Below are 144,179 nucleotides of genomic sequence, written 5' to 3'. Positions count from 1 at the left end.
ATATGCCTATTGTATTTAACCTGCTAATGCAATACATGGATAAATATTTAATTTTAAGTTAAACAAATCTTTAAATGTTCTCTTCAGAGTAGGCCAGATTGATGCATTTAATCATTAAAATTGAAAAAAATATTCTCCAGGGGGGCATACCCCTGGACCCCACTGGTTGTACCCAGTTTTCTCCATCCATGCAATGTTCTCACAATGTCGCCCCCCCCATGAAATGCATGACTTCTAGCTTTGTGTAGGTGTGTCTCACCATAAGCAGGTCTGTGTCCAGCTCCTTGAAGTGGCTCAAGCCATTCATTGGTGGACTGGGGGAGTCATTATCTGACAAGATGATGACATCGTCATCTTCAGGGGACGGAGGGCGCTTCTCCCTTTTCATAATGCTGGACATAAACGGGACAATGACATTCAAATGTATATTTCAGCATTTTATAAATAAACCACTAATAAAACAGCATTATATCAGTTGTGTCAAAATTATTACTCAAATAAACTGTTACAATGTAAGAGAATATACACTGACTTTTTTCCACTATGGGAAAAAAAGTTGTTTAATCGTTAACATCCAGTTTTCCCCTTTTATATCCTCGTAGGAAAATTTAAGGTTGTCACAATCATCTTGTTCCACACTATCTGACGGTGTCATAAATATTCTGTATCAGCTTGTTCTAGCTCGTTACTGAAGCTTTATGATGTGAAATATTCAAATCCAGGACTTCATGTTTTTTATGGCTGCACTGTTCATCAAATTAAGATATTCTAAACACATTTCCCCAAAATTCAGACACATTTGGTATGATATTTTGAACACACTGGGATCTCCACTCAAATTTAAAATAATGTTATTTGGGTTTAGACAATGTTTAGCTGCACAGTATGAGTTTGTACTGACTGATCCTGTCGGGTCGAGATTAAGAATATTTTTATGGCTGTTTGAGGCAGGATGAAGAAGTACACCTCAACTGGCGCAAATATTAGCAGCCATTAGTAATGTCTGTATTCATGGAGATCTGCTCCTCAACCACAATTAGAATTTATGATTGTGGGTTGATCCGCTCCACTATAATCTAACAAGTCGAGACATCTCTCCACGCGGCTTCTCTTCACGTTGATGCTATTCCAACTACAGAACAGTCCGAAATGCCAAGGAGGGGCAAGGTGGGACTTGAAGCTCCAGTAAAGGTCTTTAAGTCACAATGCAACGGCTGTTTGAGAGCACATATTTCCTGTTGAAACAGGATATTATGGCAGGGCATAATAGGTGTCTGAGACATGACCTGTATTGGGCTACAAACATCATTCAAAGCATGCTAAGGAAATTAAAGAATGTCTTGGAGGCAGTTTGGATCAACCCTCACTTCTGTCTACAAAAATCACATGATTATGCACACATATAGCTTCTCCTGCAAAGCGACTAGTTTAACTGCAGGCTATATGTGAGAGCGGATGACCTAAATTCTTTGACTAGTGACACTCAAAAACTGAAGAACATGAGTAATGCTCCTCTAAAAAAACAAGGATGGCCTTGTGATTAGACAGATTATGTATTTCTATGAAGCATAAGAAGTTGTTAAAGTCAACGCATGACAACGTGAGGCCTGTCTCTCCTAGCCGTCCTCCTTGTGTGTGTGTGTGTGTGTGTCTATTAGTCTCTCCTTAGGGCTTAGCGCCATCATCACTTCCTGTGGATTAATCACTACTCTTCCAAAGAAGTCACATGACCTCAAAGTCATCATCACGTGACACACTCACTTTTCCTCCCACCCTCCCCCCTCTGTTCCTTCCACTGTGGAAACCATGGCAATAACCGGCTGGAACCAGTTTGTGACACACGGCTTCATTTTGTGTGAGGGGAGTTTTTAGGGTCCAGGTGGTGAGTGGGGGGAAAATGGAGGTAGACTAAAAGATAAAGTTCACCTCTAAGGACAACAACCCCCACCCCCTCCCTACACAGTAAGTGAAGAGAACATCAGGATCATAAAAGTAACTTTAAACATTTTTAGTCTTTTTAGATTCAAATAGTGTCATTTATCCTTTTTTTACACTCTCATAAGTGGGTTTTTCCATAACAAAAAATCTAGATAAGAAGCCTGCAGTCTTTCAGAGAAAGCAGATAACTTCTGTGTAGATGAAGTTTCCTGCACATTCACAACATTACGTTTTTGACAGGTACATCATGTGGTGGTTGTCACAGCTGAAGAGAGTTTACTATAAACTGTTTCTCACCCTCTGGAGGTGCTCATGTCCACGGGCTGCTCTCCTGTCTGAACTTCCACTTTAATGGTGGCCTTCACCTCGCCTGCAGCCAGCATACCACTGGACAGCTTCGGCTCCGTCAGTCGTACCCGACTCCTTGTATCCATAGCTGGCTCTGTCTTCACCCTGCTGGCTCTGTCATTGCAGTCAGTCCGAGTGTCTGAGCTGGGTTCAACCGTCAGTTGTCTCTGGGTCTGCTCCTGATCATCCTTCACCAGCTGAGAGGCCAAAGGTAACACTAAAGATAATGCCAACCGGCTCTGCTCTTGCTCTTTCTCGTGCTCCGATCCATCCCCAGCCTGGCTTTGACTGTCCTGTTCCAGTACAGGGTTGGGTGTAGGTTTAGTTTGTGCCTCAGTTGTGGGTTCAGACGGGTCCAATTTAGGCTTTTTGCTTTCATTGTCAGCATTGGAGGGTTCTATAGACTGGGGAGCTGCGTCCCTCTCCAGCGCCCTCTTCTGGCTGCGTGTCTGGCGGACAGCCTCCTCAGACATCTCCTGCAGATGATGGAAGAAATAACTGTATTGTTATATACAGGATCAAATAGGGCTGGGTATCGGCACTCTATACCTTTAAGGTATGTTTGTTTGTTGGTGTGTTTACCGGGGTAACTTCAGCTCACAATCTGCTGTATCAGCACCACCACTAGCTTTGTGTTTGTTTTTTTGAGGCTTTCATACAGAGTCATATCACATTTCATCACAACATCCACACATCTAACTCAGACTAGAGTTGGCAAAAATGATGACAAACACATGGCACTGACCAAATAAATAAAAAGAAAAGTTTTTGGGTGATGAGCTTTCATAAGTTATCAGTCTTATAAACTAGAACGGGCTAAAGGAGTTAAAGGTTCCCAGTGGCGTTTTGGAGCTCTAGTAGCACCATGGAGCTGGAGTGCACATGCACGAGAACGCAATACACAGTCCTTCCAATGGAAGATATGCTGAAATGTGCCAGCAAAGGCAGTAAAGAAGAAGACTGCAAGCTAGTGAACATGGGTGTAAACAACTCACTTGACTTGTTTGTTAGACCTCAAGGATACACACAATGCATTTTGGTGAGTAACACTGAATGTAAACATAACTTGTTTGTTTACAAGAAAAGTCCACAGGGCACCTTTAATGTGTCATTTGAAGTTGAGGAGATAAAAACAGTGGAAGTTACCCAACAGGCAGTTACATTATTATTTTCTATCTAAGTCCTGAAAGTAGTTAGAGTTATCTAACTATGTAAGTCATTATAAAGAAGTGTGCAGTACTGGGGAAGGACAAAGAAGTAATTTTTAAATGGAGTTTGTTCCCATATTGATCAGAGCTGGATAGGTACATACACATCACCAAAGGTCCATTCATTTAGCTCTAAGCCACCGAGGAACCTCCAGCAATGTGTAGATAATTTATGATTGTCAGCGAATAAATGTGGCTCAAGTTCAAAATAAAGTTGATTAGAGCCATTTGAAACTTCACAGCTGCACTGCTCAATGTTTAAAATGACAATTCTAAGCTCACTGGATGTCACATTTTATTCTTGTGATGTCGACATTATCTGGCAAACATACAGTACACAGCTATTACCCAATAATAAATTAAGTTATGCATTTTACTGAAAGTGTGGTTGTGATTGTGCGCCATTATTCAGAACAAAACTGACCTTGAATCAGCTGTAGGGGACACAGGGTGACTAAAATGGCCCCCAGACAAAACATGTTGGATTAGGTCACATGACCAAAATGTTGACTCCAGTACAATCCCAATACATCTAATTATGCCAATTTCAGTCTAATTCAATTTCAAGTCAAAATTAACTGGAGCACGATTTCTGTTAAAATATTCATAACAACCCATGAATCCAAGTATTTTAGTCATGTATGTGTGTAAATTATTATTTTTTAATTCAACTCTGACTCTAGCTTGTGTGTAAGCTTTCTTTCCTTGAGTCAGGCACCGAGGAGCACCAGATCCATTACCGTCTGATATCCCCTGTACAACAAATTCAATCCCACCAGATGTTGACATGCCAGCAGAAGAGCAGATGGAGAGATACAGCAGCTCGTTCTGTCACACAGTTGAGCGGTTACAGAGTGCACACTCACAGATGTGCACCAGTACAGGGAACATACAGACACACATTACCCCTACAGTGGCTGCTCTGAATCCCTCAGTGTCGGGGCAGAAATGAGAGAGGAGACACAGGGAGATGGTAGACCACATGGGTCAATACACATTTACCCTTAGGGTTTTGATAATGGCCTATCACATTGTTCTGTGTACACCTCTGATGCACTCCATATCAGTGTATAAAGAATTATGTATGTATAACAGACGCCATACCTTTATCATCCTGTACAATAACAACATAAATGTGTACTGTAAGAGGGTCAATCTTACTATTGATAAATCAGTGGCATCAAATCACCCCAAAACACTTCTGTCAACTGATTGATCAGAACTACACAACCACACTCTTATCATGCAACATCTCTTATTACACACATGATTAGGTTTGGTTCTTATGCCTGTATAGTTATTAATACACACCTGATAGTGTGTGAACCCTATGAATGCCTTCCAGGAGAGACTGTCTAAAAGTATGTGCTGTTATCCCCATATTTAAACATTTATCACATCTCGTCCCTCTCTGTGACGTCTGGCTTTTCACTCTGCCTTCGAGTGTTACTGTGGATCAGGTATACACACTTTTGCATTCTGACATGATCAGACAACACGTCGTACAAACTAGTTCTTTTCTAGCATAACCCCGCCCTTAAACATACACGGTAAAGAAAGTGACTGGCCAGTCCGACACTGAGTGCACCACTATCTCAATTCTCATCAGGTTTTTGGAGTATCCTTGCTATATGTTGCGCATTTAAACACCATATCCTTTCAGAAAAGGACCCTTGACCCTAGCTAGAGTACTCGACTAGAAACTGTGATATTGTGGCATATAAAACACCTTATCCAGGTTTCTGATCATCCACTGCATTGTGTGAAGGTGTCTCACCAACTCCTGTTACTTAGTCAGAAAAACAAAAACATTTTGGTAAATGATATAATGATGATCAACACGCTGAAATAAAGGGAAAGTAGATTGATTATCACTCTCATTTTCCATTACTGGTGATTAGATAGAGTTGCTATACCAAGCAAAGTGGAAAATGCAGCAGACAGACAGAAACCATTTCGGTACAGAAATGACACTGTGGTTCAGATTTTGAAAGATCAACACACCTGCGTTCAGATGGTGAGAAACCTGGATGCTGTTATGACCATGTGTACAGGGATGTAAATAACCAGATTCCATGTAAACTTCATATCCAGAATAAGATCAAAACCAGAATAATATTGTACATGTACACGCACTCATTGAAATGACAGGTAAACATACGGCATGCTACAGGAGACGACCTCTGCTCAAAGTTCACAGAATCTCAAACAGAAAGCACATGCGACATCCAGAGACGTACACTCAGACCATCGCTATTTACTGGACGACCATGAAGAAGAAACGCAGCGGCGTCATGTCCTGAATCATATTCATGCACGTATGTTACAAAATCGAGACCCAGTCCTGCCAAGTCTGCTGAGGCCTTCAGTCTACCCAGCGACGCACTACAGGAAGCTATGGTTTTTTGGGGAAAAAAAGGACTACAATTAACCCTTACAACCTACTACTTCTCAGAGACACGCACTGTACACACTCCTGCCCCCTCCCCTTCCTGTTCTCAGAATGGTTATGGCGGCGAGCATAAAGCACACTCAGTGTATACCTGATGTACCTATACAATATACATACACAGTCACACTGCAGCATGCAACGCAATCATCTGATAACAGAGAGCTGACTAAGTTTTTTTTTAATACTCTGACATCACTAAGACACGCATGACATGACCCTTCCCAGGATTCAGTGGGACACACAAAGCACTTTTCCTGAGAACCGGTTTAAACTGGTTGGCTAGTGTGTGTGTGTGTGTGTGTGTGACTCTGTCAGTGTGTGTGTATGTGTGTGTATGACTGAGAGAGAAGCTGAAGCTAGTTTTAACTCTTCAGGTGCTGGAGCAGACGCCAGGCTTCCACAGTGACGGCCATTATACAGTGTGTGAGTGCATGTGTGTGCGTGCTGGGGAGGGGTTGGGGGGTTGTGACGGCATTATCAATTCTGATGCATATAGCTGTGAAATGATGCTGGAGGGAAGAAGTTAGACACGGGGAATGCCACCCCGCACCCCCCATCCTCACATGGACACTGACCCTGTCTTTATAATTGGGGAACTGAATGGGTGACAGGTCTCAGATTTCATCTCCAATTTACACAAATTTCGATCAAGCCCCACCCTCCACACCTCCCACCCCCACACGCACATGGTGGATCAAACACCCACCCACCCAAGAACTTGACATCATATGCAACCAGTGCAAAGGCTCTGAAGGCAAATAAAATGGAAAGGAAAACTCCACATTATACATCTGACAAATCCATGCTATGTACACAAAGTTAAAATACAAGTAAACTGACTGTTCACTAACTATATCGATTTGGTTAGGGACATTTTAGTAACAATACCAATTTTGCTTGGATATGAAAGAGATTCTCAGATAACTAATGCTGTAAATTGTTCAAGGAACCCTCTAACCTGGTGCATTGTTAAAAATATTAATGTTTACATTAAGTAGATTTACATTAAGATTATATTATAAATCAATATATAGATATTAAGAAAAACAACTTGACATTTAAGGTTGAAATAATGTCCCTTAATCATAAACAGTTCAAGTATTGCATTTCTAAATGTTGTGGTGTTATTTCGGCGTTAAAAGAAAGAAAAGATAGATTGTTTGATGACTGCTCAATCAGTCAGGGGAGAGTCAGGTGAGCCCAGGAACCTGTATACCTGAATGGCAGATTTTCACTCAACTCACAAAACCTCTGTGATACATGTCAGTTAGCATAACATATTGTATAATTTTAGTGTTATTCATGCTTTAATACCGCCTGGTTGTGTGTCAACATTTATATGCACTGTTTGTGAACTTCCTTTGCCTTACGTTCGGTGCATCTATGTGCTGTTTTTAGCTCAAAGAAAGAGTTCATTAAGCTAGCAGCACAACCCATGAACGCAGCCAAATCTGTACAGTTTCCCCAAGTATTCAAGTAATGCACCCATTGGTACGCCTTCTGATCCACGGAGCCCAACCGCTGCACTTCGCGGCCGGAGAAAGCTTCTCCTGGAGAGGAGCAACTGACACTGGTGGCTGGGGTCTCGTTGCAGCTTGGGGGAAACCGGCTACATCCCAGCCTCATACATCGAAAAAATACGGGCAAACACCACTTTCTGACCTGGGTGGTTTTTTTCTTCTCACTTTAGCTATCTAGCTAATGTCAATCTGCTTATCATAGAAACAAAATCCAAGCGCAGCGTTTTTGTCTCTCACTGCAAAAGTGCTTCACGTCAGTGCACTGCCAGCGCTTCTCTGCCAGAAAAAAAAACGCTATAGCCTATGGACACAAAGATCAATCTCTGATTTTATGAATCGATATTGGATAATTCAAATGAAGATCGATTTTTTAAATCCAGCCCTAACATTTACTGTAGATACTTTGTGTTACTGCTTAGTTTTTGATGCTCAAAAAAAGTTGTGATCCAAGTTATTTCTTTATATCTCATTATTGCTTTATTTAACTACTTCACAGATGGGATGAAGATTGCACAGTTTGTGTTTGAAGATTTTTTTAAAGTTTTTTTTAAGTCCTGTTAACATTTGCAGTGTGTAATTAAAATCACAATCACTACCATATTACCAGATTGCACTGTGCAGGTACTTGACTCTTGGCATGTGTGGCTTTCACCAATGCAGTGTACTTTAATCTGGTATCAGGTTGCTGCCACTATCAGGGCCCCTCTCACCACAATCTACAGTTTATCTACACCTGTCTTGTTTCCTGCTGAGGGTCTTTTCTTCCTGCCCTGAGGCGGTTATTTATCTAGTCACTCGTGGATCATGTCAACCATCAATCACTCAATCACCCACCCTGCATTCAGACTGGCAGGCTCACTCTCACTATCATCCATGTCAGGCTGCACCTACAGTATGTGTTCAGCATTTTATTTAACCACTGACAGACCTTTAACCTGTGAAAAAGCATATTCCTACACTGCACAGGGTTTTCAGACAACTGTGAAACCATGCAGCCGCACTACCTTGTATAACTGCTGCAATAGCTAAATATTCTTATCAATTATCTGGTTGCACCTGTCAGAATAACAAGTGATAGCAATGATGGTTCTCCAAGCACCAACTAGAAACAAATCCTTCATGGCCTGATCACAAAAAAAAATTAATCTAAGTTGATATAATTGAACAATTTGGCTTTGGAGCTGGTCATAGCCAAAGCTAACCGGTGTGGGTCACTGACTTGCTCCATTAAATAACTTCAACTCTTAACAAGCCAGTGCTTCATGCAGCAACTAACACCACTGTCTACACAAAATAGGCAGAAAAGGGCAATTAGAGAGCAAATTGCTGCCTATATATTTGATGAAGTCATGGAGGCTTGACCAAACAGCTGCCCTTTGACCCCTGCAGTCATGTGCAGCAGCTAAAATGTGGCCAGCAGACGACCCTTTCCAGAACAGTGGCTGATTACGCAACTACTCTGGATCAGTCTTGTGTGATCATTGAAACAGTGCACTCTGGAAAACAAAACTTCTGAGCACTTTCTGACTCCCCCAGTCTTGTAATTTTAATACTATAAATACAGTCACTCTGGGGTGGATAGGACTACCAGTGCATCATACTGCACAACTTCAGCACAGTCTGTCATAACAGGTGGCTCAGTAGTGCCAGTGTCAAAGCAAAGCATTCTCCTCTCTTCTGACCAGTGTTAATAGACAACCCCTTCACTAAAGGCAACCTGTATTCTGTTCACAGTGACAATTCATAAACAATGCAACCATGCAACAGATTGTTAACATGCAAATAGTCATTTACAAGGCCTTTGTTCACATGAACAACTGAATGTTCATTCCAGATCTCCACAGAGGCAATGAAGTCTCCTAACAGCAGATCACCACCATACCATCCCCACTCTACACAGCGCTCACAGTACTTGATTTTAAGTGGCTTTGTTGTGCACAGGTCCTAATTGACCAATGATTACTGATAAGGATGAAATTAAATATTTTATAGCTAAATGTATTTAACAAAAAGTAGAGATGGCCAAAATTTGAAGACATCACCATGGACTGGGAAAACTGGGATGGATCATAATTTGCTATCGTTTTATAAACCAAATTATTATCTCGATTAATCGAGAAAATAATCAGCAGATTAAGGGAATCGTTAGTTGCAGCCCTAACAAAAACAATAATCTCTGAAATCATGCATTCTGTAACATTAACCTATACATTAACTCATTTATGTAACAATTTAGCCATTCATTTATTCCTCTATTCACACCTTTTTTAAATTAGATTATTTTTATTGTTACTGAGAAAGCAGATGATTTAAGTATCCAATAACAGTACAGACATTGTGTAATAAGACCTTAGTAAATCTCAGTCAAAACCAGTATTTCATTAAAAGTGCAACTGAGCTTTAAAGTGTTAAACTATCACAAATAAAGTTAATAGCAGTAGCCTTTGCCTTCATAACACGATGTACAATGCTGCGTGTGGTTTTGTCAACATACCATAAGCAGCACCGGCTTCCGTCATATTTAATCATTAAATATTAAAAATCCATCAGAGTGCGTCCAGATAAACAGCCAATAGAAACATTTGTAGAAACTGGTTTGATGGCAGAAATCCTGAGCCACAGCTTTGTCCCGAAGCGCTGCAAACTCGTGTGGCTGGAAATGTGTGTGTGTGTGTGTGTGTGTGTGTGCGCGCGCGCGCCTGTCTGGGTGAGAGGAAGAGACAGAGAGGGAGTGTGTGCGGTGTGTGTCAGAGTGTGTGTGTGTTCAGCTTTAAGAGGAGGAAGACTACGGTTGTCACAGAGAGAAGTAGGAAGATTAGCTACCAGATAGCAGAACCAACACTGGTGCCAAGGGGCTTAAAGCGGGCAGCAGCGTCCACCATTTACGTTACACCACCCAATACACCATCCACACCAAACTCAGCCCTTTAAAAACTAAACCCAGCCCACACTACATGTGCAAGCAGCCGGCTTTTTTTATTATTGACACCGCCTCAGCGGAGGTGAGCGTGTTATTAGTTAGCGAGCTAACATTAGCTACACCGCACAAGCAACAACACGAAGCAGTTAATGTTAATGAGCAGTTAACGTCTGACCACCAACGGCTGCCAGCGACTTCAAGTCAAAGTAATAAAAGTCCTCCAGCCGGGCAGCAGCTCGCCAACATGACCCACACAACCAGAACCGAGCCCGAATCGTTGACCTGGCTGCACCCCGATGCGGGACAGCCATCAGCTCAAAAAAGGGGGGCACAAACTTTCATCCTACTGCCTTAAAAGTGAGGCTGTATGAGGCTCACTGGGACTGTTTACCTGGGTGTCCCCTCCCGAGGAAAAACCGAGTCGGAACTCATACATTTCATCGACCGGCCCACGGACCGAGCTTGCCACCGAAGAGCCGCTGGCGATGTAACGTTATAATCCTTGCCTCATTTAACGACTTCTACCGCACAGAATCAAGTCCAGGGATCATAGTTACAAGCTGGCACGCTTAAGTAAACGGAAAATAAAATAATATTTGGCTGAGCGAGCCCCCTCTCCCACCCAGTGCTCAACCTTTGGCTCTGCGGAGAAGTGTTACTTTTCAACAGCCCATCAGCTTCTTTATCGTCACAGATAGGTGGAGGAAAACCTGGCTCCTCTCGACGACTCCGAATAAAAGGCTCCCCTCGATCCACTTACTAAAAAACTTCGGCTTTACCTCAGTCAACTTACTCGCTCGCTTTGTTGCCCGTTCTTCGCCGATGACCGATCAAGGAATGTTTAATCTGCAGTTAACCTCGATAAATCGTTGCTTTTTAGAAATCCAGGGGATATCCTCTTTTTTTCGGCCCTCCCCACTGCCGCGTCTGTTGCCAAATAATGCGCCTCAACACACATGGAGCCGCTGCGTCCTCTTAGTGGGCATGCGCACCTCGGCATACCAGGGCGACCGGATCACATCATGTAAGCCACTGACCACCAAGGGCCAAGGCAGGACGACCATGACAGGGCCCCCTGGCACCTCGGGTTGACCCATGGTAGTACCATCAAGTACAGAGATCCCCTCCAACACACACTCACTCACTTACACTTACTTACTTACACACACACACACACACACACACACACACACACACACACACACACACACCATGTTACAATAAGGACCTATACAAAATTAAGGCATCACACATTTCCCCCAAAACACTCACCAGCATCACAATTGCCTCCTAACACACAGTAGAGACCTAAACCAGCAACCCCAGGTCAGGACTCAAACCCACTCTATTCCCAGTATGACGAGCACACTGGATCTGGTCATACCAAACACATAAAACATATGACAGTTGAGAAACAGGCAACACACAGAACAATACCAATGTACACAGCACACAGTGGGCAAACAGCAGTTGTAAGAGGGTGCAGCACTAACAGCCAGGAAGGTTGCCAACCGGGCACAGGTGGCAATCCATTCAATTCCCCCAGGGTCCCAGACCCCCAGGGGGCCCTCAAAAGCTCCAGGTTTACTGCGTGTTAATTGTTTTTTTGGTAATTTGCAAATTTGTTATGGAACTTGTGCCCCCAAAGTACAATGTCAGCTTATGTGGGTCCTTTATTATTCCATAATGTTGTAACCCTGTCTTGTAGAGGGGCCCTGTGTCTAAATCAAGGCTTACGATCTCAATTATTGTAGTTTATATTGTGCTTACATAGCACATATAGGTAAATAAAGTCGTCATTAGTCAAATTACCACTAATAACTGACACACAGTAAACCCGAGGCTGTGTATAATCTACTCTGTGTTTTGTTCTGGATGGAAACTTTGAGGCGACAGAGTGTATACATTGAGGGTGGGAGGTGGGGAGTTAATAGGGGCCCAACCTTAACCCCCCCCCCCCTAGTATAGGTCAATCAGGCCATGCCAGGAAGTCGAGTAACTACACTATATGCATTCATATGGCGACTTTTTTATATAAATATGCAGTATAGTACATGTTTCTCATCATTTTATCCCTCAAACTTTGGCCTTACACCAGCAACCTCAGCTTCATGTTTACCTCTAGGCTCTCAACAGGGACCTGCATCAGCATCACATCCTGATCCTTATCCCAACCTCAGCATCATATAATTACCTCATGCCTCTTAAGGACCTATTCTAGCATCAAACTCCCTGACCCCACATAAAAATCTAAATCATCAACCCCAACACTATATTAACTCACAAAAAAGTCACATCCCAGCATCCACCCTCAGTTAATGCCCGATTCAAACTAACTGTAAGTCTGCAACATCAACCTCGCAACTCAGGATAGGTTCCTATGCCATGAACCTAAAACAACATACAGTATTTATGTCTTTCTTTACAGTAGGGATTAAGAGGAGAGTTGTATTAATGATCAGTCAACCAGACTTGCAGTTACAGTCAGATCCTTAGATCCAGAAGTTGCAGAATCGCTTCCATAAAGGATCCAGCTGGCTGCCTCTTTCATGACAAGACCTTCAAAGCATCCCTGTGAACTGAACTAATCCTCTGTCATCCACAAACACCCATATAAATGCACATACACACATGTACACACGCATATGTGTTTGAAATACTGTGATCTAAGAGAAGTAGTCCATAAAGACTGAAATGGGTTGGGGCAGGTGGGGGGATGGGGTGTTTGAGTGCTTTGTTAGCGTTATCCTGCTGTTCTTTAAATGACAAAAAAAGCTCTCTCTCTAGATGATGCTGTGTCATCAGATCTGATTGTTTCCATCCTCTCATCCTACCACTCCATCTCCTGAGGCTACAGACTGTCTCATAGGAATGCAATCAAATCTGTACCAAGGGGCCATCTTTTCATAATCACCCTTAATCAATTGCTTTCTGTAAATATTGTCACTGTTCCTGTGGACCCAGGGACAAGTAGATGCTACCTCAGTCAGTAATGACTATATGAACAAACAATCAGGGCCAGCTAGGCTTGAGGACACTGAGGTCATGTCCTCAGTATTTTGTCTGGGATTTTGGTAATTTGCAGCAACCTGGGGGGAGTTTATATTATAGTAGAGTGGAGGGTTTCTGTCACAACTTCAAAATGTGGTATGATGACCCTGATGAAGGCCACAAGCCGAAACATGTCAAATGAAAAGATAAAGTCAGGGGATCACTTAAGTTCACAAAGACAGTAAATGTCTGCACCAAATTGTAGAGACATTTCACTCTAAAACAAAAATGTCAAATCAGTGGTGGTGCTAGAGGAAAAGTCGGGGGGTCACCAAAGTCATAAGGATTCATCCTCTGGGGAACAAAAATGTCTGTTCCAATCGGTGTTGTAGATGTAGACATTTTATTGGATAAGTGAAAAGTTTAACCTGCTGGTGGTATTAGATAGAGAGTTAGAGGATCGCCGAAGTCATTAGGATTCATCCTCTGGGGATCATGAATGTCTGTACAAAACTTCATGCTGATCCATCCAGTAATTGCTGAGATATTTCATTTAGGACCAAAGTGGCGATTACCATCCCTAGAGCTGCACTGCAAGTGTGGCACATAAATTGCACATGATTGGTATTTAATTGGCTGATTCCAGTAAAGCGTGAATAAATTAAAACATTTTTAAGACTACATGCCAGCAAAATAAATAACTGTCCAATAACTATTTCCCAAGCAGGATATGATTCCTGGCTTTGTAGAGAAGGCTTTCAAACTGAATTTAAAACTTCATGTTGAGAAATATTTACAGAAATAATAAGCAAACAGTTGAATAAGTAAAATATTAAAAACCCAAATAATTAAAACCATTTTGAGAGAGTTCCCTTTTGGTGTCTGGTCAGATGTTTTCTAGGGGGTGGGGGTTGAATAGGGGCACTTGGACTCACAACCTCAGCAGTGTATTGTATCCTGGCTACGGCCCTGCAGACACTATAATGAAAGGTTAATTAGTCTTTTAATAAATATACAGAGGTGGAAAGAAATTCTTGAACATGTGTCAATATAATACACTGAATTACTACCTTCAGTATCTGGAGCTCATAAAAAAGGTCGGGTCATGAGGCGGGGTCATAGTCTTTATTTTAAACAATGGCATTTTCTGAGGCTGAACTTTGCCATGTTGTATTGGGTTACATAATATTGTCAGGTGGTCCTGATTCTTTGCCCACCATGTCTTTTTAAGAACTGTAAATGTTTACTCATTGTTTATAACTATTACACAACTATGATGCTGTGAGACATTTTTAATTGCTATACAGAAGTGTTATTATTATATGTATGAATTGATATGTTGTAAGAATAGAAAGCAAATGAATATTATACATACTGAACCTAAAAGTGGATGGTTTAATATCCTGTATATAGAGGCTTATATCTACAATTTGAGAGGACAGAGTCACTCAGTAGGTCCTGTCCAGGTGAAGGGATGAGCTCTGACATCAAATGGGGGTAAGGTCAGCCTCCAGCCTGTCGCCTCTCTCCGTGTGGAGTAGGCCTAATGGCCGCCCGTCACAACATGACAGCTCAACTTAATCCTCATTAAGCACTGTAACAATGCAGGAAGTGGCTGCTGCAGTCACGATTAGACGGGCTCACTATTTGGCAGGAAATGGTTCCTTTCAGCTGCGTCCAAGACACCTAGAGCGTCCCGAAACTTTTCACTTCTCACTCACCCTCTTCCTTTGGGGAACATAGTTTCCCGACAGCAGCGGACATGAGGAAATAAAGGAGAAGAGAAGGAATATTAAACTTGTTGGAATTATGTTCTTTAAAAATAATATATATATATATTTGTATAGAAAAAGAGATGAGCTCTCGGAGGGTGTCTACATTGATTACCAATGTATATAACGGGCTGCATAACCTCATCTACATACTCGAAAATGCAGACGATTATATCTAAAATTTCACAATAAGATGTTTTTTGAATGTGAATCAAGACAACTAACAATTTATGTTAATATTCAGCCATGAGCTTACTTTCATATTTCAGCAATTATTTTGTCGAAATCGGGTCTCATGTGGTGGATAATTATATTTCAAGCGTCTTTTCAGTTGATATCTCATCAATATGAGTGCACATATTCATCATTTTGGTAAATTCAAATAATTTAGATTAGCTAGTAATTTATGTTTTGGATCCTATTGGCCATCCTCCCATTTACTGTTGAAAAATAAAATACATCTTATATTTTATTATAAGGTAAATTAATGTAACATTAAGCAAATTAATACCTGTTTTAAGCAATTTAATGGCACAAATTACTCATATTCAGCAAAACATTATAATTGCGTTAACGTTTAAGCCACTTTGCCGCCACAAAGTCCAATAATATACACTTAAGACTGTTTTTTTCAGTTTTATTAGTATCATAAACAAGTTCCCAGATCTGTTCTCAAGTGTGCATAATTGCTTTTTATACAACAATTGTAATGGATTACAGTTGTCAGATTACACTGGTGTAGCTACATGTATTAAATGTAGTGCAAATGGTATAAGAGTCACTGTCATATCAGAAATTAGTCTCTGGTGTACTTTATTTACCTTGCATGCGTGTCTGTGGAGAAGGCAAAAAGCAGATTTTCAAAATAACAAATATATCATCCTGAATGATCTGTAGCATTGTACTTAGCCTGATGGGTTATCTTGTTTTCCATTTGGGATATTGAGTTGGGATAAGTTTGAATATATATTGTGACAAATACCACATCATCCCCTTTTTCACCCAACATGTGCTGCTCTCTTTTTTTTCTCTATCTCTTTCACTCAAATGATAGTAACTTTGACTTCCATAAAAAAAAGAAGCTTGGATCAATCTTTCAGACAGTTAGATGCCAGTAGTTATGATCTGAAACACAAGGCCTTTTGATGACCTTTTTCTAAACAGGTGACATTTAGAGTTTTGTCATGTCCTTCACAGTTTACGCAGTTGTTCCTTGGAGGTCAGCAACTATGTCCGCATCTACAGCGAAGTCTGAGAGCAGTGACACATTTTTGTTGTTGTGTTGTTTCTGTGCTCCAGCACATGGCATATAATAACAATGACAATTAGCCTATAAGACTCAACAGTCTGCTGGTCGTACTGAATAGCAAAACCACACAGAGCATTATGTATTTCCTCATTTCATAACAAAACAATACACAGTGTTGTGTCTTTCTAGAGGCAACAATCTTTGGTCAAGCATAAACAGTACATACACTGCCATGCAGCGTGCATATTAACCCAACAACGGATGTTAATTAGCAGCAGATGGTTATATTTTCAACCTGTTATTGACAACTGTTGACTAAAGCTTTAACCACTCAAAACTTTTAAAGAGGATAGGCTATAATTAAAATGTAAGCTCTTGTGGTTGAAAATTGCACTTATTCCTAAGTTTGGCCTTAAAGGACTGTTGGTAGTGTTTCAGTGCAAATGAATCTGAAACGACTGCATTATCCTATGACAATAAAGCAACTTTGACATAAATTAATGCAGACTTCACACTGACAACTTAAGCAAGTAGCAAGCAAAAGTCTCCTTACTGCTTTTCATAATGTATGTAAATGAATGGAAACAATACAGTTTCTAAAACACAGCAACAATTTGCAGAATGTAATGTGTGCTGCATGTGTTTTGTACAAGTGGGCTAAAACACACAAACCCTCTGGCATCAAGTCAGCACTTTGATTTTATGGTCGTTGTTTCATTTAAAATCCAGTAGAGTACAGAGCCAGCACAACAATAGTGTTTCTGTATCCAATCCACCTATTTTACTTCGTCATTTGTGCTAAACATACGACTGTAGTTTTTATTGCAGTAAATAATAAACACTATCAGTACAGAAATCTGTAGAACAAATGTCTTTACTAGATTAAACAAAACAATGTACCTTTTCCTACATTGGTGTAACTAAATCAAAAGTCCTACCAGTTATTTGATAATATATCAAATGGTACGCAACAATAACGGCAAACAACAAATGCATCTGGTATAATGAAAAGCAACATTAAATAAATAAGTTATTTAAATACAGATTTATACCGCCATCATCTGGAAGAAATGAGTAAAACAGGAAATGAGAAAAAAAACAAACAATTATTACAAAATGCTGACATGGAAAAGATAAAAATGTGAGTTTCATCATGAAACAACATATGTGCAAACAGGTAACAATCAATCTTATTATTATTACTGGTTTCTTGACTCCAAGCAAAATGTGCACATGATATAATCATACACCACAGCGAGATTGACATAGTAAAAATCTAAAGGGAAGTTTTGATGCATCACAGTCTCAAAACATGTTTAAAGTACACTTTTCATGCCTTCAAAATATTAATAAATACTATTGGATGTCAAGCAAACCAACGTTTCCCTTCATATAAAATGGTCAGTTGGTTCCAGAGTCTGGTAAATCTAATATCATCTTCTATCTCATGAATGCTCACATTTGTTCCTCTTCAGTGAATAAACTACATATGCAGCTGTTCACCAAACCAGTACATATCAAACATACCACTACACTACATTATGATCATTACAGAAACAGTATAATATACAGTATATCCAAATGTATCCAAATTAAAACTGCATATCAGAACCGGCCAGCCAGTGCTTTGGAAAGACAGATATTTATTGAGTTCACGCACAACAACAGACTGAGTCACATTTGACTGTCTGTTTGGCCAATGGATGGGTTAAATTCAATGCTAATTTAATCTTAAAAGCTAAGAGTTCTCTGAACATTTCTACTTTACTTCATGCAAAATAAAACTACCTCCATGATGGTCTTGTAAGAAAGAGTTAAGAGATAAGCTAAACGAGTGAGATAAAGCAGTTGAATTTAAAGGTTCTCTGTGGAGTTTTAGAGCTACGGAGCTGTTCTTCTATTAGTGGATCCCCGTTTTGTTTATCTGTGCGCGAACGAGGATACACGTGCACATGGGCATCGGCATACACCAACCAATGGTGCCACACTATTCCACTGATCAATAGGTGACGGTAACACGCCAAGATATGCAGCATTGTGCTGACAAAGGCATGGAAGAAGAAGACGGTTTTGGTGAGTAACACTGAATGTAAACATAACTTTTGTTTGAAAAGAAAGAAAACTCCACAGGGGCCCTTTAATGGAAAAGTTCGACATTCTCGAATGACCAGAATGACTTCCGGATGGGAGCCGAAACGTCTTGATTCTAAAAACATTGTCCAGATGACTACGACTGAAACCTTTTGGGAAATATGCTTATTTCCTTTTTTGCCAAGAGTTAGATGAAAAGGTGGATGAAGACTTACACTAGCTGTTTCCCCCAGTTTCCAGTCTTTGTGCTAAGCTAAGCTAACTAGCTGTAGCTTCATATTTAACGTACAGATATAAAAGTCAATCTTCTCATTTAACTCTCTGCAAGAAAGCAAATAAGCATATTTCCCAAAATGTCAAACTTTTCTTTTTCTTTTTGTTTTTGAGCTGATAGAACAAACTATTACAACCACCCCAAAGTGTGTCAGTGTAATAAAAAATGTTCCCATGACACCTTATGCTTTCCAAAAAACATCAATTACTTAAAATTAAAAACTTAAAATACCCTGCAATTGCTCTTCTGTGTCTCCTTAAGGGAGGGATTTTGTTCTCAGAGCAGGCTGGCCAGGCTGGTAGTAGGTCCATTCTGAGGCTGAAACTGCACAGGGGGGATGCCGTCTGTCCACTAAAACACAACACATTGCACAATAGTTTCTTTCAAAATCCAGGCAGAGTGGATTGACTCATTGTTTATAAGCTGACTGACTGATGTTGTGCTTACACTGATGAGGTTGTGTTCAGGGAGGCTGCAGGCCGCGATGTGGTCCTGCAGGAGCTGCTGGGAAAAGTTCTGGTGCATCTGAGCTGCCTTGTGGGCGTCCATGGTGTTTCCACAAGCCTTGTTCAGATCTGCAGGAAAAAGATCATTGTGAACACTGCTGACCACAGCTGCAGTTTTGGATCCTAACATCAGATCCACCTTTGAATAAGCTCAGACGTATCAAGTTATTGCAGAGTGATTAAGTGTTTCTTCAGCCACTTTGTTGTTTTCCTGAAGCCTTGTCCACTTCTTCAGCTGTGGCTTCATTACTCTGTGGTGTGTTGATGCTATAACTGAATGAGAATCTCTGCTCTCTCTGTATGACTGTAGAATATTTGTGGAACATGGTTAGTTGGAAATGAAGCCCCTTCTGTTGAATTGTACAAACATAAAAATTAACTATTAATGTTTTTGATAACTAAATTGTATGCCATATAAAACATTTTTGCTTCCGTGCTAGAAATATATCAAGGTGATGATTGTGATAAAAAATGACAACACAAAATAACAATATGAGCCAAGAAAACCAAATTACATCGCCAACAGCTGTTGGCTGTTGATCCACACACTGATACTTCCTACTGGCCATGAAATGTGTATGGATATTCATAGTCCCCATATGGTGATCACAATATCCTATTGACAAACGCTTTGGTCCGTAAACACAGTAAACAGTTCCTATGTATGGAACCCCCAAGTGTTCAATATTAAATAAATAAAGATATTATGAAATAAATAATCACATGAATAAATTATGATAATTATATAAATGAACCAACGGTTATTAAAAATCAACTCATTATTATGAAATGTAATTTCATTATACATTTTCATAGTAATGGAATTTTATTAGATATCATTTTTATTTCATTATTGTCATTTTTATTTCAAATGCCCTTTTTAAAAAGTCTGTTTTTATTTCATTATGGAATTCTCCCAATAACAATTTTATTTCATGTCATGTCATTACTTTATTTCCTAATGTCACTTTTCATGAAAGTGATCAGAGACCTCTCACCTTTCAGCCAATCACATGTCACTGCTACCAGATTTAGCCAGTTAGCTCCTGTTAGCTAGAGCAACAACAATGTAAAAGTAATTCTGAATCAACTAACTAGTTGCTGCTGTAAATTACTTTTGAAAAAGGGCATTATGAAATAAAAATGTCTATAATGAAATAAAAAAGTACACTTATAAAACTGTTATGAAAATAAGAATGATGAAATAATATTGCACAATACTAAGTTGAGTTTTAATAGTTATTTGTGAAATACTTAATAAAAGTATTTAAAAAAAAATATTCACAATATTTTCATGTGATTATTTATTTAATAATTATTTAACAATTTAATATTGAACACTCCATGAGATCTGATGTGGATACTGATCAGAACCAGATGATAAATAATGTTTTTGGCCCCCTGACATTTCATCTAGTGCCAACATCAGACCAAAATGTCCACTGGTACAGAAGAAAAACCAAAGTCGACTTGGCAGGTGGCATTTAAATTTACTGACCATATTTATAGATTTTAAGTTGAAGCCATTACATTTTCCGACACACCATGAGCTTTCCCCCTGCGCCCCCATCAGGCCAAAATGTAAACTTCTTCTTCTGGGAAAATATTTCTTCCATAATATTAACAGAAAACCTAACATTGACCTCACTGTGAGTTAAGGCTGAGTGACAGCTGTACCTTTGAGAAGTGCAGAGGACCAGAGCTGCACAGACATGTCTGGGATCTTGCTGGCCAGCTGCAAGGCAGGAACTACCATATTGTTACTTTCCTGAAGAAAATATGGAACCAGACAAGTAGTCAAGATCACATGCACTCCTAAGATACCGGAGCTACTGTGTATGGTCTAATAGAGAGAGTATGTGGTAATATGACTCACCCTGTGGTTGCCCAGGACAAAGAAGATGTGGCCCAGTAGGACTAGCGAGCAGGCAGTCAGCCTATTCAGATCCTCTGCGTTAGACATCTTCAGGGTCTCCCTCAGAAATCTTCTGTTGATGCAAGTTTACATGTCAAGCTTTCTTGCTCTAAACATAAGGACAGGACATAGAGACTAAATATAACTTTTACAGTGCACATATTAAAATTAAAAGGTTTTCTTACTTGGCCTCGTTGTAACGTCCCTGGAAGAAAGACAGGAGCCCTCTGATGTAAAACGCTGCGGCTCGTAGACAATGAGAGCTGAAGAGGTCAAAGTCATGTTATTTTGAAATTCTGCAAAAAACACGGAACAAACTTACATGATGTGATGTTGTAGCTATAGTTACCTGACAGGAAAGTTGTGATCAGGATTAATCCTCTCTAGAAGGCTGTACAGCTGTTGATAACACATGTTTAAATGCTGGAGGAAGGAGCAGCTCCCTGACCTCTTGATGTCTGTTGCCTTCCCGGATGTAGACACTGGCCAGGTTGGTCACAATAAATGCCCATAGTTCCTGGTGTGTTGTCATCTAACAGAAGGAAAACAATAGAGAGAGAATGACAACATGGAGTCATCCAAGTGTCACATAGCCAGGGCTTTTAGTGGATTAATAATAACATATCTTTGATATTCTACTGTGTTTCAAAGATCTGGATAACCCCAGGAGGTCAGAGAGAAGTCACAATCCACAGGGACCTTGTGATCTAACAGTGACGATATGAAACTCACCTGTAGAGCAGCAGTGAACTGAGCCTCAGCATTATCCATGCAGTTCACCGAGATACAGTAGAGGCCCTGACACAGAAAAAGAGGAAACAGATGTGAATGGTTCATATTATCTGGGACAGATGCATCTTTTAAACCGGTGAGCAGTTCTGCAGCTACTTCTTTTGTGCAACCAAGGCACTTAAACTAAACCATGAACAGAAGAGTGGAAAATGTCCAAAAACACGTGTTGGTAGAATACAGAGTGCAGTATTATAATAAGCACATTTTTGCTTCACAATATATTTCATTGGAATCTAGCTGAAAGGCGGTCGTTGACGTTGTTTAAGGTGTCATTTCCTTGCTTGTAGACTTACCAGTAGTGTGTGAAGCTGGGCAGCATGATTTGTAAACAGCCTGGGAGTCTGCTGGCAAAGCTGACAAACCTGAGAAATCTAAAACACAGAGAGGAATCATCACAATTTTAAACTACAATCAAAAAGCTAAGACAACCTCCAGAGTAAACTGGTGTTATAGAATCTATGCTTTTATTCATAATCAGCAATTGTCTGGCAACATACAGATGAAGTGCTACAGTTGATGACGTACCTCTTGTAAAGCTGTGGCTTTGTGTCCAGTGACCAGCCGGCACATGATGATATGCTCCAGCAGGATGACTTGGAACGTGGACAGGATGGGACTGCTGTCCAGCACTTTGAACACATACGGATGGATCAGATTTTATTCAACGTCACTGTCATCAAGGGGGAAATAAGCAGCGAGTGTATTCCAACAAACTTACTCTTCAGCTTCTCCAGCTGCATGAGAGCTTTGTCTGTGTACTTCTGTGCCTTCTCCAAGTAGCCCGCCTGCATGGAGTGCATCACCGTCACCTTTTGTACAAAAAAACAAAAACATGTTGCCGCTGCATCACACACACAATATGTTATTTCAGAATTTATTCTCTTTTCTGTAAGGATAACAACACCTGTGTGTGTGACAAAATCTCACCAGGTACACAAGCACACACATGTGCTCTTTGGGCAGCCAGTGGAAGAGAGCTGCTGGATTAGTGGGAAGGATCTCATCGTCATGGAGAGTGGAGATGGTCTGGATACACTGCTGAAGCTGCTTCAGACATGGCTTCACACTCTTTACCTAAACCCAACATATAGATAAGCTTTGTTGCTTTGAGCATCATATTTTGTAAAAAAAAAAAACCTGGCTATAACAAGTACATTAAGCATTAGTTACCATTACCATTACTTTCCTAACACTGACTACAGGTACTATACTTAAGGGATCAGCAGGTACCGATTTACTACTTAGTTAGGATAATGGGGCAATCAATCAAGTCTTCCTTTATTTAAAATGTTCAAATGTTTGTGTGAAAAATGCAAAGAAATCAAATTATTTTACTTTTACATGCAGCTCTTGGCGTGGGATTTTAGTGGTTTTCCAGTAGTGAGGCATATGGATACAGCTGTACCTGTCCAGCATCCAGGTAGTGTGTCACCTGCAGCACCAGGAAAAAAACTCTGAGGGACTCCTTCTGAATGGGGTTTCCCTGCCAGTTTTCTACAATGGTCCCACACAGAGTCAGCAGAGGGTGCACCTCGCTCAGCTTACGCTCCATTAGCAGCAGCTGCAGAGGCACAAATGTGCGTGCAGTTTACAGAATTGCATGGTGAGAAAACAACACAAATAATATGTTATGAGCCTTTAATTAGCAGAGAATGATCTAAGCGTACCATTCCTTTACTTAGTAAAAACAGAGCTCTGCAAGAAAAGAAAAGAACAGACAAACTTAATGTGAGATAATGAGCATTAAACCACAGATGGATGCGTAATCTCTCAGAGTGTTCAGACATAAAACTGATCAGTTCACCTTGTGTACTCTGAGCCCATGACTCTTGCAAACTCTGCCCCGACTCCTAGGAGATCACAGGCCGATACTAAGTCCTTCTCTAGTGCATGTAGTTGCTGATAGAGAGAAGAACATCCCACACATAAATTATACATGCTTCAAATCTATTTACCAAATATGAATAAGTTATTTTCTTACTGCCAGTTGAAAAAGCAGTCTGCAGTGCCAGTAGGGAGTTTGCTGAGAAATTTGGATGGCCTTCCGCAGCACTGGTTTTGCAGAGTCCACCAAGTTCTTGAAAATAGAAGCCAATAGGTGAGTTACTAAGACGGACAAAACAACACAGCTGCATCAGAAAGTGCATTATTTTACTATTGCATTTAAGTTATAGCCTATTACGTATTTTAACGTGATGAAATATTATACTTTCTCAACTACTACTTTTCACATTATATTATTATTACAGGATGACTGGATGCAAGAGACGGGTCCACCTACCTGTTGACAGTAGAACTCTGATAGGATGCTTGCTGCTTCAAACTTCACATCTTCAAACTGAGAGATCTGATATAAATCATGAAGGAATTGTTATTACCCCATTATCAGCTAGGTCAGTACCAAGATAAATCCAGAACCCCTTTATAAAACATGTATACTGTATGATTTTGAGGAGATGCATTGATGCTGAGGTAACACACCTTGTATCAGTTTGTGGGCAAATTCCTATCATACACAAAAAAGGATACTTGTTGTGTCATGAACCACTGCGGAAAAAAATAAAAAAGCAAAATATTAGTGCCAGCACCACACTGAGCATGGCTTTTGACAGTGAACTGGTGCAATTAATGAAAAAGCATCACACACTGGTGGGCATGTTTCATGCGTGGTATCAGACACTTTGGCTGCTGCTGCTCACCGCTTTCTCCAGGTGAATCTGGGCCAGCTCACTGTTCTTTGTGTGTCGGTACAGCACCGAGCCCAGCTGGAGGTGAGTCCGGGCCTCGACCCTCGGAGGCGGCTTGAACTGAAACACTGCCTGCAGACAGTGAACGCACAGACGGATCTTAGGCGGACTCGACGTGCGGAAATGTTCTGCAAAGCCCAGCAGGGCTAGGTACCAGGGCTCCGGGGCCTCGGTGCTCGCTGCCATCTTGAGTCGTCCGCAGAAAACGCAACAACAAAATACACTAATTTATCGTTGGACAGACGTCCGCCGAATTTGTCTCCAGCTGCAGCTGGCCTCTCACGTGTTTTCTACCTCTACCATAGAGCATCTTGGGTACTACGGCCAAGCTAGCAGAGGAATAAGAACGTCCGGTCTTTTTTTCAAAATAAAACCATATGAGTGCGTTAACAGTCAGACAAACATAACATACGTTTTCGTGAAATTCAAGTTATTGTAGTGACATAACAGTAACAATAATGAAATATTTAAAGCTAACCACCTCAAAGGTATGTCACGATATATATCCACTAGACATGGGAGTTCACCTCGGGAATATTCTAAATCACTAAAATGCCTCCTTTATTTTGAAGGGAAAGTCGTCAAAATAAAACTTTCACTTAAAAGTGCCCGTTACGTCCCATATAACGGATAGTCACTTAACTCAGCGCTTCCCTCTTCTTGATATAAAACATACTAGCTACTCCATTTGTGATTTTCTTTAGTAGTCGTGACCTAAAAAAAGTTATGAAATCGTTGTCTTCAGGTGTACGCCGGTCATTTAGTGGAACTAATCTTTTACGGTCTATGTCCCAGCCGAGGACATGTATGAGTGGGACAGTTTGCGGAATTTACTATTCACTAAAATTGTTACGCACAATTCACCCCCCGCGCTCGTTGCGGAGAGATGGAAATAGTAAGCACTGCCGTAAATCGACAGTGGTTGTCGGTTCATTCATAACAGTTGAACGCAGGTCTGTCACTGGGCGGTGGTAACAGTTAAGTGATTTGACTTATGTCTTTTATGACGATATTTTTCTTACATTACAACAACTTTATTTAACGGTAGCTTTGCAAATTTCAACAGCCATAGTCGGCAACAAAAGCAGGAACAGAACATCTATTAGCCAAATAGCTAATACTAACGTTAGCTATCTTGGATAATCAACGCAATTGATGATTCTCATCTTTTGACATCACCATTATCGCACTTCATTTCAGAGTGGAGATTACCGTGTGGAAAATGGCTAAGCGGAGGATCACACAGGAAACCTTTGATGCTGCTGTCCGGGAAAACATGGAGGAATTTGAGATGGATCCTGATGACGCTTTGAAGGATGCTGTGGAGCAGTTTGAGTCTCAAGGTAACGTAGCTAGAAAGGACAATGACTGGTAGCCTAGTTGATGAATGTACAGTTTTGTTGCTGACTGTTGACGGTGAGCTTATTGACTCATTGGGGATGAAGCCAAGCCAGTTATGATCTATATAAACTTTCAGGGGGAATCAGAATGGCACAGGGGAAACATATTAAATGCAAAAATATCAGAATGTCTGTCTATGCTTTGTGCTTCAAAAGAAGCAGAAGTGAAATCACTGATGGCCAAACTGCAGGTGCTTCACTAAAACCTACTAATTTGTCACGGCAGAGGAACGGTCTCTCCTGATACATCTCTCTGGAGCCATGAGGCCGGCCTTATGATTAATATCCATATTGGAATAATGCTCAGTAGCCAGTTGACAGTGGTTGATCCAGCTTATTTAGTGAATTATTAAAATTAAGGGTGCCATCTTTAACACTAAATTTATGTGTGGATGCAGGTGTGGACCTCAGTTGTATAGTACAAGCTGTACCAGCTGTGTCATCTGATGACAAACAAGAAGAGCAAACACATGAGGTCTTACAGGTAAGTCTTGACCTGTTTTGTGAAAAGGGTCTGTTTACTGCATACGTACCACACTCTCACTCTGTACACGTCTTTTTTCACTTGCAGGCTTTGGATTCCCTGCGAATTGGAAGAGACTCTGCCAGTGCTATGCAAGTGACGGTAGACATGAAACGCTTCACTGAGCATTGCTCTCTTGGATTTGCTCAGAGGTACCTGGCTGCCCAAAAAGACGCCTACCCCGTCATCCTCTCTTACTGCAAAAAGAGCGTGGAGGAGCAAGAAGCTGTGTTGACCGCCCTGTCCGCTCTGGCTGCACTGACAGATGGACAGCCAGACTTGTTGGATGCAGAGGGCCAGCATTTCCTTTTGGATGTCCTTAAGAAGTACCAGGCAGACTCCTCTGTGACACGTGTAGCCATCTGCGCTGTACGTCACTGCTGTTTGAAACATGAACAGAACAGGCAGGATTTGGTAAAAGGTGGCGTCCTGCCTCTGCTGACTGGTGCAATTACACAACACAGTGGATGTGCTCAGCTCGTCAAGGAGGCCTCTGCAGCTCTCAGGGTCATGACCTTTGACGATGATGTCCGAGTTACATTTGGGCAGGCTCATGAACACGCCAAGATTATTGTTCTTGAGCACAATGGACTGAAGGTTTTAATTGAGGCTGCGAAAGGTAAGGCCAGCTGATGACTAGTTTATGTGGGTGTTTGGCATAATAGCTTCAGTTGTTTCTAAATCAGATTCTGATTTGATTAATGTAATTCCTTTATTTCTTGTGTTCCTCCCTCACAGCTCACCTTGATAATACATCTGTTCTGAGTGAGCTTTGTGCAACTTTGTCCCGTTTGGCCGTAAGGAACGAGTTCTGTCAAGACATCTGTGATCTAGGAGGATTGAAATTCATGTTGACGCTGCTTGCAGACAGCTATGAGTCACCGGTACCCAACTAAAAACAAAGAATTGTGATATAAACTGATTCAAGATTCAACTTCCATGTTTGTTCTGCTCACTGAACTGGTTTTCTACTTGCAGGAGTTGGTTCGACAGGTCCTTAGTGCAATACGAGCCGTAGCAGGAAATGATGATGTGAAAGATGCAGTTGTTAATGCTGGTGGAGTCCAGCTCGTTGTCATTTCCATGAACAGACACATGAACAACTCTGCTGTGAGTTAAATGTCATACCTACACGCTAACTGACTGTGAATTGGTTTGATCTAGCATTTACCACAGATTTAGTGTAGAAATTGTATTATACATTGGTTTTTGTTGGATAAAAATAAATTTGAGTTATAAATAAATTCTGAAATTGTCCTAAGATTATGTTCATGTTCTGCTGTAGGTGTGTGAGCAGGGCTGTGCATGCCTCTCTGTCCTCGCTTTGCGTAAACCCAACAACTGCAAAGTCATCATGGAGAATGGAGGTGCCTTGGCAGCCGTGCAGGCTATGAAGGCACATACTCATGCGGTCAATGTGCAGGTAATATGAGGTTATTTATAAGAAACGTTTTTACTTGAAAAAAACAGGCCCTGTGACAGTCTGCCAACTCTCTATGTCCCTGTTTTCTTTCTTTATGAACAGAAACAGGCGTGTATGCTGATGAGAAACCTGGTTTCACGTATGAGTAACTACAGTCAACCAATCCTGGAGATGGGAGCAGAGGCCCTGATAGCTCAGGCACTACAGACCCATGAAGACTGTGGTGATGTGTGTAAAGCAGCCCTCAGAGATCTGGGATGCCAGGTGGAGCTTCGAGAGCTGTGGACCGGCAAACATGGCAGCATCACCAACTGAAAGTAGAGGAGAGCTACCATGAGTTTACCTGAAATGCAATTTAAGGCAAGGTGAAATGTTATGATGTTGGTATACATAGCTACCAGCTAGACATATTTGTACGGAGTAGTTGTTGTAGAAAAGGCTTGTGAACAGTGTAAACAACCAAGCCACCTGTCCACACAGTCCACATAACACCCTTGAGTGGTTGAATAATTTTTCCCGACCCTTTCCCGTTTCCTTTGCTAGTAATATTTAGTTTACACATTTTCTGATGCAGAGTATATATCTGTACCACATTTATGTTCATGAGATGTCAGATGTAAATTTGTGTAATTTGTGCCATGGGTAAATATAAATGTATTTGCTGCTATGCAAATAGTTTAACTGTACTGTTTTTTGCAGATTCCTTTCCCATGTTGGCACAGCCACATTTTAACATGACTGCCTTATAGTTTTACCCTAGCTAAACATTTCCTTTATTGTTGCTTAATTTGTACAAACATTATTACAGTGTAAAACTGAAATATCTGATATTTAAACCTACCTAACAACATGGCACTGTATATTCTGCCTGATTATGATAAAACTCACTTTAGGTGCTTCACCTTTATCATGCTGTGTGACTGTGTGTAGATATTATCATTCACTGTATTTGGTGAGACTGAGGATGAAGATACTCTGGAATATTTACTTCCACTGTACTTCATGGACAAGAAAAAAACCCTGGAGAAACTACAGCAAGCCAACTCGTTGCCAAGTGTGTCTCCGCTGCTCACGCCCCTCTAACCGACCTATCCAAACATGCCCCTCCTCATTCAGACTTCATTTCCCACAATGCCACAGCGCTCGTCCTTGTCAAACCTCACTGTGGTCAAGATAACGTTAACTCCGGCTGGTTGCTGTCAGGAGTTAACGATAGAAGTACAACGGCATGGACGATGTCAGTCACTTAAAGTCACTGTAGGGCTAATTAATTTGAGAAATGTGTGGAAGAGCGTGCCTTAAATACCTGGAGACATTTTTATCAAGACCTTAGTTCATTATTGATATCTCCACAACGCTGTCGACGAGAGTAACATTAACGTTAATGTAGCGGTAAGCTAACAGCTAGCTAACGTTACTTTACCTGCTATTTGGCTAACTTAGAACCTGCTAACGACTTGAAACAACGCACCTAGTGAGGGATATCAAAGCATCAGAAGTCTTCAAGCGGGTGTCAAATTTGTAAGGTAAGAAATCTAGTGTTTGTAACAAGTGACAGCTAGCCGACTGCAAAGGGTGGTTGTGTTTTGCTAGTGGACAAGTTTCGACAAGACTGGTGGGTGCAGCAGCCAGTGAGACAGAAGGAGAAGCATGGGGATTATTTTATGAATGAATGTCTAATTCTAGACTAATACTGCTGAATTGGAACCTATCTGTGGTTATGTAATGTCAGTGTTAGCATAAATAATTTGAATAACATGGAAAAGAAAATGGTATAATATGTAGCTATATATAACTAATGCTGTCACAAAACTACTGCTTAACGTAACAAAACAGTCAAAATTACAGGAGGTTAGACAAAATAACACCTCATAATATAATGCAGTCCACTACAGCAACACCCTGGGTGGGCTATGGAAAATTTTGAGCAGTATTTTCTGACATTTTGTCATTTTAAGCTTCACAGAGGTATTTTTGTTATGACTGTTCTAATGGAATGGATTGGATAAAGTGTTTTTTATTATCTTGTCCACCCTGTATCTATCACGTACAGTTACTATAATTTTCAGGCAGTTTTTGTTATCTTAACACATTCTGAAACATTACAGTTTACTGATACATTGATATTTTACTGATGACCATGTAAGTAACCCAGCTTAAAGGGCAGGTTGTTCACAGACGTTTCTCACAAAAACAGCTCAGTGTGCAAGAAGGCCCTTCTGTGTATTTAACACTATAAATCCACAGGGACAGCTCTACCTCTCCATTGCTGTGTGTAAAGCATGGGAATGGGGTATTGGATCATGGATGACAAGTGGGGAAAATCTTGCAGTTGCAGCCATGCCCGAGGCACACCAAACACATAATGCTAGCAGTCAGGAACAAGGAACTGTAAAATGATATGTATGGGGAAGGAGGCTGCTGGGAGGGGTGAGAGACGGCCTATGAGTAAGGACAGTGGGTGAGGTGAAAAGGGACGCATTAGGGGTCTAAGTGCTCATTTGAGGATCTGCCTTGAAGCTCTGTTGTACTGATGCCAATGTTAGTTGCCCATGACTACCCAGTTTTTCGGCAGACCCTCTGTTTGCTCTCTTGTCTCTTAGCTTTCTCTCCATCTTGTTTTGCTTGATTCTCCTCACTGTTACTAAACTCCTTGGACTCTGATGTTTGTGGAAAGTGGAATCTTTCCCAGTAATGTATGATTATTTAACAAATATTCAGGATCTACTAGTTCTTGTTCTTGTTTTGAAGGTGGATCAAGCTTCTGTTCAGTGAAGTATTAAAACTAAAAGTGCCTGTGACATTCAATGGAATAATCTAGTGTTGAAACAGCTAGATCATTAATTGAGTAGAGGATAAACAGAACATGCATTTGTGACAATTGATTAATCACTTTAGTAGCCTATCTTAGCAAAAATAATATATATAATATATATAAATATATAAATAGAATAATTTGCTGCTTCCGGTTTTTCTTAGATTAGCCATGTTGTAATTGTTCAGATATAGAGCTAGACGGATGAATTGGCTGGGCTGTTATTCGCTTTTTGCAGATATTTCAGTATCGGTGTATTTGTCAGTGTATAATTGCAGTACAGAAAGATATACTTGAGGTAGTTTAGAAACAGTAACACACCATTATATATGGTTTATTTTATATAAAGTTTATTTTTTAACTTTAAATTGTCTCGCTCATTATATATCTTGGTCACAATTCTGTAATAACCACCTTTAAAGCCAATTGAACACATTTTCACAACCACATTTATCAAAAATGTTGTATGTTGTTTTCTATGATTTGTTATTTATTCACCGATCTACTGTATATAATATTTTTTGAGTAGCATAAAGGGAACAAAATCCCATCATACAACCCTGTTTTGTGAAAGGATCAATAAATCTATCTTGTGTCTTGTATGTCATGTGTTTATGTAAAAAAACAAAAAAAGCTAATATATCATCTTTGGATTTTAAAACTCAAATATTGATATCGGCATCGGCCTCAGAAATATATAAATGAGATATATTAAGATACAGTAATCAATGTAATGATATCACATTCAGTTCTGATAACTTGTGATATGCTGCTACTCTTATCGATAGTCCTTATCGCTCTAATACTTTATCAATACTTTATCGGTTCTTTTTTATTACTGTGGAAAAAAATGATTTTAGAATAGGATTCAATTTTATTTATATATTAAATATAACAAAATATTGTTTCTAGAGCAGAAAAAACATTGTTTACAACATAACATTTACTATATAAACTCAATAACATCTCCCTGGGGAAAATAACTAATAATTTTAATTATAATTTTCCTGACATCAAAAATTAGTCACTATTTTTTACTGTTGTGTAGATTGTATGTATGTTACAAAATGATTAATTAAAAAAGAAAATAGATTAATCAGTCATGAAACAATCATTACAGCCCTACAAAAATACACATGCCAACTTTATACACATTCTCCTGCAAATCAGGTTTACGTGTTTGACAACTTTTGAATTGTGACTGCGATTTACAGTAAAGTTGGTTTGAACAATGCTTGTTTGTGAAATGCGTGCAATATTTAATATTGAGCCAGTCAGCCTGTGGGGGTTGAAGGTTGCATGAATAGGTGATTTATCCGGGAAAATAAGCTCATTGAAAAACATGCAAACATGAGATCGCCCCAGATAATGTTCTACTCATGTAAGTCTTCACTGGCTGCAGAGGCAAGAATGTTCTGACTGTACAAAGATGTGGTAAGACTGCAATCTGGTATGTTAGCAAGGGAGGGGCTTCAATGGTGATGTTGTATTTAATTATTTATTTTTAAAGCTTTGCTCAGACAGACACCTTTCACCTACAGGTCCTCAACTCTGTCCTTCAAGAGATATCTTTGAGTGTAATTTACTGTAGTTCTACTTCTGTTACTTCTACTGGTCAGTGTCTTTACATATCCTTCAAATGTGCAGCAGTTGGTTAAAGGTAACTGGATTATTCTGCAGGTAACAATTCACTAGAGGTGCGTCTTGTAATTACGACGGTGTAGTCCCTCATTCGTCCAGGAGTGTTCTATCGTAGAAAAGGTTTCAGTCGTAGTCATCTGGACACTGTTTCAGAATCATGATCATCATTGATTCTGAAAACAGTGTCCAGATGACTACGACTGAAACCTTTTCTACGATAGTCTTGTAATTACAGTTTCTTGGTTAAAGATAAGCACCCTCTGTCAGTCATCACATGCTGACATGACACCGCTTTAGTCAGCAGTGCAAAGAAAGTACTACACTAATATGTTTCTCTGCCTACAGGTTTACACAGGGCTAGTCTTGAATACTTTGGTACTAATTGCCACAAGATGAAGCTATACTACTGAAAGCAAACTCAAGCTAGCTTAATTTGTAGACAGTGTTTGCATGATAATTCCTCATAAAGTCATGCTTGTCACTTGATCCTGACACAGTTCCCTGAGAGTAAGAAGAGAAGAGGCTTAGCCACCTAAATATTTTGTCAGTTGTTTTATATTTAGGCTAAATTTTAACCTAAAACTGACCTTTGTTTCTCTCGTCGACCCCTCCCTCTCCTCTGTAGTTCTCAGCACCTGGTATTGCTGCCCTCCCCCACCCAGTGGTTATATTCATGAGCACGCTCAGTGACAGTTGTGCATAGTCCTCGGGCATGGGGAGTGGAGTCCAGGAACAACAGGCATCACTCACGCAAGGAGAAGTGCTTCCGCTGGCTTCCTCCAGTCAGTCAGACGTAAGTTATCAGGTGACATTTTTATAGACATGATCCTTATTTCAGCAAATCCACCCGAAAATTAAGTCCATGTGTTATTTATGCAGCTCAGTTTTAATCCGTGAATTTGAATCATTTGTCTCTTAGACAAAAATAATAGAGCTGCTCAATTGACAGTGAATACTGGAACAACTCCTGGGACATCAGAGCAGTCATTGTGATTTTTATAGTTTGGATGAATTATCTCAAGCAAAATCTTTAAGCATCTATAAACCCAAAGAGTGACTATTGCAACGTCACACAGAATTTCACTCAATGACTTGACCGTCAAAAATCACTAAAATATTATAATGTAAGTTCTGTTTAAGATGCATTTCCCTTCCCTTTTTATGTTTTATTTTTGTGATTAGTTCCTGTCAAGGGAACCTGACACATTGCTCAATATTATTATGTAGAATGAAGAAAATATGTGTCATCATCTTCAATGGCAGAACTGTAGAGGCATCCTTATGCTATTTCAGTGTCTGTGTTTTGTCCATGTAGTTGTGCTGTCAAACTATGTTCTCCTCTTGCCGCTAGTTGCTCTGCTGTATTGTATGTGAAAGAGATGAACCGAGTTGAGCTTATTAGCGTCATGGCCTCTTCTTTGTCTTCAATTCATTTAAGGACATCTGCTCTTTTCAAGGTTTAGTGAGCTGGTTAGTCTGATGTCATCTATTATCCTTATATAACTCCGGTTTAATGATCAACAGCATCTCAAACACAACTTTTTTCACGTAAGGACGCAGTTTTTACAGGATTCACTCTGTTGGTATTGGTGACCCTAAATGTGATTCCTCGATCGCTGTGCAGGGCCTGAAGCACACTCGGTCTGTCATCAACTCGCTCTTCTCGGGGGCTTTTGCAGGAGCTGTGGCCAAGACAGCTGTCGCCCCATTGGACAGGACTAAAATCATCTTCCAAGGCAAGTGGGATTCTCTGCTGACCTAAGAGTGGAAACTGTTTTTAGATTAGAAATGACCCACTTGGATGCCATGGAATTATATCTAGAACTAATGGTTATGTTTTAACGGTGTTACTCTTGCATTCATAGCAATAGGAATATTAGAAAATGTCATGTGAAACACTGCACACGTTATTTATATTGCACATATGTTTTGTTTTTCAGTGTCTTCAGCAAGATTCTCTGCCAAGGTAGGTTTCATCATATATTTAATGTTTGTTTCTTGGTAAAACAGTTGTCTGCTTCTCATTCATAATGAGATTAATTCACATCCATTGCATTTAACATAAGCCACATATTTAGAGTTTTTTGATTTATCAAGTTATCAAAAATAGATTATCAATTCAAACTGAGTATTAGCAATTATGTGCTTATGTGTACACACAGGAGGCCTACAGGTTGATCTACCGCACCTACCTGAAGGATGGCTTCTTCAGTCTGTGGAGGGGGAACTCTGCCACCATGGTGCGAGTCATCCCATATGCTGGCATCCAGTTCTGTGCACACGAGCAGTACAAGAGGCTGCTGGGAGGGTACTATGGCTTTCAGGGGAAGTAAGTGTCAGTTTATACTGGTAGACCTACTAAGGTTGTCACATACCAGAATTTTAAACTTCGATACAATATTAGTACAAAAAACCGATACTCGATACCACGGATTTTGATATCACGGTAAAAAGAAAGTAATGTCCTAGGCGCAGAAAATAGTATAATTATCTAGCTATCTAGGCGAGTTCATAGACCAAACTATGATACTCTCCCAGTTGTGTCCTCGCTTTGTTTATTTCGTGTACCCAGCTTCGACGTCTGTGTCTGGCTCACAGTCTATGCTGAAAAGCGATGCCAAGAAGCTTCCTTTGGTTTGTGTTCATTTGTTTGAGAGAGACAGAGACAGCAGTGGTCGAGGGAGCGCTGCTTAGTGAGAAAGCCATTTTGGTGAATCAGAGAAATAAAATTTTATTTTCACACGCCCACACCCCCACACACTGCCGCACAGTCCTGTGGCTAATCGCCACAATGCCTGATTCTGTGTGAATGAAGCTTAAAGATTGTAGGTCTGTTTTTTTTTTTTATAGCTTCGGTCTGTTGGCTCATTTGTGTATTTTTATCTTGACAGTTATGTTTGTGTTTGAAATTGAATTGAAAAGATTTTCTTGTGGAGTAATGGAAAATGTGAAAGGCTGATATACGTACAGTTGTTGTTTTTTTTTCTTTTCTGTGTTCCAGAGCCCTACCTCCATTTCCAAGGTTACTGGCTGGGTCTATGGCTGGTACCACAGCAACCATGCTGACCTATCCTCTGGACATGGTGCGAGCTAGGATGGCTGTAACGCCAAAGGAAATGTAAGGTCATCTATTAGCTATTAGCCAAAACACAGTCATCAGTGGTTACTGCAAAATAACACGAGGGGCTGCATTGATATGAGTGTGTTGCTACAAGGTTCAGATTTAGGATGAAATATTTAAAATTTGGAAGGCTTCTTAAAAGGCGTGACACCACACAGCAATTCATACAGAGAACTAAAAACTTTGGAAAATCACTACAGCAGTAAGGATTTTTCTATCAGGTCTCAGATCTGTTAGGGATGATGCTCTTGTCACTGACACTCAAGTTATTCAAGGCCTTGATTATCAGTCAGTATTCATTACTAAAGACTTTATAGGTGGCCTTAAAATTTGCCAGTCAGAAAAATAACATAAAGTAAAGCAACCGAAATGAATGTCATTCAAACTGTTAAATAGATACCGGTCTCCACTGCACAGGCATTTGAGGTAGTGTGTGTTCCTTTACACAGTGCTGTTGACCATGGTACAACTGTAGAGTTTTTTTCTGAATAAAAACAGACTTGAAAATGATTGTTTGTTTTTTTTAAATGCCTGTAGCGAAAGCCAGTATGCTAGAATCAGTTTCATGCTCATATTTTTTGTGGTGCCTCCACTGTTTAGGTACAGCAACATTCTGCACGTGTTTGTGCGGATATCCCGAGAAGAGGGCCTGAAGACATTGTATCGAGGCTTTACTCCCACCATGCTGGGTGTTGTGCCCTATGCTGGTCTGAGCTTCTTTACCTATGAGACACTGAAGAAATTACACGCAGGTAATGCACTACCACTGCCAATTCTAAATGTATCTGTGTATTTATCTACAACCCCTTTCTTTCACACCTAATTTTTACGTTGCATATGTAAAATACTTGTTCACTGAATGGCACTTCTTCACATCCTCCTCTCCCATGTAGAGCGCAGTGGGCTCCCGCAGCCCTACTCATATGAACGTCTGGCGTTTGGAGCCTGTGCAGGTCTTATCGGTCAGTCGGCGTCTTACCCTTTGGATGTGGTACGACGCCGCATGCAGACCGCAGGGGTCACGGGTCACGTGTACGGCACCATCCTGGGCACTATGAAGGAGATTGTGTCTGAAGAGGGGGTTATCCGTGGACTCTACAAAGGTCTCAGTATGAACTGGGTCAAAGGGCCCATTGCGGTGGGGATCAGCTTCACCACCTTTGACCTTACTCAGATTCTCCTGAGGAAGCTGCATCAGATGGGCTCTACGGCTCGATAATAGCGATACAGAGAGAGGAAAATGGGGATAGTGGGGTGACAAGATCCCCGTACACCCTCTAAAGAGAAACAAAGGGAGTGAGAGAGTGAAGAGTGTGTATTGCTGGATAGAAGCAAACACACTCTGGCTTAGGATGCGTGGGTAATATTAATGTACTCTCTCGCTTTATCTGTGTGCAGCGGGGGATGTACAGTCCCGGTAGGCGTGAAGTATGTTGGATGGTATTGAGTACCTGTACACACTATTGTCATGTACATCTAAGTGCAATATGCTTTTATGTGTGTACACATAAATTACAATGCTCCTGCCCTCGTGGACCAGGCCTGAGTGTATTTGGCAATCAGAGAATTTAGAGGTTCACACACACACACACACACACACACCCACACACACACACACACACACCAACTGCCTTGTGTGGCTACTTCCAATGCAATGCAGGTTTTTCCACTCATTTACTATTGACCTTTAAGATGCATTTGGTTTAATAAGAGTAAAATATGCCCCCTTGAGATTTGTTTTGTTGTGAGTGAGTTTGTTTTAAGGAATTATACCAAAGGTTAGTATATGAGCTAGTTGCAGATTATATGGTGTTAGTGATGTTAGTTTATTGAAGCACAAAAGTTCTCAGAGTATGAGTTTAGAGCAAAAATCTTGCCCAACACAGAGGTAACAGCAATGTTACTGCCATCAAATGGTCAGTTTTGTGTGAGTTGAATATATTGAATTCACTATGAGTCCAGTATCTTTTAGTGGAGCTACTAAAGATGAATTCACAGAATTTTATTTGTAGTTTAACTACTGTGCTGACAACAGACAGATCAGCTATATTTTATGCCAGTGCCAACAGATATGAAGTATAAAGAGTGCCCATATTATTTGGTTTGTTTTATCTGTAATCATTTAATGGGCTTTTTAAAATATTGTCATTTGTGACAGACAGTTTTGTTGTCTGAAGTATTAATGGCGGTGGATAGACAGATGATATGCAGAAAGATTTCTGTACTAGTTGAGAATACTAGCTGAAAATGATCCAGTTTAACCTCCTGTTGACATACAGTCCCATGTAATGCACATCAAGCAATTTGGTTATTTTCCAAATGTGAGATCATATGCACCGATTTAACAGTTTAGTAGGAACACCTGTACAGTCTAATGTAATCCAATACAACTGCCCTGCAATGAATACTAACGTAGTGAAGTTTACAATGTTGTGTTGTTGACGCTGTGTGAGAGGTGTTGTTTTAACTCCAGTAATCTTTTAGTGGTAATGTTTTGGATTACAATATATTGAGAGGTGTTAACGGATATGTCACTGGTAATGGACACTCACATATTCAGTATACAAATGTTGTCTTCCATTAGCTGTTGATATGGCAGCTGCAGTGTGTTTTGTGTAAAACTTGGCAAGACACTAGTAGAGATTCCATCATAGAAATAACTTCATAACGAGGGTGGATGTCACTCACATTGTAGAGCTGTAGCAGTATTGCTAATGGACTAGCTTGAATTCAAATATGCACACACCTGTTACAGGCATAATTCAGTACATTTTTGCATTCTCAGTATTGTACTTTACCTCAGCACACAATAAAATGTTCATGGAATTCTCACATATCAATGTTTTATGTGGAGTAGTGTCAAATACTGGATTAGGTGCTCAGTTTTGATTGTATGTGAGGAAGTTTCAACAGTATTGATGCAGGCCTACCCTCGTTGAAGAGTGTCAATAGTTTCTATACTTAGAGCACACATACTGAGGCAGGGTGGTTGAGCTGGGAGAGCAGCTGGGTGCAGAGCCAAGTGGAACAGAGGGCAGGAAAGTGTCACCTTTATCAGAATATAGCAGGAAGTTTTCTCTGTGAAACAGGTGTGAGCATCTCAACTGTCACCCAACAGTTAGTTTAAAAAACAGACACTCCCAAAACAATGCCCTGATTAATCTCTAAATTTTTGGAATTATCATCAGACAAAATGCCCGTCATAGTTATGTCTTATTAATGTCTTAACATTGCTTACATGTTCTTCCCAGCAGACAAACAATCCAAAATATTAATTGTATAACGTTGTGTAGAAAAGCAACTTTTTACATTTGTGCATCTTTAATGAGCAAATGTTTTGTTTTTTCACTGTTTTAAAAGATGAACAGATTACCAAAATTGGAGTTTATACATTTTTTGTCCATTAACTAATCAAGATATTGACGACTATTTATATTCTAGGACTTGGTATTATTTTAAATGTATTCAGAATCAGAAATACTTTATTGATGCTGATATATGATACTTTAGTTTTTGCACCAAAACCACAACAATACTTTTTTATGCCTTACTTTAAGGAGTATTAAAAAGAATTCTATCAACCTTTTTGGTTCATTGAAGAAAAAAGGCCAAACCTCTCAGCAGCATATAAAAACTTTGTCTGAATAAAATAGTCTAAAATTGGTAAAATTATGATTTAATTCAGGAACTGTCTGATCAGAGAATAAGTAAGTACGAATCTGAGGAAGCATTCGTCGTCAGCTTCGATACGCACTGCTCGGTATTGAGAAGTACTGAGGTTGGATACCCAGCCCCATCCAGTAGGCTGCTACACTTATCCCCATTCATTAAACTCAACTGTCCCCTGGCCTGCCTCAGTCAGACCTTCGTCATTTTATCCACCTCTTATCTGTCTGTTCATGGATGTTGTGATTGTTTTGCTTATTGTCCCGTGAGTCAGGAGAATTGTAGCTGCGCTCTGGTGGCAGCCACCTAGACATAGTCTGATATTATTCTAATCAGCAATCAGAACAGCAGAACAGTAGATGCAAGTTTAGTCTTTTAATATCAGTGTGTTATCTTTACCCCTTACTTTAGGTAGCAGGAGGGAAATACGTGTAGCTGAGTTTAGATCAATGACAGAAACCTGCACGTGCTCTGAGCTGAAACGTGCAAGATTGCTGCATAGTAGAAAGTACACAGAAACTGAAAGCTGAGTGAAGGTTGTTACTGACTTAAGTGCCTAGCAAGGAATGGTAACATTTTTACTATGACTTGAGCTACTTCTACTAGCCTTTTTGAAGGTTGCTTCCATTTTATAGCCTTGCTTTGGTCTTGAAGTTATGAATATTTAAGGGGCAGCAGTTGGTTTTCAAGGTGGTTTGAAGTTTGGGGATTGTTCGACCTCTGTGACTGAATGTATTACTTCAGGTCCAGTTTTTGTACGTGAATTTTGTAAAACTTCCTTGCAGGGTATTATTGCTGTCTAGGGTGAGAGACATGACCCTTGGCTTCCTAACAGACTCGACCAATCAATTTCAACCAGTCTAGCACTAATTTGAGGAATGTTGGAAGAATTATATACACATACATATGTAGCCTAATTTCAATTGGATTGATATTTTCGCCCTGTTGACCTACCTGTAGATCAAAGGAGATAAAAACATGATGGAATACACCATAATAGGGAGAGGTGACAACAAGCTTTGAAAAACCCCAGACAATCATGAGATGCCAAACAATTGTATGTTTTTGTTTTAGAAGAAAAGTAAATTTTTTGTTGAGAACCTGACAGTGGCTTAATGAGGAGGAATACTGAAACACTACGACAGAAAACTCTGGGGAAAGATGTGATTTTTATTTGCTCTTGTAAAAGCAAATCGAATTGTTTTACCTCTATATGTGGGTAATCCTACATAGACGTGCAGACATACAATGCTACCGTGTTTGCATGTTACAACAGATCATCTCGTATTGTTTTGTCTCAGTGCAGCAGTGATACGACGGCTGTTTCGTAAATCCCAGTGATTTGTGCCAACTGAATGTAAACTTACCTACTAATACCACCTTGTGTCCAGTCTCTAGTGATTATGGTGTATCTGTAGGAAAGTTTTGAAATATCAAATTCTCAAATAAAACTTGATGTTGACAACAGATTGATGGTTGTTTATTATTTCACTGTTTTTCCTGTCCCTGCTTGATGTCTGTTTGTACTTGTGGAGTTACTTTTGACATTAGATTAAAACTCTACATACAATATGTTCAGTGTTCAAGGACACTTAACAGAATCAGACATCCTTTGCATATTTTAATTGAACAATAAATAAACACAGTTTCTTGTATTTTAAATGAAGCTCTAAATGTAATTGAAGAAAAACATATAATGAAATACAAAAAGTGAAATAAAAGAAATGAATTAAAATGTTACATAAACAAAGTGTAAAAGTAGTAGTTATCTAACTAAGATTATTAAAATAACACCTGAAGCAGAGTAATTATATATAATAATAAGCTCATTTAGTGGCCTGTTAACAATCGGGGCCCAACGTGACACGGAATACAAATAAATAAAGTGAAGATAAATTTATAAATACATATGAAAAATAATTGATAAATGTGGAAATAAATATATATGGAAATATAAATAAGTAAATAAATAGGGACATAAATTCAAATGTCTGCAAAATGAATACAAAAAAAGAAATTATGAAATACTAAAGCAGTATCACACAAGAGGGAGTGCTGTTGTACTGAATATCACACAAGTCTTAGGTATGAGGCCGCAGGCCGAGTGATGAATTGTTAACAAAACATGGTTGTTGTGTTGTTAACAATGCATAGTTCGCACATCCTTCTATCCTGAGTTGAGGCGCCGCTATAGTTTAAAATCCCAGTGCTGTTGTACTCTTTATCAGCACTCATGGAGTTCCTCTTGTCCAATCAAATTAAATGGTTGGAACTAGCTGTTGTATAATGAAAAATATAGTATTCGTTGTTTATTAATGGCAATATTTGTCCTGCTCATTTATTTATTTCCCCTGTCATCTTTGGGGCCCCATACTTAATAGGGTCTTTGTTTAGACTGAAGACACAAGGTGTGTAATGACACCCAATGACCGCTGGAGGACGCGCCATGCCCATGAATGAGTGAACTCCTTCGGCTGTAGTTCCACAGATGGCCGGTAGGTGGCGGTGCGGCACGCCGCTGGGAGCTGAGGGGAGGTGAGCTGGGTCAGATGGTGCCGCTTCTCTGCCCGAGGCCTTTCTGGCGCTTTGAACTTGACCGTGAACGCAACACAGCAGCATATGACCCCGATGAAGATACAGAGCAAACTGAAAACAGTCCGAATTAATTAAGATGACTGATATTATTAAAATACATAGGGTGTTTGAGATCAGATTTTGATTTATTGAAATTTTGTAGAAAGAAAAGAAATTTTTATATAAAGGGGGTTTTTACTGAGTGTTTCTGTCTAAATGAGATTTGATATTTGGTTTGATCTGGATTTTCTTCTTGAACCGGACAGCTCGGACCAGACTCTTTGTGCACAGATTTTTGGGAACGTGGGAGAAAAAAAAGCACCGGAAGAAAAGAGCTATAGGGAAGACAGACGACTAATTAGAGAGTGAAGGAGGGAGGGATGGACGGAGGCTGTCAGAAGATGTGGTTGCTATAGATACTTGGCATAATGCCAGGTGGAGGCAGAGCCAATTTGCATTTAGTCAGATGATGGCTGCTTCTCTCTCTCTCTCTCTCTCTCTCTCTTTCATGAAATAAAAGCAGCAAAACAACCATTTCTTCAATTTCAAATTTATTCTTAAGTCAGTTTCCTCTTTAATGCAAAGCCCAGTGAAATGGATTCAAAAATATAACACTAACCTACTTAAGCCCGATGAAGAACATGTGCTATTCTGATTGTGCCACACAGAAAAATGTTGTTCTGTTAGAAAACCAAGAGGCTTTTTTACCATGCTAGAGATGCTTTGATTTTGAAGTTGAACGCTATAAAAGCAACTTTTGTTTTTCTTTCTCTTTTCTGTTTTTGAAAATACAAAGAATAATATTCAGCAAGCTCTGGGCCTGTGGACAGTTTCACATAGGCCTATATTTGTTCCCCTAATTAAGCTTCAAAAAGAAAATGTAGCATTTGTTTTAGATAAAAAGCTTATGTCAAAAAAGCAAACTAAAATAAAAATAGAACAGAGCTTTTATTGCAATTTTGCACTAATAGCCTCTTCAGTATAAGAACTACGGCTAGGGTTAGCAGACATCTTGTATTTTAGCCGTCTTTGAGGAGTCTGGCCTGTACAGTAGCTTTGTTAGCTGGTGTTGGGCCTATGGACTAATAGACAATTATTTCTTTATTTCAAGTGTGAAACCTGGAAAAAACTCAAAAATCCATTCAAAAAAGTATTTTATATTTTATTTTATAGAAGTCTTAGAAGTTATTTTTACATAATTAAAAATTCCTCCTTTTACAATTCCCACTACTAAATTACACAACTAGACCCAAATTTTAATTTAAAAGAAGCAACTCATGTTAAGGATACAGTAATAAACATTTGCCCTGCTTTGTGAGAGCATTGTGTCAAAGTTAGGAGCTTTTACTGGAAATGTATTTAGTATGAAAACTGAATAAATTCACTGGAGAAAAATGTCAAAGTCAATCTTCTCTTTATTGACCACATATATATTTACACAACACACACACACACACACACACACAAAGTTTTACAGCAACTAAAATGACACTCAGTGGGAAAATACCTCAGGGTATTTTTCAACTAACTCAACCTTGACATCAAGAGTATGGAGTGAAAAAATGTAAAAACAAAAAACAAAACCCAAAATAAAACCAAAACATTTTTAATGACTCAGGAAAAATTCTTCTCATTACAGATTTTTCCTGAACACATAACAGGATCAATCACAGCACTTGAACCTTAATGGATGTATTTAACAATCAGAGTCACGTGTCACTTTACAATTAACATCATCATTAATATATTTAGAAAAACCCACAAAACAGACGTGCTGTTTAACAGTAAAAACACATCTTAATGCACAGCTGATGGAAAAAGAAAAGTGTATCTGGTGTTGCAAGTCTCTCTTTGTCAGTGTCTTTTTCTTGGATTTGGTCCAGATTTAGCAGTTCACCTTTACGTGTGTGTGTGTGTGTGTGTGTGTGTGTCTCCATTGGTCCAGTCCAATCTGGCCCAAAGTCCGTTTCTTTGAGTCAAAAGTTGTTCAGCCAATCAGTGATTTTTCTCACCGCATCGTCAATCTGCACAGAGACAAGAAGACAGAGGGAATTAGTGACAGAATATTATTTACAGCCAGGATCATAAAGGCCAGTGAGATTGCCTCACATATACCTACACTTGAGCTTTCATAGTGAATAATCATGCCTATGTGTCACGTCACAGGACTGACAGCAGTTTTGGACTAAAATACAAAAAAAAAAAAGGAGGGCGGGGGAGTAGAGATACAGAAGGGACTCCCTCCTCATGACTACCAATATCTATCTGTGTTTGAGTCTACACTTGTCCACCTCTGACCTCTAAAGTCTGGAGTGTCAAGAGAACCCCAGTCAGCAGGGAACCCCACAATTATGCCCGAGGGAAAAGACACACACACACACACACACACACCAGACACACTTCTGCTGTCTGGTTTTGCACCGTCATGACTGAACAAGATATGGATCCGACCAGCAGAGATAAGGGATTTAATCCTAATTTGTCCAGACTTTAATCAGGATCATAAAGGAAAACCAGTGACAAGAAGACAGACACACTGCCTTTGTATTAGCATTTGTACACTCTAATCATTCAGCAAAACCTTTAAAATCTAAAATGACTTTTGGTTCATAGGTTTTAAATGTCGGTTTGTTATTTCTATTAATGCTCCAACAGTACAGACTGATGGACAGTAAAAAATCAAGGTGTGTGTGGGTTGGGAGGAGGAGTCGAAGGAGGTAGTTGTGATTGAGGAGATCAGAGCCAGACTACAGTCCCTGGATAGATGCAGCGTTTCAGACATTGAGCCTTCCTGAGCCTGTAGTGCTGTCCAGGGCTCCTCTTCTGCCCACGCTGTCCCAACAACTGGCAAATGTATGCAGAGGGGAGCATACAGTCCAGTCTCCTCAACACACACATTTTTAGCACACAGAGTGTAACTTGCAAATAGATATTTTTTGTCTTTTATCTAAATATTTAAGTTTTGATTCCTATTTCAATAAAAGCATCTTATTCCCTCTCTGCCTTCTGTCTTTTCTGCTTCCCTCCTCTGTACACTGTCATAGAATCCGAAAATAACGACAGAATTTTTAAATATCTTTGTGACCAGATCTTTGTCTCTTCCACACACACACACACACACACAAAAAATTGTTGTCCTTGATTTAACAGTTTCTAACATGGAGAGTACACACACACACACAGCGAGTTGCAGACCAGTGTGAGCTTCAATGCAAGTCCATCAAAATGAAAACTCTTCTCCATGTTTTATTCACCAAATGTTTGCGGCCTTGCTTCTTGCCTTCGTTAAAAGCTATTTTTAAAAGTTGATGGTAATGTTGTTTTGTATACTTAATATCTATGGTGATTTATAAGTCATATGACTGATTTTTTGGACTATAGTTTTAGATTCTGATGTCCTCGATTTAGGCAAAATTAATTTTAATCAGAGCTGTAGGGGTTTTGACTTTTTTTTAACAGGTTAGACAGGAAAATGTTCAAATGCTGTGTCATTTTAATAGAAAGACCTGAAAGACTAGAACCTTGACTTGTCACTTTTCTTATGACTTGTGATGTGACTTGGAGTTACAGCAAGGATTTGAAACTTGCTTTTAGGACTTTAACTTGTCTGATTTTAACTATTGTAACTGATTAAACACAGAGAACGGACCATCCACCAAATACTTCCTCTCTTCCACTCGACACGGTCGGCCTTAAGATGATATTCTCATGGTAACAAGGTAAATCTTTTTCTATGGATCAAGAAGGCAAGACAGAGAAAGTGTGAACGCGTGTGAAAGAGTTGGAAAAGTAAGAGAGGTGTAAATAGACACAGAAAAAGCCTGAATTTGTATCCATGAGGAGGATTTGTGTGTGTGTGTGTGTGTGTGTGTGTGTGTGTGTGTGTGTGTGTGTGTGTGTGTGTGTGTGTGTGTGTGTGTGTGTGTGTGTGTGTTGCACACACACACACACACACACACACACACACACACACACACACACACACACACCGTTATGCTGACATTGTGTCTGTCCAACAAAGACGTCCCCACAGCCCCCTCATTATAAATACATGTCATTGGATCACAGCTCATCTGAATCCCTGAGTCTGCTGCGCTCTAAGTGGCCGTGACTGAGCCCTGAATGGGTGGCCGAGCGACAGCTATACCAATAGAGCCAACAGTGTGTGTGTGTGTGTGTGTGTGTGTGTGTGTGTGTGTGTGTGTGTGTGTGTGTGTGTGTGTGTGACACAGACGACCACAGCCTCCAGCCTATGGGAATGAAAGCTTCACAGCAGGACAAGGTCAGAGGTCAGGCTGTCTGTTATATACACACACTCAATTTACTGGATATTTGCGATAAGAAGTGATGCAGAAAAGACAAAAAAAAAGAAGGATGAAATTCTGATTAATATTATATTTATATATTTTAAAGTGGAATTCAGTTGAAGTGATGTAACAGTTAACTGCTGCATGTGTGAAGGAGGTTTGCTTGAATCTGGGGCAATAAGTTTCCTGCTGCCTCAACAACAAAGCCGCATGAATCCAGTCCTGGCTCACATAGAAGGAGGGAACAAGGTGTGTGTGTGTGTGTGTGTGTGTGTGTGTTAAAAGAGCTCATCCTATCTCGTTTTGCAGGGAAAATGTGAAAGTGTCTCTATCCCTCTGGAACCACAAACCAGGCCACAGTATTGTACTCTCATTGCTCCTTCTCTTTCAGCCTCTCTCTCTCACTGTCTCTCTATGTCTCTCTCTCTCTTTCTCCCCCTCCCTCTTTTCCACTATCAAGGCTTCTATTTCTGATTCAAAGCTTGCATTTCTCCCCGGGTATAACAAAGTTTTCCTTACTCTACTTTCACCCGAGTTTTGAACCCCCAGAGATATGACCCGGACTCGACTGGAAGTCAATAATTAAATGATAACTAATCACCAGCAGGTGTGCTAAATATAAACACTAATTTATCTTTCACTTAGGCTTGATTTGACTAAATAATTGTATGATAAAAGAAGCTTTTCTCCTAAGTTGTATTGTACAAGCAAATGAGAAGTGCTGATTGTGAGTGATCTGAATAAAAGGGTGACTTATATTATAGGTGTGTTTTATTCTACCTCTGTATTTTGTATGTGTAGACCGTGGAAGCGTATGTGAGTGTATGTACATTTGTGTATCATGAACAGATTATGTGACGCACACTGGGCTCATTAATGCAGCACTACAACAATGAGCAGAGCACATGATGGCGGCTGCCCATGCTAATCATCTCTGCTAGCCCACCACCTTCCGGCACCTCTGCCTATATATGTGTCTCCTCCCCCTCACTATACAAGGACCCCGAATGGCTGCCTGCACACAGTGCCTGATGTGAAGCAGAGGCGCCATAGCGGGATTTTGAGGAATAGTCTCCCATCATCTCTGTGGCATCTCTGTGTTTCTATTCATTTAGATCATGCCAAGTTTATTTACTGACTGCTTTTAAGCATTGCGACTGTAAGAAAGGGTTTTAATGAAAGCAAAAATATTTTATAATAAATTTCTCTATCTGTCCATCACAGTTAAATAGATAGTTGATCCTAACCTGCTAAAGACGCGTATGTTTCTCAGTTGGTGTTTTGGAGTTCAAGTTCTGCCAAGCAATCAATGAAAATACAGTTACGGCCAGTTGTTCATCGTGCAAAAATAATGGTGAAATTCAATTTTTAGGTGCAAGTTATTCTTAAAGTAGGCATTTAATTGTAAAGCCTTTTTAATTTCAAATATAACTTATAGAGTGGTATTTATACAGACTTTATACAAAGTCAGTAATGTGGAGAATTATCAGAAAAGTTAATGTTAAGTAACATAAGTCTAAAAAAACAAATCTGCTGCAGAGTATAACAGTCTGAGTCCTGTACAGCATATGGCCCTTTACTGAATGTCCAGTTCTGTGAGAGATCTGACACATAAAGAGTTAAAGCGACAGAGAGAAAACACAATGAGGAAAAATTGTGAAATGGAGAATAATGGAACGCATGTGAGAGAAAACAAGAGAATGAGGGACAAAGAGAGTGCAAGAGAGATGTGAGTCTCAAAAAAGTGTCAATGCCAGGCTTCCTTTAGGCATGAGTGAGAAACTATGAGGCCTGGTGGTGTGTGAATGGTTTGGGAACACACATACAAACACGCACGCATACCGCAGGCACAAACACACACACACACACACCCTCCCCACTGAGCCAGAGCCTGTGCCAGTGAGACAGGTCTATGGGTCTATTGAGGAGACTGGGAGGGAGCTGTCCCTTTCTGTAGAGCTAATGAAGCCTGCACCCACAGGCATAAAGGAGTGGAGAGAGTTAGCACTGCGCTCCTTCACCCATTCACTCACTTCCTTCCTTTACACAGCTCCTGATGAGGTAATGCTTTCTCTCTTAAAGGGATACCATAAGTAATGCACCTTTATGCATGCATCTCTTTACGACTACAGGAGATGTCAAGTATAAATTGTTTGCATGCATAGTCCTGCTCAGGAAACTGGATACGATCATATGACAGGAAACAAACACAGCTGTCTCCAGCCCAGTAAAAAACTTTCCTATTGCCAAATCAACAATGCATTAGTTGGTTTCTGACTTCCCTATGCTCTGTGACACTCTGCCCCAAGCCCATTTGTTCATCCTGAAGATGTAAATCTTTAGGAATGAGTCACAAATATTTAGCTACATTTAAAAAATAAGTAATTTCCTAAAACAGGTGGATAATGTAGTTTTTAAGCAAACATTACTCAAACAGGAGTAAACAGCATTTGTTTTTGGACTATTTTCAGCTGCGGATGAATACACATTTGGTGTCCTAATAGGTATTTACAGCAGCAGGACAGTGTATGTATTGACTCACAGTGCCCATGTACATCGCAGTGTAGGAACACACCATCCAGGGTAATGGTGTGGCTCATATTGCTGATTTTAATAGTTTTTTGACAACAATGGAGGTCTATGGCATTGGGGAAACAAGGTTTGATAATACTTGTTATCAGGATCAATTCATTGTTGGTTACGACCTTTTTGTGGGATTTGCTGACATGAGTAAAATATAGAGTATCACCACATTTATGCTTCAAGACGAAGGAGATCTCAAAGTTTTGACAAAACCATTAATGAGGTTTTCAAGTTTGATTCCATGGAAATCAAAGCAGCTAAAGCTGTAAATCGAGCATCTGAATATAATATGAACCAATTCTGAACCAGGGCACTCTTGACGATTTTCTCCATCGCGGAAATGTGGAGTCCCGGTACAAAGCTGCCATCAATCTAGAGAGAAACAAAGACAGGCACCACACTGGAGAGCCCGAAACCAACGCGTCATTCAACGAATGAAATGTCACAGAAAGCAGAGATGTGGGGAGAAAAGGCTTCCAGATAACACAATCACACTTTCAGTAGGGGAGATCTGACTTTAGGCTGCCTGTCTATCTGCCTGTCTGCTACACTGGTGTTACTACAAGATGATGAAGGAGCTCTTGTCCAAGTCTACACCCAGTCTCATCCTCTCTGAACAACCAGACTGAGCTAACAATAGACAGCAGTGCTTATCAAACAGCCTGGCAACTTCATTAGCATCCTACAAGACCCAGACGACAACCAAAGTGGCCATACACACACACACACACACACACACACACACTCATGAGCCAGACAGCCCCTTCACTGGCCTTGACCCATGAACTCTAGGGTCCTCTTTCACCTGCTACAACAGCATTCATGCTAGCAAGGCTGTCTCGCCAGCACCCGACTGTTCTGCATATGTTCTCCTAACATTCCCACGCTCCAAGCTAAGACCTGCAGCACGGGAGACGATCACACTTTAAAACACAGCAGTATTCATTAGGGGCCTTATGGAGATCTGCATTGTGTCTGCGTATGGCTGTCTGACTTTTCTGTCTGACATGACGACCACTCCATCTTCATGACTTCATTCCTTTTCAGTGGGGGAGGCTTTTCTTTCCCTTCTTCCCCCTCAAATTGATCTGTTAATATTCTACAATCCCATGTCTGACTGGCGCACAAAAAAAATGTAACACAGTCAACATTTTTGTTTCTCATAAACTGCTTTATTTCCTATTTTTGTGCTTTCCAACTGTGGTATGTTTGGAAAGCTATGTCTGCTTCATCACAAAATAATGCTCTTGTTCCTCCCCTCCCAACTATCCTTTGCTTTCCTCTCTTTGATTCCTTCCAGCTGAAGCTGTGTTGTTGATTTTCTTTTCCCCGGCACATCAAGGGTAAACTCATGACTCGCCTCGCCTTTTCTTCCTCTTCCTGATTCTTTACCGTTTGTCATTGGCTGAAAGCAGCCTTGCATCTCCCCACTGGCTGGCGTAACGGACAGAAACACGGGTGCGGCTAACATGAGGCTTCAGTAGGAGTATTTAAGTGTTATTGTGAGAAATGGGGTAGAGCGTGTTCCTGCTCCCCGACAGATAATGTGACCGTCAGATGTGGAAGGGTGCAACACTAGGAGGGTTTTCGTTCAGATCATGTGAGAGAGACCTTGAGAGGTGGGCAAATGACTGACTGAATTTGCTTTACTGCGAAGCATATGGACGCCCTCATCGCTCTATGCAAATGGCTGAGACACAGACACATGTTCACAAATGCAGACAAACTACCCCCTCCCCTCCAGTCGCTCATTAATTGTTCCTCTTAAAACCAGACGCCCCCCTTCTCAAATAATAACCTCTCCACTAACACCCCCTACTCCATCTTCCCCAGCGACCCCCACCCTACAGTCTAGACCCCGCAACCCTCTCTCTCTCTCTCTCGAACCAGACGCCCCCAAATCCCCCCCATCTCTCTCCTCAACTCCCACGACCAGCAGACAGACCCTATGATTCGCGTGACCGCCATTTTGCTGCCCACATTAGACCTAACTGTACAGTCGAGCAGCTGCCTTGATGGGCAAATGCAAATACGAACGCTGCATTGTTACTCAGCCGCTAAGACGACTCTCATCGCATGAATTAGCGTCCCCCAAAACAAGACCTTGCTCAATCAAATGCGACCACAAAACGACACACTGCCAAAATGTGAATGTGAAAACGTGAGATATTCATTTATACAACGCTTCAATCCTCTGACAACATAAACAGGTCCGAACGTTATTATGCCACATTATGAGATCTGCATGTTGAATATTTTTAAGGTTATTCCAAAGTCTCTCAGATGAACCGCAGTACAGTTGTCTCTCATTTTCCTCTGACGGGTGTATTCTTGGAAAATAGCACTGATATGATACTTCAAAGCTACAATCCAGTGTTCTTCAGGCGGCAATTTTTTGCTATACCACCTATTTATGTTTCATGTGCAGCCCCTCTCTAGCAAAATCAGTCACTCCACGATTTGCTCAGTGCCATGGTAACCAGACACCAATGTGCATGAAAATGAGACTATTATGGTCTGCCTGTCTGGAGTTTGTTGGGCCTATGGATCCCTTTTTAATTAGAGTCTGTATGCGTGTCTGAGCTTCTCTGTTTGCTTAATGCTTTCATCGGTGCATTATGTATGTCTGTGTGTAAAAAACTGTGAGTGTGCATGCGTGACAGAGCGCTATCTGATAAAAAAAAGGCTTGGCTTAATCTTTTGTACAGTATCACATTTGCATGCGAGGGAATCACATGATAACATGCCATATGGCACAGTAGGACCAGAATCATGATCTCGCGTGCATCGAACACCTATCAAACACATTTCAGGGTGCGAATACTCGTAACCCAAGAGAAAAACAAACGGCACAAAATACACTTTAAAACATCACTTCACTCCTGCTTGCTCGCCGCTATGCTGCGTTCATAGGAGCAATTATCAACACATGCCAACGACATGATGGTTGGAGGTTATGCAAATGCAATTAGATTCGATTTGCATTCGACAACAGCTAACGGATGCACAGATGGCAGACATCAGAGATGCGCCCGCCATCTTTGGCAGAGGGAAAGACTGGCGGCCATTTTGTCTGAAGCTGTGCCCATCTGGATGGAAACAACCACACTGCATTTCTGTGACGACGACAGCAGTTTGGGAGCTGTGGGTGCACACTGCTGCTGCTCGCTGGATTTCAAGGCCAAGCATATACAGTCCATTCATACGCACAAACAGAGCTCTTTGTCGTGGAAAATGTATAGATAGAGAGTAGCTGTCTCATACAATTTAAAATGTTCTGATTGGAGGGACATCTTATAATTCAGTAGACTTTACAAAAACATTTTAATTAACCTGTCAACTTCCAAACATTTCTTAGAGTTAAAGAAACATCTTTTACAGCTGTAATCAACATCCTAAAATGATCCCCTCTGAACCAAACAGGGTGCCATGTTACACACACACACACACACACACACACACACACACAGACACACACACACACACACACACACACACACGCTATTTTAGGTAATGTATGAGATAATGAGAGCATATTAAGAGTTGTTAATGGAGTGGAAAATGTGGAGTGCTAAAGAGAGATACTTGCCATTTTACCATCTCCACTACAAGGTGGGAAGGTCTTCTGCCCTCTTTGCTGTTCAGTCAGTTTTTTTAAACTGGAATTGAATAACAGACATCATGGAGAAAAAAAACGATGATCATACTTGTGCCAGGTGTTTCTGGTTTTAACAGACACATGTCTACAGCTCACCATAGTAACAGCAAGTCAAGAGTGGAAGAGAAAATAAAGATTGCACTGTCTCTTTGTCAAATGTAAAAACTGGTTGGGGAATAAACAACAGGCGAGTTGAAGATGGAGAGTGAATCAAAAGCAGAACTCCTAAACTGGTTTTTAAACAGCCAAAGGCAGAAGGTGGGGGATATGTCAATCTTATGAAGGAAGGAAAAATCAAGAGAAAGGAATATCCCTCTCGGCGGTCTCTCAACATTCTGGGTATTGGGTATTATTTGGGGAGAGATCCCCTTCAGCAGAACCACACACAGGCAGCAGAGATCGGGACTGAGGTCCAGTCTGAGGAGCCAGGGCTGTAGCTGAGAGGGCCATGCAGGGCCTGTCCTTTGGAGGTCTGTGGGCCCCTAGGCCACAGACTCACACAGGAAACCCCACTCAGAGCTGTGCAGACTCTGTGTTTCATATTGATTTCTCCTGCATGCCGGTAGCTCCAGAGGTGCTTTTATCCTTCAGGGACCTTCTCCATCCTTCCCAGCCCACTCACTAGCTCCCCGCCTGGGCTTCACTGGCTCTGCTGGACCCCTGGATGGAGGTATGGGCCACAGGAGGAGAGGAGGAAGACGAGAGCCCATGGCAATGATGATGAGCTGCGCCAGGTCTCTGAGTTCAGTCATCTACCAGCCTTTATCCAGCCTTCCAACCACCCACCCTTGTTTTCATCTGTAAAAGGGAAAATAGAGTGTTTTTCAAAATCTCACCTTTGGCATTCAGCATCCCTCTGCTCAATGCAAATGCAAATGTAAACACTAACACTTTGATTAAAAATATGTGGGAAGAAAACGCCAACTTGCTCTTTTGTAACCTGCCCCAAGGCGCTCGCTGCTATACAGAAACAAATAAAAATGCTCAGCATACTGTATGAAACACTGTTCATATTTTTAAATGTTTTTCCAGAAATATAAATCATTCACGTTAAAATCATTACACATGACCTACACTGTTAGCAAATATTATTGATATTCATTATGTTTAGTCATTTTTGACCATGTTTTATAACTGGCATAAATAAAACAATGAACATCACAACGGTTTTGATACTAAATGAATAATTTGCATGGATTCCTTCACTGCAAATATTCTGAAAGCATTGTGAATCCTGTTATCATGCTAATGCAATATAGTCCTTTAGGTGTCGTTTTGTTCTTTTCTATAAGAAAAACGAATTTCAGGTCGCCTCCTTCAGTAACCGTGCACCCACACTGGCCCCCATTTCTGTCAAAACCAGCAGCAAAGACATATTCAGCTCAGTGTGGTTTGCTGGAAAATTAACAAGACACAGAAAGTAGCGAGTGAAAGCGGTCAGTTATGGGATGGTTTGTTTGTGAATTTGAGTTCGCTGTTATGTGCATGTTTTCATCATATAATAGGGGCGCACCCGGAGTAGCCCCTGGCTTGGCCTGTGCAGGGGAGTGACGTGGGGTGAGATTGGGTGAGCTGGAGGAAGATTCAGACACAATGCCCCCATTGAGAGGGTTCAGACATGGGTGTTAACTCCCCATTCCTTCACACACAATAGGGCCCCCCCACTAGAGCCGACATAGGGGACAATGTTGGTTCAGGGCAGCCCTCCATCCAGCGAGAAAGAAAAGAGCTGCATTATCAAGATGGGAGGAGAGGGAAGGATGGATGGGGGGCAGGAGGAGAGAGATGGACGGGAGATAGAGGGATATGTTTGTGTATCAGGAAGGAGGGAGGGAGGGAGGGGAGGAGAAAGGAGCCCCATGACCCATGGCTTTGGACTTGAGGAACAAAACAGAGAGACATTGACAAACACTTTGCAGTCGCATCAGGCAGCCTGAACTATTTACAAAATTTTAGCAATATTCAGTTTCATTATTCTAACATTTAACAAGATATTCCTTATCGGCCTGTACAGTACATATGGTTAATCTAGATCTTATGGCTAATTCAACAGTTGGCCAAGGGACAACAGTTGAAAATGAGCCATTTCGCTTATACTGTGATGTAGTAAATAAATAAATAAGATGAAATACAGATGGTTAATCAGATCCTTGAATCAGCTTTAAGGAATTAATTACTATTAAAGACCATGTTAGAACCATTCGTACAATAGAGAAATATTTTGCAGTTTACTAAAGATAACAGTTCTGTAGTTTCATTGTAGTATACTTAATAAGGGCCAATAATGACCTCAGTCAGCTCCTGCTTCTGACTGGTTAATATGTAAGTTGTCTGTGCTTAGTTAGTTAATTTAGATGGAGAGCACAGTAATCTTTGACCGTGCCAGTCATGCATATTCTGTTTAACATGTTTAATGTGTTTTGCTACCATGGTCTGATTACTTCTGAAGGAGAAAGTTTTTCAGTTAGAAGGTTGAAACGGAGAACATGGAGTTTTATTGAAGCACGCGTCAACTATATGCTTGGATTCTATAGCTTAAGTGAGCATTTTCAAGAAATGGATGGAGCCACATGAACAGGCCACATAAAATATATTAAATGGTTTCAAACAATCCTTTTATGAAACTTGAGAAAGTCAGAGCTTGTCTACACTACCCATGTCTTGCAGTGACATCAGTGATCTGTTGATGCATATTGACTCAAACTGTTATCAGTTACTGAGACATTGCATGCCTTTTTTAAAAATAAAATAACACACATTACTGAGTACAAATTATAATGTTTGTTGCACATACCATATAACCGCAATGTCCCTGGTTTAATTTCGACCAGTGACCTTTTTCGCATGTCATACCCCTCTGTCTTTCTCTGTCTGTCTCTTACACTAACCAAAAAAGGCAAAATGCCAAAAAAAACAAAACATGCTTGTTGCATGTTGTGCTGACTGCAATAGACATGTAGGGATGAGGAGGGTGAAATGTTATTGACAGTTTGTAAAAGCAGCAGTATTTTCTTATTATTGTTGCCCTATAATTGTAAAAAACTTTTCCTCTTAAAGACAAAGTACTATGTGAAATGAAATACCAAAATGTATGTTTACTTTTGTATGTTTCAAAGGTTTCACTGATATACAGACCTGGTTGTGAATTTGCTATACAAATATGTGCATGAGCTGACAGATTGGTTTATCTGCAGACTTTAATGGCATCATGTTTGCAGCAGAGAGCAGGAATCACATCCTCCAATGACTTCAGCATTTTTTAAACATCTTTAGTGTTCCTCCAAAGACCATATAACAAGCATTTGCTTGTTCACAGTTGCTTGTTATATGCTCTGCGGTTGTAAAGGAACACGGTTTTGGGAGTCAGTTTGGGAGTGAAGCTGACAGCGTTAACAAGCCATTGGTAATGTAAGTGTATAAGCTTTTATTCTACCTTCCTTTTCCAGACAGGTAAAATCTCCTCTGGCTAAACAAAAGGGAGTTCTGCTTAAAATGTATAAAGCAAGTTATCAGTTTAGCTGTTTGAGGCCATGAGGCGGTATAGATGGTGAGGAGGGGGGGATAGTGGTCGCTGGAAAATGTTTATGGTGATCCTGTGTCTCTCTGGGAGCCTAATAGAATCCTGTGGCTGGAGTGAGAGCTCATTGTGCCCATGTAAAGGATTACACTGGTAAACTGGTAAAACAGGGGAAAGAGCCCAAACACTCTCTACCTCCTATGGAGAGGCAACGAACCATGGAACAATGAGAGGGGAGAGTATACTGCAAGCTGACTCATTTCATCACCGGAAAAGAGACCTGGAGACAGAAAGAAAGTAGTGGAGGAGCTGCGAGAGGAGGAAGAAAGAGGAAATAGATTAGGGAGTTCATATACATGCATGTGCACGGCCAAAAGAAATCGCCTGGAAGTGGAGGGAAGGATAGAAAAAGAAGGGGAGCAGAAGGGGCCGCATGGGCGACAGTTTCAGTAGAAGAGGGTAATATGGGCAAATGATGTCTGTCTTGCTTGTCTGTCTGCATCCTGAGTGACAGTTTACAATCTCTGAGGCAGCAGGCAGGCCCAGCAGGTTGGCTCTTTGGCTCCATACAATCCCTCATTTCCCAACCAATTTTTTTTTCTCTCCGTCTCATCTGCTTCCAGCCATCTCTAATCTCCCTTGTTCTTCCACCACCACCTCTCCCTGACATTTTGTCTACCATTTTAAAACATTGCTCTCACTGTTCATAGTTGATCACCAATTATTTTAACCATCATCTTTATTGTCCTTATGCTGAATGTACAACATGTGAGTCCTCATTTTTTAGACTTTAAAAAGAAAATAAAACTCTGTAACAAGTATTAGGTTTCCTAATACGTAAGCTGCACAATGATTTCTGACAGGCCCTCTCTTCTTTAGTGAGCTGGCTTCTATTCTTTTTTTGCCCCTTCACTCACAACCACAAATGATGAACTGAATCAGCCTCTCTCTGCACCCGGCCTCCCATTCATCAGAAAACTGTTAGCTGAGTTTTCAAAAGTGTCTTAAAGCCACGATCACCTTCTTTCATGCTAAACCAGTCGATGAATTTTGAGCTAATACTTCCTAGAAGACAGTTTTTTCTACCTCCTGTTTCTCTACTTTAGCATCTGTTCAGAACTAATCCACGGAGGGTTTATTGAAGTCACTACAAATTTCGGAGGCGAGGAAAATCCCCCCAATGTCTGATGAACACGATGACCCCTGATTATTTCCCACAGTTTTCACGGACAACACGCAAGTAAAGCATTATTCTCCTCTCATCTGCTGTTCAAATGGAAACCACACTGAACATAATGCATCATCTGCATTCTACAACCTGCACCGCTGAAAGACTCCCCTCTCCCTCTCGCTCTCTTCATCTCTGTTCCTTCAAAGGCTGCCGAGGGTGTATTCAAACAGCAGGATACACACTCAGCTAACAAACCTCATTAAGGGCCCATACACACTTTCTCAATGCTAACACTAGCTGTCACACATCCCCTCTCAATGCACACACTGGTGGCCACACTGACCGCGACAAAGCATCTTTACAGAGCTAATTAGAAGGGTCCCCCTCTCTATTTGAAACTCATCTGAATAGGAGGGGAGATGATAACGAGGAGGGGAGAAAGAGATAGAGAAGGAGGGACAGGCAGGAGAAAGGAGGGAGAAGGAGTCGGCGCCAGAGAGAGAAAGAGAAGAGAGGATGCTTGCTAATATACTCAAAGAGATAGCAGGCGTGTCTTTCATGGTGTGGAATTAAAGTGAGGAGCTCAAGCAGGCAGGGGGAACTGAATTAGTGTGACACAGCTCTATGTAGGTCTGATGCAGCTATGGCGGGGAGTGGGGAGGGAACTGAGCGCTGCACCGATTTGATTGGTGTGCCAGTATCCAGAGAGAGATAGAGGGAAGGAACGGGTGTGACACCAGCTTCACGGGGAAGGCATTAAAAGAGCAGCCACTGACATGGACGGCATTTGAGAAAGCTGAATGAGAAACGCTGCTCTTAAAGACGAAATGAGCGATTAAACAAACCGGAACAAGCAAAATACAAAATGTGGAACAATGTGATGCAGTTGAGGCGTGTGACACTTTTGTCTTTCTCTGCTTTTTCTTTTCATGATAATTATTGTTGCAAAGCACTCAGTTTTTCTGATAGAAGGAGATGGTGATCACTGATCAGTATTCTCTGTCTAAAACATTGCCGTTGTCTTTCAGCTCCTTGCACTCTGTATTTAGAGAAGGACAGAAGGTCACACTGAGCGATCAGCTCCAAAACATTCCGCCATATCTTCCTCCTACCCTCCTCCATTTCATGTTTAAATTTTTCTTTTGCGTCCCTGAAGCAACCTGTGTGTCTGCATGTGTGTGTGGTGTGTGCGCACGCAGACAATGCCAAGTTGACAGTTAGGGTCTCGGATCAAGCACAAGGCCAAGGTTGTCTCCACAGACTGAGTGAATGGACGCATCAACAATTGCAGAAGTAAAATATCGCACTATTTCTCCAAAATGTGTAAAAAGTTGCATCATAGCATAAAAAATATACAATTAGTATGCTTCAGAAATTAACAAATTACACTATTTTGTAAAAGTGATCATTTTAAAATGTAGAGAATGCAGAACAGAACGCACTATGTAAACTATTTCAAAATGCAAAAAAAGAAGAAAGAAAGAAAGAAAAATGAACAAAAACACAATCCAGGCTCTTTTAAATCCTCAACTAAATTTTAAGTTCAAGTTGAAGTTATGACCTAATTGTTGTCCCATCAAGCCCAGTGGCCCCTGATGAGAGTGCAAAGCATTCTGGGAGAATAGCAGGTGTCCCCATGTCACAGAGCTTTCCAGACAGCTTGTTAATTTGCACAACTTGCACAACTTTGCACTACACACACATCTCTCCCTCTATCTGTGTGTGCATGCATGTGTATGTATGTGTGTATATATTAGCGATGGGACTTGACCCTAGCGAGCTGCGGCAGTGTTTCGCGTCTTGCTGGGCGTGGGAAAAAGACGGGACCCCCTTTCACAGCTGCCTCAGCCGAGGCCTGGACTGCTGGGGCCCCTGTACCCTCTCTACACCCCCGTTCCCCTTTGTCCGACCCCCTTCCATCCCATTCAGGCTCCGGCCTACTTGCTTTCAAAAGCAGGACCCCCTTCCCAGCCCTTCATAAATACATCTCATTATTCAAGCCCTAGTTTGCATAGGGATTCCAAAGAGATCTCCACTCTGCTCGTGAGGCCTCAAGCCCCTCAGCCTTTTGGACTGCACAAGTGCAAATTTCGACTTAGTAATCTCCCTGTGTTAATATTTGTTTTAAAACGATGTGTGCACACTTGCAAAACTATTTCACGATATTGCAACTGTCTTAAAAAATTATATTTTGATGCATCTCCCTCTTAAAAATTCTCTTTTTTTTCTAGAAATGTGGCAGAAAATGTGAAGAAACTAAAACCAGTGAAAAGAGAGTTTAGCATGACTATTAGCAAGTGCTTTGCTAGTCTGTATTCCATCTGCCACCGGCTATTGTACAGTACCTCACACACACACACACTTTTCAACCCCTCTACCACCCCCCACCCCACCCCCATTCGCTGCAATGCATTACTGCAGAGATTTATCTTCCATCAGCCTGTATAATACTGAGGTTATAATTTACATCCACTTTAGAAAACAGCAGCACAGGCCGGCCTTTGCATATGCTAATATAAAGCTTGGGAAAATCTGGGCGACTCAAAGAACTCTGTACTAAATTTGAATAACTGAGCTTTATATTGAGCTTCAAGGTTGTGAAACCATGAAGATTTGACCTTGCTAACAATATGCACCTATTGTTTAATTCCTAATGCTGAACTATTTAAGGAGGAATTGGAGGGAACATACTGACAACCTTAAAGTTAGAAATGTTTCTGTTTCGATCTTGCTGAAATAACATCTCCTGGGCTTCCATGGGTTTTTATTTCTTAGAAACTTAAAATTTGAATATTTAATTTTAATGTGATGGTGAAACCAAAAACATCTCACCGTAGAGAGTATCTTATAATATAATCCTCTTGCAATTTACGGTATTTTCAAGCATATTGACTTAATGCTGCCGTTGCTAAATTATACATCTGCTATACCTTTATGCAAATCGATACTTTGCTCACAATAATCAGGAGACTTTGGACAAGGGAGAGGGTGGCTCATCGAGGCATTAGGGCCGAAAAGGACAGAGCCACCCAAACACTCTTTCCACATGAGCAGGTCCAAACCTTGCCTGCGCTCTCCTAACGGGATAAAGAACCGCAGCAAAGATTACACGGCCACCTCCCCTGCACCTACCACACACTCTACCTGACAAATAGGATCATAGTGTTTAAAGGGATAAAACGCTGAATGTATGAGAATGAAAGAGAGAGGTGTGTGTGTCTGTGTGTGTGTGTGTGTGAGGAGGATGGGGGTTGATGTACGATGTAAAAAATGTTAATACATTAAAGGAATGATGCAATTCAACATGGAGGTCTTACTTGACTCACTGAAATCACACCGTTTACACTCTGTTGCTGTAGGCTACAGTCTATTGCAGCTCCACGTTGTATGTATATATTCTGATATATACATGAATGATATAAAACTGACATTTACACTGTGCGCAAGTAAAATTGGCAGTAAATGTTCCTCTTAATGCCCCTTTTTTTAATAAGACGGTGAGGATTACTACAGTGCTGCACACTTTAAAAATCATCTTTGATGCAAAATACAAAATCCTCAATATTTCAAAATTCAGGCACAGTCTGTCTCTGTCGTTTTCACACCCACACACACACACAACCAACTCCATCCTCACAGCTCCACAAAATATGGACAACAATCAACCGCCAGCAATGCTGCACCATCACTGCTGAAACAAAACTCTCTGTAAGCCTCCAGCATGTTAAAGTTTGACCTGAACCTGCCTCGTAACTCCAAGGACTTATTGTTATACCCTAAATATATAAGGCAGAATAAGAAAACTGCTTGTGACATCATGGGTTGTTGCTCATATGGAAATGACAAGTGAACCACTTCTCTACATGCACGTGTTCTTACTTAAAATATTTACCTGCATGGCTGACTGTTGCTCCGCATCCTGTCTGGTGGCAGTTGGTCTTCATTGTGAGTTGATGCAAACTTTAGGGCTGACGTTGTCAGCATTTTCCTTTTAAGACAAAATTAATGAAAATCAGTGTACGTGAAATCACTGCTGGAGCTCTCATTTTTAATAAAACAACATATATCAGGAATAAATAAGTGGCTTGCAAGACAGTGGAGGAAATATAAGGGGCGAATAAATGCAGCTTTGTTGACCTTGCAGCTAACAGCACTCCACCAAACTTGTTTGGTGTTTTCTCCCATACACATATTATTATCATTTTGCTTCTTTGCAAGGTTAAATATATTTTCGGTTGCATGAACAATAAGTCAAGCTTGATAAAAGTGTTTATGAAAAGCCAAGTTTGTAAAATGTGATGGAAAAGCCACAGTAAGTGGGAATCTATACTACAAAGCAATGGTATAGAGCATGCTTCATCTGGGCAGCATCCAGTTGCTAAGATACTGAAATATGGGATTAAACATGAAAAATCTTGTATACAAAATAAAACAGAGTACAAATTCTCAAAATCATCACTATAAGGGTGGAATCAAACAGAAAGACAGAGATTACATAACCACATAATATTTTAATCCCTGATATACTCTGTATCACTCCAAGATGGAGGACATGGAGGTCAAACTGTACACTGGCCCTCATATGCAAACGTCAACAACACACACACAGTCACACACAGTCACACGCCATCCAAGCGATCTTGTTTAACGGTGCACATCAAATATTGTCAGTCATGGTCTAAATAGAGCATGCTGGGACTTCAGGGATATTCAGTCATCTCCAAGGCTTGCTGATTCTGCTCTAAGAATAGATCAAACTCTGAGCCGATGTCCTATTTTGTTCTTATCTAGCAGGCAAACACAAAAATAATCCACCCAGCGAAACCCAAATTTGAACATATCTGCCATGTCTAACTAGGGTTCAGCTTCAGTGATGAAAGCATGTTTGAAATAGGCTGAAGATGGCCGTGTGGTACAGCCCTCTCTCCCTCTCAGTCTCTTTTGCTCTAAATGACTGATGCAGTATGATTTTGATGTGTTGTACCCTGCAGGTTTTGGTTGGGTAGCAAAGAATCGAACAACCCACACTAGTTGACCCCTGAAATGATGGAAAAACACTGTTTCTGTGTTGTTATAAGGCATGTTAGCACACAATAGCCCAGTCCCATACTCTCTGTACATGCTCTACTAAGGCTTCATCTTGCACCATGTGATGTACATGTGCATCCAATTATACATCACACTCCTAATGTCAAGTTAATTACAGCCAGGGGACACCACTACACCACTCATAAAGGAAATACACTCAGTATCAGAGGAGTCAGGGAGTCTGCACTTGCAGTGGATGCAGCTCTGCAGGATAAATTCATACAGAGTAATTATTGGCTTAAATGACGGCTATTCCAACTTCTAGGCCTACAGAAATCACCATAGCCAACATGTGAGATCTTAGAAAGCGATCTGCTGCTGCTGCCAACACCATCACGTGAGTCCTGGATTGACCAATCCCATGAATCCTTTAACTATTTCTGTCTAACCCCTCAAGATATTAATGTTATAACACCCACACAGTTATGACAACTACACGACAGCACGCACTGTGGTTTTACATGTGTTTTTCCACGTGCATCACTCCCTTATGTTCTAAAGTTGAACGACCAGCCGATTTATTGATCCTCAATAGGCCCCAGCATCACCGCGATGCCCAAAACACGAACCCCTAAAATCAGCAACATTCACGCCTCTCACAGAGACGCAGGTGGCTCCTCTGAACGTGCCAACATACATCCAGAAGAGGTGGACAACCAACGCTAAAATCTCGCCGGTGTTGTTTGCCATCCCCCCCCCCGTGCCCCCACCACCACTTCTCCTCCTCGGCAGCCGCGGCGTGCAGCCTCCCTCAGCATCCGTCCCTCCTGCTTCCTCCTGCTGCTGCCCGCTCCGGCATCATCTCCTCCTCCTCCTCCTCCATGCCGAGCGAGAGGACCCCCCCGGCTCTCCGAAGTGCTCGGCGTCAGTTCGTACTTTCGGTTCTCTAGCTTTATGAAATTAAAACTCATACAGCTAGATAACCAAAGACACAAACTAACCCGTTGTCTCTTAAAGGGGCCGCCTCTCCGATACAAACAGAGAGGAGAGAGGACAGAGCGAGAGGGAGAGAGAAACAGCCTGTCTGTGGTCACATTGCACTGAGAGCCCCCGCACACACACACACACACACACACACACACACACACACACACACACACACACACACTAGAGAGAGCAGCAACAAAGCTGCTCAGCACGATAAAAGCTTATATATAAATATTCATCTATATATTCACCATTATATGGAGGTGAAATTAAATTAAAACACGCAAGTTGTATAGGCTCCCATGACTAGTTTGACACACACACACACACGTTGAGTGACATACTAGGCCCAGTAGTTCCTTAATTGGCACATCACCATCAGATTCAACTTTGCTGTATTGGCATCACCATAATTAAACACAGTGTTATCAAAAGACAAAAAAGCATGCTGCACACGCATCACCGTGATCAGTTTCGGGCTAAAGCAGCATTTTGTTTTTCAAAGCATCACAAGTGCATGCAGCTACATGCCGGACACATACCTCGTCCTTTTTGCAACCTTGTCAAACCATTTAGTAGTATATGAACAGTTACATTTGAGTCATTATTCTACCGCATCAGGCCTCACACACAATCAGAGTTCCCATCAAACAGCCTTCAATTTTGTAGTTTCAATAATGTTAGAGTTATCATGTGATGGCCGTACAACAGCAGGTTATAAAATTCACAACAGTGCTCTTAATTAGAATGAAGGAAGGCTATTCCCACACTAACTATACCAGTCATATAAAGCCAGCATCCCACTTACTTGCACATCAGGCTAACTCCACTCCACTACAGTTAACATCCTCCAACAATTTCAATTCCGTTTTTATCAAAGCCTGGTCTGATCGCGTCCGATGAGAGGAAATAGAGTAAAAGAGAGAGAGTATTAAGGCTACAAAGTGTCCTATCTCTCTGTGGACTTGTCCTCTCCCTCACACATGCGAGCTGCGACTGACAAGTGCGGAGAGTCCACACGGTGAGCAGAGAGGGGATAAACTCCGCCTCAGAGGGGGCAGAGAGAGAGAGAGAGTTAGAGAGAGAGAGAAAGAGAGAGAGGCGGGAATCTGAAATCATTAAAGACAATTTGAAAATGAACGCAGGTGTGTGTCAATTAGGAGTTTATTCCTCCAGTTATCCTCACTGGTCAGGCCGTAAAATACAGAGTGCGTAAAATATTTCTAAAAGCAAATAGGGACTGGTGCACATGGAGCTGGGCCAAACATAATATTTTGAGAGCAATGGCTGTATTTATACATTTTAAAAACTTCTCTTAATTTACTTTTAGATTTTGGAAAATGACATTCCTGTCAGCTCTGTGAGGCTCCTTTACTGTCACATTAACAGACAATTTCTCTTTTTAAAATGCTTGATCCTGTACAGACGGTGTAATGGCGTAAAATGCTTTTCATTCTTAACAATATTATGCAACAACAAATAATCTTCAAATACCTTCTTTTGATGAGAGCTGAAATGTTATGAGTTAGAAAACATTAGCCCTAAAAGCTAATGTTAGTTTGTCAATAGGCTATATCAGATCATTTAAAGAAGCCAGACAAAACGAAAACGCAAAAACCACAACTCTTAAAAAACCCTTAAAAAGACGACATACTATGTTAAGATAGTTTAGATACTCCAGTCGACGCAGTCAGCTCTCCTCTTGTGCACGTGTTACAAAATGCTAGACATGTGATTAAACGCATTTTGTGGGAACAGTAGCGAAATAAGGCCAGTTATCTGGCCCACATCCTCCCTACGCGTTAATGTAACCTGATTGTGGCTTCTATGGATTATTTTTTCCACGATTGTTACATTATTATAACAACTGTACCACCAATAGCCTTATTAGAGCATTTGAATCTTAAAGTTTATCTTCTGATCAATGCTGTTTCCAGGATGCAGAGACCCCATAAAGGAAGAGAAAATGTTTCAAATGCTGTGCTTTTTATTCTATATAATAATAATAATAATAATAATAATAATAATATAAAAACTCGCTGTTGAGCCACCGAGCACAGGAATTCATGGTTTCTGTCCTTGTTGCAGAAAAGGCCCACGCCTAGCCAAACCTTGATAGCATATTCAGGCAATATGCAGCCTTATCGATTGTGATATTATGATATGAGTGATATCTGGGATGAGGAGATAGTGAGCGCGATAAGAATCACACCCTTTGATAACAGAAGCCAGTGGCAGAGACAAGACCCGAATAGCAAACTTGCAATATCTCTCTAAGTTTGAAAGGGTATTTAAAAAGGTGCTGGGATCAGTGTGTGTGTGTGTGTGTGTGTGTGTGTGCGCGCGCGCGCAGGTAAACCAATAAAAGAGCAGGGAGCTACAGTCTGGGTTTCCAAACGAAGCTTGCATCAGATAACAGTTACATATCTGATTATTGCGCATGGGCAATCTGTTAGTATCATGGAGGTGCAGCTCTCCTGTCAGGCTGCAGCACAGGTCCGGCTCTACTGTATGAATCCTATCCTGCATCATTTCTAGGTAGATCTAATCAGCTGTGGCCTCTGCTGCTGCCATCCTGTAATTGAACTTACACCACATTGTGCTGTTTAAGAAGAGCGGGAAGGCAGACACAGTTCTTTAAACAAATCATTGTTGCTACATTAGCATGAGAGCGTGTTCATTTTGATTGGATGCACAATCCTCATTGCTCCTGAGCATGCGCCATCAGGGCGTTAGAGTACACGTGCATCCTTATATTGTACCACGTTTGCTTGCAAACTGTAGCTATTCATGCCACCTAATATTCATTGCAATCATAAATAAAGATTTACAGTAAATTTTGCTCCTGCAAAGCGTCACACGCACAATCACCAGTGTTATTAAAATTCTAAAATGTATTTAAAAATATAAGACACTGGACTTAATATTGCCCACATTTTGTCTCCTACAATTGTTGCATTAATTGTTTTTACCATTTAAATAAAAGCGCAGCACTCCAAAGCAGCCCTACCATAAAATATCTTAGAAGACTTTTACATTTGAGAACAATTGAAACTATTTTGTACATAATTTGTTAAACTATTGGCTGTATATTCAAAAATATTACACTAAAATAATATACATTTCTGGAGATTCCTGCATTCACTCAACTGTACTGAAGGTTTGAAAAATCCGGTGAACCAAGTGTCCGTGTGTGTGTGTGTGTGTCCTCAGATGGATTTTCCCACAAACAAGTGACAGGGAAAATTTAACCCCCCCACCGCCCCCCTTTCTCACCCCCTCCAAAAAAAAAAAAAAAAAAAGAAAAAGAAAGACAGAAAAAAAGAAGTCAACATCAAGTTCAACAACGTGCCGGAGAGAAATTTACATGACAATCAGGTCTGAGATCCTCGAGGTCCCCCCACTCTGCACAACAGAGTCTGGCGTCAGCCCCGCTACACTTTCCCAGGCTCACAACAATATCTCCCTGCTGAACTCTGCACTGCAGCGCTGCCTGGGGCCTCCTCCTCCTCCACCTCCTCCTCCTCCTCCTTCTCTACCACTACATGAATACTTCTCACATGAGCACATGGCAGCGAAGAGCCTCATTAAATATTCCGGAGTTTGCATAAACTTTAACGCAGGCTAATTGGCATTCTTCCCTGCATGATAAGAAAAACTGATGATTTGAAGTGAGTCTGTGGTGCACAACAAGCCTTTATAGTATTTTTAATATGTTATGATGTTACTATAATTTCCTTATAATATTCCTGTCACAATTTGCTTTTAGATCTGATCTGATATTAGCAGCAACATATAAGTAGCCTTACAGAATTAACTGCTAGAATAAACAGATTTTTATAAGGATTTTTAGGCTTTGGGCTTTGCTATAATTGTTAGTTATCATATCTTCTCTAGTAAAGTAGCACACACCAAAATATGTCCGTCTCTTACTGAAATAGAATCATTATATAAAATAGGAAACTGTGAAATAACAAAGATATATAAATAAAGCCCAAATTAACGTGCACCACGTTGCAGCTACATTCGTGTCAAAACTTGAGTTCAAACCAAAAATTACGTCCACATAGACTCTCTGGATTTTGAAAATACATAATTTAGCGAATTATAATTTGTCCCAAAATGCGTCCTTTCTGCACTCCATCCAAATAAACTGGGCTTGATATTCAGAGAGAGGGAGAGAGAGAGAGGTCTACATCCTACCCAGCGCCTGTTGTTAGAAGCTATTTTCCTTCAAATCTTAAATGTATTTTACCTGCTGCATTAACGGACAGCTGCCTACCATATTATGTAGAAAAACCCTCTCTTACCGGATAAAGCGGGTCAGACAGGAGTGTGAGAGCAGCGGCTGCAGACGGCGAGAGAGGCGAGGGGAGGGAGGATGATGAGGAGGAGGAGGAGGAAGAGGAGGAGGGAAGAGAGCCGGTTCAGGGCCTATCAAATTTGTCAAACAGGGCCCTATGATATTTGGGGGGAATAAACGGGAATATAAAACAGCCTGGAAGTAGGTTGCTGCTGGTTTTGTTTTGAAATCAGAATCACATCGACAAAATCCTGCTGCTAAGCTTATCAGACCCACAAATCTGGTGATGTTAAATAAAATGGGTAATGTATAACCTCGAGGTCAGCATTATAGACGAATAACCACCAGTTTAAAACCTGATCGTATTTTCTTTAGAAAAAACATATTTGTGTCAGGCTACTTTGCTCAAAATACGTGATTTTTACAGAGCGTGTCTGTTATTGCCACATTAACATAATGTACAGTTGGATTAAATGCTTTACATTATGATTTTATACGCCTTTATATAGGAGAAGCCATCTTAAGGTTGGGCAGGGTATATCCTCCATTATCCAGGATCAATGACTTTATTCACTCTCCCTAATCCTAGATTCATAAATCGATACAGTCAAGGTAAGGAAATATTTAACATCACAGACTATTGTCGGCTTGTTTCACTGTTATGTACAAAGATGCTAGCCTATGATAATAATACAGAATAAAATAATCCAAGAAGGCACTATATGATATACTGTATGTAGCTACTTTACAATAATGCACGCTGGGTGTACATGTGTTTACAGCCTGTTTATGATCGACCTGTAACTGACAAGGCTGTTATTTACACTGGAATAATAAATGCACTTATATTATTGGCCGCTTCTCACCTGCAGAAACACCGATTGTGGCTGTTTCAGGAGCAGGAAAATGAATTTTAACGGTTTAGATCTTAAAAACAAATGCAAGCCTGGTTTTTAAAAGGCACATAAACTATGTAAAAGAAATACAGTCTACAGTAAAATGCATCTACTACAGGACGAAACAGCGACACACTTTGGTGAGAGGGAACAGGATCACCTCGTCAAAACTGTTTACAGTACAGTGACACTATAATTTAATTTTTATAATTTATTTGTTGTACAAAGCTTGTAAAAAAGAAGAAGAGATAAAAAAGAAGGAAAAGAAAATAAAAAGTTAGAAACCTAAAACTTATTCTAGTGCAGACAAAGTCAAAATATTTAAGTGAAAACGTTTTATATTCAAGTCTAGAATTTAATATCCACTGATCTCCTTCATGGAATAAAAATATATTTTAATTATAAGAAAATGTTACTTATTGGAATGTTTATACACCATTATGAAAACAATGGTGTTAAGAAATTAAAGCCACAATCTGAAACCAGCTTTACTGTATTTGTATAAAAAATGTGGGAGAATGGTGTTTGATAAGTTTACATTAAGTAACATTAAAACACGGTTTTATAAACACTTTATTTTAGTTTTTATCAGACAAATAAACCTGTTGAAACTGAAACTGAAATAAAAACTTGAAAGGGTAAGAGACTGACTGAAACAAAGGTTGAAACACTTATATTGTAAATGGTTAATTATTCCTCTTATTATTATTATTATTATTATTATCAATATTATTATCAAGATTATCATTATTATCATTATTATTATTGTTATTATTTCAGATGATGAAAATACAACACAGGCAGATAAAACCTTGAAAATAATTGTAATGATGTTAAATTCACACAGCTACAAAATGATATATTTAATCTTTCTAACAGGACAGATAATGCCAGCCTGTAATAGATGATATTAATAAATTAAAAACTAAATTCATATTATCATTTTTCTTTTCTTTTCCAGTGATTGCGAGGCTGACATACTATTATTTTAGATTCATCATATTCATTATTTGTAATTTTAAAAAGTGCATTTTCCTATAGTTACAAAATGGTGGGCTACATGTCCCAGTATCTTCTATGAAATTTAAACTATGTTACATTTTGACGTACTTATGTAATTCAACACACTCCACCTGTAAAATTTAACAGCGAATCACCATTCTGGTCATTAAGCTGACATTATAAATATATAAAAGTTGTTAAATACTGTATGTTTGAATTATTTGTTTATACATATTCAACTTATTTTGATGTCTGAAAATAAATATTTTGACAATAATCTATGAGATTTCTTGTTACGTGTGTTTTCTAGCAGATCTCTGCACGTTCTGATTTATTTTTCCTTTGGACCTTATTATACACTTTATCGCTGATACAGGATCAGACAAGTTCTCCATACTGTATAGTAACACCATATCATTTTGTGCACAAGAAAGAAATTAAGGAGTATCTGACAGTGTGTGGCATATGTACCTTAAAAACACTTGTATGTTCATTTGGAATAAATTTTGAACTCACTGAACTCAGTTAATGTTTTCTGTATATTTGTGAAGTTCGAGGTTTGTGCAGAGCTGGATCCATAATGAGAAAATTATCTAGTTTCTGAGTTTTTTTTTTAATGATTGTAACTTTGTCACTCAAAGTAACAGAACAGAAAGGACGTATATATATTTTATTTTCCAACTTCTAAATATGTGAGATAAATGCAATGGTTGTTTTAAAACACTACTGTGAACAGCATGGTCTTAAAGTAGACACTTTAATTAAGCAAATATTGACCACCATATTCATTTTCACTCATTATTATCTTTGTGAATTAGATATTTTTTCATAGTTCATCTGCTTTGAATTAAAAGTCACAAAAAAAGTAACTGAGAACGATCTGTGACAGAAACAGGCTATATAAATGTTTCAGGTCTTTATGTTCTTATGTGTCTCTTATGAAATGTCTGCGAACAGTATTGGTTTTAATGTTTCATGTTAAAGCTCGCAGGCCTCATTTTAGACTGAATCCACTCTGACTGACTCCAGAAACACCGTCAGGCTCAAGTCTGGCCTGTATGAAAAGAATTTAGTTAAGTCATCGAAGAAATACACATGGATGTGGTATTTCGAAGAGGTAATTTTTACATTTTTGAAATTATTACTGTATTCTATTCTGATATTAGGCTACAAGCATTTTCATTAAAATCTTGTTTGTACATTTATTATAGACTTTGTTGAAGAATACTGTAGTGAATACAATTAGTTTAATTTCCAAGTGAATAAGATTGTACTGCTGGATTTTTAAAAGACAGAGACAGGAACTTGGTCAATATAACATTAAGAATAGATTAACAAAATATTTCTGAATACAGACCATACAGTTCATAATTTCTAATAATAAAATATAATTTCAAAAGACGAAATTTATAGGCCTATGTTCTATTATAATGCATAATTTCTCATTTTTGTGCAATGACAATACTGAGAAAAATATAAAAAAAAGAGTTATGGCCTGTAAGACCAATATTGTCACATTTACACTGTAAATTCACCCTTTCAACAAAAAGACAACAACATAACAAATACAATGCTAAGTGCATTCAAAGTATACTGTAGACCTGCAGTAGGCTATCTGCATGAGACGGTTAATAAAACAAAATTAGGGATGGTCATACACAAAATTAACCTTTAGGGATAGAAGAAAGTCTTCCGTATTCCTCATCGGACATGTCACTTTCAGCCAATGCTCACTTAAATGTAGGAATAGATTCTACATTCCAACAATTAATAAAAATATATAATTTATTTGAAAAAGAAGTGTCGTTCTTAAAATGATGTAAAAAAGAAGTCATGGTAAAACTTAAATAGTAGTAACTGTGCAGCTAGTAGCCGCTAACCTACAGTGACTGCACGATGAAACTTTTAACAAGGTCACTATTAACTTTCTCTTGCCAACAAACACGGTGTTACAAACTACACACAGTAGCATCACAGACATTTTGTAGCAATGTTTCATTAGCATTAGAGAGGACTGGCGCCGTACAATAGACGGTTCGCTAAACTTTTATGTATAAATTCAGTAAACAGAATACACTTCTTACCACAGCAGGCTCGTGCAGAGACCTGTTAATTCCTCCTCTGCCTGGTGTGAAAGAGGGAGAGCGAGCCTGAGCCCTCGTGCCTTAATTTGAAGCAGGCTGGGTTTTATGATAATCAGAGCTGACACCGACCTGTGCGCCATGAATAGAGGAGGGCACCCTCGAGCCTGCGTTCCCACGAGCCGCATTCCTGCGGTCAAGTTCAAGCTCAAAGCGCGAGCCACCATTACTATGCGAGGCGTGCCGCGTGGCTAATTCCAAAAAGGCGCGCACTCCCCGCCGTGGGAGAGTTCGTCACCTTGTATTCAAATGCAGCAGCAGATATATAGATGGGCCCACTGTGTGGCTGTCATCCAGCACTCTGAAACAAACAGCACACCAAAAAGGCGTCTGCTGTTGTCACTTATACTAAAAGAGTAAGTAAGTAAATAAATCTTTCAGTTTAATTTTCAGTTGTTTCCTCAAACGAAAAATTACAATGTTGCTTAAATAGCTATATAGCTATTTAAGCAACATTGTAAAATCATTGTGTCTCTTTGAATATTTATTACATATCTTTTATCACGTATTTTCTAGTGCGATAAAAAAAAAATTGCAGAATTTTCTTTAACTTTTTTGGAGTAGACTTACTGATCATACTGGGCCCAAATAAGACTGATAGACAGATCCCACGCATGTTCATATAATTTCTATTAATTGTTGTCGCCTAATTTAGTTAATGTACATTGAAGGGCAAACTAGGCTACACGATTTATTACATTTTTTTTTAATTTATCCACAAGGAAACAAATTCCTGAAAACGTTTTAAGGACTGGAGGAACAAGGAAGAGCTCTTTTTGTGCAGTTAATTACTGCAGTACTGTGTATGGACTGATACTAATAAGTATATAAAAACACTATGTTCAGCATTGTGTGTGTGTGTGTGTGTGTGTGTGTGTGGGCTGTTGATTGACTCAGAATATCTGGGTACATTTGCTTAACCTCCAGTGACAACACATAAAAAAATTGGTCAAAAGAAAAACTACGTACAGTATTTCTGGTGTAGTTACTGCACTGTATTTCATGTGAACTTTTTTTTTTTCATGTTATATGTTTTATATATCTTGTGTTCAAGTTTGTGTGTGTTCTAGTTTCATGGTTGCATGATAAATTTCCCCTTGAGGACAGTAAAGTTAAAAGTTGAAGAGTTGTATTAGTGAAAGACAGGAACTCTATCTGAGGACTGTTTGAGCTGAGGAATAATAATAACATTAAATAATAAATGAATGTTGTGTATAAGAGGGATATAAGTGATGTAAGGACAACAGATCAGTAACTACTGTTCAGGTGTCATAGCTCAAAGACAGTCTGGAGCTATAAGACTTCTCATGGGCTCATTCAGTTTTCTAAAACATAAGTTTTACACTTACATTTATGATATGGCATTATCCTCTTAGAAACAAACACATGGCCCATTCCTTTCACTTCAGCCTTTGTAATGATGCATATTTTTACAGCCTAGCTTGTGACATTACCCACATATTATCCTTGACTTAAGAATGTGTGAGACAACTATAGCACTTGCCTTATGATGACTAAGTTCATTCACACACACAAAAACAGTAAATAAAATCATTTTTCACATTTCAGTGCAGGACGCTAAAATGCCCTATTGTCCTAAACATGCACAAAACACACACCAAACAGCGCATCTTTGTTGTAACTCAAACTGCTTGCTATGCTTTGTACATTATGTATGTATTTATAGTTTACACCATTCAAAATAAAACAGTGGGACCCAGCAGCTGCAGTTATTTCAGCCATGACCAGGTGTGTGTACACACAAGCAGGAGCTCAGTCTGAGTTTGATGTCAGAGGCAGAAGATTCCCACATGTATGGCATGTAAGTGTGATGTGTCTAGCCAGAGTATAATTGGCTGGCTCAGTCCCAGACAGCCCCATCCCACCTCCCCATGTTCCTGCATTTGAGGTCCCATAAAACAGTGTCTGGCTTGCTGATCCCACGACCCCTGAGGGAATAAATCTCTCATTCAGGATTTGGAGGGTGTAGTTCTGTCTGTGATCATGAAGTTTCAGGAGGTTATTCCACCAGTATCTTTATTTCATATACTTTCTTATATATTTTCATGATTGCGCTATATAATTTGTAATCTTCTGTCACAATATTGTATAGATTTAAAAAAGTTAACATACCCATCTGCAATTTAAGTCGGTACAACTGCGGTCATCACAATCCTGCAGCTAAAAAAAATAAAATTAAATGACTCACTGAACCTCTGAACCAGCATGTATAGTTTTGTTCCACATTTACAAGCCCATATACCTTTTCACTAGCCTCCTTTTTACAGACCTCTTCAGTTTGGCTTTAAAGGCTGAACAACCCCATAAAGACATTTTACTCGCAACTCTCAGTGGTCCTTCAAAAAGAAACAGATTCATCAGTGTGGAGAGAAACATCTTGTTATGTAATGACGACAAGGAGGGATGGCCAGGTCAGAGGTGAGACGAACCTCTGACCCCCTCTGAGCCGCCGGAGTGTGCCGGTGACCACGGGGCTGTTGATGAACTCGTGGACTTGTGGACAGTGCATTAGGTGACCTTTGGTGTCACTTGCCGGACAGCAGACAGATGCGTCTTTAACTCAATCAGCGCTGCTCAGTTGACCTGTTGAAGCACAGGGACGATGTCATCTCAGTGGATCATTGAATCTGATCAATCTGATCTGGCTCATGAAGCAAGAAAACCACCTGGACATTTTTTTTTCTATAATCACTTCTGTCAGGTGAAAAAAACAAACTACAAGAACATGCTGTAACACTTTATTTTAAAGCCCCCATTTAGCATTTATAAGCAGTATAAGCACACTTAATAAATAACATATAAATACTATATTGTACTTGTACGCACATATAAGGACATTTTTAACTATGCATTAACGTAGTTGTTTACAAATATAACTCCTCCTATGAAAGACTTAGTTGGATAGTCCACCTACAGATAGGTTATAGAGTATTTGTAACATTTCAACTGTTGTCTGAAGATGTTTAACAGATTATCAATAAAGTATATGTGACAATTAATGAACGTACCCTAACGAAGATGTTTTTTGTGCCTAAACCTAACCAAACCTTTATTTGTGAAACAGTTGAATTGTTGAATCTCAACTAATAAGCTGCTGAAATGTTACAAATACTCTATAAACTATCTGTAGGCGGACTATCCAAGTGAAGTGTAACCTGCAGCTTTAATCCTCTGAACAAATCCTTACAGTGTGTTTTAAACCTGCCTGTAAATGGTTTGTATGTCTACATAAACAGTTAGTTTATGTAGACATACAGTGCTTTATAAGTGTTTTAATGTATGGTAGTAGTTTGAAAAGGATTCTTAACTCAAGGTCCACTTTCTAGATTTCTTCTGGAGCTTTCAGCCGCATCCCATGGCCTTCATGAGTGGATGGAGTTTGTTCAATTTTGGAGAGTAAAAGTATTTATAGATATATAGACAGATGAAGACTTTACATGATTACACCTGTATTACATTGTCATAAACTCATCTGTTTATAAGTTAGTGATGCTTCATTGGAGGAGTTGTAGTTGTTGACAAAAACATTCATAAACACTGAAAAATGTCCTTATAAATCTACTTATAACTACATTGTATTGTGGTATAAACCTTTTATTAGTAGTTTATATAATGCTTATAAATGTTAAAATAGAGTGTTACCAAACTTTTCCAAACAGGCTTTTCTTAACTTACAGTGGTCAAAAGTGTTTTCTTTTTGTACGCTAATGAATCTTGGTCAGAATGCGAGTGAAATGATTCATGTCCAAAGGTCTGGTTGTTTCAGTACTCATGGAGATTTCTGATCCCTCCATATCTTTAGGTTGGATGCATGAGAGGAAGATGGGACACAATCTCATCCTCAGCCAACCGTGTAAGCCAGACTCCCAGTCAGTCAGTGTCACGACAGCATGTCAGCACTGACACTGTAACATACATAAAATACACCAAGGTGACTTTTCAAATTATTTAATATATGTACTATTGATTTCATATGAGCTTCATTGATTAAAATTAAATATTTTTTGCCACTGCATGATGGTCACCCTTAACCAGGACTGGGCATATACTGGTGGGCAGTTATTACCCACCCCTAACCCATCATACACACACACAGACACACACCGCAGGGCAATCATTTTTCACCCAGCCCTATGGGCCGCTGACAGGTCTGGGAGAGGGTCTGCCTCTATGTAAGGCAGACTGGCAGGACTGACACCTCCGTATAGCAACGTTAATTATGGGCATCTGCTTGGACGCCCCAGTCTGGGGGCCTTCCAGGGTCCTTGGCTGTTGCCATAGGGATGGTGGAGAACCGTTGGTGGTTTGGGGGGCAGACAGAGACCCCGTTATTCTCCTGAGGGGTGGCCAGACATGACCCCCCACGATTTGCCCCTTTTGATTTGGGTGGGAAACAGCGAGCAGGCAGCCAGGAGAGAGACAGATCATTTCAGGTTCATTTTGCGGACTTTGGGTTCCGATCCCGTGAGACTGACAAAAATGGCAGGGAGCAAAAACAGTTTGGATTTTGTTACAAGAATACTCTATCACTGTGTGAGTGCTGGTCCCCAAATGTCTATGTAGGAACATATTTAAAAAAAAAAATAGAAATGCTTAGAATTTAAATTATAGTTAACTTTGTGAAATTTAGAGGTTGAATTGTATTACATTTACACAGATGCAATAATGCAAGAGAAAGTAAATTACAAACACTAATTTACTTATTTACACACACACACACACACACACACACACAGACAGACACACGCACACACACACACACTGAGCGCCTGGACTTTCTTTATTCCCACTTTGCATATATTAGCCAGTGTCTGTGTTCTGAAATGCATTGTTGTGTTTTCCCACACCTCCCTATATGATGTCTCTTTTGTCACTGTGAATAAAAGAAGATTGATGAATGGGAGGTGGCCTGCAGCTCCATCTGAGGGACCCACATGAAGAGGTAGCCACAGAGGCAGCGGGTGACCCCTGTTGGACAAGATGTGAACAGCAGACAAAACTCTGATCCTCATGACTTTAGCTTAAACTGGAGCCTGGAGTCTTATTTGAGATTTCAGATATGTACAGAGGATTTTGCAGAATGGTTAGAATACCTGTTTTTCCTCCACGTTGGAATGTGTGAGACAATCCTTGCTATGTGTTCATACATATAAATATACAAGAATTGTTTATACAAAAGCTGTGATGGAAGAAGTACTCAGAACCTTTACTTAAGTAAAACTAGTAATACTCATTTACTCTGAAAATACCCCCTTTCAGATTTGCTTTATTATTATGTATTATATTATTGGTTTATTTTCATCAATTATTAACATTTTGTTGCTGTATGATCCAGATGGAGTTACATTTAACCACTTTTTCTACTGTTAAGTTATTTAATCTAATCTAAACATCACCATCATACAGTTATAGAGGAAGTATTCAGAGCAATACCACACTATAAAAATACTAAATCATATATATATAATGTTGCATATAATGTTAAGTTTTAATTACTTTATACTGCTGGGTAGCTTCTGATTTCCCCCCAGGAAGCAATAAAGTCTTATCTTATCTTAATCTATAATAATACATCATAATTTATTTGTTGATAACATTTTGTATTATCAATATGAATCTGCAGACTAACTCCTAACAGTATCAAATAAAAGTAGTGGAGTAAAAATTACAATATTTGCCTCTGAAATGTAATGAAGTAGAAGTACAAAATAGGATAAAATGGAAATACTCAAGTAAAGTACAAGTACCTCACTTCAAAACAGTACTTGAGTAAATGTACTTAGTTACTTTCCACCACTCTGCTGGTTAGGTTAATCTATAACTATATGTCATATTCTGTAAGTTCATCATGCGTTTTGTATGGAAGATCTGTGGAGTAAAAAGTACAAAATAACATAAAATGGAAATACCGTACTGAAGTGCAGTACTTGAATAAAAGTACTTGTAATGTAATAAATCGGCATCTTACTGGATATTGTAAACAAGCTGAACATTTCAAATTAAAATGAAATATGTCATCTCTGTTCATTGCTTGTTTGATATGACACGACATCTGGTTACAGCTACAGTTCATGATCACATCACGTTCTTTATTGATCACATGTAAATATTTGATTCAGTGGAATAAAAAACTGCATCTGTCCATCCCGCAGAAGAGAAAAAAATGTTTGTTTTCTTTGGCTTTCTCTTAATATTTATACCTTTTATTTTGTGAGTTGGACACTTAATTCTCCCTTTTTTTATATATGTTGTCTTTTTGTCTCTTTTATCTCCCTCTTTCCCCTTTTCTCCTTCCTGTGAAGCACTTTGTAACTTCTGCTTTGACAGGTGCTATGTAGAAAGGTTTGCTTGCTTAGAGTATCAAGCATCATGTGACACTGATTATCTCCACTAGATGGCCCTAAAACATCACTATCTGAGCTGTTATAACATCATAACATCATCCTGAATTTTATCCCCTCTTTTTGTTCCCTTATCTGAAGTTATATTGAATCTCATGTAAAAGATGAAACATATTAAAACATTTCTGCTTTGTCAAGAGAGGAAGCACAGAAAATATTTTTTAAACACAGATCAACAACAACAAAAAAATGTATGGACTGCAAACCAGAAATTTCTCAAGGTTTATTTCACATATTTAATTCAGTCCCTGTCAGATGTAAAGTTTGAGAAGCCTTGCTCATCGCTTTCTGTCTGTCAGCCAAGTCAAACTAATAAAGGTGTAATTTACTGGATCACCGAGGACAAGCAACATCTACTTGGTGTCCTTCAAGAAAGTTCTTCCAAACATTTATTAGCACAGAAGTGACAGCAGAGAGCAAGAAAAGGAGCTGTGGATACATTGCATTGATGAGACCATTAGCAGCACAGTGCTGCGGAGGGAGGAGACAGAGGGCAAAAGGAGGCGACCTGGTATCTGAACTCAGTGAATGTCACAGTTCAGCACAGTTCAGCTCTCCTGAGGCTGCTGAGATTTCAATTAGACTGACCTTTTTACCCTGGAGGTTAAATACCAGGGATCAATGGGCTTGTTAGCCAGCTGGCCAGGTGTGTGTGAATGTGTGTGTGTAGGTATGTCAGCCTTAAACCTAAAAATCCCTAAAATATGGGGAAAAATAAAGGTGAATGTACTGTTCTTTTGCTTTAAGGTATATCTGAGCGTTCAGTGAAGGACGATGCGATAGTGCTGTGATTTGCAGCAGTGTGAAACATGGATATTTCTGCTACTGAAGGATTTACAGGCCTGTCTGCATAATCCTCACACAACACGTTCCCCTCACCTCGCCAGTAAGACAGCAACAACACAACAGAGACAGAGGAGAAAGATGTTAAGCGTCTAGTGGACAAATGAAGGACGACCAGGTTCCTCATAATGACAATGAGGCATGAAGGGCAAATTATAGAAATCAATGGGGTGTGTGAGTGTGAAGGACCGAGGATTTGAATAACAGCATTGCTTATTCTCTAATCACTCATCCTCAGCTCTTCATCTGCAAGCAGCTGTATTTTGGGATTTTTTTTACAACTAACATTGTGCGCAGTATAATGTTAGCTGCTTCTTGCTGTGATGTTACTTGTTTTTAAAGGAATAGTTTGACATTTTGGAAAATACGCTTGTTTGCTGTCTGGTAGAGACTTGGATGAGAAGATCAATATCCCTCTCATGTCTGTCCGTTAAATACTGCCACAGCTGCCACAACCAGCAGCTGGTTAGCTTAGTTTAGCACAAAGACTGGAAGCAGAGGGAAACAGCTAGCCTGGCCCTGTCCAAAGGTAACAAAACCTACCTACCAACACCTCTGAAGCTCACTAATTAACACGTTATATCTAAAACCGATGTGTAGAAACAACTATTTGCTGCTTGGCTGCGAGCAGTGACTTCTTGCTGTCTTCGCTTGTTGCCTGGCAACTGCTCAGAGCTGACAACTAGCCTAGCACATAACTCCCTGTAAAACGGCAAATTTCCTTTTTTACAGTTCGACTAAACAAACAAGATAAAACGTTTTAATTAGTGACCTTTAGAGGTTCTGGTTGGTGGATTAGGTTGCCTTTGGACAGAACCAGGTTAGCTCACGGTTGCTTCATATTTACTGTACAAACATGAAAATGGTCTTCTGATTTAGCCAACACATTCTCCAAATTAAACAACAAAATATGTTGTTTGTCTATGCCCTCTAGAACAACTCATAGAAGCACATAATGCCCCGGCAGGATGACATAATTTGTCTGTGCCTTCCGAAACCATTACAAATCACTGTTGTGAAATGATTCAGTCCTATGATGTGACAACACTATGGTTAAGGTTTGGTTAGGTTGAGACACAAAGACAACTTTGTTAGACTGAGGGAAGGTTTGGGTTGAAATGACTTCTCCATTAAGGTTAGGGGAGCTTCGTTGTCATGGTTACAATAATAAATATATGGTTATGGTCCAGGAACGATTGTGGTCATGCTTTCAAATAAAACAAAGTTGACTGCCAGTTTGAAACAGGAAACAAACTGTCTCTGGGTTAGGCAGCAAATAAGCGTTATTTCGCTAAATGTTGAACAATTCCTTTAAGGATAGTCTCAGATTTCCTGTTACAACAACGTGACTATGTAGCTAGAGTCGGTATGGTATTGTATGGCACTAATTGGCACTTAGCAGTCGTGTGCCTTCAAGATGCACAATATTTCCAGGCAAGTTATGTGCTTTAAAAAATATGTTGTATTCATGCTGTGTTAATGTTCTGACAAGCCAAATGTGTTGTAATTAGGAAAAACAAACAGATGGGCATTTTCATTAGAGGCGTTAAACGTGGGTGTGTGTGTGAAGAGAGAGAGAGAGAGAGAGAGAGAGAGAGAGAGAGAGAGAGAGAAGTTAATTTAAGAGTTAATTTAAAGGTTTTTTGAAAAAATCTAATCAACATTACCAACAAAACAGTTGTAAAGCTTCTCTATGCTTTTTGTTATTGCAAAACATTTTTATAGAAGGCGCCTTATTTCTCACTGCTAAATACTGTGAAATTGTCCTTTATATCCAATTTAATTCAGCATTAATCCTCATGCGGATAGGTCTGCTGTGCAGGATAGTTTAGTCTTTAGAAGCAATCTGTTATGGCCTATATCATTATAATTTGATCTCATTTGCTTTTTCACTTGTGTGCTAAAGTTAACACTCCCTTACACCCTCCATTAGATGCATTTCTGGACAAAGCATTCTGTGTTTGCAGTGACTGGAAAAAAGTAATGTCCATGTTTTCCATTTCAACAGGAAGCAGCAGAGAGACGACAGATAACAGGGCATTATGAAAGGCTTCATGAGAGGTGTTTACTCTGTTATGAAATATAGTCCTTGAACATATTGAGGCATCACTGGCATTCACAGAGAGAAAGTGGAGCATGTTTTTTAGGAACTTGCTTTCAAAACAGAATGAGGCTGAGGGGAAAAACCCCACACAGATAGAAGACCTGGATGATGAAACAGGGTTAAAACTGGAGTAAAGTAGGTTGAGGAGTGAGTCTGCAGATCAACGTGATCATTTAGTCAGAATCCCCTCAGTGTTAGGGAGGCAGAGTGAGGCAATAAGACTGAAACACACTCTATTATCAGGCCAACTAGGGCAAGTCTTACCTGCAGCAATGAAGTAAGAAAGAGCTCACCTACTTGTTTCATTCTTTCATTATGTTACAATTTCCATCACCATGTGGAGTTACGATAGAATATAGCTGAGTTACAGGAGAGAGGAGTAGAGTAGTGATGAGTAGAGGAGAATAGAGTGAGGGAGAGTAGTGGAGTTATAGCAGAGTAGAGTGCAGCAGTGTGGAATTACAGCAGAATAAAATTGTATACCCTCAGGTCACCCTTATTGATATAAGTGGGGTGGACAAAATACCCGAAACACCTCTCAGTATAATGCAATACAATTCAACAGCACCACAACACCTCTCTAAAACAGTTATAACCTTCATTTAGGTAAGATTTATTGTAGGGCTGTTGTATTAGACTGCATTAGATTTAGCTGGGTGTACCTAATAAACTGGCTGTGTGCATTTATTGCATGTGTATTTGATAGATAGAGATACAGACAGGAAATGCAAGGAGAGAGAGGCGGCAACAAAGAACCCCGACTGGAGTCAAACCAGGGACATTGCAGTTATATGGTATGCATCTCAACTATTCAGCTACCAGAGACTTTAACAGAAAGGTTGCGTTACAACCTGAAGTTTGAAATGAGTGGGTATTTGCAGGCAGAGAGGGTTTAATGTAGGATCCAGTGTTTTTGGAGAGTGATCCATACTAGAAACTAAAAGTCAGGATTCGTAAGGCTTCAATATTTACTCTTTTTTTTTTCAATTCTGTCCCTTGTGAGTTCCCCAACTTAATGGAAGTGCAATGCTAAATTGCTGGAGTGCTCCTTTAAAGCAGAGTCAAATGAAATCTACTGTTTGTTACAACTTTGGTTTTATTTTTCAGAGCTTTGACCATCAGTCCAATCAGATATGATAATGCTGTACTCGCCAAAGTTGTTTCTGAGATCCGGGAACACGCATGAGTGGTCAGATGATCAGAGCTTGTTGCTCCTTTGGACCTGCGCTGTGTGTGTGTTTGTATCTGTGTGTGTTTGTTTCTCTCTCTCCATATATGCATATATGTATGTGTAAAGGATAGTGTAATAGCCAAAAGCTTTGACAGCAGAGCTTCTTGTTTTCAAAGCTCTGTGTTTTTTTGTCTGCTGCTGTGAAGAGAGCGACTGCCACAGATACCTGATGAAAGCAGGAGGACGAAGGCTGTGTGACACAGACCACAGATGCTGCACAGGAGAGCTCATTAGAGACACTCACACACACACACACACTCACACATGCGCAAATACATAATTTCAGTTCTACCTACACACCCCAATCATGCTGGGGTGTGAATGTACACAATTACACACAAAGACGCATGTGGACAAGCGTCAACACACACACACACACACACATGCACACACACAGCTGCTCCTCCACACATGACCTGAATTTTAACTGCTAAGGTAGATCAGTGTTTAATTGAGCATGTAAAAGGTTTTTTTAGCGTGTGTGTGCTTACATGTGTGCCCGTGTGTGGGTGTGTGTGTTGTTGGAGGGCTGGGGGTGTTAAAGCTGTCATCCAGTCTAATATTCAAAAGCCCTCACACATCAGCCAAACTGTGAGACAAAGCACAGATGTGCGCACAAACACACACACACACACACAAACAAACCGACTCTGAAGCTGAATACACTTCAAAGATTAAAAAAAAAAAGCGTTGCCAAAAAATAGTCTCATTCTGTCCCAGAAGCTCAAACATTTGTATTATCACTGTAAAACTATTTTTGATTTGGGAGTTTGTAGCTTCTTTTGTTCTCTCCTCCCCCAAACTCTCTGTTCCCTTGTTTGCTAATAGTCCCTCCACTGCTGTTTATGATGTTTTTTTCTTCACAATTTCTCATCTCTTCCTGGCTACCAAGACGTCCTTTCTCTTTGATTCCTGACTGATATTTTTCAAATGGTCTCTGCCGTTCGACGTGACTGGCCTCCATGATCTTTCTTCAGACGTCCGCTCACTTATAGGTAGGTACTTAGGTCACGAACATACTTATGTCACGTGATGACAAGTAAACCTTAAGTTAAGAAATTAATTTATTTGGTATAGTGTGCAAAATAGGAAAAGTTAAAAGAGATACGTGAGGAGTCTTTGGCGATTAGGACCCCATTGTGACATCATTGTTTTATGTGGGTAGTCATGCCATAAGCCATTTAGCAAAATCCCCCACGATTGGGGCCAAGACACTGATAGTGGTGAAGATCAGCCTTGCTGAAGATCTGGATGGATGTGATCTGGATTCCTATGAGTTCACTGAAAGACATTATTAGACAGCTGGTTATGATGAAACTGGAGGTGAATGGGGTGGAGATAGATCGCATCGATCAGACACTGAAATAACAGCTGACAGCAGCAAAGAAAAGAACAGATTGACAGCAACAAGATGATTGGCTCAAAGAGGTCTGATTGAGTGAAGTGAAAGGTGTGAAAGATAACTGAAGCCGGAAAGGAACAAGCCATGCTAGTGGCTCTGTGGGGCTGTACTTTAGCTAAATGCTAACAATGTTTAAGCAGGTGTTAAGCTGATGTTAAGCAGGTATAATTAAGCATTAAGATAGTTCTGTTAAACTCTAAGTGGACCTTGAATTAAGTTGTTTTGTCAAACTACTGAACTACAGTAATGAACTTTCACAGTAAACTTTCACTTCCACTTATTTACTAAAATATGAGCCTGCCTTCCCAGTAACACAGAATAAGCTTCAAACCTTAATAGGAAAATCTCACAACTTCAACTGTGCAGCCACCACAAATAACAAAAAAATAGACCAAAGCAAACATTAACTATTAGGCCTGTAGTTAGACAGTGTGGAGGTATTCCATGTGGTTATCATCGGTGCCCGCCACGTCTCCCCGACTTCCTCCATGGCTGCCCTGCTGCCACCCAGATGGGGCCTCTTGGCGTGGAAACACTTAAACGCAGCATGTTGTCTAAACCAAATCTGAAAAACTGTTTCATCAGCACAAACACTGGCAGTTTACAAAACCCAGTTTAGCTTAGATTTATCTCTACTGGGAGATATCCTGTTTCCCTTCTTTTTATGTGACTTGATTACAGCTCTGTTTGATCTCTTCACAGTAAAAGCATCACCATAAAAACAAACCCGTGAAGAATGAGTCTGCCCAGCAAATATTAAGCAAACACATGAGCCTAAACACACCACACATCTCTACCAGTGAGGACAAATCATGACACTACTGAAAGCCTCATTACGGTCTCTGTTTCCTACAGAGATCAGCATGCATTACTTGGCAGTGTTATTTTGCTCCTGTTAAGATGCTATAAAAGCTTTCCAGAAGTCGTTTTTGTGTCATCGTCCTCATCCTGCCTCCCTTGTGTATTGTGTGTTCTCCATTGTGCGTGGATGGCTGCTCCCTTGCTGGAGAGTGATTGACATTGTTTGTCTGTTTGGCGAGGCGCCTGACATTTCTAAAAGTCACAGCTCACATTAAGGCTGAGCCAAGTCTCCTTGCATGTGTGTGTGTGTGTGTGTGTATGTGCGCACGAATTGGTGACTATGTGCAGAGCATGTGCAGTACATTTATGTGCTGTAAAATTGTACAATCCAATGTTTATTCTCATAACCTTTGAGCATAAACATGCTTAGATATCTGCTTTCACAATACATGTTCAATATTAATAATTTAGAATATTTTGTCAATACAGCATCTGCTCTGCTGCAGCTTTGGCAATTGGATGTTTCATGTCGAAGTGCACCGTAGGAGTCGTAGTTAATTTAGAGATTCCATCGTAATCTGCCTTGCATCGGCAAAACTGCAGCCACCACCACTACCCAGCCCAGCAATGTCACACTTAAAATCACTGGGTGCTACTGCTGACTGGTGGGATGTAGGCTGTATAGCTACTGAGGCACATAGACAAATCTCCACAGGCATTTGCAGATCTCTGCCACGGCAGAAGTCTAGCAAAAGTCACGTGTAAAAACACAGCCATTTGAGAGCCCTGTCTGAGTTGTAACTGATGACTTGTCTGCATTTCCAGCTCCTGGAGCAAAATATTTAGACTTTTCAGCCATTAATGTCTATGTACACATTTACAGATTTATCTAAACATTTTCAGATTGTACATATTTACAGATTTGTCTACGCATTTACAGATTTGACTACACATTTACAAATCTCAATGCACTTGCAAATCTGAATACAGATTTGGAGATTTTTTTTTACACATTTACAAATCTGATTACGCACACACAGATTCTGAATACACATTTGCAGATTCCTGTACACATTCACAAATCTCAGTACACATTTAGAGATTATTTTACACATTTACAAATCTGATTACGCACACACGGATTGAGATACAGTTTCACAACTCTCCACTCACATTTGTAAATAGTTCCGTTATAATAATGGCCCCATACAGCTACATTAATTGATTTTTTTGGTCACTTGGGGGCAGCAACAAGCTGTAAACACAGCACTAACATATTATCACATTACAAAGTTGTTATGGCGAACATGTTAGCATAGTTTACACATCCAGCAGACATGAAGCAACATTCGCATTCATTTGGAGTCATGTTTCCAGGCCATATGGTAAATATAAATCCAATAATTAGTTCTCGTTTTTATTTCTCATTTCTTTGTTTTGGGCTCCACAAACTCCAGAGGGAAATATCTGGACATGGTCGACTGTACAGGGAATTGATCCTCTGGAATTTAAGCTGAGGGCAGATTGTCTGTCCACAGTTGCACTGATCTGTTTCCAGTCCACAGAGGTATAGGAGTTTCCAATAACAAGTATTGATCGAGTCCATTACTGTTATTGAACAGTGTGGACCTACAGTTTGTGGTCTTCTGACATATTACAGAGATTCATGGACAATTTCTAATTCTCTGGTTGTTTTCTGTAGAACTGACAGTGAAGTGCAGACATGAGGTAAGTGCAGCTCTGGTTAACACAAAAGCATTTTCTTTTTGTCAGCACATAAATCTACAGGAGAGTGGGTGCAGTACTGAGTGACTCGATGAGACACACTATTTGTGACAACAAGGCCTGAGCCAGCTAGACATCTTCTAGGCGAATGTTAGTTCATTCAACCATCTAAATTCCTCATCATGCTCTCTTGGTGTTTGTGTGTTATTCTTTGTTGTACAAAATACAAAAAAACCCCCACATTCTTCCGAAATTCTCCATTCTCCAGAATTTTGGATTAAACAAAGCGGTTTGATGTCTCAGAGAACATATTTTCATCATATTTAATCGTATTTAGTGTGTAAACATAGATGCATTTACCTCTAATCACATTAGTTCTTGGGTTTGGTTTTGTCGGCTTTGTGAGACAAAAGGAGAAAATATATGCATATTTCAGTCACTCGCTCACCCGAAGACACAGAAACTAGCAGCGTTTAAGGCCTACCACTGATGCTCCGGATCTAGTCAGTGTGTTTATTTTACAAGCAGACACATTAACTGCCAAGTTTGTTGACGGGGCCCTCATCGGCGCTGTGAGAGTGACGGGGAAAACAGAAACAAACAGGGCAATGGGGATTCATCTGGCTCTTATTGCATCTCTGATTCCCTCAGATCACAGCAGGAGGAGCAGAGGAAGGAGATGCAGAAGCACTAAACTCAGAAAGTTTTACTGCAAAGGCCTGAGGGAACTGCTCACCTGAACATGCGACAACACCCCCGTATTTATTCTCTTCTAGATATTTTGTGCATCCCTGTACCATTATGTGGTACCTTTGGAAACTCTGAGATGCCCACCAGAATTTAAAATAAATGTATGCAGGTTTGAACAAAGTTTGGCTGTTTTTAACTGACAGATCATTCAGTGTTTGAAAGTGTGAAATCTAATAAAAAAGGTTTGCAAGATTAAAACTTTTTTCTGAAGGCTTGCATAATGTTTTGATAGACTGAAAAACAATTTAAATCTCTGCAAACATTATTTTGTAATTGAGTTTTCCTTCTTCACAACTGCAGCACTCTTTTTCTCCAATAAAGAGTTTAAAATTTGTCACTGTGCTCCCGGTGTATTAGTTTGTTTTCCAGGTTTGAAACCTTGTAAATGGTGATCTGAAAACTGGTGCGCATATGTTGGGAAAAAAGTTTTGAAACGTTGAAACTTGAGTTTCAAAAAGGGCGACTCTTTATTTTGAAACTTTTGTGGTTGTACATTTGCACTCCTATTGCAGACTATTCTTTCAGAGCTGAGTTTACAACACCCTTTCAGAGATCTGCCCACACAGTTGCGAGCATGCGAGTGAAGTGATTTGTGGCAGCGTTTTCTCGCAGCTCTGGTCTGAAACTCTGAAACAGAAAAAAAATCTGCGATTCTGGAGGCAGCTGCATTTGCTCTTAACTTATTGTTGTTCTCTGTTGAAGTACAGTCCAATCACATTTCGTATTTGAATAAACCCTTTATATCTACAGTGGGAACGGGTCCCCTTCCACGGAGGTCGCCATGTTGCACCGCCATGTTTCTACAGAAGCCCAGAACGGACAAACCATTCACTGGCTCTAGATAGGGCCTTTCACGTTTTTCGTGAGTTTTGCGGCCACCGTAGATTCTCCTACACGCTTGGAAGGGGAGGATGATGCGAGCGGTATTCAAATGGTTGCAAACTGCAGTTTCACCACCAGATGCCACAAACTCCTACACACTGGTCCTATAATCCCTTTTATTTAATTCCTTATGTCTACACAGATAAATCTAAAGTTTGAATTAAACATTTCACCTTTTATTCTCTCAAATGCCAGCTGTCTAAAAGGCCTAAAAAAAATGAGAATACTATTTGAGTGAGTGAAATTAACTATTTTCCTTAAATAAAGATATTAGTTTTGAGTCACTGTGATTACCAGCTCTGTTAAGATTCCAAAACCAACTCCTGTGGTCAGACGGATCTTGGTCAGAGCTGCCATCAGCAACAAACAAGCTTTTTTCCTGTCCTTTCTTTATACTGTGCTCATGAAGACTGATGCTGTTTGGTTTGTATTGACCCCGCTGCAGTGATGAGATGTTGGCTGTTGCCAGGTTGTAAGATGCATCTGAGGCAGCTGTGTTTTTCACTCAGCAGTTGTCACAATTAATTCTGCTCAGCATCAGTCCAATCTTATTCCAACACATTAATTGGATAGATACAGTATGATCTTTATTTCTGTCTCATTAGAATAGAAGGCCTGAGGGTTATATGTGATGAAGTTCAGTTGATTCACAGAAGGTGTGTGGACATGTGTAGTAATAGAGGATATGACATGAGATTGTAAGGGGGTTTCGCTGATGTTCAGACATTTTAAGCTCATGGGTAAATTTTTATTTAATTCACAGACACCGGATCAACCTTTGAGGTTTATGCAGAAATCGGATTGTGCTCATATAAAGTGCACCCCCTCTCTCTCTTACACCCCACCACCTTCCCCCTCCCACCCACTCCACCACCCTTGTTTCCCCCTTTTTGGATGGGGGCGCTGGAGCCGTCTGCCTGTCACCACTTGCCTCTTTGTTCAAACTGATCTTGCTTCTCTTCCTCAGCGTAGCTGCTGGCGAGAAGGGGGACGGAGGAAGCACCTTGTCGTGTACTTGTGTGTGTGCGCGCGCGCGCATCTATTCCGATCTGGCAGATATCAATATGTAAGGATGAACGGCGCATAGGCTGCTGCTCAGTGAGGAGAGGATATAACGTTGGAGAAGGAGTGGAAAGTCCAAGACGTGAGCGCTTGTGCACACACTCACCCTGGTCTCTTCTGTCTCTGCAAAGTGCTGTTTCACCCTTGTTTCGTCGTTTGCCGTCTCTGCACCCTCTGGGAGCTTTGGAGAGCACCTGTACTGAGGCGCAAAGCTTTCGCTCACATTCCTGTGGTTTGCACCGTTGAGACGCATCTGGTTTTGTCAGAAAAGGTAAGAGTGAAAGCGCGGAAATAAAATGCTTCGCATGCAGGCTTTATGAAATCAGTCATTTGGTCAGTGTGTGATATCTCAAGTCACCGGGTGGCTGGAGGCGCCTGAGATCGCTCAGCTGCTGGAAGAGGATTTAAAGTGTTTCCCTTTCTTGGTTGCAATATAAAAACGCACTTTCGGTTAAATTGAAGCAAAAACGGAGCTTGCAATTTATGGAAATTGTTACTATTATTATTTTCACATTGCCCATCCATCTAATTACATGCATATGCAGGTATGTATGTAGGTAGGCTAGTAAGTATTTTCTGTGTCAGCTTTTGAGACGCACACAAATCGCACCCGTATGGGATATCTTTAATTATTTACAGGTCAAAGCTTTTAATATTGGTCTGTATTTACGAGGGGCATGCATAAATCATCAACTCACCAAGTAACCTTGTTAATGTGTCCTTTACATGGTTTCATCTCAGGAGATCTTGTCTTCATAAGAACTTTATGCTTTGGTTTACACACACACACACACACACACACACACACACACACACACACACACACACAGAGCTTCCAAATCTCCCTTTACAGATGACACAATTAAAAGAAATCAAAGGGGAGGATGCCTTCTGTTCAGTGATGCAATTGTGCAGATCTGAACACTAGAACAGGTGTCTGTGAAATCTGTTATGTAAATCAGAGTCCTTTGGTGAACAAACAACATGTGTTGAATAACTGCCAAGATCAGATCTTAAATTGGTCCACCTCCAGAGCTGTGACCTGGGCATGACCTCAAATACACTGTTATGTATAGAAACTGAATTATTATTGATCACTGCTTCACACAATGTTTTATCTTTACATTAAAGTACCACATGTCTCTGCACCTTGTAAACTAACTTTTCTTTGGTCCTGAACGTATAAAATGAAAAATGACACAAAAAGTGACCAAATGATGGTAAAATGAGTGACTGCCTGGTGCCAAGTAGGTGAATGGATCTTTGAAAGTCCTCTATTGATGACTGCCTGCTCTGTAAACAAACACTGGAATGTACAAATCACAGTGAAGGTGGAGAACAGTTTGGGTCACCTTGACAAATGAGCTGTATTGTCTGAGAATATGAGAGCCGCAGCAGCCCAATAAAGCCCATTATGTTTTCTATTCACTGCTCCAGTCTGGAGGAGTCCAAGTCTTTTCTTCTTTGGCTTTGTTAGTGTGCCTACCACCAGCTGTGTGTCAGTGCCATAAAGCAGGACGTGGTTAACCAGGCAACGCCACGCTATAGACGAGCCCGAGCTGAGGAAATGTGTGTGTGTGTGTGTGTGAGAGATAACAGAGAACTAGAGAAGTGGTGCCTGTGGGACGAGGGGAGAGGAGAATAGTGAGGAATGAGGCAAAGACAAGCAGCTGAAAGTTTACAGCATGCATTTTTCATTCTGTCCGGATGTGTGTAAGTGTGTATTTGAAAAGGGCGTGCGGGCACCCATGAGCCCCGGCACGCATAGTGTGTATGTTTGTGTGTGTTCACGTGTGCATGTAGATGACTGCACGCGCACGAGCAGAGGGATCAGAGAGCGGTGTTGTGGGGAAGAAAAAGGTCTGATTCTAAAATAGAGTACGAGCTCAGTTCAGCTGCCTCGCTGTCTGTTGCTGCACGCTTTGCACTCAATCAGCCTCAGTATTGTTTATCATGTCTGGCTCTGAGCCATCTGCAATTCGAGGAGTCTTTGCATCAGTGGAAGATGGAAAAGGAGTAGTGCTGGGTGCTTTCTGATAGATGAAATACTGTAGAGTTGAGACGACGAGTCGATTTATCGATTAGTCAGTCGACAGAAAAAGAAATTTCCTTGTTTCTCTTTGTAATTGTGAGGATTTGTAGCTTTCTTTGTCTTATTTAATTGTAAACTGATTATCTTTAGGCTTGGTTGGACAAATCAAACAATTTGCTGAGGTTTTTTTTTTTCACAATTTCCTAGCATGAGCACGCCAGAATCAAACCAGTAAAATGATCTGCAGATTTATTAATACTGAAAATTAGAGCTGAAACAATAAGTCGATTAATCGATTAGTCAATCGATAGAAAATCTTTCAAGCAAAAATGGTAAACATTTGCTGGCAGCTTCTCAAATATGATGCTTTGCTGCTTTTCTCTGATTTATATCATTGTAAACATTGTAAACATTGTAAATATCATTGTGAACAAAACAACAACTTTAATATGTCACCTTGGGCTTCAGAAAATTGTGTTGTGCATTTTTCACCATTTTCTGACATTTTAAAGACTAATCGATAATGAAAATAGTCACTAGTTGCAGCCCTAAAGTGCTGTAGACAAGTTTTCAGAATGAAATGGAATAAAGGAGATAGTTTAGCCCTGCTGGTTATAAGTGAGCAGTCTTTTCTGCAGGCTGCTGGTATGAATGTATTTCATAAGTCTCACTGATGATGTATTTTCAGTATAGAAGCTAAAGGTAATTCTCACTCGGGGTTTGATATTATTCTCTGTGAAATGAAATGAAAGTGCCCACTCTTATATGTCACTTAGGTGATTATGGGGTCCATTTCCCCCTAATACAGAGCTAATAACTAACAGAATAGCGCCATAAAAATGCAAATCAGTACCAGCACTTGCTTAGTTACGATCAAAATAAGCTTCACTTCTGAGTCAGCCACAGGCTTGTTGCTTTATGGTTATGCTGCCCTGAAAATGTGTTGACTTTGTTTGGATCAGAATGTGATGGGTAGTGTTGTACGATGCAGCGAATAAATGAGATTCGTTGTTTTTTGTCCTAGCAGTAATTCATGAACAACAGATCCAACTGTGAACAAGACTGTGAACTTAAGTGGGAATTTTATGATCTCTATGAACTTTGCGGTCCGTTTACAGCCAGAAGGGGAATAGGCTTTAGACTAACAATGATTTCACAGTAACTGGAGCTAAAGCTGTCCATATTTTCAGCACTGGACAGCTCCCAAATCTCAGAGCCCAATGATTCGACCACAAACATTTGTCAAATAGAAAAAGAGCAGTGAATAGTTGGGTTTGGAGCTGCTGGTTGGGGAGGTATTGTCGAACTCTTTCTCCCTCTCTTCTCCTGGAATATTGAAACCCTCTTGCTGAGTGAGTCCCCAGCCACCAAAACCCAAAGGGATTGGACAAACCAATCCATCAATCAGCTTCAGTCTTTAGTCTGGGAGGGACTAAAGCAGCCCACCAGGCCAATCATTACAAGCGTAGATGAGACCACAGCTGAACAGCTCACCCACACAAAGAGAAAGGTCCCTCTCTTTGTCTTTGGCCAGGGGCTCTCCTCTAAGGTAGTGACTGGTGGGAGATAAATGTTTGGCTTTTCAGTTGGCTGAGAAGAAGCTCCTGAGGCCAGCACCAAAGTTTTATCAGCCTTTGCGACGTAGAGAAGATTAGAATGATTAGTCACTTATAAAGAGATAGTTATTTCATTTCATTTCACTTCACAGACCCTCATTTTTCTGACCCCCTTTCCCTGAGGATGGAAATGTGGTTGGATGAAAATGTGGTTGTAGTGTGGTGGCCTGTTTTATGGTAGCTCTCACAATCCAGTGAGTGTGTGTGGAGCCATAGATTAATATACTCAAGATAATAGCTGTGTCTCATGCACCTGATCCTTTATTGACTTTGTTACCAAGAGCTAACCTCAGAACCTTCACCTTTGACCTTTGTGTCTTTTAGACACAGCTGGTGTAGTGGCTACTTAGATGGTCCCTAGCTACATATATTTGATCCCTGACCCTAAAATCATTATGCCCTTCAATATTGCTATTTATTTAAACAAACATATATGTACAATACATTTGAACCTCATACTTTCAATGGAACTGATTCATTAAAGCTGCTCTGATAATTTTTTAAATAACAATGGATCAAATGACTACATGGTATGTGAAAGAGGCTGCTCATAGTGATGAACCCATAGAGAATGACCACCTGACTCTGCAGTTCCCTTTAGTGGAGTATTTTAGCATCTTTCATTGTTTTTGGGTTTCTGGCACACAACTTTGCTGTTTTTGTTCACACTTATCAGCTTTGTACCTAGCAGGCAGCAGGCAGTCTTCTTTTCCAGTGAAAAAGCTCTTAAAACCCACAGTACGCTACCTTCCCAGCAATAAACGACAAACAGACAAAGTTAGCAATTAGCTGGTGAACATAGTGGAGCATTTAGCAGCTAAAGAGACACATATCAGACACAACTCAGAACTTGGTGGAGACCAAAAACAGAGCTAAAACACAGTAATTATTGGACTTACATTTGTCAGGTGGCCAGAAACACGACTCCAAATGAATACTTATGTAGCTCGGTGTCTGCTGGATGTGTAAATTAGCCACTGTTTGCTAACACATTCGACTTATCAACTCATAAAGTGATAATATGTCATAGTTATGCCCCCAAATGGCCAACATGTGAATTAATGCAGGTTTAAAAGGGATTTTTGAAATTATTTAGTTCATGCTTTCATTTACATTCATGTGCAAAGTAGTGCACATATAAAGCATTATTAGTTACTTTAAAAGGACATAGTATCTCTCTAATTCTGATTGCCTGAGCTGTTTTAACATGACATGAAAAAGAATCCGTGGAAGCCTATTTCTGCCAGGAAAAGAAAAACAAATACATGAAATGTTAGCAATAGTAAAAATCAAAATAGTCATGGTAAGTCAAAATTATGAGAAACTTACTCAAAAGTATGAAATAGTACATACATAAGTCATAATTATCACATAATAAGTCAAAATTATGGACACTGGAAATTATGAAATAATACAGTAAGTCAAAATTGTAGTATCTTAAAATGTAGTATTTCATAATTTAGTTGTATTATTATTATTCTATATACTTTATTATAAGTATTTTTCTAGATAACTTTTCATCTGTTTTTATTTTTCCTGGTGGAAATGCCCCACCTTAGAGTTCATAAATTCACTCACTATTTACAGACTTAACATTTTTTACACAAAACAAATCAGCTTGTTTTTTCTCTGATGTCCTTCTTTAAGTAAAATAAGAACATTTCTCCCCTTCCTGTAAAAAGTGATAGAAAATCTATTGATATTGGTTCTTTTTTGATGCATTACAGAAATGAGCAATGACTGATTCCACCAAAGCAGCTGTCTGGTGCTCCCTGGTTTCTGTTTCCTCTAAAGGTTGTTAGAATACTCTGTTCTCACACATTTATGTGCACACATATAAATAGCTCAACTCCCTCATATGTTAATCAAATGCATTTAAATAGATTTTTTGTCCAACTCACAGCTGCATAACATACACAGAATCTTACAGTCAGACCTACACCTTTTGCACATGCACACACAACAAAAACACACATATAACGGTGCCAGAAAGAGGCTGAGCGTGAATAGGTGGAGCGAGAAAATGAGCATATCTGAGATCATCTGCTGCAGGTCTGTTGAGTGTAGTGCCACAGCAGCTTAATAGCTCTACAGGAAGGTCGGAAACAGATGGATCTTACAAGAGCTGTCAGTCTCTCACAGGTATGCACAAATTGGCGATACATGCATTAAACATTGCATCAGTATATTTCCGGGTACCTGTTCAAAACTGAATAATTAACGAAAACAACAGAAAAGTTGTTACTACAAAGAGTTACTCCTCTCCTCCTCCTTGTCAGTCAAGGATCCTTCAGAGTGATCTAAATCGCCTCCTGTCTGCGCTTTACTGCACACACATCTAGCCAAATTTTAGCTTGGCTTCTCCTAAGTGTGCTATCGAGCTGGTTTAAATAACCTCGGTCCTCTCGCCCAGTGAGATCAATGGTGTCAGTGTGAGAGGAAGGAGTGTGTAATCTTGAATCGGACGGACCAGCAGCTTTCCAGAGTCCTCTCTCCATCTGAAGCCCTGGCCAGAACTGCATGAGTCATTAGTTGCTTTGAGTGTGATTAGTCACCACACAGGCCCACCGAACACAAAGGGTATCTGTGTGTTTGTGTGTGAGAGAGAGTGTGCACAACACATGAAGGGAGCAGGAAGTGAATACCTGATTCAGCTCAGCTCACTTTCCTTTTGCATTTAATTTTTTGAGCAATTAATGTTCATGCACTCTGGTTTAACGTCTCTTTTATGGCACCAAATCACCACTGCAACATGCTACAACTGTATTTTCTTCTGTCTTTACAATTCATTATTGAAAATAGCTTCTGTGTAAGGACACAGAAGTTCAAATTTCAGCCACATATCTATTCAGGATGGACTGGCCACAGACTTTTTCTTACAAACAGCAAATTAAGTAGAATTATAGAGCTTCCAACGCAGCTTTTTTGAAGAGCTTTCATCATGGCAGTGTAGAATTGTCACGACTGTGATAAAATGACCTTCCTTTCATTCCTCTTTCTTCATCATCTTCCTCTCCCAGCTCTCCACTTTGTCTGTCACTCATCTGGAGCTGTTATTCTGCTGTTATTCTGCCGCACTCTTGAGGTAATAGTTTTGTGAGACACGATTAAAGAAAAAGAGAAGGAGAGGAATCACCTTCTCCTGTCAGGTCCCAGAAGGGGGAAACAAGACTGACAGTTTGACTCTTTACTGTAAAACTGGCTCTGTTTCCATCCTGAAGTCTAACAGATTTATCTGAAGTCCTCAGCCTTTCCTCTTAAGCTACGTTATATTTATAGACTATAATTCTGCTGCTTCTTCTTCATGCTGTTGCCCAAGAAAGGTTTTGGAACTTCCTGTAAAAATACAAAAGATTACCAAAGATCAGAAATTAATTTCCCCCAAGAGGTAAAAAGAGCTCAAGCTCTTTTCTGTTGGGTGGAGAACAATAGTCTGTCAAATGCCAAGCAGAGAGAAAACATGATTTTCATTTCTTTTTTTGACTATAAAAAGAAAAATATTGCATATAAACAAGATCTCAAGAGTTTTAGTCTTTCTCAAACCAAAAACACAAGAGCAAAATTGTAAGCAATGGATTAAACAATGTGTTTATCTGCTCTAACGTAAGCTGCAAACACTAGCTAACTAGCTTACGTACTCCTTACAGTAGTAGAGTAGGTAGAGTAAGTAGAGCGTTACGTCCAAAGTCTGCATTATTTTGTGGGATTAAAAGTTATGTTGCATAAAGCTCCATTCAAGACTGACACAAGCTACTATATCAGAGTTTAGGCTAACATTAGCGGCTCTGTCCTGCTTTGTTTTTGGTTCGGGTTGGTTTACGCTCCAGCAACTCCAGCTATAAACTTGTTTCCCGAGATAGCACTACATTTCCCAAACTCTTTGGTTCGTCCTCATCCACAAATAATTTTCTCTCTCATAAGTGAAACAACAAAACATAAATCTAACCTCTGTGTTGCTTGTCCAAGTATGTTTTTCTATAGCAAGCATCCAAACAGGGTTATTTTATGACGAATAACATTATTCAAAATTAAAATTTAATTTTTATTTATAATACTGTACTATACTAGGGCTAACTAGCTCTACCCTGTAAGACAAGAACAATGCTCCTCCTTTATTTGTTATCTACATGGATCATCAACTGGTGAGGATGCTGTATGTAATATGTATGTTCTGTAACCATCATATGCGAGTAAGCTAGAAACATTAAAAAGTCAGCTGAGGACAAAGCTTCACCCAACTTATGGCATTAGTATTAATTAGCTTGCTAGGTATAAAGTTAGCTAATAAAATTTGCAAGCATCAGTTGTAATTTCAGCCAGCGAAATCAACAGTCGCCTGTTAAAAGTGAGAAGTCTGCTTTTATTTACTTAGTCTGAAATCCAGGACCCATTGTTTTAGATAATATTCTGATTTTTGAGTAAATCTGTCACTATTATCTTTGTAAACTGCATTATGTGATTCACAAACTATATTACATGAAGTTTCTTTGTTGTCTAACAGAGATGCCAGCTGGCAGTGTGTGTGCTTGTGTTAGCATGTGTGTTTTTAGCCTATATGTTTGTGTACACACTTTGTGCACATGAATGCAGAAGGTGAGATTCAGCTTTCTACTTTGTGCATTGGCTGGGGTTTGATGTGGGGCTTTATAGTAGCTGTCCCATTACAGCAGCATTTGTGTGTGTGTGTGTGTGTGTGTGTGTATGTCATGAATCATTATGGGACTCAACCTGGCCTGATTAAGTAAACCTTTGCAGTCTGGGAACACACACACACACACACACACGTCCTTGTACTTACATATCTTTGTGAGGACCGTCATTGACATAATGCATTCTCATGCCCATAACCCTAACCTTAACCATCACAACTAAATGCCTAACCCTAACCCTTGCTCTTATCCTAACCATAACCTAATTCTAACCTAACCCTTAAAACCAAGTCTTAACCTTCAAACAGCCCTTTGAAGTTTTGAGGACCAGCTAAAATATCCTCACTCTGTAGGTAAAAATGTATTTCAGTCCTCACTATGTAGCAAGTACAAGTACACACACACACACACACACACACACACACACACACACACACACACACACACACACACACACACACACACACACACACACACACACACACACACACACATACACACACACACACATACATCAATATAGCATGATGGAGGCATTGTAAGCATAACGCTGTTGTGCTGTGTTCACAAACATGATTTATCCTATAACCACAACAGCAGTTGACATGATTCTCATGTTTTTTCTTCAAGCAATTTTCCCACCAACTGCAGAACTGAAGGAGATTTGGGTCGAGGGGCCCGTCTTGCCTGCGTCATGATGATCATGCGGCCACTTGGTCTCCTGCTTCAACAGATTGGCAGCTTAGTGCTGAGCTGTAACGTAGGTCTGCCAGCCTCATTTCTTAGCTCTCTGTCACTCTGCTCTGGCTCTTACAATGAGCAGAGAATGCGTCCTATTCAGACAACGCCGTGAAAATGTGTCGGATGGACATCCGCATTGAAGTTCACTGAAGCATTTTAGAGACTTCTGGCTCTTTTCTCCTCACACAACTGTTCCTGTGAAAGTAAAGAGGGGTGATTTAGAGGGAGGCGTTCACAACATCTGATGTCTCGTCCTTAACAAAAGGTGGTACTGGTTAGTATGCCGCTGGTGTGATTGGATGGCCAGTGCACTGTATGTTGTAAATCCCCACTGCTAATACTTTGAAAGGCAGCTGTCTATAGGCACACTGTGTTGTATGTTGTATAGCATCCATAGAGATGTCCATAGGCTGCACTCTGTATTCTCTTGCTGTGGATAGTGGCTGTTGGGCCCCTGCCAGTCCCAGGCCCTACAATACAACACACTCTAATGCTCTCCTCTTACAAGACTGGGCAAACTCCTCGGTGTCATGACCCTCTCCAAGCCTTAAGAAATCTCTTGTCACCCACCCAGCTAGCTCAACCAATAGTTCAGGCCTTCAACATGCAAAGACATCCAACGGCTCGACCCCAATCTGTCACAGCCCATCACAAGGTCCTAACCCACCTTTAGAGATGGGATGCCTCAAAGTGTGTGGCACAGCGGGGTCTCAGCCGTACCAGGATCCCCTTTTTCAAGAGTCCAGAGACGAACTCGGTTGCCCACCATTAAAAATTGCCCAACAAATTGTTGTTTAATGACAGTATAGTTTGGCAGGTGTCACAGAGTGCTTTGTTATCTGGGAGGAATGTTTTTCTTTGCCTCACACGCTCCCGTTTTATATGGTTGAAGGTTTTACTGAGCTTTCACATGGTCAGAGAAGAGAGCGGCCATTATTTCTGTAATTTATAAAGGGTTGAAGTGGTGTTGCATAATCTTCTTTCTGAGCATCAGGGATACTGTTGGCATGAGTTGCTGTTACCCTGGTGTATGCAAAGAGGTCTTTTGCTTTCCTGGATAAATTATTTACTTTATGTAACTCAAGTCTAGATAGTCCAAACATGTCTGACTAATTTTTGCTCAAACTATTTCAAATTCTTCAAATCAGAATTAGAATCAGATCAGAATCAGAAATACTTTATTGATCCCTGAGGGGAAACTCTTTTGTTACAGCTGGTAACAAATGGTCTATTAGCAAGCCTCTGCTGGTAATGCCCATGTAGTCAGAAAGAAATAAAGAACCAATTATTTGTCCTCAAGTAAATGAATGATTTAGAGTTATTTGTGTAGCTTAACTCTCCTTAAAATCAGCATTATTAAACAAAGCTGTGTTTTCTTCAAACATCATATTCTCCTCTTCATCTTCATCTTCATTCCAGTACAAGCCAATAAAGCTTTGTTTCAGGCATCTTTCCACTGAGCTGAGAAGCCTTGGGCCCCGAGCCAAATCCTCTGGCAAAGTCAGCAGCCCATTTCAGATGTGTGGTAGGATTTCCTCTATGTTGTGCAGAAGGAATGCACCAGAATCACTTTTTCACTGCAGTATACTAAAAGTTAATCCAATCTTTTAGTTCTGGAGTAAGATTTATCACTCCGTGTGTGGTATAAGATCAAATCAGACTTAACAATGTCTGATGGCCTGTTTTAGCCAATTATAAGACCAGTACTGGATAATAATATTGGTTTTAGTTATATGGGCAGCTGTAGCTCAGGTAGTAGAGTGGGTCTTGGGTGAAAAATGTAAATAGCTGTGAACAAAGGCATCTTCTAAATGGAAAACATTCAGTACAAGCTCCAGTGAACTGTGTCTGGGCCTTAAAACTCCCTTAAAGATGCAATATTGTTATGTTACATTATAACACCTATAAATAAAATGGATGTGATACATTATCTGTCCTGTCTGTGATACTGTGTGCATGCTACTAACATCAATCATCAACAAAGTTGGTACTAACAATGAATTAATAACTTCCATCAGGTGAAAACTCTATCTCCAATGTTCTTTCTTTTAGTAACTAAGAAACACAGCTTTATTTTTTATGATAGTTGCCATGGATTTGAGTTAGTCATTAGCTTTGAAAAGGTTTTATAAACGAAACAGCTGTGGAGCTTTTTGTCAGGCACACACAGGAGCCAGCTGCCCTTCAACTGTTCAAACATGACAATCACCAAACTGTTTCCCCTGACAGAAAAAATGGACTGCATTTATATAGCACTTTACAATTTCCCTCTCATTCACACACTCACACACCAGTGGCAGCGAGCTACCATTCAACGCACGGGCCTGACCAGCAATTTGGGGTTCAGTGACAGTGCAACTTTAAAGCATTGAAGTGTATGTGAATACATAACATTAGTTACATCTAATTCATGGCAATACCACAGGTGCTGTAGATGACTGTATATGTATATACATACTACTGATTCTGTTTTCTCTCTTTCTGCAGGTCCAGGATGGTGCTCACTCCGTGTGCAGCTGGGCGGCAGATCCTCTTTGCTCTGATGCTGCTGCTCTATTTAGGCATGGGTAAGTTCTCTATGTCTCCTAACTCTACCCTTTTCCTTAAAGTGCTGCATCTCCAAGTGATGCAGAAATGAACCAGATCTAAAGAAAAAGCAGTCAATAGTAACAGATAATGTCAGCACAAAAGAAAGAGAAGGGACAGAAAACAGATGAAAGGAAGGAATGAAGAGATGGGGAACAGCTGCACCAGAATACAGAAAATATAATAGAAATATCAGTTTCCATGTACATTTTTTTCATAGGCATAAATTCACAAAACAGGTCTGTACTAATTTGAGTGTTGTAAGTGAGAGCTGACATGCTGAGGATGTTTGCAGACATGCTCGGTGGGAATGAGCTGGAACACCTCCAGACCCATTAATGCAAGTTTAGTCGACCATCTGTTCCATTACAACTATGCATAAAATTCACAATTATGAAACAAAAAGACAAAACATCTCAGAGCCGCAGGTCTCTGGTGGATAGTATCACAGGTTTGAGATCCCATATGCAGTCTGCTGACTCCCTGTAGTAAAGATAAGTTCCTCTCCTTAATTACTTTTCCTACAATTGGCATGCATGGTGGTAGCTGGTCAGCCCGGATTTTCATTAAAAGGAGAAACTGCGTAACTCATTTCCAAAATTAAAAACATTACGTTAGTAGTCATTATGCTCTGACAGCAGAATTTTTTTCTCCACATTCAATTCTGTTATTGTATGTTTTTGTTGCATAATCCAGGCAAGACTTACTAGAAAAGTAAACAAAAGGTTCTGCAGACTACAGTTCTACAATTAAAAAAAACAGGACTGGAACCTGCTATTACTCTCAAATACAAGGACTAGACAACATTCCCATGTTTTAAGTTGTTGTAAAAACATTTATATTTTGAATTATTTCACTTTTGCGTGAGTAATTTCCAAGATCATCACCACAAAGTTGTCCTCAAGCAGTCAGCAAAGTACCACAACATGCCAAACTGGGACATCTGAATAACAGAGTTTACTGTATGAGTTGTGATGATGGACAGCTGGCAAACAGTGTACCAGGTTAATGGTAGATACTGCATATCAAACTTCTCTGCACTGCTCTACGCTTCACAACATGTCTGCTAACAAGAACAAGAGGAGTTTAAAGCTCTTTGTGTAGGATTTAAACATTTTTTGACCCTGGCAACTCTCAGTATGGTATCACAACTCTTTGGGATATGCACATCGCTAGAAAATTTATGAGTTGATAAGAATCACCCAAATGTGCCAGTAACTGGTGCACAATGCACAAAGTACTGTAATTGATACAGTACACCAATTGTGTACGACTGCATTTCTTGCAGTTGGAAGAGCCTCTGGATCGTATTAACAGCCTGATGATGTACATATTTGTTTTTAAAGGAATAGTTCCACATTTTGGGAAATATGTTTATTTGCTTTCTTGCAGGAAGTTAGATGAGTACATTGATACCACTCTCATGTCTGCACAGTAAGTGAAAGTGAGTAGTAGTAAGTGAAACTACTGCCAGCAGCTAGTTAGCTTAGCTTAGCATAAAGGGTTAAACAGCTAGCCTGGCTCTGTTTGAAGGTAAGAGAATCTGTCTGCCAGAACATCTAAAGCTCACTAATTAACACGTTAGCACTAACTTCCTAAAGTCGCCAGGCACCTAATGGAGACTCCAGGAAGACTGTTTCCAGTCTGTATGCTAAACTAAGCTAACCAGCTGCTGGCTGCAGCTACATATCTAACACACAGACATTAGAGTGACTCATCTAACTTCCCGGTAGAAACCAAAAAAACGTATTTCCCAAAATGTCAAACTATTCTTTTAATATGTGGACTTCAAAATATGTAACCGTTGAACTGGTATTTAACTATGTGTGTTAGCCCTGTGACTGGCCACCTGTCCAGGGTGTACACTCTGCCTCTCACCTAAAGCATGCTGGGATAGAATCCAGCCCCATGTGACCCTGAAAAGGATAAGTGGATATAGGAATGACTGCAACCTAACTCTATGAGTATTTTAAATATAGTTTGACAAAAAAATCTTAACTAAAGTTCTTAGTAGCTTTTTCTAGAGCTTTGAAATGCATAACAGGTGGAACAATATTGATAATATAACTCAAGAAATACATTTTTGTTTTGTCTGTGCTTTTCAACAACTTAATAACTGAGCAAACTGCTAAGGAAGACCGTGAGACAGTTAAAAGCTCCATAAGTGAACATTCATGTTCAGCATTATATACCAGACCAGTAGGTCTATATCATTTGCACTATTTGTTAGTATGTCCTAATTATATGTTTGTGGGCAACAATAATACAAAAACAACCTTACAGAAAAACTATTTTTGGCATGAAATGATCAAATTCAATTAGCCAGCACAATCTGCAGATTCAGTTTAAGAAACATTCATGTCAGCCTTGAAACCCTCCTTGCAGTTTATTTGTAATCCAAACAGCTCATTGGATGGAGGAGGACTGACAGGAGTAAGAGATGGCATCTGTTAATGATAGAAAGTGTCCTTTGATGTCACTTCCAGCTCTCTCTTCCTCTTTTTAGGCTGTTTTTCTTTTGTCCCATCTGTCACCACCATGCTACAGAGTGCACTTGTCATCCGAAGTCTCTCAATTTCCTCCTTTCAGTTTCTTAGACTCCCTCTTTTCCTCCATCTTCCTCTCTGGTTATCCCTCTCTTTTACTCTCTGCCTCCATCCCTCTCTCATTCCTGCTCTCTATCTTGTTCTGGCTCTCATGCTTTTCCCTGGTATTTATGATTCTGTGATTACATCTGAAGCGGGGGAAGGCAGCGGGGGGTTTTCTTCAGCACAGAGAGATGGTCTCAGGGGGTTCAGCTTGTGAAAGCCGTCCAATCTAAATGCATATGGAAATATCTTTCGGGGATTCAATTCCACCATGTGCAATATTCCAAATAAGGCTTTGTTTTTTTTTTTACACAGGTTCTCTTGTTAAGCTGATATTAGTTTTCTACAATTTGGTACGTTTGACTAGCAGTGAAAATTTGAATGGAGAGAACCACAACAAATGCAAAAATCCCTGAGCAAATTTGTTTTAAGCTTATTAAAGCTTTGTAATTATGTCTTCTGCCTTTTTGTTGGTATGCTGACAGAGACTGTCGCACCCTACAGTCCATGTTACTTCTTGATTTTGTAAGCAAATCAGCTGACTATTATACTGCACTACACTATACTACTACGGATTAATAATGAGTATATAGTCATTTGTTTGTGATTTCAACCTTCAACCAACTCACAATCTTCATTAGCAGATGGCTATGCTAAGTTGTCATGGCGATAATTCACTTATCATTACGCTATATGCACATAAATGAAATGTAAAGGAAATTAAGTTTTATGGTTAAAAAAAAGTATTTTATGTTTAAGAAAAAACAAATCAACCTTCTATAGAATAAAATATAAAATAATCTTGCTTGGTATGTTACAGTAAGATGCATAGGATAAAGCCACAAAGAGGCTGGAATTGGTTGGTTAGAGGATAATGTCTGTACAGGTGATCCTGTTGTCATGGTTACATTGAACCTGTATGTCATGGCAACGAGACAGAGGGAATTGCTGATATCCATCTGCACAACCATGAACCTAACTCTTATAGTGACATAGCCTTTACGTCAATGCTTCTCTTGCATGAAATAACTTTAAATTAATTTGTTTGAGTGACAGTTGGAGTCATTTATGTGAATACAGAGAGAGAGAGAGAGAAAGCATAGGTTAGAAATAAAAGCAATATATAGAAATTTAGATAATTAAGTTGGAGCCTGTGAGCCACTGTGGTCACTGGTGTGTGTTTTTCTACTCCTGTCTGTGTATATATAATTGTGTGTGAGTGCCTGGGATCCTTATTATGTGTTCCTTTGCTGGAATGACAAAACAAGTTCCTCGTTCTTGTGTGAAAATACGAGTGTGAAATTGCTAATAAATCCCTGAGGTCTTGTTAGCAGACCCCTTGGTTAGAAGCTGCAGTCCTCTACTGCTTAGTGTAGAATACTGTACGGCATTTACCCTCTAATCAAACAGCAGACTTATTCATGTCCATCAAAAAGCATTTATCTGCTGAACCCTTGCTCAAAGTAGACATCCACTATGCAATAAATCTGGTGAGTCATCATTACAGGAAATATATTTTTTCTTCCCTTGTAAGCAAAATGTCCTCAACATATTTAAGTACATAATCTAATTATGTTCTGTTCTCTTGTTCGTCCTCTCTAGGTGCAGCCTCCTCCATAGTGAACATGCGTAGGATCGCCCATCCTACAGTACAACAAACGCTGGCAGGCAAAGCCGTGCTCCCCTGTGTCTTCACCCTCCAGACCAGCTCCTCCAGCCAGCCTCCCCAGCTCCTGTGGACACGCATCAGGCTACCACCGGGAGGAAAGGGTGCTCCTCTGGAGCAGATTGTGCTTTCTGCTAAAGGTAAAACAAAGACATGATGGCCTGGTTTAGCTGTTGATTAAGACCTACATTACTCTACTTTACTCAATCAGATAACATTTCTACAAGTGCTTAGAGAGTGCACTTATAGGTGCACTAATAAATATTTTGATTTTTACACTGGATCACATGACTATGTGTATGTGAAAGGGCTCGTTCTCAGACAATTATCACCCGACTCTACAGTTCTCCTCAGCTCAGAGTATTTAATTAATTAATCTGAAGGCCTCACAAGTGAAACAATGACAAAGAACTTGACAAGCTGACAATAGCAGCTCCTGGTATGAAAATGAAATGAACTTTCTTAGTAGAGATTTTTCACTGTACTTGTAAACGCTCCAAACCTCCCTGAGTGGAAGGATTTTAGCAAAGTCAAGGCAAGGTGCAGATTGAATTAATCTGTCTAGGGCCTCTTTAAAGTTTTAGCGTCTTTCAGTTCATTGTTTTGGTTTTACGGCCTCAATTTTACTGTTGTGGTTCATTTTCACTGCTCTCATCAATCTTGTTTTCAGAAGCAGCAGGCAGCTGTTTACAGCAAAAAAAGCTCTAAAAACTAACTGTACACTACCTGCTCAGCACCAAACGGCAAACATAAAGTAAGGTCATGTATCCTTTGAAATTCATATATTGGAGTTAGTGTGCAGTTTATTGCTTTAAACTGAACCACTCAAACAAAATGAAATTATTGATCAAATTCCCTGAAAACTTGGTTTTCATCCTCTATAACATCAAATGTTATGTAATATGAAAAGTTAGAAAAAACCCTCAAATATTATATATTTAGAGTTTAACTCTCAAAAACTGAGCTAATTTGCTTCGTCAGGACTGTGTGGGTGTGGTTTGATCAAATTTGATTGATAGTGGCCTGTCAGATTTTGTGTTGCAAAATCCTGATTGGTCCACAGAAGTACATGACATCACGTTGTTCCAACTGAGCCCCGCCCACTTCCAAGTACAAAAATCAAAAAACCAAAACTGTTCTAACTCTGGGAGACAATTGTGTGTTCATGTTGGATCCAGTCACTAATAGTAAGAGGCCGATTGAGAAAATAAGTTTTCTGGGCCTTTAACTCCATCTATCCATCTAGGATCCCTTATAATTTTAATTTTAATTTTTTTAAATCAGCAAGATACAAAAGACACTTTTAATGAAGAAACCTCTCTCTCTATGCCAAAGGTGATGTAATCAAGGTGAATAAGGCTTTCAGTGGCCGCGTCATGCTGCCAGGATACACTGCCAATCCACTGAATGCTACCATGGAGATCTCCAGCCTCCGTACCAACGACTCAGGCGCTTACCACTGTCAGGTTGTCATGGGTAACGACTATGAGAGAGACACTGTACCCCTGGTGGTCTCCGGTAAGTGCAGCAGCCACTGATTGAGATTTCATTGTGAGAAAAGTTTAGTGCCACAACTCCCCTAAGGAAACGTTTAAACTGAGGAGAAATGCTGCTGAGAGACCGAGCAGCAGTAACACAAAAGGCTTTAAAATTCTTTTTCTAACTTAATTGACTTTTGGGTTTTATTGCATTCAAGGCTTGTTGTGCTAATATAAGACAGATAATGGCAGCTTTAAAACAGGAGCATTGCCAACCCATTTTTGCTTTTTTATTTAATTAAACATTAATAACATTGATTCACCATATCAATGTCATAATGATCTACTCAATTACTGCAGCTTACTGCTCTCTGTTTTTGTGTTCGTTTTGTTATCTAGTTTTCCACTTGAGAGATTGTGTAATTCTTTTAATTAAAGTGTTTGGACTGAATACCAAAAATAATAAGTGTTCATCTGTGAAATTTCAGCTAAAACTCACAGTGTTAGAGTGATCTGTTTGTGGCCACAATAACACGTTTATTGATTTTAAACCCGGATGTGTTGGTATATCTCAAATAAATTCACAAACACCTCACCACCTGTCTCCGTGTCTGCCCGTGTAGGTGTGGTGTTTCATTACCAGGCTCCCAGCGCCCGCTATGCCCTCTCATTTACCGATGCTCAGCGGGCCTGCCAGGAAATCTCAGCTCAGATGGCCACACCGGCCCAGCTGTGGGCAGCATACTATGACGGTTTTGCCAGCTGTGCAGCCGGCTGGCTGGATGATCAGACTGTCCGGTGAGAAGATATTCAATAACTTCCTTCTGCTTGTCACACCCTTCTAGTGTTGCCCAATAGTTGTATTGAGTCATGCTGTGCTTTGAAGCAGGCCTGCACCTAATGACTATTTATTATTGATTAATCTGCAGATTATATCCAGCTTTTCTCATTTAAATTGCTTGTTTTGTTGAACACCTAGTCCAAAACCTAATGATATACAATTTACTATCATAGAAGAAAGGAGAAAGCTTTTCAAATTCAGAATACTGAAACCTGTTAATTATAAGCATTTTTGCTTAAAGGAATAGTTTGACATTTTGGGAAATACGCTTATTTGCTTTCTTGCTGAGAATTAGATGAGAAGATCGATACCACTCTCATTTCTATTTGCTAAATCTTCAGCAGCTGGTTAGCTTAGCTTAGCATAAAGACTGGAAACAGGGGGAAACAGCTAGCCTGACTGCTATATTTTTTTTAATATGCCTGCTAATTCTGTAATATAAAGACATTTGCTTTGTTCTGTGTACTGTTTGTTCCTTCTCTTCTTGGATAATCTGCTGTCTCAATTAATATTCAGTTCTTGTTTTGTCACCTAATCATGTTCTTCTTTTTACAGCTGTTGTTTCTTTGCTGTTAATTGTATTTTAATTTATTCAAATCCGTTGCCCTTGCAAATATGAATATGAATTTATTCTTAACTGACATTTAAAGTCTTAATGAAAATGAAAACACGTCGATATGTGAGCTGAGATAATGTTCATACAGTAAAATGTCCACAAGACAATGCTTCTTATTTCTTATGATCAGTAAAAAAGAGGTTGATTCCCGTTTATGACTCCCACATGGTTGTCTCCACAGCTATTCTGTTCAGTTGCCAGAGTTTGGTTGCTATGGACACAAGGAGTACTCTGCTGGAGTGAGGAATTATGGGAAGAGGGACCCGAAAGAGCTGTTTGATGTGTACTGTTTTGCAAAAGAACTGGATGGTACACATACGTGCGCGCGCACACACACACACACTCACACACACGAAAGACATCAAAACCTGTCACAGCGTTTGCATCATATTCTGCTACAATATTAAAGGACAAGTCTGGCGATATTCTTTTCTTTTTTAAAAACTTTTTCTAACTCTCAATAAATCCAGTGAAAAGACTTGTATTAATCCAAATTAATCAAATGTGTACTAATCCACGGCTGTAAATAGTCCCCAACAAATCCACCAATTACACCTGTTTCAGTAACGTTTGCTAAAAACTGCAGTGCCCAGCTGTTTTAGAAAATTACTGAGACTTTTAAAGAAATGAAACTATATATTAGAGACCTTTAAAAAAAGAGAGAGATTTACGTCTTCATTAGCAACCAATGGGTTTGGGGTATGTGCCACAGACAGGGTGGGAAGTCAGAAAGTATTGAGAGACGGGCTACCACAGGTTTTGGTCTTTTCATGGGATTTGCTGAGAATAACAAATATATATATATATATATATCACCAGCCTTATCTGTTAAGTACCATTAAAATTAGACATTATGTTTGTTTTCAAAGCCTTCACATGTAGTTACAGTATTTAGCATAGGTGTCTCCTGCTAGCTACTTCTTCCTGTCTCATGTCTCCCTCCTCCAGGTGAGGTGTTTCACTCCTCGGTCCCAGGCAGGCTGTCTCTGTCCTCGGCCTCAGACCGCTGTGTGTCCCTCGGGGGGCAGCTGGCCACAGTGGGGCAGCTTTATCTGGCCTGGAAGGCCGGCCTGGACAGCTGCGCCCCAGGCTGGTTGTCTGATGGCAGTGTCCGCTACCCGGTGACCTGGCCTCGCCCGGAATGTGGAGGGAGCCAGCCGGGAGTCCGCACCGTCACACCCAATAGCACTGCTGACAACACCACAGCATTATATGATGCTTACTGCTACAGAGGTATTGTACCATAAGAGGCTGCGTTTGCACACTATTTTTGTTGATGGAAAAGAAGTTAACTCATTATTGATGGATTAGACTAAACTTGAATACGGTGAATCTACAGAACAATCTCAATGTTTTATAATCCTATGAAATAATGGTTCATATCAATATTAAAGTGAAATGTTTATCAAAAATGACTACAAGAATTGATTAATACATTTGATACATATGCTACATAATAAATATTGCTATTAATGCAGTAACAATGACAATAAATGTCATTGCCACTGTTGCAGCTATGGCAACACTGATTTCTGATCCACATTGTCTATCCCATCCTCATGTATCTGTGAAACTGCTGGATTGACGGAAGCAGTGGGAGAAAAAAGGAGGACAGAATGTGTTGAAATTAAATGCTCAGCTTTTGTTCTCTGTGTTGACTGATATTGACCAATTTCTGCAAAATGAAAACGCAGTAAAGCTTTGAGACAAATTGGCTAAAGTCCTTCAGCCATGTGAACAGCTAATCTCTCCAACTTGTTTCCTAGGTAAAGTGAAGGATTCGGGCTCCATCTCTCAGATCTACACCTCCCTGTGGAAGCCCTGGAGCTACCTCACAGGCTCAAGTGATGCTGAGTCTGCAGGGAAAGACAATCCTGACCTGACTACACAGCAAACCACCACTACCAGAGGTTTTACATTTGTCTACGATTAGCAGATGTGTAGCAGCATGAACCAGCTGATTAATCAGAGAATCAACCATCCAATCAGTAAACACAAATACAGTAAGACTGAACATACAATAGATATGTTTTTTTTTTCCCATCCTTGCAGGTTCCTCAGATGGCAGTGATATCACACCTTCAAACTGGACAGGATTGGTTGACCTAGAAGAGGAGGCCTCCCTTCACAACATGGATGCTTGTAAGGCTGATTTCAAATATTGAATTAATTATGTGTACTGATCACAAAAGAATGGGGATCTGTGATAATAATCCACATGACTGTGTCCTCAGCCTTAGACCCCTGGTCCTCAGAGTCTTCTTCAGAGTCATTCGTGACCCTCCAGCTAATTCCAGGACAAACTCTCTTAGACTGGGGAGAGCCACTGGAGCCTGGCCCCAACTCAGAGGAGTTTCTCCGACCGCCAGTCCACCCCACTCCTGCTGAGAAGAAGGTTGGTCTGGGTTTAAGATTTTATTTTAAGATTTAAAAAAATACTGAAGCAGCTAGGTTTCTGTCCATCCACTTGTTATTTTAGGCGATCTCAAAGATTGTCAAGTCCATTTGGAAGCCTTGGAACTACCTGGTGGGGACTGGAGATGAGGAAGGAACCCAAGCACCAAGTGGAGCAGGTGAAGTGGAGGAGATGACTACGAAAAACACAGATGAGGGGTCAAATCCATCCAGGACATCATCACCAGGTGAGTGGATTTATACTGTTTCTAATGTGTGAACAAATTAGAAAACCATCATTAGTTCCTGTGTGCATTGCATTGTGGTACAGTGTCCATCAACAGCACACACACACAAATCAAGCCAATTTACTGTGTCAACTTACATCTTTGAGTATACTAAATTTAGTAACTTTCCCAGTGTTCACATAATACAGTATATGTTACAATTACCACAGTAGTGTGGAATAGGGATACAGCCACTGGATTTGAGTGTTGTATGTTTGTCTACTGTCTGTGTTGTTTGTAAAATGTGTGTCAAGATGGATGCCTTGTCTACTGCAAACCTTATACACCTATGGATACAAATAAAGCAACCTGAACCACAAGGCTTGATGGCAGTGTATGTTTATGAGCATGCACAGTATTCTGAACGTATTTCTGTTGAGGCACTAATTGGCTCAGGTCTGTGATGTTGAGGAAACACAACAGGATGGTACATTAATTACAGTACAAAGAAGCCCCTGAAATGAGGTTCATTAGAGAAACACAGAACTAATAAGGGGCAAAACTGGGAGAGAAGAGGCCTTGGAGCCACAGCATGTGGTGAGGAGAGCGTGTCCAGCAACAACTCTTTCTTCTTTGACTTGTCCTTCACCTCCATGGAAAATATCACAGTAATTATTTGATAATTAAAAATATAAAGAATAAAATTAAATACTGAAAGAAGAAGAATGTGCACAAGGTCTTATGTGCACAAGGTCTTATGTGTACTGAGCAGCCACAAACCTGCCATACAAGCACCGCAGTCAATGCCTAAAAAATGAATTCAAATCATAATTAAATAAGTTCAAGGTCTGCTTTAATTAAACAGAACAAAGTCAGAGGAAAATCAAATGGCAACACAAACAAATACTAGTGATAAACACAGATATTAATCTATTCAGCTTTATAAGAAAGGTTATTTGCATATTTGCTTTTCATTAATTGTAGGAATTTGGAAAGCAGTTTTTTTTAACCAAAATGGCATTGACATTTATTAAAAAGTCATATTTTGTCAGATGAGCGTCAGATGTAACATTTTATAATCCTTCACAAGCTCTTGAATTCATTCAGGTTTATGTGGATTGACGGTTGTTACACAGGGTGAGAAAAGTTTTTTTATGATGAGGTTTCTACAGTAAATACAACTTAACTGAAAAACAGGAGTATTCCACTATCTCTATTATCATAGCGTCCCTTAACAACAGCTCCACGGAGGACAGTCTCAGCTGCCACTCACTTCACCAGCAAACGTTGATGGTAAACACTTGTTTGTGACCTTTGTGCATCTCTCAACGATGGTCAGGCTCATATTAGAATAGGTACCCAGTAGTTAAACATGCTTACAGTGTAAATTATCTTTAAATTCTTCCCAAATGCCAGATTGTTGCTTAGTACTGAACATGTCATGATCATCCTGTGTGATATTAGAATAGGTACCCGTTAGTTAAAAAATACCCACTGTATAAATTCTTTATAAGTTCCCACATTATTGCCCCCTTATTCCCTAACTTCACATCTTGTTCCCTTGTACCTTCATGTATGTATTGGTACGTACTGCACTGGTACACCGTTAGCACAAACAAATACTCTGTATATTAGGACGAATTACACTTTACATTGCAGGACGTATTCTGAAGCGTTTCCACCAATTCTTATCATGGCTGCCACTTAGAGGTTTGCTTAGATTCATTCATTTAGAAACCTTTCTAATCAAAAAAGAGTTTTTCTGAAACCCTCATCAGAGTGTGAGGTTTAGAGAGGGCTGAGGCTATTTTTATGTTTTCTGGCTTCCTAAACTATTGCATATGTAGTGGGATACTTTTACTGTATATCCATGCAGAGAAATCATGTTTCCAAATGTCTCTCTTGAGCTGGATGCTCATTATTAACACTGAGGCTCAGGCATTGTGAGTTAGAAACATCATGTTTCCTTCAAACATGGATGCAGGCAGATGATGGATAAAGAGTTACAGTGGTCATATTATGCCTTTTCCCTTTCCTTTGTTGTGTATCTTTTTTGTGCATGTAATATCTTTGCAAATTGAAAAAGCCCAAAGTCCACCCCAAAAGGAGTTACCAAATCCACAGAAAACACTGTTCCTGAACTGCCTGAAAACAGATCGATTGTAGTCCAGCCTTTACTTCCATTACATATCTACTTCACTATGTAACACGCATCATAATGCACGAATTGAGCAGTTTCCACAACTACACCTAAATATGAAATTAAAATAACGCTAGACACCCTCCAGGCAGTCAATAAAGTTCATACCTGCCAACATTTCGGTTTGCCTTGAAATACGGGAGAAACCTGTGATGTAGAGACAGTGCACAGTTAAAACGTTACCTATGAAAGATAAATTAGTTACAAATGAGTAACTTACCACACGCTGGTTCTGGTTGTTGGAACATGTACGGCTGAATCGAAACCATAGTTACCGGCTGAAGCGGCTTTGTTTTGGATCACACTACCTTGCTCGTCAGGACCCACCCTACTCTGCTTCTGATTGGCTAGTAGTCCATACCTAGGTACTGCGCATGTGCAACTCCCAACAAAGATTGAATCGAATTGAGAGGCCTCACTCGTTAGCTAAAAACGGAGCGTTCAAGACACAGGGTGAAAAAGAGGTGCTACAGCACTATGCACTATGAACAAACATATGGTGTTCTTTGAAAATTAAACCATGTAAACTTATTCTGGTACAACCCCAAAATAAAATTATGAACTTGAAAATGAGCATAATATGACCACTTTAGTTGTTGTTGATTAAATTCTGAGGTGGTGTTTGTCTGTATGTGTGTCCAAAGAGGTTTTAGACCTTAACCCACGTCTTGATTTATGTATTTGTTTTGGTAAACAACGGCTGCTTTAAATTTGAAAATGACATGACACATCTATTTAAAATTATATCACTAATATCTGTTAGTGAGCTTCAGATTGCAGTATTCTTTTTTTGCCAACAGTTTGTCTGTTCTTGCCATATAGTGTCATGAATTTAAAACATTTCTTTTACCCACATTAGATAATTTCACAGCTTTCAGACTGATGTCTTTGCAGAGCAGAGTTCAACTGTTCTGTCTCTTTGCAACACTGTTAGTTTCCTGATGCTGTGTTCAGGTCATAAGAAATGGTAGAAATGTTTACAAATTGCAAGCATTCATGTCACTGAACAAATCAAGACGGTTGTATGATTGCAGAGTAGACTGCGTATATATTAAATATTTATTAATTTTGAGTGTAATTGCTTTGAACTGTGGACATTGGTTTATGTGAGGTTTCCATATTTGTTTGCCTTTTCAGGCAAAACTTCCAATTTGTTGTAATTACGACTTGAATGTTGACATCAATGACATTTACAAGTCAACAAACTGGTAATTATGGTAAGTTTGACAGGACACGAACGCAGCGTAATATTGTTTTGAAAGCTCACACTCAGTGCTAAATGTTAGACCTTTCAAACAAGCAACTTCTGCTAATTGGCAAATAATTCAATATAGCTCACCTGTCTCACTGCCTTTGTAAGTGTAATAACATAGTTTTCATTAGTCTCTCTCTTTCACAGAGGTTTGCTTGCTGGCAACGATGCTGGTACAGCGATAGAGAAAAACAGCTGACAGATAGACAGCTTAGAAGTGTTTGTTTTGTCTCCCTTGGCAAAGCAGTGAGAATCCATAAGATGATTTTTACTTTGTTCATCGTCACTCTTGGCTCTGTCTTTAGCACTATTCTGTCTGCAATAATTGTGCTTCTGACTCCCCTTGTTCTTTTCTTTTTGTTTGTTCTGTGCTCTCTGCAGGTTTGTTTTCTTCAGGAAGTTCATGGTTCAGCAGTCCCTCGAGGGAAAACTCGACTCCAGCTGGTGAAGAATCACCCACTCGTCTGGCATCTACTTTGGTCGCCTCCGGTAACTCTATGACTACAGAGAGCACAAAGAGCCAGGAGAATTCAGAGATGCACGCCTCCAGCTCTGCACCCGAAATCACCTCAGCCGGTGGGGAAACTTTGGTCCTTGTTGAAGCGGTGACCACTACCCAGCCGGGTGACAATAGGGAGGAGACGGTGACCTCTAGAGCCAGTGGTAGAGGAGGCAGAGGAAGGGGGAAGAAGAACAGAGGGGAGGACAGGAGCAGAGGAGAAGAGAAGGGGAGAGGAGAGGATAAGGGGAAAGGAGAAGACGAGGGGAGTGGAGAAATCACCGGTGCAGAAGCTAAGGGGGAGATAGTTTCACGTCGACCAGTTGGAACAAGTAAACCAAGAGAAAGATCCAGAGAAAGATCTAGAGAGAGGGGTCACAGGAAGGGACAGTCCACCACTACCATGACTACCAGTACCACTGCTAGTCTTCTGGAGCTCTCACTGATGACCACAACTGGATCAGAAAGCGTAGGCTTATCTACGTCTGAATCCCTGTCCACCTCACCAGTAGAAACCCCATTGCCATCAGTCTCACCAGATCCACACCAATCTCTCTTCTCATCTCCTCCACCATTGCCGTCTGTCACTGCGTCCACGTCCCCATCTCCATCGCTGTTTGAATTCCAGTCTACCTCCCCATCCCTGTCTCTTCCATCTTCCTCCTCCCCATCTCCATCCACTTCCTCACCTCCATCCAACTCCCAAACCCCATCCCTCTCACCCTCACCCCCTTCCAATTCCCCATCTCAAACAGTTGGATCAGGAAACCCAGCTCCATCTTCTCATTCAGACAACCAGGACAGCTCCTCTAACCCTCCGACATCTCTTAACTGGGTCCCAGTGGAGAAAGCAGTTCTGAACAGCTCTCTGGATTATCCTCCATTACTGTCAGGACCCCCAGACGAGGAGGAGCCTGCTTGGTCTCACGCTGTGGGCTCAGGGGCCCTGTTACCTGGCAATATGGAGGAGGAGAGCAACAGAGGAAGAGTCAACATCAGTACCATAACTCTTAGCCCAACAGGTTAGCATTGCATATCTGTTTTCAGATGTTTTATCATTCTGTCGGTAGGGTTTATTTGATAAGTGCATCCATTTATCTGTATATTCATTGTAATTACTCCACGATTTTGATATATTGCACAAAAAGCACTATTTTAATTATATTTTTGTAGTTTGGGCCATAATTTCTATTGGGAATAGTAAGACTGTACTCACCAAGTTAACTGCTGAGAACACTGCCAAAGAAAGAAGCCCGATGGGCCAGGAAACACGAGCAGTCAGATGATCATACAGGTTTTAAACAAACCAACGTTAGCCAAACTTATCTGGAAGAGAAAAACAAAGGAATATTGTAAAAATATTACCCAAATTGTCATCTGTAAATATTGACACAGTTTACAGACCAACTTTCTGGTACAACTTTAACCTATTGTACTCACTGTAGTTAGCATAACATAGCACAGGTTTTCTGTGCTATGAGAGATTATTAGTGTACTCTAGATAACTTTCGGTATCACCTCCAAATAAAGTGGTTCAGATATTCTGTCTAAACTGCTGGTTCCTTTATAACCAGTGATGGGCAGTAACGTATTATTTAGTAACGCATTACAGTAATGTGGTTTCTTTTTTCAGTAATGATTAGTGTAAAGGAATATAGTTTGAAATTCAGTGATTACATTATTCTTACTAATTCATTAGTAATATTTTGAGGTTGTCACCTTTTTTGCTGTCTTACCAGGAGTTTGATGGAGGGTAGATAATTTATCTCTGTGCGTTCAGTGGAGACACTGGTCCACTATGTGTTAGCTTGGCGCAGGAGCTGGAGGTGGGTTAAGCTGTTAGCCTTTGCCACATGAAGATAAATGTATTTCCCGGGAACTCTAAAGTTGTCATATTCATATGTTGTGTTTTGTCAGCTGGCTTGCTAATGTTACATTCAGGAATCAGCTGGTTTTGTTCACTGTGAGGACTGGATTTCTGGAGTGCTGCGTGCAGTCACTGGTGCTAAGCTAGCTGTTGATGGTCAAAATACCTCAAACACAGAGGCTGGCTGCTTGTTAAAGGAAAAGTTTGACATTTTTCAATATGTTTATTCACTTTAGTTAGATTAGAAGATCGATACCACTGTCATGTCTGCCCATTAAATTTGTAGATAGAGCCAGTAGCTGGTTAGCTTAGCCTAGCACAAAGACTGGAAACAGGGGGAAACAGCTAGCTTGGATCGCTCCGATGGTAACAAAATCTGCCAACCAGCACCTCTAAGCCTCACTAATTGCACTAGAGAGCAGTTGTAGTCTGAGTCTCCAGGAAGTTACTGGTCCTAGCCAAGAAACAGTCTGGCATATAACCTCCCGTAAAGCTTTGTAATGTTGTTTAAAAGCATCTTTGATGATGTGACAGAAAGTAATGTGGCAAGTAATGTAATAATTACTTCTGTTGTTCAGTAATTAGTAAAGTAATGGAATTAGGCTACTTTTTCACTGAGTAACAAGTTATGACTGATTACATTTTCCAAGTAACTTGCCCAACACTGTTTTAACCTGATCATTTAACTGTCAATAGTCTGATCCTCTGATTGTTTGTTTCTTGCTCTGTCACACTTAGTTGTGACAATGTGCCTGTATGTCTCAGGAATTATTTTGTTAAGTACACTGTTATCATAACTGATAGAAATGAAGGCAGATGGAAATAAGGGACCCAGGTTGTAAACAAAATAGAACTATCCTTTAAGATTGCCTTTTCATTTCCTACCTGACCTCGCCACTGGCATATTTATTCAAAACATTCAGTGTGTATTACCCAGCTGCATACCTTTTATTCCTGCCAGAAGCAGAGACCACATTCTCGCCACCGTACACAATCTGTTGATTAAGTCTGCAGCACGGTATATCTCAGTGAAGCTCCTGGCTGGCCACCTGGTTTACTACTTATTTTTTGCTTGATAATGAGAGCTCATACAGGAAACATCCTATCACCCGACGTTTGAAAGCCCCACAGGCATCATGCTATCACACATTTCTATGGTGATTTATTTTGCTTCATTTGAAAGTGGCTCATGTCTGTGGCAGGCATGGCTGAGCTGCCTGCTAGGGGTGTGAGGAGCGGATGGAAAACAGCTGTAAACTGTATCGACAAGAAGCCAAGGGCAACCATCTGGGCAGCTGGTGTACAGTATGAGGGTTGATTGATTGACTGAGACCCTGGAGTCATTCAGGCAGAAGGCCATAAACACACAAACATATCTTTGCTACACAAACAGAAGAAGTGGATGGATGCGCTCTACTCCAGTTCAGTCCCTTTCATGGTGGTGGTCAGTATTTTCTCTTCTGACTGGATCACGGAGCACTTCATCAGTCAGTTCACTTAATGAGAGAGAAGAATAAAAAAAGAAGCCTCAGAATGGATTCAAGGACCTTCAGTAGCAAAACACATTGTTCTCAAACATGAACACACACATGCAGACACACAAGGATTCACGCTCAGTGCACAAACACACAATGCCATCAACTTTCTTTTCATTGTCTGATCTTTTTATACAGATGTTTATCACACAATGTTTTTGTAACATTTAAATTGCAGCCATTTTCTTTGTTTCCACCTTCTTCTTCATGCACTACTGCCTTCACAGAAACGCCGTCTTAGAGGTCTAAAGAGCTTATCCGAAAATCATATTTCCAAAGTAAACCATATTTCCACTGTGTCGGTGGCTGTGATTACTTCAAAGCAACGGCTATGTGTGATATGTGGATTAATACTTTGAGGTATCCCAGCATTGCTGCTGCAAAGTATTATCCCCTTACTGTCCTATCTCTGTAAACTTATTAGTTGGATTTTGCTGTTGCCAGCTTATTGTTGTTGTTTGTGCCGGTGTTGTCAGCCGCTGTGCAGAGCGAGGGACAGTCCACTCTGTCAGCTCCTTCTACATCCTATTGATTTTTCTGCACCACTCACTTTAATGAACGGCCAATCGCACAGGGTTTATCTTTCACACGCACATACGTGCACGGGCACACACACAATCTGCTTGTCATAACAGTTGATATTTGTCAAGGCGTGCCATGACCTTGACTGATGCAGAGGGTGCAAGTGCACTTTGGCCTGGACTGATGTACATTAAATGAAATGCATGGCTGGTTTTAGCACCTGACTTCAGCAGAATTCAAACCATGAGCAGAGGATTTGCTTGCAAAACTTAACATAAATCTATAGAGCTGATGCTATTGAGAAATCTTGCTCTGTACTGGAGTCCTTGTGATTGAAAACCCTCAGTCGTTTTTTTTCTTTGCCCCTGAACGTTTATTTTGCCCAACACAGCAGCCGGCATGATGATAATTCAGAGGATGAGAGCTTGAGATGTCTGCTTCTGGTTAGTTATTGGACAGGATCAGCCTCAAGACTAATCATAGCCATGGTATTGATTTTCGCTCATTGTGCCGTGTAAACACAAACACACTAACCTACGCACACACACATACACACACTGTCAACCTCACACACCACCCCCTCCTAAGCAGTCCTCGGTGTCAGAGAGAGCTGGCAGAACAAAGACTCCCACAGCCGAGCTTTTGCAGCCAGGATGACAAGTGGTGATTTACAAAGACCTTAAGTTGCTATAATGAGCGGCTCAGGGGAGAAACACGTGGTAGTGTGTCAATTGATATGGAAATTTGTAATTGTGGAAGGAGACCACACACACACACACATTTAGGGGGTAAATGGTGGGGCTGAGGCGCTCAGCGGGAGGTCTGCTCATTTCTGTTGAGGATGGCTAATGTCTGAAGTTCTCACGCTGCCCACTACGCTCGTTGGAGTGAGCCAAGGCCTCGCTTTCCATATGGTAACCATGACAACTGTGGCTGTGAGTGGATGACGAGGTTGAGGCTCTCTGGCTTCTGATCCCTTTGAAAAGAGAGAGAGTGTGAAATGGATATGCGTGTGTTTTAACTGCTGGTTTTGGCTGAGCTGCAACGTTGGAAAATTAGGGTGCCATGTTTTTTCTGAGTCACACAGAATTTGTATTTATTCAAAATCCGAGCAGTGGTGAGGGAAACTGTGTTTAAGCCATCCAACTTTAGAGGATCACCATGGAAATGAATATTTTAAGCTTTATTCAGCCGGTGAGCTAAGATACACCTGTTTTATCCTCGCCAAAATAAAGCACATTTACAAACAGAAAAAAACATTCTCCTTCACAGTATCATCAATTAACTCCCTTATTCTGAATCCCTAAATTCCCCCTCCACCCCCATCCATCTGTCTCTTTTAGTCGAGGTGGAGCCCTGCGTGACAAACCCATGTCTGCACGGAGGAAAGTGCCTTCCTCAGGGAACGGGCTACAGCTGCTACTGCCCACAAGGATACGCTGGGGAGAACTGTGAGATTGGTGAGTGATGCTTGCACACATACACACACACATGCATGCATCCACACAGTGGCATAATAAAGTCAGCCTTGGGTCAGTCTGTATATATTGACGTAGGGCTCTCCAACAGCCTATTTGCAGATCAAAGGCAGAGCTGTCTGTCACATTGAGAGAGGAGGTTGAATGGAGGCTGGGGTCAAAGGTCACGCTCAGACTGTCAGAGTAGGGAGATGATAATGTCCCTCAAGGTCAAACTATTGGTAGCTTTCACTGCTAATTTGGTTGTACTTTAGCCAGAAACAAAATTTCTGGCTAAAGTACAGTAGCATCATGTAGCGAAGAAAAAAATTATCTATTTACAGTCATTTGAAGTTTTAAACTGAATTGATTTCTTTTCCCTGCAAAAATCCCTAAAGGTTTTGGAATCAAGTCAAGGCCTCTCTTTTCGTCATGGCAAAAAAAAAAAAAAAAAAAATCGTTTGATGGCGTAAATCCTAGATTTGGATCAGCACCAAAAACAAATCAATTGTTCCTCCCCCAAAGGTCTTTATACCCACCGAACTTCATAGAAATCCATTCATAGGATTTTGTGATATGCTGCTGACAGAAAGAGTAACTAACAGCAGAGAAAACATAACCTCCTTGTGTAGGTATGAAGACGGCTGAGAGGTGCTGATCATTGTTGTTTGTATTTACACCTTTAGAGGTTAAGGATAAGAGACATTTTACTAAAGGAGGGATAAAGTCAGGGCCAACAGGCTGCCATGTTGCAAAAAAACCCAATTGTGACTGCAGGAACTGTAAGACAAAGAGGGACTGACAGTATCTAAATTCATAATCTTCCTGATCAATTCTTCTTTATCTACATGTAATTAATTTCCTCTCTCTCTCTCTTTATGCTGATTTCCCTTTTGTTTTTCCTATTTCTGTTTGGCTGTAGCATGGTAAAGTCAGGTCTGAATTATGCTTCTGTGTAGAGATGTGTCTGTATTGTGCTGTAGTGGTATCAGGGAGCCAGATGTGATCCTGTGGCTTCAAGGTAACAATAATCATGTGCAGACAACCAGCTGAAACTTTGGTTACTGGGTGCGCTCCAAAACGTGAACCCCTTGCACTCCATTTTATTGCACTTTCTTTCTTTCTCTTTTTATTGGACCATCAATGGCAGTGTTGGAAATCAGTGAGCCTGCTTTAAATAGGATTTTTACATTAATGAATACAATGGTTTTCCGGGTATTTCATTCACTGGATTATCCAATAGCAGATATTACATACCCATGATTACATATACTGTGATTGAAGATTTTATCCATCCATACCTTTCTCCAACAAACCAAACTGTGCCCCTAATACAGTGACATTTTCCCTTTACGTCCCGAAGCAGACACCTGCACAGAGGTACTGTGACACTTTGACATGCAAGTATAAATCTTTAAGCCTTAAGGGTCCTAATTTGTTCCATAACATATACTCAGCTCATTAGGCTGCCATTCCTCAAGGAAGTGATCACTTTATCAACAAATGAACCACACACAGTAACATATCTGTATTCACAGTTTCATTTGGGGTGTGAACACCTTAATACTTACTCAGTGCCAAGTTTTGTCTGTTCAGTGTCACAGAAAGACGGACGGGTGGACAGACAGACAATGAAACTGACAGCCAGCAGCTGATGTGTGGGTATGCTGGAAGGCTTTGTTATAGATTTGCAGAATTTGCAGTATTATCTCTCTGAGGAACAGCTTCCCCTCTGCATAATGGATGAGGGACGAGGGGATCAGACTTTTTATACTGAACAACAAAGAGCTGGGCTGATTTTAATGGGGAAAGGAAGTTGGTGGTGTGTGTTTAACTAGGAACTAGCACATCTAGAGGTCATTCAAGGTCACGCCAGTCATATTTAGCTTGGGGGCATTTCATATTTATATGGCATTTAAAAAAGAAAAATCATATGTTAAGTTTCTGTATTATTCAAACCATTTAACCATGAAGAGTCTGAGGCCTGAGGAACTACATGTTCCCGGAGGAGCCATTTTCTTCAGTGTTATTAAAATAAATAAATGTAAAAAACGTCTCCATTACTTTGCAGTAAATCCAGCCTCTGCAATTTTTGGTTGAACACACTAACATGGGATTTATGATGGATTTTCTCATGCCAAAACACTTGGAGATTATCTCTCAATTTGAATCAAAGCACTAGGCTGTGTTACACCCACACAGTTTAATTTTAATCTCTCATAAATGACAATCTGAGTTTGGTATAATTATGTTTAAATTAACTAAGAGTTTGTGTACGATTTCACCATAGTTTAGTAATTTAAAAATAAACTGAATCCTTAATTGTGTTTTGTGCCACAGTGTCATTCTTAATACTAAAAAAGTAAGACATCTCCAAATGCTACACATAGTGGCTTTAAGTGATTTAAACCAATGACCAAAGCTGTCAAAGGTTATTTCTTCAATAAGAAAAGTGACATTTGAAAAACCCTCAGGCTACATATGCTCTCAAATTGCTATTTGATCTTGCAAACAATATTGTTTGATTGATCACATCTTCAAGCCTGTTGGAAAAGTAAGAAATCATAGGAGAAAACACATTAGCATAAATCTCTGGTTTCAGTTCCTATATCTGTCCTCAAAAAAACAGCCTGATTTCCCTTCATTCATTCATCATCTTTAAAGAGCTGCCATTTTTAATGAACAGATAAACATCCTCTGCTGTCAAATTAAAGTTGGATCAAACCTGAAACATTTTGAAGCTACGGCAAAAAACTAAACTTAAAGCTGAGAAAATTGGATTTTTAAAAAAGTCTCACACTTGTACCCTGCAACATACTTTACTGATAAACCACAGTTTAGTCCAGACTGAAAATGAATCCTTGCTATTGCAACCAACCTTCAGTGTGTCTAGTGACAACGGTTTCTAGTTTGATCTGCCTGACACATTTAGCTCTTCACAACCACTGACCTTTTTCAGTGTTGAGCTTTTTGCTTGGAACTAAGTAACCGTTAAGATCTAAAGAAATACTTTGAGGTAAGTTTGAACTTATAAGTAGCTTTCTTTTTGCACTCTCGTGTTAGTTTTAATAGATTTCTGCAGTCCTGGGGTATATCTGTTATTCTGAGTCCGAAAAACCTCACAGTGGTGAAAGAGGATTACATGTCCTCCATTTACAATGATAACGTAATACCCGTAGAGAAATGTTCCTTTTGCTTGCTTGTTTTTTTTTCCACAGAGAGGTCAGAGAGCACAGTAGCACAGCTGCCCTGGAGCTTGTAGGGTATCTGTTGTTGCTTAAGGCCTCTTCAGCAGGGTGGATAGCTGCCAAAATGGGGGCTTGAACCCAGATCCTCTGGTCAGGTTCAGCCTCTCTGCTGACTAGTCCACCACATTTATGTCTATACTTTCACTGCTTTAAAGGAAAAGCACTGCAATGTGCAGCTTGTTATTTCTCCCTCATGCAGTCTTTTGCAAATGGAGACAATGGACAAAAGACAAAAGGGATTAGACGTACATCAAGTCAACCTTAAGCTCTGTAAATGCATAAAAAAGGATGTAATAACACTTTTAGAGTGTCTTCCTCTGTGAGAGAATGAGGACAAATAAGGAATGTAAAGGGGATTAGACTATCTTTGTTCTCCTCACACCCTGAATTATGATACTGTACTCACCAACATGGACGCATTTCACTGTATAAACCAGCTGACCAGCTCATCTTCAGTGTCAGTGATTGAATAGCAACAAACACCCAGACAGTATTTCTTTCTTTATGAACAACATCTCTTCAAGCAGAATACATCCTTTGAATTTGAACTCTAATGAGATCTGCAACCCGTCTGTCCTTGCTGTCTTTTTCTTTTTTCTCACAGACGTTGATGACTGCCAGTCCGAGCCATGTGAAAATGGAGGCACTTGCATCGACAAGATTGATTCATTCCTCTGCCTTTGCCTGCCCAGCTACGGAGGAGACACGTGTGAGAAAGGTGAGAGTGAGACACACATACAAATGGATGAAGAACAGATTACTCCAAGCTATGTGAGGGGAATTATCATGCCTTCTTTGATATGAAATGTTATTGGACCAACAAATTCAGCACATTGTTGTGTGCAACCACAGTGGTGAACTTGTTAAGATTCACAGTCATCTGATACTTGCAGTAAAAATTCTGTTGCAAACTGTGCTGGTGGAAATAATCCTGATCAGTGCAGCATCTGTTACAGCTACATGTCATGACACAATTTCACAAAGCCACATCTCTCTGCAGCTATCAGACAGTGTATCTGTGTGTGTCACAGGGCTGCAGGGTGACAGATACTGACTGAAACTCCTGCAGGCACAATATACACACTGTTTTCCAAGGATCAGATAGTATTTGCACAGTTTTCAGTCAGCATCCTACCAACATGCACACATTTCCATATGTCTGTGCAGTAGTTGACATGAATCAAAAACACAGCTGTAATGCGTTTGGTGAGTTAGTAGTACAGTTTTTGTGGTCAGAGATTATTGCTGTAACTGTATTATGTACTGTATGCAGTTTAAAGTGAGAGTTTTCTTGTAAACAAACAAAAGTTATGCTGACATTCACTGTTCCTTGAGGTATTCTTAAGGTCAAATAAACGTGTGAATGGATTTCCTCCCTTTAAAAATACTAAAGGTAGATTTTTTGAATATTTTAAAATGGATAAGTAAAGGGTTAGCAAAAACTAGCATAAACTGCATATATTTGAAAATGAGCGCAGTTTCGCAGACTCCAACTCAAAGGCAGGGCGAGGTGGGCAAGATTCACATGTGTGTCTGTGTGGTAGGTGGCACTAATCATCCCCCATACCACACACTCAAACCCATGTGCACACGCACACGCGCTGATTCATCACCTCACTGCCTTCTGCCACCTCCAGCTCCAAATCTGTCCTCCTTGTGTGTGTGTGTGTGTGTGTGTGTGTGTGTGTGTGTGTGTGTGCCGTGCCGTGCACTAGTAGTAATGAGAATTAATGAATATCTAACCTTTGCAGTTATAAATGAATTCACAGGCCTTGGTGTTATTAATGAATACTAATAGTGCAGAGAGTGGGCCATATGTGCTGTGAATTGAAAACGAGCCTGTATAGTTACAGTTAATGTATTTAGCCTCTTAAGATGCCAAAGTCATATATTTGAGTCTTTATTCGCCAAATAAGATAGAACTCTCTGTAAAAAAAAAGCTTCCTCCTTCCTCCCATCTTGTATACAGACAATTTTATCTTACTTCGTGTTCCTGAACTTAACTACGCTTTTACATGCCCCTAAAGAAATTATTTTAGCTTCTCTCATTTCCCCTCCTCCTTTCTCTTCATCTTTACAGATATAGAAGGTTGCGAGCACGGTTGGAGGAAGTTCCATGGCCACTGTTACAGGTAGGAATGATGAAAACTGGCAGTGCTGTTAAAATAAATGGAGTCACAATGTATTTACCTGCAACCAAAGGTGCCTCATCTATCTGCATTACTTTTTTATATCCTGGAGTTACTTTCTGCAGCACTCTGTAACATTTAAACTTGTCTGGCTGCATAATATATGAAATATGTCTTTTCATATCCACTTTTACTGCATTGTCCCACAGGTACTTCACCCACAGACACACCTGGGAGGATGCAGAGAAAGACTGCAGAGAGCACAGTGCCCACCTCAGTAGCATCATCTCTGCTACTGAGCAGGAGTTTATCAATGGTACGTGTGTATTTCTGTTGGTTTGGTTTGGTTTTATTTTGTCATAACCTACATGTAACACAATTGTACAAATATTCACAAAACAGAAAAAAAGAAGAAAACCAAAACGAAAGACACAAATTCAATCTAATGGAAGACCCTGACATACAGACAAACAAAAAATATTAAATAAAAACAAAGTATAAATATCATATAGCAAAGTGTTTAAATTGAAGCAGGAGACAGGATAAAAAACACTAAAAGTTAATATAACTTATTTCTATAGTCTTCCTGATTTGTTAACTTACTGAAGACAAAGCAAGGCGAGGAAGGAAGTCACAAATAAAATTATGCAAAAATGAACTGATACAGTAAAAGATGGTGGAATTAACAAGAGGGAAAAGAACAGATAGACTGATGTAAAACAGTTTAAAACAGATTTGATATATGTATCAGTGAGTGTTTAAGTCTGTGTGGATATCAGAGTTTTTACAAAAGTAATTAAGTAATGAAGTCAAAGGAACATGTACTGTTGTTCTTTACAGGTCTGGGTCATGACAACGCCTGGATCGGACTGAATGACCGCACAGTGGAGGAGGACTTTCAGTGGACTGACGGCAACGATCTGGTCAGTGATCAGTGAGGAATTGTGCTGCCAACTCCAGTATTAAAGCCCCCAAAAACCTTCAAATCTCAAGTGTTTGTTGATAACATTCATGACTAAATTAGCAACAATGCTAAAGATTCAAACTAAAGTTTTGAAAAAACATCCTCAGCTATTGATTAAACATTTAACACTCAAAAACTCAGATAATCTGCTTCATCAGGACTGTGTGGGTCTGGTTTGATCAGATTTGATAGACAGCAGCCTTCCAGCATCAGCAGACAACCTCACAACTGGCATCAGATTTTGAATCAAATGCTGCTAAATCCTGATTGGTGGGCAGAAGTACGTGACATCACCTTTTTCCAGCTGAGCTGACTTCAAACCAGTGAGAACATCACAGAGAAAAACACAAATAAAGAAATCCCAAAACTGTTCTAACTTTGGCAGAAAATGTTTGTATTCATAAAGGACCCTATATGGCTCACAGTAATGTGTTTTCAGGACCTTTAAAGTTGTTCTTTTTTTAATCATTTTAATTAAAACTGTGTCCCCCCATGTGTGTGTGCAAAGTCTCATGTGTAATCTTACAAATGGCATTCATCTGAAAGTAACAGTGTTCATTGGGGAGAAGATTGGAGATTCCCAGTCTGACGGCACTGACAAATGAAAGCAAATGCAGCTCTGTTGTTTGCTGTTGTGCAGGTATATGAGAACTGGAGGGAGAGCCAGCCAGATAACTTCTTTGCAGGTGGGGAGGACTGCGTGGTGACCATTGCCCATGAGGATGGCAAGTGGAACGACGTGCCCTGCAACTACAACCTGCCCTACATCTGCAAGAAAGGCACAGGTACTGTAATACTGCTGGACTGAATGTAACCTCATAGCACACAAAAAAAGTGCAAACAAACAATGACTTTCTGTCCCTCCCTGTTTGACACATTCAGGTCCATTATGACTTTCTCAGCAAATCAAAGCTTAATTCATGAGGAGATATTTTTGCTGTCTACATACAATTTGGTTGCTTGTGTGTTATCGCTGGCCACCTGTTAGTCATCATTGCTCATCATTCTCATCATTCATTCTCTCCATTAAGGGTCACAGCTGCAGCAGATGCTCCAAAAATTGACGACAAACACTAACTTAAGTGAAGATTGTGATTCAGTCTTAAACCTGTATTGATTTTTGAGAACAATATCAATCTCAATCTTCCTCTTATTGCCATCTCTCTCTCCTCTGGGGTCACTTACATTTGTCCAGACAGCAGAACTGTAGTTGCAGTTATTGCCAATTACTGCCTTGTTCAGAAATATGATCTGAAATTCCTCTGAGCCACTTTGTCCGGTTTTCCTAACACTCACCCACACCTTCCCTCTGTGACCCGCCGCTGAAGAAGTGGAGGATGTTCAGGAGGAGTTAGAAAAGGAAGTAGAAAGATGGAAGAGGACAGGGAGAAAAGGGATTAAGTAGTTTCAGAGTGTTTGTTTGTCTGGCTGTGGTCTCGTGGCTCTCTGGTTTGGCTGTACTCCCTGTCTGCTGCAGAGACCCATTACCTCCTTCTGGCCTGCCACAGCTCTGCTCAACACTCAGATACAGCAACAAGGCTGCCATCTAGAGGCCAAACACACCTGCAATATTGTGCCATGAAAATTGAATTTGGTGAAAACCTAACAGTAAGGACAGTGCACTAATATGTGTCTCGTTTGCTGTATTAGTATTTGTACTTAACAGATGCATAATAAGTGGAAGTTGAGACTATTTTACTAGGTGTTTTATCATAGGAGGTCATACATGAAGTAATGTTGGTAGAATTTGGACTTTGGCACCATATACGACTCTGGATTGATGTGATTTTAGATGCTGGATATATACCAACCTTTATCTGTATGATTTATGTGGTTTAATTTAATTATTTCTGGCAGTGTTGTGCGGGACCCCGCCTGCAGTGGAAGACGCCCATTTGATAGGTCGACGAAGGTCACACTATGACATCCACGCAGTGGTACGCTACCAGTGCTCTGAAGGCTTCTTCCAGCGTCACATCCCCACCGCTCGCTGCCGGGCCGACGGCAGCTGGGAGAGACCCAGGATCATCTGCACAAAGTGTGAGTGTTTAATGTCTATTTTTATACCTGTGTCATGTATATAAAGGTATTTAAAAAAATATATATTTTCTCTCTTTTTACCAACTGACTGGAGGTTAAAGGAAACTCATAAATATTTTACAATCTATTTTAATTATTTAACTAACAGTATTATTTAGTGATGTAATCAGTTTTTAAATCAATTGCAATCAATTTCAGACTCATCTGATAACTTTTTACTGCCTTGTGTCGATTTAGGGGCTCCATAATTATGTCTTGTGTTTATCATTGTCTTTTTATCTTTGTATTTTTATCTATGTTTTTTCCTGCCTCTGCCATATTGTCATTGCAAATAAGAATTTATTATTGGTTACATATAACCTAATAGCCTAATTTCTGGTATTTGGGTCTCTTGATGCTCATATCCAGAGTGAAGCAGTGAAATAGGATTCATTTCTTTTAATCACTGAAATTACAATCAACTCAAAGTAAGGAGTGCAAACTAGCGGCGCCCCGGTGGCCTAGGGGTTAGGGCACCAACTATGTACTGCGGCGTCACTGGTTGAAGCGTCATCTTTCTATTGAGTAGAGTCTGCAGATAAATCCTCCACGCCAATATATTGGCTCACATTATGATATTGTAGATATGCTGGTGTATGTGTCGGCTGATTGGCAACAAGAAATTGCTGTACAGAAATAAAAATATATGTTTGAGGTAATTTAGAAAACACTGTCACCATTACATAGTTTGTCACCACATATATTGGTCACAATTCTTTGAAAAACAAATTTAATGGATTCTTATCAAACGTCTTTTTAGTTATGTGTTTATGTTAAAAAAATGAGTATTTATTGTTATTGGATTTTAAAACTCTGTTATTCATATCAACATCAGCCTCAAAAACCCAGTATCAATCAAGCTATAATACAAACTTATGGTCCCTTAAAATATTTTAAAGTTAAAAGAATAAATATGTTAAAGAGAAGTGCAAACAAAGAACCAGATGACACTTGGGATGTGTATCAAAGTACAACATAAACCCCATTTGTTTCCCTCCATTTTTAGCCCGGCGATCACACCGGTACCGACGCCACCACCACAATCAGCACCACGAGCGCCGCAGCCACAGGAGACGTGGAGGAGAGGGACACAAGGCCAGAGAGGACGCACACAGCTACTACTGAACCAAATAATACAACATCTGCAATGCCTAGGTGCTAACCATGGCTCATAAAGACAGACAGTAGTTCACATCACTCCCATTTCCTTTCCCTGCTTCTAACCATGCTCTGTTTAGCTTTATTCCTCCTGATGAATAAGGTTTTCTTACGGTTTATCTCCATAAACCCCAGTCCCTGAGTTTGGGTGTTTAGATGCTTCTTTTTGTTTTCACCCTGCTTCCTTTAACCGAGGTCCATGCGAACACTAACTATAACACTAACTGTTATTACACTAACTCCCTCCCTAACATCTCAGTACAGTAAATCCTCCTGTCTATGAACTAAAACCCTCTCTCAGTCTGTCAGACTGACAGCAGTGTGCGAGCATGTGTGAGCGTGTGCATGTAAGAGAGAAACTTAGAAAAGTGCTGAGTCACTTTTTTAGGTAAAAGTTTGCTTGTTCTACATGATAAATGACTCATCCTAGTATTCTGTTTCCAAAGCACAGATGTAACTGATACAAGATAGCATTCAGTCCCTGGTAACCCTCACCTTTTTGTATGTATACTGTAGCTGTTACTTGTTCCATAGAGCACCTGAATAGCTTTTTTCATTTTATTCTACTGACATGCTTTTTTCTAATATTTGCCATGTTTTGGTGTTATGTCACTATTTATTATGAATCATTTGCTAGTGAATATGCTTTCTTTTTTTAGTTATACTTCAGAGAGCTGATGTAACATAATTTTTCTATACCAATATATAAGTCCAACACTCAACAATAAACAAAATTAATCATTTGATTGCCTCTAATCTATGTATTGTAAATATTGTGGTGTTTGTTATTGGCTGATCCTTGATCAATAGCTGGACCTTGTCCAATGAAATAGATGCCCCCATAACCACTCTCAGCTAATGAATATGTCCCATTGACATAAATAGTGAGGATGGGATTATACAATACTTTCTCAAGATAACCACTTGATTGTATCTGAATTGCTAAATACTTTTAATCTTTGCACGATTATATTTACATTTACATGATGGGTAGAATGTCACTATTTTTTGTCCTTTGGTCCCTTTGATATTTGATCGGTCATCCACTTTTTTTGGTGTTCTTATGACTTTTTGTCCTGCTGTTGTATTTCATTCTTATTAAAGTAAAAAAAAAAAAGGAACAACAACATTTCTTATTGTTGTTTTTTTTTAAAATCCAAGCCAACAAACCATGAACTGGTTTCCAGCTTCTTCCATGTACTTTTATTAGCCACGTTAGCGGTGTGGCTCTAAGAATAGCAATGTCTGTTGGCCTGTCAGTCGGTCCACCACTTTGGCCCAGACTGAAATATCTCAACAACTAAAGATACATGATGGTGTCCACAGCATGAAGCCTACTGACCTTGATGATCCCCTGACTTTTATTTTAGTCTATTGCCACCATGAGGTTGACATTTGTGGCTTTGACTGAAATGTCTGGACAACTATTGAACGGATTATGAAATTAGCAAATGTTAGCACAACATGCTAAACTAATATGGTGAACATGGTAAACATTATACCTGCTAAACATCAGCATGATAGCATTGTCATTGTGAGCATGTTAGCATGCTGAAGTTAGCATTTAGCTCAAAGCACCACTGTATAGCCTCACATAGAGCCACTAGCATGGCTGTAGACTCGAGTTTTGTTTTACTAGTGCACAGATCCTATAATCCATTACTTTTTGACAGGAAAGTGCTGTTGTGCTCAGAGATTGTTTCTATCTTGTCACCTTGGAACCCCAGCAGATGAAAGTCAATCAAACCCCTTTGTTTTTGGCTTTACCTTTCTGAGCTTTGCCACTCACTTGATTTTGCACTCTACACAGCGAGCAATAGTTTTATCCTGTTTGGTTCACAAAGCAATTTTCTCTTCTCTGTTGTGTCTGTGAGCAGAATATTTTAACTAAGAGAAGGATGACCCACCAGGTGAGTGGGACATAAAAGATTGTGTTTGCCAGAAAATTGTAAAAAAAAAATAAAATAAAAACCCAACAACAATGAATTCAATTGTCTTGAGATGAATTACAGTTTGGTACCAAAGTTTGATCATAAAAATGAACATAAATCTTTGACAGTTTACTTTGGTTGTGTATTTTTTAGCTAAACTTAAGTAATTAAGGGTATTTTTTGCCATGATTTTAGAAACACTAAGGACATAAATCCAAGCAGCCCCTCTAACCCCAGATAATTTTCAAGAGATGCACAAAGTCTGTAAAATGTTCTGTTAATCTGGATATTTGAATGTCCATTCAACTGGTCTATTATACATTTTTGCCAATTTTTTTATAATACGTGATAGTCTAAAAGCTGATTGAACTGACTTAGCTCACCTAAATCCAGGGCTCAGCTCTTATCAGTTTGACAGCAGAGTTAACTGGGTCAGCGGTTCACCACACACACAGGGCACAATGACATCACCAACTGGAGACAATATTGACATCTGAAGACATAGTCCTTTTTTAACAGGAAACTGCTCCATTTGTGAATAAATGCAGAATCTAACATCAGCTAAGTCACTCACAAATAATGCAAATACTTGAAAATAACTAAAAGGAAGAAATTGTTAATGCAAATGTAATTTATTCAAACACTGTTACACCTGGTCAGCTCAAATAATCTGTATCCCATTTTTTTTATATATAAAAACAAATCCCAAATCAGTGCTCCATTCATTTTTAATTGTACAATATAAAGTTGAACATGAAACATCTAAAACCACACTGAGATTCAGTAACAACTATTTTTAAGTCATTTATCAAGCAAAAACACCAAATAATCTATGGTTTCAGCTTCTCCAGTGTGAGGATTTGACACTTTTCTCTGTTTTATATATCTTTGCAAATTAAATATTTGGGGTTTGAACAGTTGGTCGGACAAAACAAACTATGTGAAGATGTCACCTTGGGCTTTAGGAAATTGTGATGGACATTTTTCATAATTTCTGATATTTTAGAGACCAAATGATTAAATCGGTTAATCAGAAAATAATCATTGGTTGGGGCCCCAGTGACAACATGTAGGCTCACCAAATAGGTTGCACAATGTAAGGCACCAGGTGGACTTTTTCTTCATCAAATTCTCTGCTTGAGTAACATTTGCTATTATCTCCCTTATCAGCAACTCAGTTATTCAGGCTTTCAAGCATTCAGTGAATCCTATCAACACTTCTTTTATTCAGTTTTTTTTTTTTTAAATCAATGAAAGCTGTGATTGTTTTCACTGACTCAATTTTAGATAGCAGTAGTAAAAATTAACTTCAAGCTGTTGAGTAGTTGTGTGGATTTCTGCATAGAAAGGATGATGACTGTCACTCTCCAGTAGTGTGTTGCCAACCTGTATGATCCAGGTTAATAGTCTTAGTTTGAGAAGATACCAACTGGGTATCTGCATGAGTCACCTGAAAACTGTGCAAGCTGATCACAGTCCTCACCTGGATCAACAGCCTTCTTATCAGGGTCCAATAGTTCATGCAGGGAGTGCTGCTGCTGCGTGAGGTGACTGATTTTGAACAGTTGACTCAGAGAGCAACGTTCTTATATTTCCTCTGGGTTTTAGGTTGAAAAATTGTGTGCTTAATGCAGTTTGTGCGCCAACTAGAGTCCCCAGAAAACATTAGCCTTGTCACAGCGTGAAGTATTCCTTGTCAGTCCATGGCTGGTGTGTGGTCTAGTTTTTCTTCTTCTCGCTGTTGGTCTGTCCCTTGGGAACAGGTTTCAGAAAATAAGCGGGGTTGGTATGGCAGCGCAGGGCCAGCAGAGCCGGCGCAGCAGCAAGCAGCACATTGAGGATGATAACAGGCCACCACTTGTCTGCTGGAACTCGGTACGTGAAGGGAGTGCGGGAGTGCAGAGATGCTCCGATATGGCACCACTGGGTCTGAGAGAACAGCAGCAGGAAGTCAACTTTAATGCTGTATTTGGCTTTTTCACATAATAATTATAACAGCAAAGACATAATAACCATAGTTACCTGAGCCATGGCCCCAGCAAAGAAGATGGTCCAGTCCAACATCCAGCCGCATCCAGGTGTTTTCAGACCATAGATGAAGACAGTCAGCAGGGGCAGAGCATAGAACAAATACACCAGCATCTGTAGTAATGGTGCACAAAAAGATCAGCTATCATTTTGAACAAGAGCATACAGTATATTTGGTTTAATCCTGTGTGTTGGTGTATGTTTCTCCAGACTGACCATAACCCTGGGAAAGCCAACTGGGTCTTTGAGGTAGGGCTCGTACTGGTAGATGTAGGTGAAACAGGCATCTAGAGGACAGTCCAGCACCACCTGGATCAGAGCGGGAGGACTGTGTTATAGTATCCATGCTGCACATGTGACCTCATGTTTCAGTGAGTTCATTCAGAAGCAGTAATGCTGGACAGATACACAAAAGCGTTCATATATTTTTACTCACAAAGCCTCTGAAAACAGAGAAGGCCATTGCTCCGAGTAACACAAGTGAAAGAAGCAGGTCAACAGGTCGAGACAGCAGACTTTTCTTCTGCTCCACTGAAATCTAGCCAACACAGGAACGGATCTCAGTAAATGTACTGTACATTTAATCACTTCAATTACTTCAAATGTTCATTTAAGCCTGGTATCGGTGTATATGTTGGCAGATTTGCAAAACTGCAGCAATAACTGTTTAATAGGCTGCATTTTTTATGCATATTTGACCTTCATTTCTCTTAATTCATTTTTTAAAAATGTTTTGTGATTTTATTTCTAGTTAATATTTATGGTAATTTAATGTCTGTTTAAGTTTAATTATGTTATCTTATATTTACTGTTACTGTCATCTTTCAAAATAAAGCCTATTGTTAAATATGTGTGAGTCTAGGGATCTGTGTCATATGTGTTTATGTACAAAAACTAATGGCTATTGGATTTGTATTATTCTCAAATACAGGCTAATATTGGCATCCGCCTCAAAAATCCATCATCAGTCAGGCTGTGATATCATCATACAGGTGAATTAGCACAAAATAGCTGATGCTCTATGGCAGAGGTTCCCAATCTGGGGGTTGGGATCCACGAGACGAGTCTAAGAGGTTGCAAGATTATTACCAGAGTGAGGAAACAAAAAAAACAAAACAAATGTCTGCTTCACAAAATGCTGTTTATTTTTCCTACTTTTCTGTTATCTTTGCTCGTTTCTTACTGTAAAGATTAATACTGTACAGTTTCACCTCTTTGGTTCTCTGACAATAGTATCTAAAAAAGGAAAAACGGTTGGATGCCACTACTCTATAGATAGGCAGAATATTGTAAATGTCTTAACTGCTGAAACTGACCTTGTCTGCTGTGACGATTGGCATCTCTCTGGGTCTGCTAAAGAGCAGGGACGCTGCCCAGAAAGGCACCAAAAAGAAGGGGATGTTCCTCCAGAAGGCTGGTCGAATGTTAGACCCATATTTACCTGCACAAACAAGATCATCAATAGAAAACAGCCACAAACAACACTGATGATGCGATGAATCAGAGCATGTAGGCAGCTCTCACCAATGACCACTCCCGGGATGAGAACGATCTGATGGGCGATTGAGGAGCCGGCCCACAGCAGCCCCAGGGTACGATAGGACTTCCTGCGTTGACAGAAAATCAACAGGTTTCATTAGAGGACTCACTGAACATATAGCGGACTGGTTTGCGATGGTGACGCCACAGCTTACCCCTTGAACATGCAGTGGATAATAGCGAGGAAGAGGACCAAGTGAATGACGCCTTCCCAGTAAGACATCATCACAGCATAGGCGGTGCATAGATGAGGCTCACCCTGAAGAGACGGCATCGCATGATGAATTTAAACTTTGGACATATAAACTTCTGAAATACAAACCATCACTAGTAATAGTCTTTAGGACCTCTTACCATCTTTAGGTAGAAGCCCATGAAGCCAGAGATGAACCCATCCTGCTCTAAAGCATTAGTCAGGCCCACCATGCAGGTGAAGGAAAACTCTGCAAATACTGGACAGACACAAAGAGGCACAATGAAAAACACAACACTCCACCTTCATTTCGCCGACAGATTGTTGAAAGTGTGTGTTTGTCTGGTTGTACCATAGAATAGGGGGTCCACTTTCATCTTGTTGCGCACAGTGAGGAGGAGGAGGAGGAGAAGAACGAATCCCAGGACGACCATTCCCATTCCCAGGATAGCAAGAGGTCTGAGGAGTGACAACAAGAGTTCATACATCAGGTTATCTGTGCAAGTCTACAACCCTTCAAGTATTTAACTAGAGCTGAAGCAATTCTTCAATTAATGAATTGACAGAAAATGAATCAGCAACTGTTCTGATAATTGATGAATCGTTTTAATGATTTTTTTCTAGCAAAGATGCTAAACATTCATTGGTTCCAGCCTCTCAATTGTGAGAATTTGCTGCTTTTATGAGTCTTTTGTGATAATAAACTGAGTATCTTTGGATTCTGGACTGTTGGTCAGACAAACCAAGCAATTTGAAGATATCACCTTGTGCTTTAGAAAATTGATATGTATCTCCTCTATTTTATCAATCAAATGATTACTCAATTGAGAAAATAAAATCAGCAGATTAATCAATAATGACAATAATCATTAGTTGCATCCCTAATTTGACCTAATCTACAATCTTCCTCACATTCATACTCTCATGAAAAAAAGGTTAGAATTGAAGGTTTTTGATTGTAGGCAACCCTAGAAACCATTTCTTTAACTCCATAACCTGTTAGTTCCTCCATTTTGTTTTTAGAAAAATGATCTCAATACTTTTTCATTAGACTCAAAAGTGCCCAAACTCATCTACTCCCTTTCAAGGTCTCCCCACTCTCATTTAGACTTCAAATTCAAAGACTTTTCATTGACTTTGAAACTTTTTCTTTGGAGTAGTTCAAAATCTCAGTTTTGTTTAAGAGTAAGTTAACGCTGGTTAGGTTTGTACACCATCAAAGCCACATGATCTAATGAAGTAAAGAAATAGTTAAATCATTACTTTTCAAAGTGCAGCTCTGGATCAATCGCACTGATCTTGGGAGCAGCAAGGAACTGACTGAATTTGGAATTTTTTATTTTACACTCGAGGTATAATGAACTGATTTACTACATTTTACTTTTAAGAGTTTATTTCATCGTCCTTAAATTCACTTAATTTTATATTTAAGGCTTAAGCGAATGTTGTTTTCTGTGTAGGATTTAAACGTGGTTACCTCTGGATAGACACGCCCTCGCTAAACTTCCTTTTCCTTCAGGCTGTAGGCCACTACATAAGCCTATTAATATCAGCTGCTGTACTGTGCGATGCCTCCATACAGCGGGCCAAGAGGAGACTTAAATTATCAAAAGAGTACATGCACACTTACTCCTGAAGCGCAGGGATGTTGTTCATGGTATATAAAACTCCAGGAGCCAAGAGGGAAAGGAGAAACACGCAGACTTCCACCGGCGGCCTCATTGTTGAAAACTTCTTGTTTGACCTCCTTTTAAAAAGAAACGTCCGGATAGAAATATCCCCTGCTAAACACGCGTGGTTGTGAAGCGAGTCATGTTAGAAGCCAGTGACCTGGGAAGGAGATCATTAAAAGCCGTGTCACCCGTTGCCTTTTGATCTGTGATAAAAAAAGAAGGCTGATGCTCCAATACGTCTGCTATCTAGTGAAGTTAGGTCTCAAAGTTCAACTCATGAGTCTAATGAGTGAAAATTTAAAGGGAGAGCGATGCAAAGTCCAAATAATGGACTGCTGGATCGTGCGTAATGCGTAAAATACGCATTTATCTGAGTGAAAACAAGCAATTTGGTATATTTGGCAGCAAATGAGTAAAATTGAACTCTGCAATGCGATTCCATATGCCACTAGGAAACCATTTAAATAATATAGTCATTCACCATTCAGTGTGTGTGTGTTTGTACAGACTGCCATCTGGTGGAGAGTTAGGGTTAATTTTCTCATGTTTCTTTCCTTCCTTTTTCAAGACACTGCTTTTGTTTTGTAATTTCATACAGTTTGTGGATTTTAGGTACACGAGATGAATCTGTAAGAAGTAAAAAAAACCCCAAAAAAAACAAACAAAAAACCCCCACAAAGAACAAAATCCCGGTCATACTGCACATGTTGAAGTGCTGTCTGGGTTCCTGTGGCCCCCAGGGTTCAATTAAGGAGCCATCTGTCCTGTTTGGTGTAAGATTAAGAACTCCTACGTCTGATGTCTCCGGTCTTGATTAGATTGTGGATTATATCTGAGAGAGAACATAAAGTTCACTACAAAGATTATGGGGTTTTTTTCAGACAGGGAGGTTGTTTAAAAATAATCATCATTGTTAGATTTCTTAAACAGTTTCTTTACTAAATATTCACTGTTTTTTTCTGCATATTGTAAATAAATGTGCATTATGCAACAACATCTTATGGACGAACAATATTTGTAACGCCTACATCTAATGCAACTTTATCTTCTGTAATAAAGCGGCTGAAGAGGATTATGCTGCTGTTGCCACAGAAACTTAGTGACCAGTAGAAAGAGAGAGTAGAGAGGGGTAGGGAGTCCATGGAGAGAGCAGAAGCAGACCGAGAGGCGATTCAATCAGACGTACAGGCAACCCTTCGCCCACACAGCAAACACGCGTTCTTTTGAGGTGACTTCTAAAAGAGTCCATCCAGTGTGCCACCATGCTGCACCCTTTAATCATCGGCATTGTGACCGTAAACACCTCTCTAACCATCGTCTTTTGGACCTTCATCCTGAGTGATGCCTACTTCAGGTGGCTGGTGGAGCCAGAAGACAAACCCCAGAAGGTGGTCACCCCAGCCTGAGGGAGTCACAGTCAATATGGACTGACTGAATGACTGAGTGTTAGTCTTTTTTGCTTAGAACTAGTCAGCAAGAGCAGTTCAGCTTGTAGTGCTTTCTGTGGAGTCTGCTTTTGTATTTGATCTGCTTTTTATTTTACCTGGAGAAGACTTGGAAACCCCTTTTGTTAACTCAAATTTTTTTACTGAACTGATCCTGCAAGTGAATGAGAAAGGAGTCATTCTTACAGGTAATGTGATTTGTGTGAGTTATCTAAAACTTTAGCACAGAGAAATACATTGAATTGCACGTTTTATTATCTGTGATTTGTCTCTTAGTAGTATTTTTGGCTTACAGTGTGAATCAGTTGTTCAAACTGCACCACACTTCAGCGTCAACAGGTGCTTCAGGTGATGCTAAATGAACTAGCTATCTGCTGACTTAGTCAAAAGATGTTGCTGGTGACAGTGACACGTGGCGACTAAATCCAAGGATTACTAAAGAACACCTTGATAATGACACAGACAGCCTTACTCTCCCGACAGCTGCATCCTGAGACACATTCTGAGACCTCACGCTGCGCTTTCATTACATCACTTGCTCTGTTTTTTCTTTTTCTTTTTTACTTCTTTACCGTAAGACTTGATTTTCATTCAAGTTTATCATCTTCTTCTGTCACAACATGACACACGTCTTCTACTACGGCCTGCACCCAGTCTCTTGGTTCATTCTCTTTGCGAATGTTGCCATCACTGTCATAGAATGGCAATTTATCATTTCTCAGTTTTTAAAAATTAACAAGCCACCAAAAGAAAATGAAACTAATGCCTAGAGAAGCAACCCACATGTACGATGCTCCACCGAGAAGATCTGGGAGGATAAAAACTTTTTTTGTTTGGATCACTGTTTACCTGCCCACTTGTAGAGAAAAATCATTGATGGTGGGTTTGTTTTGATTTGCTGTGATAGAGCAGCCACTACGGTAAGCCTTTTGTTTGCATGAACTTAACTTTCTGCCATGTTTTTGTGGTTATTTCCAGAGTTGTCTGTGCATGACATACACCAATTTCGAAGTCTTTCGTTCACAAGTCAAAGGAGGAGCCATTACAAGTCTTGATTACAAGGTAAGGAGTCCTCTTTATACCCTAAAACTTCACTGTAACATCTTACAACTTCCTCATTTCATCAACATTTGTTGCTTTTCATCTCTAACATTTTGTCATCATTTATAATATAAAGGGAGTTGACATGTTGTTCTTTATCAATTTCACATGAGTCTTTCACAAGTTACATTTGATGATGTACAGGTTTCCCACCTGTGGGAATATTTATTGGTCACAAAACTCAGATTGCATTTTGAAATATCAGTGAATTATGTGACAGGACATTTATAGTATATAAGAAGTGGACCTGCTGTGCTTAAGATGGATTTGAAGCATGGGATATCCATAAAGTGATGCCAGTTAAACCCAAGTAAAAGTGGGTTTACTGCAATATATGTATCTCATATATATATATGCAACGTGGTCACGAAGGACCATAAGCCTCTTTGGCATATTACTATTCACCTCACCTCGCTCATATCTCTAATCCCTACAGATGGAAAGCTGATATTGCTCTGTGACAGACTCAATCCTATTAACTCTGTCTGTCCTATATTCACCTCTCCTCCGTCTCACACTCCTCGCTCCCCTGGATATTTGACCGCGGATCCAAAGACTCAAAGGAGGAATGCTGGGATTAAAATCTAGACAAAAGATTAGGAGAATTGGCACACTTATGGCATTACATTTTTCTTGTCTGGTGAACTACATTTTTGAGGCACTACTTTGTGACAGAGAGCTGTCACTCATAAGAGACCACGTTCTCATTTTTGAACCATCGTGACATTTCCATCTGTCATTAATCCTGCCATTCTTCCCAGCTTCAGAAAACATGAAAATGTTCAAAATCTTCTAATGCTCAGTTGCTCTCCCTCCTCATCTCTGATGCACCCATATCACCCGTTTTCCAAGTTTTCAGAGTGCCATGACGGAGCTCGGATCTGCAACAAGACAAGTAAATCTGTGATCACCCAAAGAAACAGCCCCCGAAGCTTCACCACATTCTGTGAACAGACTATCCTATAAAGACAGTATCTGTCAAAACCATGAACCAACAGCCAGTTGTGTCCCTAAACACCTCAGGAGGAGCTCTGCTTTTGAACCTCACACAGCTGGTGTTTGAGCACCGACAACTCCTCCAGTTGTCCAGAAGAAAGGAGGAGGAGGCCTATTTTGTGGACTACATACCGCCGGCGAGAGATGCTATAACTCTGCCGCGCAATGTGGTCTATGTCCTAGTCGGGGTGGTGTTGGTTATAGTGGCCACTTACGCCATAGTGGGACATCTGATTAAAGATCTGATGCATGACCTGGCAGGTAACCCCTGGCTGGTGTCCTCTCCTTCCTATCACTCTTGTCTTTGCCGTGTCTTTGAGTCCTTTTTTCTCCCTGAGCTCTTGGGCCAAGGCTGCGTCAGTGTTTTGTCTTTCCCTTTTTTCTCCTTTTGGGTGACCATGTTGCTTGATGATTCTTCTTCACATTCACCCTGTGTGCAGAGGTCAACCTTTCCAACAGTTTCCTTGTTATACCATTAAGGTGAATGCCTGATGATTAAAATTTGAGTGAATGACTGCTGCTAAAGTCATGTTTTAAAGGGGTACTCACTGGATTCTATATTTCACATAATGCAACTCAATAGCATCTTTAATTTGACCTCCCCTGCATGGTAAATGCCCACTTCTTTCAAACTCCATGCCTGTAACACAGGCTCTGTTCAAATTGTGCAGTCTCCAAACCCAAACTGAGATAATCCTGATGACATCATCCGGGTAATTTATTTTTTTTTACTTTAGAGAGCTCCCTCCAGAGCTGGAGGAAATGATATAACTTTTTTCACTCCTCCTCCCTATGACGAGTAAACTGAACTTCATGTGTAAAATCGGTGGGGTACCCCCTTTAAAACACACGTTTTATTTAATTTCATTCTCATGAGTTTTTTTTCTTCTCTCCTCACAGACTGGATTTTTGGGCCCAAACCAGTGGAGGATGATTCAGAGGGAGGGAGAGGAGAAATAGAAGAAGAGCGGCGACTGAGCATTTCCAGTAAGCTGATGGTGAAAGACAGGCTGGAGATGGAGAAGGAAAAGGATGGGCTGCTGCCCGGTTTCAACCAGGAAAACGGAGGCTGCCGCCTTCCATCCACCCCATCTCCACTGAGAAGCGCCATCACTTCATCATACCCTGGAGAAAAAAGAACATCTACTCATAGTGTGACCTTCGCCTGCCCCATGACCCCTTATGCTACTTCCCTTTGAGTTTTGCAACATCACTTTTTTCACAGCAGTTCAGATCAGTTTTTGTCACATATGTAATTTCAGTGCAGTGATCCGTGTTGTCTCTTTGCTGTAGTGTAGTGATACATAAGCTAAGGTATTTTTGTTTTATATTAAACACACTTTTAGTTTGTACTCATTTTGCTAAGAAACAAATGCTTACTTTGATTGCTTATTAAAAATGTGTGTAAACATGATCCATATTGTCACTCATTCAGAATACATTTGCACTATATTATTGTTTGCTCCCCAAACAATGTCTCATGCTAAAAAAATGTAAATTATGAATTATATGAATTATGTAAACTTCAAAGATGTTGATGTGGGCTGTAAAAAATACATTTTATTTTGATAACTGACATATAAATCTAAAAATTGTATATCATATTCCTCCATGAAAATATCAAGAAAGTTTGTAAAATTGCATATAAATAGCCATTTCTGTGCATTTTCCTCACTGACCAGTCAAACTGTCATACTGTAACCATACTATAACTATACTATAATTTTCCCATTATGTGACACTTGTTGTTGTAATGTATTGCTGAAGAAAAAGATCACGTCAGTTTTCCTATTCTGGTGTTGGACTAAGCTTCTCTCCAGTAAACAACTGAACAATACAAGAGTGTTGTTATGTCTTGTCTGTGTTCGTTAATCCATCTTACCTTCCTCTAATACCTGGTTGTGTCCGGGGCAATGACCTTATTTATGAAGGCCAAGGATTACTGTACATTAGCTATATTAAATACTGTTCGATAAGGATGTAGGCAGAAGAATATTAAGATAGACAGATACATAGGTGAACAGATACATACATACATACATGCATAGATCTGCATGCTTTTCTATATGCTTTAGGTTAATACTATCTACCTCATTAGGAGACTGTGCTTGCAGTGTTGTTCCTCTGACCTTGAGTGCCTCAAGCCGCTGCAGCTAATCTAGTTTCGATCGGCGTAGCTCCACAAGCAGACAGATTGGGAGTTTGTGCAGGGAAACAAAATGAAAAACTCGTCAGAGTGCGAGATAGATGTACTTTGATTTAAGTCTTACTTGCTTAGTGTAGTGTTTAACCAGGAGTGTGAAGACACCCAGTGAATTGGAGGATTGTTGCCTGCTTCCTTGCTGTATGTAGAAGGGTCTGGCTGCTAAACTTTTGTTGAAAGTATAATGTATGTTCACTGTCTTACGTTATGTGAGGCAATGAGGTTATTTCTGTAGAAATACTGTAGACACATATTTGATTTTAAAGAATGCAGATGAATCCTTTGTGCTGGCTTCTTTCGATACAGCGATGACACTGAGGTATTAAGTGGATTCCCTGGCTGACAGCAGTTTTGAAGACTCGCAGACAGGAATGGACGCACCGGGGGAGAGCTTAAACGTTCGTTACAAGGAAGAAGATGGGACCGTGTTCTTTGAGAACTATGTGCCCCCCTCTCGGGATGCTATCCACCTGCCTACCTATGCCCTCTATCTGCTCATAGCCATCTTTGTCGTGCTGGGTGTTCTTTATGCCATCATCGGTCACCTCATCAAAGACCTCATCCATGACTTTGCAGGTTTGTTACTGTACTGTATAGGTTCTTCTTAAACCAGAAGATACTAAAGGTGTACTGTCTTTCCTCCATACACATTTTCCCTCTTCCCTATCTTTCTGTTTTCCAGACTTGCTGTGTGGGGAGCAGCCTGAGGAAGTGGTGGTGAACTATTGCGAGGCCAAGGATAAGTTCATGGCAGACTGGTGCCCAGAAACTTCCCCCGAACTAGAGGCGTTGGCCCGGGCCGAGGAGAACAAGATGGTCGACAGGGACTTCATGAAAGCCCCTGCTATCTGGATCATCTCTACAGAACCTCAGGGGAGCAGGACGGGACCCCATGTGGTGTTTGGGAAGAGGACTTAGATGGGGGCAGACCGAAGAAAAAGAAGATGACATCAGAGTAGAGACTTGTTCTTGATGCAGAGCTTCTGTATCTGTGTGATTGTATGCATATTGAGATGACTGGGAAGTGAAGTGAATGGCTGTAATGAAACATTAGTGTGTAAGGCTGAAAATGTATGATATTGTAGACACGGGGTATATCTTGCTCAAAGTGCTAAATGCTTGAGTGCACTTGGTCTTATGAGGACATCTAGTGGCTATTGAGGTCATTGCAGCTGATTTGCAGCAATACACATGGACCACATCACACACAGAAATGCCAGCACAAGTTTTGTCAATCAGAGATTAAAAAACAAAAAACAATCAATAATATGCCTTAAGTCATCTCTGATAAAGATTGTTTAAAAAGCGTAAGATAGTATTGCATTTTTCTGTAAATGATGGCTGATGAGAGAAAATGTAGAACTTTATGTCTCCTCTTTAGTGCATCTATGATCAGTGTCAATCTAAAGTCAAGTGTATCAAGAGATGTCAAATGACATTTCAAAGTAGCCTAATTTTAATAAACACAATTGGAAAAAAAATGTCCTCAGTTCATTTTTGAATGTTTCACTTCCATTTATATCATACATATGGAGCTCTATGCACTCAGCAATCAGGTAGTAGTCCACATAACTGGATATATATATATATATATATATATATATATATATATATAAAAGAAAGACAACCAAAAATGTCAACAGTAGGATGTTTCAGATTGATTAATCATATTGAAAACCTTGGGGGAACATAATCTATTGGGAGAAGTATGATACTTTTCTGGAAGCCCAACTTACTGTTACACAGCTATTCTGAATGATTTTCAGAATAGCCATGACATGAAAGTATGTCAAAATGATAAAAAAAACTTGTAAGAGTTTCACAAATTCACATAAAGTACAGAAGTATCAGCCACAAAATGTAAAGTATCAAAAGTAAAAGTACTTATTATGCAGAGTGGCTACTGTCAGTGTTATACTGTTATATTTTTGGATCATTATTATTGATGTATTAATATGTAAGCAGTACTACTGTTTTGTTTGTAAAATCTTAATTTGAAAAGTAACTAGTAACTATAGTTCTTAA

General features: G+C 40.0%; 7 protein-coding genes across 17 annotated transcripts in view; 4 read left to right on the top strand and 3 right to left on the bottom strand.

Annotated features, from left to right (window-relative positions):
• The window catches only part of LOC122887437 (transcriptional repressor p66-alpha-like), a 20,331-nt gene extending 8,994 nt beyond the window's left edge, over positions 1-11,337 (bottom strand). For 4 of the 9 annotated variants that reach the window (XM_044220650.1, XM_044220657.1, XM_044220652.1 and 1 more), the window contains exons 1-3: positions 10,778-10,997; positions 2,236-2,762; positions 260-392 (exon numbers count right to left, since the gene is read on the bottom strand). In XM_044220650.1, the coding sequence (XP_044076585.1) occupies positions 260-392; positions 2,236-2,762; positions 10,778-10,822 (705 nt within the window). In that variant the 5' untranslated portion in view covers positions 10,823-10,997. Of the gene's footprint in view, positions 1-259; positions 393-2,235; positions 2,763-9,960; positions 10,351-10,777; positions 10,998-11,020; positions 11,040-11,165 lie in introns of those variants that run through there. The other 5 variants (XM_044220655.1, XM_044220654.1, XM_044220656.1 and 2 more) reach the window with 5 other exon arrangements.
• A 7,415-nt stretch (positions 11,338-18,752) lies between these two features.
• On the bottom strand, positions 18,753-25,172 carry mau2 (MAU2 sister chromatid cohesion factor). The gene is made up of 19 exons (XM_044218419.1): positions 24,676-25,172; positions 24,506-24,523; positions 24,258-24,323; positions 23,958-24,053; positions 23,781-23,875; positions 23,644-23,671; positions 23,382-23,537; positions 22,904-23,050; positions 22,695-22,785; positions 22,502-22,605; positions 22,270-22,347; positions 21,917-21,982; positions 21,633-21,716; positions 21,534-21,583; positions 21,370-21,447; positions 21,146-21,257; positions 20,947-21,037; positions 19,211-19,338; positions 18,753-19,114 (listed from the first exon to the last, which is right to left on the bottom strand). Exons 1-19 carry the CDS (start codon positions 24,907-24,909, stop codon positions 19,040-19,042), a joined length of 1,797 nt encoding a protein of 598 aa, XP_044074354.1. The 5' UTR covers positions 24,910-25,172; the 3' UTR covers positions 18,753-19,039.
• Positions 25,173-25,545: 373 nt separating this feature from the next.
• On the top strand, positions 25,546-28,976 carry armc6 (armadillo repeat containing 6). The gene is made up of 8 exons (XM_044218416.1): positions 25,546-25,700; positions 25,924-26,066; positions 26,522-26,607; positions 26,695-27,265; positions 27,385-27,530; positions 27,625-27,756; positions 27,932-28,069; positions 28,172-28,976. Exons 2-8 carry the CDS (start codon positions 25,946-25,948, stop codon positions 28,382-28,384), a joined length of 1,407 nt encoding a protein of 468 aa, XP_044074351.1. The 5' UTR covers positions 25,546-25,700; positions 25,924-25,945; the 3' UTR covers positions 28,385-28,976.
• A 226-nt stretch (positions 28,977-29,202) lies between these two features.
• LOC122886358 (mitochondrial coenzyme A transporter SLC25A42) lies at positions 29,203-40,781 on the top strand. The gene is made up of 8 exons (XM_044218417.1): positions 29,203-29,595; positions 33,151-33,318; positions 34,150-34,261; positions 34,466-34,491; positions 34,688-34,854; positions 35,527-35,643; positions 36,247-36,398; positions 36,540-40,781. The coding sequence occupies exons 2-8, from the start codon at positions 33,238-33,240 to the stop codon at positions 36,863-36,865; spliced, it is 981 nt and encodes a 326-aa protein (XP_044074352.1). The 5' UTR covers positions 29,203-29,595; positions 33,151-33,237; the 3' UTR covers positions 36,866-40,781.
• Positions 40,782-88,552: 47,771 nt separating this feature from the next.
• LOC122886590 (neurocan core protein-like) lies at positions 88,553-130,174 on the top strand. The gene is made up of 20 exons (XM_044218968.1): positions 88,553-88,972; positions 100,227-100,306; positions 104,516-104,719; positions 105,915-106,097; positions 106,681-106,855; positions 107,696-107,823; positions 108,463-108,747; positions 109,281-109,424; positions 109,567-109,656; positions 109,749-109,909; positions 109,994-110,156; positions 113,969-115,108; positions 119,354-119,470; positions 123,320-123,433; positions 124,796-124,847; positions 125,054-125,160; positions 125,685-125,767; positions 126,449-126,593; positions 127,666-127,848; positions 128,894-130,174. The coding sequence occupies exons 2-20, from the start codon at positions 100,234-100,236 to the stop codon at positions 129,010-129,012; spliced, it is 3,666 nt and encodes a 1,221-aa protein (XP_044074903.1). The 5' UTR covers positions 88,553-88,972; positions 100,227-100,233; the 3' UTR covers positions 129,013-130,174.
• Positions 130,175-131,589: 1,415 nt separating this feature from the next.
• On the bottom strand, positions 131,590-136,823 carry tm6sf2a (transmembrane 6 superfamily member 2a). Its single transcript, XM_044218969.1, has 10 exons — positions 136,367-136,823; positions 135,089-135,195; positions 134,898-134,995; positions 134,699-134,802; positions 134,529-134,611; positions 134,321-134,445; positions 133,441-133,542; positions 133,221-133,313; positions 132,999-133,118; positions 131,590-132,905 (listed from the first exon to the last, which is right to left on the bottom strand). Exons 1-10 carry the CDS (start codon positions 136,456-136,458, stop codon positions 132,696-132,698), a joined length of 1,134 nt encoding a protein of 377 aa, XP_044074904.1. The 5' UTR covers positions 136,459-136,823; the 3' UTR covers positions 131,590-132,695.
• A 5,191-nt stretch (positions 136,824-142,014) lies between these two features.
• LOC122886668 lies at positions 142,015-143,629 on the top strand. 3 transcript variants are annotated; one of them, XM_044219144.1, is made up of 3 exons: positions 142,015-142,295; positions 142,461-142,730; positions 142,837-143,629. In XM_044219144.1, the coding sequence occupies exons 2-3, from the start codon at positions 142,526-142,528 to the stop codon at positions 143,070-143,072; spliced, it is 441 nt and encodes a 146-aa protein (XP_044075079.1). In that variant the 5' UTR covers positions 142,015-142,295; positions 142,461-142,525; the 3' UTR covers positions 143,073-143,629. The 3 variants fall into 3 exon arrangements, with proteins under 3 accessions (XP_044075079.1, XP_044075082.1, XP_044075080.1); XM_044219147.1 differs by having other exon boundaries at positions 142,015-142,307; XM_044219145.1 differs by having other exon boundaries at positions 142,015-142,340.
• The last annotated feature ends 550 nt before the right edge of the window (positions 143,630-144,179 follow it).

The sequence above is a fragment of the Siniperca chuatsi genome, linkage group LG13 (assembly GCF_020085105.1).
Source record: "Siniperca chuatsi isolate FFG_IHB_CAS linkage group LG13, ASM2008510v1, whole genome shotgun sequence".
Lineage (NCBI taxonomy): Eukaryota > Metazoa > Chordata > Actinopteri > Centrarchiformes > Sinipercidae > Siniperca > Siniperca chuatsi.
This window is presented reverse-complemented; position numbering and strand designations above follow the sequence as displayed.

Excerpts from the sequence above, each read along its gene's own strand:
- armc6 (XM_044218416.1), top strand. The coding sequence starts at position 25,946 with ATGGCTAAGCGGAGGATCACACAGGAAACCTTTGATGCTGCTGTCCGG. Across the intron at positions 27,266-27,384 it reads TTTAATTGAGGCTGCGAAAG|CTCACCTTGATAATACATCT; the intron begins GTAAGGCCAGCT and ends CCTCCCTCACAG. Across the intron at positions 27,531-27,624 it reads CAGACAGCTATGAGTCACCG|GAGTTGGTTCGACAGGTCCT; the intron begins GTACCCAACTAA and ends TTCTACTTGCAG.
- LOC122886668 (XM_044219144.1), top strand. The coding sequence starts at position 142,526 with ATGGACGCACCGGGGGAGAGCTTAAACGTTCGTTACAAGGAAGAAGAT. Across the intron at positions 142,731-142,836 it reads CCTCATCCATGACTTTGCAG|ACTTGCTGTGTGGGGAGCAG; the intron begins GTTTGTTACTGT and ends TCTGTTTTCCAG.
- LOC122886590 (XM_044218968.1), top strand. The coding sequence starts at position 100,234 with ATGGTGCTCACTCCGTGTGCAGCTGGGCGGCAGATCCTCTTTGCTCTG. Across the intron at positions 109,657-109,748 it reads CCTTCACAACATGGATGCTT|CCTTAGACCCCTGGTCCTCA; the intron begins GTAAGGCTGATT and ends CTGTGTCCTCAG. Across the intron at positions 110,157-113,968 it reads ATCCAGGACATCATCACCAG|GTTTGTTTTCTTCAGGAAGT; the intron begins GTGAGTGGATTT and ends TGCTCTCTGCAG.
- LOC122886358 (XM_044218417.1), top strand. The coding sequence starts at position 33,238 with ATGGGGAGTGGAGTCCAGGAACAACAGGCATCACTCACGCAAGGAGAA. Across the intron at positions 34,262-34,465 it reads GACTAAAATCATCTTCCAAG|TGTCTTCAGCAAGATTCTCT; the intron begins GCAAGTGGGATT and ends TTTGTTTTTCAG. Across the intron at positions 36,399-36,539 it reads ACTGAAGAAATTACACGCAG|AGCGCAGTGGGCTCCCGCAG; the intron begins GTAATGCACTAC and ends TCTCCCATGTAG.
- tm6sf2a (XM_044218969.1), bottom strand. The coding sequence starts at position 136,458 with ATGAGGCCGCCGGTGGAAGTCTGCGTGTTTCTCCTTTCCCTCTTGGCT. Across the intron at positions 134,803-134,897 it reads TGGGCTTCTACCTAAAGATG|GGTGAGCCTCATCTATGCAC; the intron begins GTAAGAGGTCCT and ends CCGTCTCTTCAG. Across the intron at positions 134,446-134,528 it reads CATCCCGGGAGTGGTCATTG|GTAAATATGGGTCTAACATT; the intron begins GTGAGAGCTGCC and ends TTGTTTGTGCAG.
- mau2 (XM_044218419.1), bottom strand. The coding sequence starts at position 24,909 with ATGGCAGCGAGCACCGAGGCCCCGGAGCCCTGGTACCTAGCCCTGCTG. Across the intron at positions 23,672-23,780 it reads ATGGGCTCAGAGTACACAAG|AGCTCTGTTTTTACTAAGTA; the intron begins GTGAACTGATCA and ends CTTTTCTTGCAG. Across the intron at positions 22,786-22,903 it reads TGTGTGTGCTTGTGTACCTG|GTGACGGTGATGCACTCCAT; the intron begins GTGAGATTTTGT and ends TTTGTACAAAAG.